The sequence below is a fragment of the Muntiacus reevesi genome, chromosome 3, assembly GCF_963930625.1.
Source record: "Muntiacus reevesi chromosome 3, mMunRee1.1, whole genome shotgun sequence".
Lineage (NCBI taxonomy): Eukaryota > Metazoa > Chordata > Mammalia > Artiodactyla > Cervidae > Muntiacus > Muntiacus reevesi.
Genome location: NC_089251.1, coordinates 58272849 through 58417027, shown reverse-complemented (window position 1 = coordinate 58417027; position 144179 = coordinate 58272849). Strand labels below are relative to the sequence as shown.

The following is a 144179-nucleotide window of genomic DNA, read 5'->3' as shown; positions in this document are numbered from 1 at the left end:
TCAATGGTATCATTTAAAGTTTGTGTTTCCTTGGTAATTTTCTGTTTAGTTGACCTATCCATAGGTGTGGATGGGGTATTAAAGTCTCCCACTATTATTGTGTTACTGTTAATTTCCCCTTTCATACTTGTTAGCATTTGCCTTACATGTTGCAATGCTCCTATGTTGGAGGCATATATATTTATAATTGTTATATCTTCTTATTGGATTGACCCTTTGATCATTATGTAGTGTCCTTCTTTGTCTCTTTTTACAGCCTTTATTTCAAAGTCTATTTTATCTGATATAAGTATTGCTACTCCTGCTTTCTTTTGGTCTCCATTTGAGTGAAATATCTTTTTCCAGCCCTTCACTTTCAGTTTGTATGTGTCCCTTGTTTTGAGGTGGGTCTTTTGTCGACAGCATATATAGGGGTCTTGTTTTCGTATCCATTCAGCCAGTCTTTGTCTTTTGGTTGGGACATTCGACCCATTTACATTTAAGGTAATTAATGATAAGTATGATCTCATTGCCATTTACTTTGCTGTTTTGGATTCGAGTTTATACACCGTTCCTGTCTACAGAACATCCTTCAGCATTTGTTGAAGAGCTGGTTTGGTTGTGCTGAATTCTCTCAGCTTTTGTTTGTCTGTAAAGCTTTTGATTTCTCCTTCATATTTGACTGAGATCCTTGCTGGGCATAGTAATCTGGGTTGTAGCTTTTTCTCTTTCATCACTTAAAGTATGTCCTGCCATTCCCTTCTGAGCTGAAGAGTTTCAATTGAAAGATCAGCTGTTATCCTTATGGGAATCCCCTTGTGTGTTATTTGCTCTTTTTCCATTGCTGTTTTTAATATTTATTCATTGTGTTTGATCTTCATTAATTTGATTAATATGTGCCTTGGGGTGTTTTGCCTTGGTTTTATCCTATTTGGGACTCTCTGGGTTTCTTTGACTTGGGTGGCTATTTCCTTCCCCATTTTAGGGACGTTTTCAACTACTATCTCCTCAAGTATTTTCTCATGGCCTTTCTTTTTGTCTCCTCTTCTGGAACTCCTATGATTTGAATGTTGGGCCATTTGACATTGTCCCAGAGGTCTCTGAGGATGTCCTCATTTCTTTTCATTCTTTTTTCTTTTTTCTTCTCTGCCTCACTTATTTGCAACATTCTATCTTCCACCTCATGTATCCTATCTGCTGCCTTAGTTTTTCTACTGTTGGTTCCCTCCAGCGTGTTTTTTATCTCAGTTATTGCATTATTCATTATTGATTGACTCTTTTTTATTTCTTCTAGGTCCTTGTTAAACATTTCTTGCATCTTGTCAATCCTTGTCTCCAGACTATTTATCTGTAACTCCATTTTGTTTTCAAAATTTTGGATCAATTTTACTGTCGTTATTCTGAATTCTTCTTCAGGTAGACTCCCTATCTCCTCCTCTTTTGTTTGGTTTGGTGTGCATTTATCATGTTCCCTTACCTGCTGAATATTTCTCTGCCTTTTCATCTTGTTTAGATTGCTGTGTTTGGGGTGACCTTTCTGTATGCTGGAAGTTTGTGGTTCCTCTTTATTGTGGAGGTTCCTCCCTGTGAATGAAGTTGGATGAATGGTTTGTCAAGGTTTCCTGGTTAGGGAAGCTTGCATCTGTGTTCTGGTGGGTGGAGCTGGATCTCCTCTCTCTAGAGTGCAATGAAGTGTCCAGTAGTGAGTTGTGAGGTGTCTACGGGTTTGGTGTGTCTTTGGGCCACCTGTATTTTAATGCTCAGGGTTATGTTCCTGTGTTGCTGGAGAACTAGCTGGGTATGTCTTTCTCTGAAACTTGTTGACTCTTGGCTTGAGCTTGGTTTCAGTGTAGGTATGAAGGCTTTTGGATGAGCTCTTGTCGATTAATGTTCACTGGAGTCAGAAGTTTTCTGGAATTCTCAAGTTTTGGATTTAAGCCTCCTGCCTCTGGCTTTCAGTCTTATTCTTACAGTAACCTCAAGACTTCTCCATCCGTACATCACCAATGACAAAACATCTAGGTTAATGGTGAAAAGATTCTCCACAGTGAGGGACACCCAGAGAGGTTCACAGAGTTACACAGAAAAGAGTGAGGAGGGAGTTAGAGGTTACCAGGAGGAGAATAGGGAGAATCAAAAGGGGAGAGAGCAATCTAGCCAGTAATCAATTCCCTATGTGTTCTCCGCAGTCTGGAACACTCAGAGAGGTTCATGGAGTTACAGAGAGAAGAGAAGAAGGAGGAAGGAGATGGAGGTGACCAGGAGGAGAAGAGGGGGAATCAAAAGGGGAGAGATAGATCTAGCCAGTAATCAGTTCCCCCACGTGTTCTTCACAGCCAAGAACATCCAAAAATATTCACAGAGTTAGGTAGAGAAGAGAAGGGGAGAGGGAGGAGATAGAGGTGATCTGGGGGAGAAAGAGGAGAGTCAAAGTGGGGAGAGGGCAATCAAGCCAGTAATCACACTCTTAAGTAAAAATGGGTACTGAAGATTGGATTCTTAAAGGTATAAAATTGACAACAAAAATCAAAAAGCAAACATTAAAAATCTTGAGTAGAGGTTAGACTCTCAAAAATACAATATTAAGAAAACAAAGCAAAATCACAAAGATTTTATATATATATATATATATATATATATATATATATATATATATATGAAATTTGCCTTAAAAATAGGGTATTCTTTGCAAGATAATAGTAGGTTATAAAAATTAAAGGAGTAATAACTTAAAAATAAAAAATTGAAAAAATTAAAAAATGATAATAGCAAAATATATCTAGGTATTTCTTGGAGCTGTTGCAGGCAATGTGGGGTCACTTCAGTTTCATAGTCCCTTGTTCCAGCTTATACTTCTTCTCAAGGTCTATAGGCCCCTTCCAATGTAGTCAGTGCTAACTCCAGGGTTTTAATCTGTTGCACCTGTCACTTCCAGAGCAGTTCCCTCGTCTTTGTTTATTTTGGCTTCCTCTATTTGCAAGTCTCTTTGGTGTTTAATTTCCACCCTGACACAAGGGGGTGAAGGTGGTCACTTATTTAGGCTCACTTGTTCAGTCGTGCTCTGGGGAGGGAGGAACACCACAAACAAATATTACTGGCATGTGTGGGGAGTGCTCACAGTGTCTGGGCCACACTGGGTTTGCCCCCGTTCACGCTGTGTGTGCTTTCCCATTCTATACTGCTCAAGCTCCAGGTTGCCCTGCAGGGGAATTGTCTAAAACAGGCCCTGGGTTGCATGCACTTCCGAGGTCTAAGCAGGTTCAGGTTCTTGGGTACTCCACAAAGGCACGGACTGGGTTGGGCCTGTGTTTTGTGCTCTTCCCAGGTTCGAGCAGCTCAGGCGACCAGGTGCTTGGCGAGCACGCTCTCCCAGCTGAGTGGTGGTCTTATCACCTCCCAGGTCCCAGACCCTAGGTTTCCTGGGTGTGCCATCTCAGGTGTCCCATGTGTCTCCTCTGGGGAGCTGATCTCTGACTGCAACCCTCCTGGCAGACGTCAACCATCCAGGATCACAGGAAGACTTGGTTAGACTGGGAGCGTGTTCACAGTTTGGTAGAGGATGCTGTCTCTGGGGCCAAGATTTCCCCTCGCCTTCTGGCTCTGGCTGCTGCCCGCCTGCCTCTCTGCTTCCAGTGTGGGGAAGGGCCAGTCCGCAGCCTCTGGTATCCACAGCTCTCCTCTGGTGTTTGCTCCGTCCTTTGTTCTGTGAGCGGGTCAGGCTGTCCCTCAGAGCTTTTTGCAGAAAAGTTCTCTCTCTCTCTCTCTCTCTCTCTCTCTCTATCTCTATCTCTATCTATCTCTCTCTCTCTCTCTCTCCCTCTTTTTTTCCTCTATGGCTATCCCACAGTTTGGGTTGCTGTCTCACGTAAGCTCCCTCAGATTGTCCTCAGGGCATCCAGGCCTGGTCCCCACTCTATGCATGCAGCCCCCACTCGCTGCTGGTGGATGCAAGGGACCAGGCTACCTCTCCACTGGGAGTCGCAGCTTGGTGCATAATCTGTGGTTTCTTTTTTTTTCCCTCCCAGTTATGTTGCCCTCGGAGATTCTGAAACTCCCCACAGACCCACTGGTGAGAGGGTTTCCTGGTGTTTGGAAACTTCTCCTCCTTCACAACTCCCTCCTCAGGATGGGTCTCTGTCCCTAACTCTGTCCCTAATTAGATAAATTATATTTAGATAAAAATAAAATATATCTTTTATATTTTGCCCTACCTCCTTTCAAAGAGAATGGGCTGCCTTTCTGGGTGCCTGGTGTCCTCCACCAGTATTCAGAAGTTGTTTTGTGGAATTTGCTCAGCATTAAAATGGTCTTTTGCTGAATTTGTGAGGGAGAAAGTAGTCTCCCCATCCTATTCCTCTGCCATCTTAGAACCACCTCTCCTTGTTTTTATTATCCAAGAAAAAAAGAAGTTAAACCAACAATGGCATTAAAATATCATTAAGATTCATAGGATGAAACAAATTCCAAGGCTCTCTCCAAGTGTTGCCCTGAGTAGAACATCTATCAAGGATCCATATTCCATCCGGTCTGCCAGTATTGCCAGATGTTCTGCATGAAGAACACGACCATTAACATAATCTCATGTATAATTTTTAAAGAGGCGATGAGAACATCACTTAATACTTCTCAGACAGGAAATTGCACCCTACATTGAAAGGATCAATGGTTGTGTTAAACTGATAGCTTACAGTGAAAGATGTCAGATTCATGATCTCTGAAGATTTAACTTCAGGACCAAGGACCAGGCTTGACCACTCAAGAGCTTTTGTGTAGCAGAGTTTTATTAAAGTAAGAAAAGGGACAGAGAAAGCTTCTGACATAGACATCAGAAGGGGGACATTAGAGAATGTCCCCCTAGCTAGTCTTATCAAGGCCTTATATACTTTTTTCAGACCTACTCCCACAACATACGTCTTAAATTAACAAGATTAGAATGAGCAATAGAAAGATCTTACCAGGCCCACTCCCATAATATGCATTTTAAGATGACAGGATTAGTCAGAAGGTTCTTGTTAAGGAGAAACATGTCCTATACACTGTTATATTGACTAAGATAAAGCAGTGTAGAAGAGAATATTTGTCCTTTTCTCCTTGAGAGTCCCAGACCCCTTTCTCCTTCTCAGGGGCTCCAGACCCCTCTCTCCTTCTCGGGAACCCTGGACTTATCAATCTACCTAGGAATTGATTCTCTCAAAACCAGTCGTGCTTTCTGGATAAAAAGAGCTGTCCTCTGGAGAGAAGACATTCTCTGTTTGTATGTGTTGGGTCTCAAGTTGAATATCCACTGTTTTGGTTTGTTTTTATACAGAACTACAAAATTTTCCAGTAATGAGAACTTTTAAGATCTATTCTCTTAGCAACTTTCAAATATACAATACAATATGGTATTATTCACTATAGGCTTCCCAGGTGGTGCAGTGGTAAAGAATCCACCTGCCAAAGCAGGAGATGCAGAAAACACAGGTTCAGTCCTTGGATCAGGAAGATCCTTTGGAGAAGGAAATGGCAACCCACTCGAGGATTCTAGCATAAAGAATCCTATGGACAGAGAAGCTTGGTGGGCTACAGTCCATGGGGTCACAACAGAGTTGGACACAATTGAGCAACCAAACAATAACAAGCCATACATGTTGATAGCATGATACTTAACAGGGAAAATTGATAAGCTGTTTTTTAAATTTTAAAAATTCTGCTCTGCAGAGGCCCTGTAAAAAAGATAAAGAGACAGTCACAGCCTGAAAGGAAATATTTGCAAATCGCAAATAGGACCAGAGGTTTCATGTCTAAAATATATGAAGAACTCTCAAAATTCATCAATTAAAAAATCAAACATCTAATTAGAAAATGGGCAAAAAAATATATGAAGAGATACGTCAGCAAAGAGGACGACATACAGACGGCAAATAAAGTGATGTTCAGGTCAACAGCCATTCAGTTCAGTTCAGTTCAGTTGCTCAGTCGTGTCCAATTCTTTGCGACTCCATGAACCACAGCACGCCAGGCCTCCCTGTCCATCACCAACACCCAAACTCCATCCAAACCCATGTCCATTGAGTCGGTGATGCCATCCAATAATCTTATCCTCTGTCGTCCCCTTCTCCTCCTGCCTCCAATCCCTCCCAGCATCAGGGTCTTTTCCAATGAGTCAGCGCTTCTCATCAGGTGGCCAAAGTATTGGACTTTCAGCTTCAACATCAGTCCTTCCAATGAACACCCAGGACTGATCTCCTTTAGGATGGACTGGTTGGATCCCTTTGCACTCCAGTGGACTCTCAAGAGTCTTCTCCAACACCACAGTTCAAAAGCATCCATTCTTCGGCGCTCAGCTTTCTTCACCGTCCAACTCTCACATCTATACATGACCACTGGAAAAACCATTGCCTTGACCAGACAGAGCTTTGCTGGCAAAGTAATGTCTCTGTTTTTTAATATGCTGTCTAGATTGGTCATAACTTTCCTTCCAAGGAGTAAGCCTCTTTTAATATCATGGCTGCAATCACCATCTGCAGTGATTTTGGAGCCCAGAAAAATAAAGTCAACCACTGTTTCCACTGTTTCCCCATCTATTTCCCATGCAGTGATGGGACCAGATGCCATGATCTTAGTTTTCTGAATGTTGAGTTTTAAGCCAACTTTTTCACTCTCCTCTTTCACTTTCATCAAGAGGCTCTTTAGTTCTTCTTCACTTTTGGCCATAAGGGTGGTGTCATCTGTATATCTGTGGTTATTGACATTTCTCCCGACAATCTGGATTCCAGCTTGTGCTTCCTCCAGCCCAGTGTTTCTCATGATGTACTCTACATATATAAGTTAAATAATCAGGTGACAATATACAGGCTTGACGTACTCCTTTTCCTATTTGGAACCATTCTGTTGTTCTATGTCCAGTTCTAACTGTTGCTTCCTGACCTGCATACAGGTTTCTCAAGAGGCAGGTCAGGTGGTCTGGTATTCCCATCTCTTGAAGACTTTTCCACAGTATATTGTGACCCACACAGTCAAAGGCTTTGGCATAGTCAATAAAGCAGAAATAGACGTTTTTCTGGAACTCTCTTGCTTTTTCAATGATCCAGTGGATGTTGGCAATTTGATCTCTGGTTCCTCTGCCTTTTCTAAAACCAGCTTGATGCACTGGGAAGACCCAGAGGGATGGGATGGGGAGGGAAGTGGGTGGGCGGGGTTCAAGATGGGAAACACATGTAAATCTATGGCTGATTCATGTCAATGTATGTAAAAAACCATTACAACATTGTAAAGTAATGAGCCTCCAACTAATAAAATTAAATGAAAAAAAGATGAATATGAAGACATAATTTATATTTTAAAATATTCTCAAGCTTACTGCATCCTCTGTTGTCCCCTTCTCCCACCTTTAGTCTTTCCCATCATCAGGGTCTTTTCAAATGAGTCAGTCCTTTGAATCAGATGGCCAACGTATTGAAGTTTCAGCTTCAGCCTCATGTCCTTACAATAAATATTCAGGACTGATTTCCTTTAGGATGGACTGGTTGGATCTCCTTGCACTCCACGGGACTCTCAAGAGCCTTCTCCAACACCACAGTTCAAAAGCATCAATTCCTCTGTGCTCAGCTTTCTTTATAGTTCAACTCTCACATCCATACATGACTACTGGAAAAACCATAGCTTTGGCTAGATGGACCTTTGTTAGTAAAGTAATGTCTCTGCTTTTTAATATGCTGTCTAGCTTGGTCATAACTTTTCTTCCAAGGAGTAAGCATCTTTTAATTTCACTGCAGTCACTATCTGCAGTGATTTTAGGGCCCGAAAAATAAAGTATGTCACTGTTTCCCACTGTTTCTCCATCTATTTCCCATGAAGTGATTGGACGAAATATCATGATCTTAATTTTCTGAATGTTGAGTTTTAAGTCAACTTTTTCACCCTCCTCTTTCACTTTCATCAAGAGGGTCTTTAGTTCTTCACTTTCTGCCATAAGTGTGATATCATCTGCATATCTGAGGTTATTGATATTTCTCCTGGCAATCTTGATTCCAGCTTGTACTTCATCCAGTCCAGCATTTCTCATATGATGTACTCTGCCTATATCCCCTCCCTCTTGGATTTTGCCACCCCTGATTCCCATCCCTGTAAGTAACCACAGAGCACGGAGCGGAGCTCCCTGGACTATATGGCAACTTCTCACTAGCTATCTATTTTACATATGGTAGTATATATGTGTGTGAATGCTACTCTCCCAATTTGTCCCACTCTCTCCTACCTCTTCTGTGTCCACAAGTCCATTCTCCATGTCTGTATCTCTATTACTGCCCTGCAAATAGGTTCATCTGTACCATTTTCCTAGATTTCACATACACATGTTAATATACAATATTTGTTGTTCTCTTTCTGACTTACTTCACTCTGTATGACAGATTCTGGGTTCACACACATCTCTACAAATGATCCAGTTTCATTCCTTTTTATGACAGTATTTGTCTTACTGTGAATGTCTTGTTTCATTTAGTACAACGTCTTCAAGGGTAATTCACGTTGTAGCATGTGTCAAAATTTCCTTGTCCTTTTAGACAAAGTCTAGGAGATACTTGAGCTCCCCAGGTGGTTCAGTAGTAAAGAATCTACCTGCCATACAAGAGATGCAAGTTTGATCCCTGGATTGGGAAGATTCCCTGGAGGAGGAAATGGCAACCCACTCCAGTATGCTTGCCTAGGAAATCCCATGGACAGAGGAGCCTGGAGAGATACAGTTCATGGGGTCGGAAAGAGTCAGATATGACTGAGTGACTACACAACAACAAGGAGTTTATTCCTTATGAAGCCTGCTGAGCAACTCCCGATAGAGGCAAAGCTATTTCTAGGCTCTTAGTGCCTTTGTCTATATTTTTATTATAACAAACACTGCATCATAGTCATATGCTTGCCTGTCTTTCTCCTCTCTCCATCCCCCTAAAATATACTAACAAAAGTACAAAACTCCTCTAAGGATAAGGATGTTATCTTATATAATATCACATTTGGAGGCAGATAGATTAAAGGATAAAGGACAGGGAGAAATTTGTTGTAAAGAACTCAGCGTGGATACATGTAATTATTTCCATACACACACACACACACACACACACACACACGAACATATTTTTTCTGGACTTGCTAAGCCTCAGCACACTTTTATGTGGTTAAGATGTTATCATATGATTATGACTATTATGTTCACCATTCACAGCCCTTTTTCAATACAGACATAGGAGAGCGCAGGGAGGTTTCCAAATTCTCGCTAATCACTACAAAATAAAAGAGGGAAGGTAATCGTGCGGTTTTAGTTAAAAGACTTTTCTGTTTCAAGGCTGAGCCTGTGACATCTGGTTTAAAATGGCTTCTGAGAAGTCTGCCCTGGTGCAGCCACTCCCTTCTCCCCAAGAAAATGCTGACGAACACACAGAAAGGGCATAAAGTGTGTGTTACTATCCTGATCTAGGACTGGCCATCTTCTTGGAGAACTCTGAAGTCAAGGAGTGACTAAGTGCCCACGAGTCCATTCCCTGCTTTTACTCACTACTATAGCATCCATTATGACTTCATCCATATCCATGAGCATCTCAGTCTGTTTAACCTGTTGTCACTAAGGAAGGGGATCCTTGCCCTGTTCCTTCAGCTGTGTCATGGCCCAGGGATGAAAGTGATTTTAGCAAATGGAAAATGGGTTCATCTTAGGATTTATGAGGGCTAGAAGTAGAAATAATCTAGATGGATTACTGTCACATAAACTATAGTTTTCTATATGTATCTTGCAATTCCTCACTTGGAGATCCTCCATGTTAGAAGTAGTTTATCCTTCCCATGGAAAGAGAAAGAGAGGTAGCTATTGAAATAGATGTAGATGTTGTTCAGTTGCTAAGTGTGTCCGACTCTTTGTGACCTGATGGACTGCAGCACACCAGGCTCCTCTGTCCTTCACCATCTCCCAGAGTTTCCTCAAACTCACATCCATTGAGACAGCAATGGTATCGGGTAATGATGTCTAGCCTCTGTCTAGTCTCCTAAGAATCCAGGTCTTGTTGATTCCTCATTGTTAGAGAAGAAGATAAAACTCTGCCATAGGCTCAGGAGTTGACAGGTGGTTCTGATCTTCCCATTTTTGGAGAAAGTTCTTCAGGTATAAGGAAGATGGTTTAGAGAATGGCACATGCGAGATGATTCTCACAAGGCTCATCACTTAAGAAACTTCAGCTCTTCCCCATTGTGAAATCTTTTCCCTGATTCCTTCTCTCCTTTAATCCCTAATGTGATGCTATAGGTACAGACAACATTTCCAGAGGAAAGTTGAGCTGTATGTATGTTCAGCTGCCTCCAGGAAGATCCACAGGAATGTGCAACCCACACACACTCTTCCTTTATGATTCCTATAGCACCCAGAGCTCACAGCACCCCTTCAGACACTGAAATGTTTAAAATTTGACTTCAAGCACAGCTACCTTGGGCCCAACCCATCTGTTTATTTCTTAAAGACTGAACCCCAGCTTTGGGATTTCCACTTCAGGGCTATTCAAATGATTGAAAATAAATTTCTGATCATTCACAAATGTATCAAGGATGACAAATCCATCCACAATGCTATCAGCTTTTTTTATGAACAATAATTGTAAAATTCCTGTCATAATGGATACGAATTCTCTCAGTACTGACCCAAGATGAATTGTCATCCTATCTAAAACCATTCTTTAGGTGTGATGTAGCAAGATACAGTTGAGGTCCTATCTGTATCTACTATGGCTTCATTGATTTATATATATATATATATATATATATATATATATATATATATATATATCTCAATAATCTTGGTAACTGAGACTAGAGATATATGACTAATTAGGTTCTGAGTTTGACAGCCTACTGAGAAGTGGTAACTAATTTATATAGCATTCTGGAAAGATGCCCTCCCTAATTTAAAAGTTATTGTTATTAAAATATGATATTTGTAAACCAGTGTATGGAAAAATAATAAAATGATTATTTTTAATTTAAAATATAATCTACAGAGATGAGCCAAAGATTTATATATAAGAATATTTGTTGTCAGATTATATATAAAATTAAGTAGTGGAAAACCTCATAAATTTTCAAGAAATTGTGTTAGTACAATGCAATATTATACATTCATTAAAAAGAGTGTTTCAAGAGAATTTTTAACATCAAGGTAAAGTGTTCGAAATTATATTCAGTTTTTTAAAGTAGGTTATATTGGGAATTCCCTTGCAGTTCAGTGGTTGGGACTCCTCTCTTCCACTACATGACAGGTGAGGTTCAGTGACCAGTCAGAGAGCTAAGATCCTGCATGCTGCACAGCACAGTCTTAAAAAAAAAAAAAAAGTACGTTAAAGCATTATATACAGTACGGCTTCTTATTTATTTCAATGTATAAAAGTCCAAAGGAAAAAATGTTTAAATATTAACTGCAATTAGCACTAGAATGAGAATTTGTAGCTTTCTCTATTTAAAAATTTCCCCCACTGCACATATACTACTTTTGGAATCAGAAAAGAAATAATAAGCATTTTTCAAAAAATTTTATATTCTGTATTAGAAATACAGTTTTTAAATAAATTCTGATTCCAAACCACAATTTTCATTAACAGCAAGAAAAATATGAACTAATAGAAATTTCTCTGAGATTTAAAATAAATAAAGTAGAATTCACTTAGCACTCTGATGTTGTTTTCCAAGTACTAGTCTCCAATGAAAGTAACCAGATTTTTTTATGGACTGAATTCCAGGGCCTGAGGCAAGGAAAGTTCAAGAAGAACTCTGAATATCTTTTAACTTTTTTCATTTTTACTTTGCACATAATTATTTTTATTCTTAATTTTATAAGCATTACATGCAGAAGGAAAATATCTTTGAATGAAACATATATGAGAGTCCATAAGGTCAGTCCACACTGACATTAAGATAAATGAAATAGTGAAAGTGAAAAAGTGAAAAAAAAATAGATAAAATAGAAGACATAAAGATAGATGCAATAGATAAATAAATAGACAGATAGATAGATAGCTAGATATAGATGACAGGGAAGGAAAATGCTCCTTACTGTAAGATACCAGTTAATAAGTGAGATTTTAGTAATTACACTGTTAACTTTTGAAAAAGTTAACAAAAGAAAAACAAAAGAAAAAGTTAATATTTGAAGAGGTCTGATGAAGTTAAGAACTTTTTGTTCTAATTTGGCAACATTCTTGTAAACTTAAAATTATTACAACATGAATTTTAAAATTAGGACTATTTGAATAGTAAGGTATAATTCTTTGCCTGTGTGTACTGAACTGAAGTAAAGGTATTATTATTTATGTTATTAAATTAATGCATCAGTGGTTGTAGAAAAATGGAATAGGAAATTAAAATATCACAACTCATAGATTATTTAGACAAACATACATTTCTGTTGTCTGTACTCTTTAATGGATATTTTTGAAGACACTTAAATAGATCTAAAGAGAAACTTACAGTGCCTGCTGGGCTTGCTCCAGTTGCTGACCATGAGCTCTCACACTGGACCCTAGACAGCCATCACTGCAGTGTGGTGACTCAGAATTACATCCACATGTGGCAGCCCGGGAGGACAGTGGGCCCATATGAGACACGCCAAGCACAGCCTCTTCCCAACCGCTCAGAGCAAGCTTCCGGTCTGGAAACCACTGTCAGCCCAGCCCATCTGGAGAACATGAGCAGGAACTTCCGCTGGTAGCATCACAATCTCCTCCAGGCATAAAGGGGCCTGACGACAACCAGAATATGCTAAGAAGATCTCCTGCTGCAGAGGAAGGACAAAATTACCTTTAAGTTATACAAAACTGCTTTTCTTAATACAGAATCTTGATCAAAAACCAAGGCATCTGGAGTAATTACAAGACATCTACCTGGTAAGGCATCATTACAAATTTGGAAGCAAACAGACAAAGAGGCAGTGACAAGGATGTACCCTACATTCTAGCTGCCAGAATCGAGCTTCTTGGTACCATGCTCTGCCCTGACCAGAAATGACGGTTTATAGCTAGACGGGGAGGGGGATGTGAACTCAGAGGTCCATTGAGCTGGCACAAAAAATCTGGTTTCTCTCGCTGAAACTAGGCTGTTGCTATAGCAACCACCAGTTGATGGACAGGTTTTTGAATGTGCAGTGGTCTACCGTGATAGAGCTCACAAGCTGTCCACTAAGCGTTTTCAGAACTGCTAATACATGCACACTATGGAATGATACTAAGTACTGTTTCAAGATTAATTTTAAATGCCTTTCTTCTACAAAATTGAAAGGATCAACAATCTGAACTATTTTTAGTTCTAAATAACCATTTACACTAATGCCAGTTTTATTCACATGCCAGGTCAAAACTCCCTGGAGAAGGAAATGGCTACCCACTCCATTATACTTGCCTGGAGAATCCCATGGACAAAGGAGTCTGGTGGGCTAGTCCATGGAGGTCACAAAGAGTTGGACACGACTGAGCAACTAACACTCTGACTTTCATGTCAAAGCTCCCATTCTTCACTAGCTTTGCTTATTTGCTTTCAGGAAAGTTAGACAAAATTCATGAAAAAGTACAGTGTCCCTGAATGACAAGAAGTTCTTTCCAAGGTGACTCCAATGCCAGGAGCTGGAAGGTTTCTAGAAACCAGTGAAAGCACAACGAAATGCCTTTGACCTTCATTTGCTGTCATTTGACCTTCATATTCCCTTAAGAAAACACTATTACCACAAAGCAATTTCACTTTGGTTGAACCAGGAATGAACAAAACCCATACCACAGTAGCATTTCCAGGCAACCTACAGTGAGTTCTCCGAGTTTTATGCAAAATACTCTTGACTTTAATACATCTAAAATATTTTTGACACCCAACATTTTAAAACTGCAGTGAGATGCTTAGAATTACTGGAATTTGGGGCAAGTGGCTGCCTCAGATTCCTGCCTAGTGAAGACCCTGGTAATCAATTAACCCACAGTGAATGTCTGAAAGAACAATCTCAAAATTCAGGCAAACCTTTTAGTGGGTTTATAGTTACAACTTAAATTTCTTTGATCAAATGTGGATTGTCTTTACTAAAATATTTAGGCTAAAAGTCATCTATCTTGAGGAAAAAAATCAGACTAATTATATTCAGTAACCTTTTTATTGAAGTATGTTGGTGACTGTAGCCATGAAATTAGAAGACAGTTGCTTTGAAGGAAAGCTATGACAAACCTAGACAGCATATTAAAAAGCAAAGACATCAGTCAGTTTGCCGACAAAGATTCATGTAGTCAAAGCTGTGGTCTTTCCAGTAGTCATGTACAGATATGAGAGTTGAACTGTGAAAAAGGCTGGGTGCCGAAGAACTGATGCTTTCGAATTGTGGTGCTAGAGAAGACTCTTGAGAGTCCCTTGGACAGAAAAGAAATCAATCCAGTCAATCCTGAAGGAAATCAACCCTGAATATTCACTGGAAATACTGATGCTCAAACTGAAGCTTCCAATACTTTGGCCACCTGATGCAAAGAGCAGACTCATTGGAAAAGACTGATGCTGGGAGAGATTGAACGTGAAAGAAGAGGGCAGCCAAGGATGAGGTGGTTAGACAGCATGACTGATTCAATGGACATGAACTTAGGCAAACTCTGGGAGATAGTGAAGGACGGGGAAGCCTGGCCTGCTGCAGTCCATGGCGTTGCAAAGTATTGGACACAACTTAGCGACTGAACAACAACAACAAAATACTCAGAGATGTACGCATATCTGAGTGTAATCAACTCGATTAATTCTCACTGAAATGATGCACCTCTATAACTAGCACCTAGAAGAAGAAACAGGATATAAGACAGAACAAGAACATAGAGCAACCTCTGTGCTCCTCCCTGTCACCACCCTCCAATGGCAACCAGACCTCAACCCCATAAATTAGCTCTGCCTGTTGCTGAGTTTTACATAAATGGACTCACACTGTGTTATGTCTGTCACATTTAACTCAGCTGTTCCTTGATGAGGCTTATCCATGTTGTTGCTTGTAATGATATTAATAATGTGTTCATTCTCACCCTGGTATATAGTATTTGATCCATGGATTCCATTAAAAAGATAGTCTGGATCTACTTTAAGGCGGTCCATTCTAGGAAATAGTTACAATTTTCAAAGCAACTTCTTCTCAAAGCTGAAAATCTAAAGGGCTAACAGAGAGTTGAGAGGCCCAAATGTGTTTTTCCTTGAAATTTGAGTGATGATCCTCCTATTGTGTTGCTTTGATTCGATTAGAATAAACATCAAACACAATTGCCTCTGAGCAATGAAAAGCATTGAGAAGTAGTATTTTCAAAAGTCGCTGTCCCTTTTTTTGTATACAACACTTCCAAATCCCACATATTTTTATTCCATTTCTGAAATCTATCCTGAGATTTGGTTGAATCATTTCAGGGAGGTACTAATTTATTTTGTCTTTTTTATCAGTCTAAAATTTCTAAAATGATTTTTGAAAGGAAAAATTAATACATTGCCAGCATGTTTATTTTCAAATATAAGGCCAGTTGGAAGAGGCAACAATTCCATGCCTCTGCACCAGTAGCATGTTTTCAGAAATTCCCCCATTTTTACTATTATAGTCAGGGTTGTACCAGGACAATTTGCCCAAGCTTTGGAATAAAAACATTCTCTTGAGAACCTGCCACATCTGACCACAAGCACAGCTCTGCATTCAGTTTATTTTCCTGGACATGTTTCCACACTTTTCTCCATGTCATTCAGACAATAACTTAACATCATCCCCAAGTCATTCACGTGCACCATCTTCTCAAACTCATTTCCATGGAGAAAAACACAACTTCTATTTCTAAAGACAGATATCTATCAAGGCTTAAAGTGAAAGTTTCTCAGTCATGTCTGACTCTTTGTGACCCCATGGACTATACAGTCCGTGGAGTTCTCCAGGCCAGAATAATGGAGTGGGTAGCCATTCCTTTCTCCAGAGGATCTTCTCAACCTAGGGATCGAACCCAGGTCTCCCACATTTCAGGTGGATTTTTTACCAGCTGAGCCACCAGGGAACCCACCAGATCAAGGTTTAAAAGTCAAAATGAATTCTATTTTTTACAATCTGCTACATTAACTAACAAGTCCAACACAGATCATTGTTTCTTTGGAAAGGAGTTTTAGGAGCTTTGGTGGCCAAGGAGAAAGAAACCAGGTAACGATTTGGCCTGACATTTACCTCAAAAGACTTGGGGGAAAAAATAGTTTAGAATGTTCAAAAACCAGAGGTGTGTCTTTTCAGCCAATAGATGTTTGTCTACTCTTGGTCAAATTTTCCTGTTTAATGTCTTCAGAGAAAACATTGTGTACAAGAGACGGGCAAGATCTACATTAATTTCAGACTCAAACTTCACATAAACACACACACATTTGTAGTTTTGTGTGTGTGCACAACACACATAACATGAAATCTAAAAGAGAGCTGCTTTCAGGAGAGTCCAGTTGGTTGAGAAGGGCCTAGACCAGGCTTGACATCCAGGTCTCCTGGGGGTGACCCGGACGCAGTCTCCCCACGAGGTCAAGATGAGCAGAGAGCTCTCCCTTTCCCTGAGTCTGTTTCATTTTTTATGTAGCTCAAAAGGATTTGACTATAGGGTCTAAGTTCCCTTCTAGAACTAACAGACTCTGATGTTTCTTCAGAAATAAATCAAATGGTGAGAGGCAGGAAGGAGGTCAAAGCAGAGGTCAGGAGCTGGGCGATCAAGTTGAGAAGAGCCTGGAGGCCTGGCGGGCTGGCAACCAGTGAGGAGTAAAGGATTAAATGCCCAGGGGTTTCCGGAAAGGCCTCAGGAACAGCAATAATGCACAAAAATGGCCTAATTCTCTCGCCTCTGTATTTCCTGCTGACCAAGGACAGGTGGGGGAAACAGTACAGGGGTCAGTGTCCGACCTGAGGGAGAGTGAGGTTAGGGGACGGGCACCCCCAGATCACAGGGCTCCCCACCCACTTCAGAGAAGGCAGCAGTTTCAGGGGAGAATATGGAATTTGGAATTTTTTTATAAACTCTAAAAAAATTTAGAATTGTTTGAGATTTACCTAAAAATTGCAAATTGTCCACTCAGCTTAACGACTGGCAAATAACATGAATGAGTAATAAACCTTTGTTCCATTAAATTAAACTTAATTAAGCTCCTGTGATTTTTAAGGTTGCTTTTATTCTACTTCTGTTGTAGGATTTACCTTCGTTCCCCCCTCCCCCCGATGCCTTCCCAGAAGTATAACCTCAAATTGTTAAGTATTTTGTCTTTCTTCATTTATCATGCACAAAATTTGAATTAGGGTCAGTTTCTGGACATTTTTCTGATTGGCTTTGTTTTCCATTGGTCTGTCTAGTTAAACTGCAATACCAGGCTGTTCAAAGACGAACAAATAAATAAAATTGATCCTTTGACTCCAGTTATGATAAATAAAACCCTTGTTTCCCCTTCTCTCTTTTAATTTTATCCATTGCCTCACAGACACATTACTAAATATTTGGTACTGACACTTGCATTAGGCTTGGTTTCACTCTTTTATGTTCGATGCTTACTGATGTCTTTCACTGTGGTTTCTCTTCGCATCTCTGGGTCAGCTAAGAGTGCCTTCCGATTCCAATAACTCCCTTAGGTGAACTCAGGAACAATGTTTCTCTCAGTTTGCATAAGTTCAAAACCATTTGCCTGTAGCCCTTACACCTGAAGGACATTTAAATGAGTATAAAACCTTTAGCTCACTCTTCATTTCTTTGGATGTCTTTGTCCTGCCATGCAAGTTGCTGCAGAAAAGAACACAGTGAGCTTCATTTTACCCCTGTGTTAGTTTTTCCTGCTGCATTGCAAGTGCTTTCTTTAACCCCAAGCCCATGTTTTTAAATACATTTTTCAATTCTGTTATTTTGGTTTCCTTTTCAGCAACTCACATGTTGGCTCTCTTTTACTTCTTATCTATATTTATTTTTCTCTATATAATTTTTTCATTCTGATAAAATTTCAAGCCAGAATAACTGGCAGTATTCTCATTTTCCTTTTACCCTGATTCACCAATTTTTTAATATTTTTCCCCATTTGTCTTATGATTTGTGCATTCTCTTGCTGTTCCTCTCTCTCTCTCTCTCTCTGTCTCATATATTTATGTTTGCACCCTTTTACCCTAATGGACACAACTTAGTGGCCGAACAGCAGTAACAATCATAAGCATATCAGTATATTGCTTAACAACAAGACTCTTCTTTTTTTAAAATATCTTTTGATGTGGACCATATTTAAAGTCTTCATTGATTTTGTTGCAACATTGCTCCTGTTTTATGTTTTAGATTTTTGTCCATGAGGCATGTGGGATTCCAGCTCCCCCACCAGGGATCGAACCTGCACCCCCTGCATAGGAAGGCAAAATCTTAACCCCTGGACTGCCAGAGAAGTCCTGAGACCACGATGCTTACACATCAGAGTGGACAGGACAGTCCTGAAGACAGCCTCATGTGGGCGGGCAGGAGTCACCATCTTTGAGCAGATTTAGCTCAGCTGTACCTCTTGGTCCCCCAGATGTTGCCCCAGTTTGAGTCTCTGGTCAAAGTGTACTTATTAAAAAGCACCTCTTTTCACTGAAAAAATATTTGCGGATGGTTGACAAATGACATGGTTGCATGACTGGCCCAGGAGCAACAAAGCAGGCTCAACTCCCTGGAGACAGGTGAGTCTGGCAGGTCTGGGCTGTGTTTCTGGACGTCTCCTACCTTCAGGTTGAGCTGCCTGGTCAGTCGCGCACCCCAAGAGGATGAGGATGGCTTCTTCCTTTGCACAGAGGTGTTCTTGATGTTCTGGGAGACTGACTCTCTCCTGCATCTATCTGCTGATATTCAGACATAGGTCAAAGAGTAAATGCATGAGTATGGTACCTACATGACATCCCCAAACAAGGTGAGGGGTTTATGTAAATGAGAGATCCAAGACTACCTGAGGAATTAAAGGGGAATGTAACATTCAGCCTGACACTTGCCACCAGTCAGTATCACTGCAGTGGTGATACACACTGATGTGGTTTTATTAACAGGTCAGTGATGTCTCTGCTTCACGCAAACTAGTATATATTTGCTGTTGTTGCTGTTCAGTCGATAAGTTGCGTCCCCATGGACTATAGCCCTCCAGGCTCCTCTGTCCATGGGATTTCCCAAGCAAGAATACTGTAGTGGGTTGCATTTTCTCCTACAGGGGATCTTCTTGAACCAGGTATCAAACCCATGCCTCCTACATTGGCAGTAGGAGATGGATAAACAACGAGGTCCTACTATATGGGACAGGGAACTATATTCAATAATCTGGGATAACATTATGAGAAAGAACACATATGTGTGTATGTGTAATTGAATCACTTTGCTGTACAGCAGAAACTAACACAAAACTGTAAATTAGCTATACTCCAATAAAATAAACATTTTAAAAGCCTCTGTTAAAAACTACTACAAGACTATGCATGTAAGTTAGACATTGTTCAGTTCAGTTCAGTTCAGTCACCTAGTCGTGTCCAACTCTTCGAAACCCCATGGATGGCAGTAACACCAGGCTTCCCTGTCCATCACCGACTCCCAGAGTTTGCTCAAACTCATGTCCATCGAGTCAATGATGCCATCCGATCATCTCATCCTCCTTCGTGCCCTTCTCCTCCTGCCTTCAATCTCCCAGCATCAGGGTCTTTTCCAATTAGTCCGTTCTTTGCATCAGGTGACCAAAGTATTGGAGCATCAGCTTCAGCATCAGCCCTTCCAATGAATATCCAGGACTGATTTCCTTTAGGATGGACTGGTTTGATCTCCTTGCTGTCCAAGGGGCTCTCAAGAGTCTTCCCCAACACCATAGTTGAAAAGCACCAGTTCTTCGGCATCCAAGTTTCTTTATGGTCCAACTCTCACATCCATACATGGCTACTGGAAAAACCATAGCTTTGACTAGATGGATCTTTGTTGATAAAGTAATGTCTCTGCTTTTTAATATGCTAAGTTTGTGAAAACTTTTCTTCCAGGAACAAATATCTTTTAATTTCATGGCTGCCATGATTTTGGAGCCCAAGAAAATTAAGTCTGTCACCTGTTTCCACTGTTTCCCCATCTATTTGCCATGAAGTAACCCACTCCAGTACTCTTACCTGGAAAATTCCATGGACTGAGGAGCCTGGTACAGTCCATGGGGTCGCAAAGAGTCGAACACAACTGAGCGACTTCACTTTCAATGGGATCAGATGTCATGATCTTAGTTTTTTGAATCTTGAGTTTTAAGCCAACTTTTTCACTCTCCTCTTTCACTTTCATCAAGAGGATCTTTAAGTTCCTCTTTGCTTTCTGCCATAAGAGTGGTGTCATCCTCATATCTGAGGTAATGGATATTTCTCCCTGCAATCTTGATTTCATCTTGTGCTTCATCCAGCCCAGCATATCTCATGATGTACTCTGCATATAAGTTAAATAAGCAAGGTGACAATATACAGCCTTGACATACTCCTTTCCCAATTTGGAACCAATCTGTTGTTCCGTGTCTGGTTCTAATTGTTGCTTCTTGACTTGCATACAAATTTCTCAGGAGGCAGATAAGGTGGTCTGGTATTCCCATCTCTTTAAAAATTTTCCACAGTTTATTGTGATCCACACAGTCAAAGGCTTTAGCATAGTCAATGAAGCAGAAGTCTATGTTTTTCTGGAATTCTCTTGCTTTTTCTATGATCCAATGAACTTTGGCAATTCGATCTCTGGTTCTTCTGCCTTTTCTAAATCCAGTTTGAACATCTGGAAGTTCTTGGTTCATGTACTGTTGAAGCCTGACTTGGAGAATTTTGAGCATTACTTTGCTTTGCTAGACATTGTTACAGAGTACTGACTTCAGCAATATTTAGAAACAGCATTATCACACAAAAACTTATCTTCCTTGATAATCTCTAAATATTTTCAAACAACGCAGACCTAGTATGCAGTGTACTGTTTTGCTTCTTGCAATTTTGGCTTTCACAGTAAAAGTTAATTGGATGTATTGAAAGTCTCAGTGACACCCCAGAGGTAAAAGTCATCCATTTTAATTATGAAATGCTCGGAGCACATCATGAGACCTGTGGTCGGCCAGCATCCGAAATTCAGATCACGAGTCATTCCAATGTGCAAAATCATAAAGTGAAGGGCTAAATTTCTCCAAATGTTTTCTCTCCCACAGAATTGAATTTGCATCTAAAACCACAAAACTACATTTCTGAAAGATGTAGTCACAATACCAGTGACAGAAGCATAAGCTGTTAATTGCCAAATTTCTCTCTGCTAAGACACCAAAGGAAGCCCCTCAGTCAGCGACATCAACAGGTCAGAAAACAGAGATCTGAGTTCAGAGAATAGGATTATAGATAAAATAGTGGAAAATAAAGACAATGGCAAGAGTCTGCTCTTCTTTCTTTTAATACAGATATTTGCCACTTTCTTGATCTGCTGACATCCTCAGATAGAAGCTGCATCATCAATTTAATGACAAACTTTTGGAATAAAAAATGTATATATGTTTGGGTTTTGAGCTTATTTTTAGCTAAACAAAAATAGCATACATGCCACATGCTAATTAGTTATTTTTTTCCTTCTGTTATTGAAAAAGTTTCCTAATTTCAGAAGTTGAAGATTATTCTAGAAGACTTTTGGTCATCATTCAGTTCAGTTTAGTTCAGTCATATCCAACTCTTTGCAACCCCATGGATTGCAGCACGCCAGGCTTCCCTGTCCATCACCAACTTCCAGAGCTTGCTCAAACTCATGTCCACTGAGTCGGTGATGCTATCCAACCATCTCATCCTCTGTCGACCCCTTTTCCTCTTGCCTTCAATCTTGCCTAGCATCAGGGTATTTTCAAATGAGTCAATTCTTCACATCAGGTGGCCAAAGTATTGGAGCTTTAGCTTCAGCATCAGTCCTTCCAATGAATATCCAGGACTGATTTCCTTTAGGATTGACTGTTTTGATCTTCTTGCAGTCCAAGGGACTCTCAAGAGTGTTCTCCAACACCACAGTTCAAAAGCATCAGTTCTTCAGTGCTCAGCTTTCTTTATGGTCTCACATCCATATACACCTACTGGAAAAACCAAAGCTTTGACTAATCAAATCTAGTCGGCAATCACTAGCCTTAGATAAGATGATGGTGGCACACTGCCTTACAAAACCCATATTGCTTGTGCATTTGACACCATAGCAGTTTTAGAATCATAATTTTGAAACACATCTGATAATCTTACGGTTTTGTCTGAATTTCATATGATTAAATGTACAGCTTAATTTTCATCTAACTTGAATCATATTTTGCTGAAAGTCAAGCAGTTCTTCTTGCCACACATTTGGACATATAAATATTCACTGTCTGAGTGACAGAAATATAAATTAATTATGCCAACCTTACCAACTTCCCACTAAGAGACTTCTGGCAATTCTTACAACCTTTGATTACATTGCTATCCTGAAAAGAAGGAGCATCAGAAAGGGATAATACAGATTTTATAACTAAGGGTCTACACTTATGTACCCATGAGCACAATTTGAGTTTCTTCTTAACTATGGCTGTATGTTTTATTAATATTCATGTTTCTATTTGTTACTTGCATTTTCAATTTTATTCAACATAAAATTTAAGTTTTTAAGAAATTATCACATTCATATATAAAATCACATGCTTTTGGTTATCATTAGTGGGTTTTTCCAATATTTTTTATGACTACACTTTTATTCTCAGTATTTTATCTAAAAGTATCCATTTTGGGAAAAACCTGTGCTAATCCATTAACAGGGATATTTCAGGAAGGCTAACTGTGTCCCTATGTAATGTTCTACATTTCCTCAAACTCAAGCAAGCTGCTAGAAATATATTTCATGGATGAAAAAAGCAAAGTATTGGGTTCATTAAACAATAGAACTGAACTCCCAATCAACAAAAATGACTCATACAGAATCATAAAATTATAAACTTTTTTTTAACTAACTCAACATGCATTTGACATCTGCTCTACCTTGGGGCTGCTGGGGTTGTTCAGTCATGTCCGACTTTTTGTGACCCCACAGACTGCAGCACCCCAAGCTTCCCTGTCCTCCACCATCTCCCGGAGTTTGCTCAAACTTGTGTCCATTGAGTCAATGATGCTACAGTGGCAAATCAAAATCTTCGACCTCATTCCCTTGCAGTATTATAAAGCAATCAGATAATAATATATATTCTTGTATAAAATATACAACATAAAATGTCAAAGATCCTAGGAAATTATATAGCCTCAAAAGCTTGGGTTTTCCTCCCCTCTGCCAGCACTGTCTCCCTCATTCTTCTGTTGCGTCTCCGGCTCGTCCTTCCACCAACAGCTGGTTTTCCTCCTCTTCTACCCAAGCACCTTCTCTCCCCCACAACTCTGGTTAGTCATAGCTTTTGCTTCTCATAATATCACCTTCCTCCAGGTTCACATTCTCTCTCATGGCCTTTCTTGAAATGTCCTATTAGTTTCATAGCCCGATTCTAGCTACCTATATTTCTCCATATTTCTTGGTTTAAATTCCCAAGACACAAATTCAGATTGGTCCAGGGTGCTTTGGCATAAACATGTAGACCAAGCAAATTTGGAGGTAGTACCTCCCCTCCCCACTCAGTCAGGGCCTGAGCCACATGGATGAGGGACATTTCCTAACAAGCATCGGGAGTGAAGGTATTTCTGTAAAGAAGCAGAAAGCATGGTTCATGGTTATTTTGCTATTTACAAGTGCTAAAGGAAAATACATACACACTCTATTTATCCCACAAGTTCTTAGCTATTAAATCCAAAATAAGCATGAGGAGTCACTATAAACTCCTTATGTTACAAAGACAAACTGAACTAACATAAATTAAACAACACTTAACTAACAGAATTTAAACTAAAATTAAATTAAAATCAACATGCAAATGTTGCTGTGGATATGGAGAAAGGGGAACCCTTGTGCACTGCTGGTGTGAATGTACATTGGTGCAGCCACTATGGAAAACAGTATGTGCATGCATGGGTGCTAAATCACTTCAATCACGTCTGCCTCTTTGCGACCCCATGAACTGTAGCCCACCAGGCTCCTCTGTCCATGGGATTCTCCAGGCAAGAATACTGGAGTATGTTGCCATTTCCTTCTCCAGGGGATCTTCCTGACCCAGGGATCAAGTCTTGTTTCCTGGATTGCAGGTGGACTCTTTACTGACTAAGCCACCAGGGAAACCCAGAAAACAGTAGAGTGGTTCATAAAAAAAATTAAAAATAGAATTCCCATATGATCCAGCAATGAATATATATATTCATTCACTGGGTATATATTCAAAGGAAATGAAATCTTTAACTTTAAGAGGTAACTGTATCCCCAAGTCCATTGAAGCATTACTTAAAGTAGCTACTCTCTAACATGGAAAGTGTTACTGGGGGATGAACTGATAAACGAAATGTCATCTATGTATCATCTCTCACGGTGCCTGGGCTCTGCATTTTATTCTACCATAAATCTTCTCCACTCCTCTCTCTGCCTTTGAGTCTTGAGTCTCTGCCAATATACAAGTGATGGTTCCTAAGTCCCAGCTATAAATAAAAAGCCTCTGTTTGTTTTCATTTGGTGACCTTTGTTTATTACCATAGAGGGTAAAAAAACTTTAGGAGTTAAGATGACAAATACCTATAAAATCTGATAGGATATGTGTAGAGCAAGCAGAGACTTAATCAGCACACTTCTGTCCTTTGAGAGGGACATTGTAAGTTACTCAGTGTCCTTGACACTTAAAGTCAAGGTCAGGAAATGTCCCCTACACAGACAATCAAACAGAATAGATGCATCAGGTAACCACAGAGGAACCCATCTTAGGAAATCATTGGCAAAGTCGGAATTGCTTTGTACACTTTGTTTCTTCCAGGCTGTAATGATCAAAAAATTTAACCAAGCGATACAAACATAATAAACCCACAACAAGATGCAGAAACATATTTGAGCATCTAGTCTAATTCACATCCTCCCTCCTTTTTGAAGCTGATCCAGATCTTTTGTAGTAAAGAACCCAGATGCCAATGCAGGAGACACAGATTCTATCCCTGGGTCGGGAAGATCCCCTGGAGGAGGAAATGGCAATGCACTCTAGCATTCTTGCCTGGAGAATCCCATGGACAGAGGAGCCTGGAGGGCTACAGTGCATGGGGTCACCAAGAGGAAGGCAACTTAATGACTAAACAAAAACAATGTAGCACAGTAGCTGACTCTAGTAGGGCCTGATGTTGGTGTTTGCTAGGCTGTGGACTCCCATCTGAGAAAGAGTTCCATGAGTCAGCAGTGACCTGGCCATGTAGTATTGGCATGTTTAACCATACCAGGGGTCACATAGCTTTCCTTGAAGAGGCAGACAGTCAGTTTTACACTTGCAGGACATAGGGTCTCTGGGGCAGCTACTCAACTCTGCCCTTGTCAGCCAAAGCAGCCTTAGGCAACAGAAAATAAATGAGCATGGCTGCATTAATACCACTTCCTTCCCCTAAACAGAGGGCTGGATTTTGAGACCTACCATAGATCTACCTTTGACATAAAGTGTCAACACCTCAAAGGGAGATGAGTGTTAGAAACAGCGAACAAATCCAACAGTATTTCTTAACAGCCCAAGGCTCGTCTCTGGACCAGTCCCAAAAGCAGTGTGATTTGTTCCTTGCATTCTCTAAAGAAGGAAGCACTGACTTTCGCATTGGAGAGAGAAGGGGAAGGTGGAGTGTGGGTAAAGAGCCTGCCAGGGGAGGAGCAGAAGGTCCCTTGGCCCTCAGTCTCTGTGAAGACACTGTTCTCAAAGGGATCACTCACCCCAACAACCACTCAGTGCTCAAAGAGAGCTACAAGTAGGAATTGTAGGAATTATCACTTCTATTTTACACTTAAGCAACTGATGCAAGATAGCTGTCTTGTTTGAGAACACAAGGCTCCTGGCAGGAAAAGACAAAGTCAAGTCCAAGTCTACCCACCTGCAGAAGCCCTGTGCTCAGTTCGCAGGACTAGAGTCAGCGCCTCAGGAGGGTCCTATGGGTATCTACCACAATGCCCGCCAGAGACCAAACAAGCTGAGCCTCCATTCACGACATGATGTTTGACATTCTCTAAATTCTTGGAATCTGCCACCCAAAGATGAGAAGAAACCTCGTATGAGGTTGAATAGATTGGATCAATAACTGCACTGAAATCACATTCGTGATCTAAGCAAAAGGCAACCAAGTGTATGTTTATAAAGAAAGAAATCTTATCTCTTTATAGGTTCTAGCTATTTATATATCAAAAGTAGAGAATATATTTCTTTCTATAATTAAAGCAGACTTTTTTATTTAAACACGTTCTAAAGGTATATAGAAGCTCTGGTTTTCAAGTTCTCACTAGGATAAGATTGAACTTTTAAAATGGAACATTGATCTACATTCATACAACTTGCTGTGTTCTTTGTTTTTGTCAGACTTTCTCAACTCTTCTTCATAAAGGCTTCTTTTATATGGGTTTCATTGAAAGGAAGCATGAGCTGGGAGGGGAGGTGCAGGGGGAGGGGGAGTCTTCTCTAGTGGTCCAGTGGTTAAGACAGCGCTTCCACGCAAGGGGTGAGGGTTCCACCCCTGGTCAGGGAACTAAGGCCCAAAATACCATGTGTTGTGGCCAAAAAAGGTGGGGGAGGGAGAAAATAAAGATTTCATTCTTTTAAAAAAAAGAAACATGAGGATTTGGGGAACCAAAATCACACACACACACACACACACACAACTTATAACTGGCTCCAACCATGCATTTAAAAGTTCACTTATTCTCCAGTGGATTTTGACCTAAACTCATTAGCTATCTCCTGTCAAAAGATGCAAGCTTTATAGAGTCATTGCAGAAACCATGGCTAGATTCCCAAGGGTGTCAATGGAGATTTTCCTTTTGGGATGCAAATAAAGAGGTCATTTTGTTTTAGTTGTTTGTTTCTTAAGTTTCAAACACACACACCCCAATGACTTGAATTAACTCCTGTTAGTGCCATCTATGGGGTCTCAGAGTTGGACACGACTGAAGCGACTTAGCAGCTGCAGAGTTCAAAGGCACCATAGCTTCAGCTCAGAAAGTACTTCACTGATTCTGTACCTGGCCCTGCCACCAGGATGCCCTTCTGAGCTGGGATACCTCAGAATTTCCCCCCACCAGCTCCCTAGAGGTCTCTTGGCCCCATTAGCCTATCTTGGAGACTTTAAGAAATTCTTGGCTATGGTGTTTTTCCTCTCCTCTTACAAAGGTTTTAAAAAGTCATTTTTTAAAAATGGTAATTTAACATTCAGGTTATTTTGAAAGCCTTTGCAACCAAAGATTGCACAAGCAAAGGTTCTTATAGCGCCCTCACCCACGTGTCCATATGTTATATTTTGGATAGGCAAGATGTTAAATATAAGCTTTAATAAATGCAGCGAGGCTAAATGAAGTCAGCAAGCGTGACATTTGCATTCACTGTTTAACCATGATTTTGCCTCCCTGTTCCAAATGAAGATAGACAGCTTGAGCATGAGGGGGGAAAAAATGTCTCTGTTTTTTTTACCGTTTTGTGTACATTTATTCTGTTTCAAGTCTACCATCTCATTTCTAATCTCTAATTTTTTTCACTTTTCATCCTTCACAATCACATATCATGGCTCAAATGGACAAAGACGAAGTAGGAAAATAATATGACAAATAATAACTCTCAAGTATCTTTGAGATAAGGTGAGAAGGCAGAGGATCAAACTTGCCTGGAACTTGTAAGTTACCATCTGGATGTGTTTTGTAAAACACAAACTCCTCAAGTATGCCCATATGATTGTGTATCGAGTGGAAGAGCTACAGAATAATACATCTTTGTTACTTGATTTCAAGTATATTCGCAAATAGATTTCAACACTGACAAGGGAGCAACATTCAGCCACTCTCTCTGTGGAGCGGAGCCAAACACCTGCGTGGAAACTGAAAAAGAAGAATCAAGCAAATTACCTTCATTGAATTGTCATGAAGTGAAACACTCAGGTCTTTAGGAACATTAAACACAATCTTTGGATGAGTGGATCCTTCTTCATAGCTAAAACTCTAGGAAAACTGCCTTGTGTTGCTTACATAAAAGTCAGAGTGTCTTCAAATGAACTTATCTATGAAATATAAAGAGACTTAAACATAGAGAGCAGACTTGTGGTTGCCAAGGAGGACAGGCTTAGGAAGAGACGGAGTGGGAGGTTGGGATTAGCAGATGCAAACTATTATATATAGGATGGATAAACAGCAAGGTCCTACTGTACAATGCAAGGAACTATAGTCAATATCTTGTGATAAACCATAATAGAAATGATTATGAAAAAGAATGCATCTACATGTATAAACTGAATTTTGGGCTCTACACCTGAAATTAACACAATACGGTCAATCAACTAGTCTTGCTGTTGTTAGTTGCTAAGTTGTGTGTCCGACAAGTCTTGTGCAACCCCAGGGACTGCAACCCACCAGGCTCCTCTGTCCATGGGATTCTCCAGGCAAGAATGTTGGAGTGGGTTGCCATTTCCTTCGCCAGGGGAATCCAACCCAGGGATCGAACTCATGTCTCCTGTTTGGCAGGCGGATTCTTTACCACAGAGCCATCAGGAAAGCCTATATACTTCAAGAAAATTTTAAAAAGAATCAGAGTGTCTTATGTGACAGAATGATGCCGAGTTAGAGAAAAATGGAACAGTGGTGGAGCGGGCACTCTGGGGGCTGGCCTGTCCGCTAGCAGGCAGATGGGAGATGGACTAGGACGCACCTCCTAGACAGACTGACAGCCAACATCCCTGAGGATTCACTCCACCAGGCATCGGGCCAAGTAATTCATGTGCATCGTCTCATTTAAGCCTCAAAACAGCCCCAGGTTGTAATCTGCAATGCTACTATACTACTACTCAGGCTACCACTAAGAGGAACCATGACCTACCAAGTGATTGTTGTGTATCAAGAGCTGTTCTTCTTTTACATCTATGCATTCAGTCCTATGACAACCTGTGAAATCAGTCCCACTCGCTAGATGAGGTCACTGAGACCCACAGACATCCTCTTAACCAAGGGCATATTGTGGGAAGCCAGAGTCCATGTGGAAGGGGGTGATCCTGGAGAGGACAACAACATGGAACACATCTACCCTGTCTCTGAAAATCAGGGACATCTCAGTCTGGAGCATTTTGTCCAGGGATTGCCTCCATCCACTAGTGCGTTGTGTGCTAAGTCGCTTCAGCTGTGTCTCTTTTCAACCCTATGGACTATAGTCCTATGAACTATAGACCCTATGGACCCTACAGCTCACCAGGCTTCTCTGTCCACGGTATTTCCCAGGCAAGAATACTGGAGTGGGATGCCATGCCTACCTTCAGGGGATCTTCTCAACCAAGGGATGGAATTCGTGTCTCTTACATCTCCTGCATTGGCAGGTGGGTTCTTTATCACTAGTGTAACTTGGGAAGCCCCCATCCATTCACTCAACATGTGACTGTTATGAATGACTACCTTCTCTGCTCACTGCTCTCAGAGCCCTTCAGGTCTTGGTTTTCTCATGGTTCTTGTTTATAAATGCAGATGCAAACCATCTGATGAGCGTGAACATTTCATCTGTTCTTTGCCTCTGCTCCCTGTCTTCATGCATCTCAGAAGTGACAGTCCCACTGCTCAGTTATTAGTTATGAGCAATAGTGAACAAACTGGGGACACAGGAAAAATGCAGCAAAAAGAGGGACTCTATTACTTCCTTTATTCACCATGATCCTGGCAACTAAAACATTTTTTAATTTTTATTTTTTATTGGAGTACAGTTGATGTATAGTACAGATCTGACTCATTGGAAAACACTGATCCTGGGAAAGATTGAGGGCAGGAGGAGAAGGGGATAATAGAGGACGAGATGGTTGGATGGCATCACCAACTCAACAGACATGAATTTGAGCAAATTCTGGGAGATAGTGAAGGACAGGGAAGCCTGGCATGTTGTAGTCAGTGGGGTCCTAAAGAGTGAGACACAACTGAGTGACTGAACAACAATAGCATAGTTGATCTACAATGTTGTGTTGGTGTAGCGTGTACCACAAAGCAAATCAGTTACAAATATACAAGTATCTATTCTTTTTCAGGTTCTTTTCCCACATAGGTCATTACAGAGTAACAGAGTTCCCTGTGCTGTACAGTAAATGGTCCCACTGAAACATCTTCAAATGGTCTCATGTAGTGCTCTAGAATTTAACATTTGTATCATGTAATACATTAATACAAGTTTCTTCATTCTAAGGATGAGACTGTCTGGTTTGACCTTTTAGAGAAAACCACATTTCATTATAATGCTATAACTATCTATCTTTCCTGCAAATGCCTTTCAAGCATTTATATCAACCTCAGATTTTCACAAGTACCATAAAGCTTGGAAACAGGAGCTCATTGACCTGAAGAAGGTAGAGTTCCAGCTCACCGGAACCAATTAGACAACAAAAGCAATGAGAGTAAAGAGCTATGTTTAAGGCTGGCATACGCCCTCCCTGTTTGTAAAACCAGTGGAAGGATGACAAGGGAGGTGGGGACAGAATCATCCTTTCAGCTGGAGAAGGGATTGGAAGCAAACCCCAGGCAAGCAGCTACCCTGAGGGTGTGGTGCATAGTTCTGAACCTGCGAGTTCAGGTATGGCAAATGATGATGATGTTTTTCTAACTTAATTGTTAAAACCAAGACAGCAAGGACTTCTATGGTGGGCCACTGCTTAAGAATCCACCCTGCAATGCAGGGGACTTGGGTTTGGTCCCTGGTCCTGTAACTAAAGATCCCCACGGATTAAATGAGCCTGTGGACTGCAAGGAAAACGCCCCACACAATGCAACAAAGATCCTACATGCTGTAACCAAGACCCAAAGCATCCAAATAGATAAATAAATAGATATTTTTAAAAACCAAGGCACTCAAGCCATTGTTTCAAAAATGGTTCCAATCAGAATGTTTTCAATTGTTTGCATTTAAGAATAAGTGAATATATTTTTGTTGTTGTTCCGGGCCTCAGTCATGTCAGACTCTTTGTGACCCCATGGACTGTAGCACACCCGGCTTCCCTGTCCTTCACCATCTCCCAGAGCTTGCGCAAACTCATGTCCATTGAGTCAATGATGCCGTGCAACCATCTCATTCTCTGTCACTCCTCTCTCTTCCCATGATGCCACACAGTGAGAAATCAGGTGCTAGGTAGTTTGACAACTAGAAAACTGAGTCACAACAGGATCCCCAGAGACCCGTTCTTTCCACCTTCTGTTTGCCATTCAGTTGCCTTTACTCTCAGGTTTGTCTCCTCGTGGCTGCAGGAAGGCTGAGCAGATCTGAGCAACCTGTCTTCACAGAGCAACATCCAATAAATACCTGGGGAGAGAACAGTCCCTCTCTGCACCACTTTCTAATAAAGAAGAAAACCTTTTTACAGATCCTCTGCCACTGCCACCACCACCACCAATGGTGAATTTTGCTCAAAACTTTGGCCCATTTTTAATTGGATTCTTTTTATTATATTTTAAAAGGTCATTGAATATTCACAATGCCAGGTGTTTATCAGATATTTGCTTTGCAGAGATTTTCCACCAAGTGCTTTTTCTACCAAGCTTTACAAGATACTGATGCCAGAGCCTCATCCCCTGAGATTTTGATTTCACTGGTCTAATGTGTGCTCTCAACATCCAGATATTTAAAAGCCCCCCAAGTGATAAGAAGCTCCAGATTAGAGAAATTAAGACGTACATCCTTGGGGCTGGAGAAGAGCCCTAGAGACCAGGACATCCTGATGCCGGAACAAAATTGGAGTCAGCAAGACTCCAGATGAAGATGAGGTGGCCCTAATGGTAAAGAATCCACCTGCCAATGCAGGAGATGCTGGAGACGCAGGTTCTATCCCTGGTTCTATGCCTGGGTCAGAAAGATCCCCTGGAGAAGGAAATGGCAACCCATTCCAGTATTCTTGCCTGGAGAATCCCACAGACAGACGAGCCTGGCAGGCTAGAGTCCATGGGGTCATAAAGAGTCAGACACAACTGAGCTCATACACACATACTTTTAAAAAAATAATAACATTTATAAGCATCAGTAACTGGAGTAATGGGGTAAAGAGATGTCTTTTAAGGTGTTTGTCTGCCCCATTATAAATGACCCCTCTCTGCTGTCACCAGGGGAAGGAGTTGATCCAAAGGAGCCATGTCTGTGGAGTGTGACAGGACCAAGAGGAGTCTAATTAAATGACTCCCCAAGAATTGCAAACGCAAGTGAGAAGCCTGAATCCTGAAATCTGACCTGAACGGGGGACATTGGTGCCCCGTAGAAGGTGCATGAGACACAGAAGATGGAGCTGGAAGGCTAGCCCTCACCTTCACAGCTACACAGACCAGAAAACTGTCAGCCCCGCTGCTGGGTTCTCTCTCCAAGGGCCAGTAGCATAGGAAGCCCAGTCACGAGATTCTGTTTTGCACGTGGCATCAGCATTATTCCTTGGAGACTGAAGTGATGGCCTGGGGTGTCTACAGCCCCAGAAGGGAAGTACTGTCAGGCTGTGTGAACATGCCAAGGAAACAGGGTCTGGACATTTGGGAAACAAGAGTAGATCAACTTTGGGAGTTTGGGTTTGGGTCCACTTGGAAAAGACTCTTTTCCTTTTCTCTTCCTCTGGTAACTGACCTGTCCCTTCCCTTGGACCCCCAACCTGAGAACTGTGATCAGAAACTGGGGGCACCTGTCTTCTCCTTTCTCAGCATCCCGACTCGCTCTACTGGGTCCTCAGAGCTTGTGGGGTGGTCATGTGACACTGGGCAGCCAATCAGCATTGAGGGGAGTTAGCCGAGGCCCCACCCCCCAGGTCCTGACTCAGCACTGAGACCTTGCTCGCACCTCCTGGAAAATGCTTCCTGCCCTAGCTGAGACTGGCAGACGCTCGGAAACCTCGCGAGGGGATCCCGGTGGTGGTGTAGTCCCTAAGTCCTGTCTGACGCTTTGGACCCCCTTGGACTCTAGCCCACCGGGCTCCTCTGTCCATGGGATTCTCCAGGCAAGAATAGTGGAGTGGGTTGCCATTTCCTTTTCCAGGGGATCTTCTTGACCCAGGGATCCAACCCGTTTTTCCTGCATTGCAGGCGAATTCCTTACCGCTAAGCCACCAGGAAAGTCCCTTACAAAGGTTTGTAAGTCTTTAAGTCACATTGTCTCTCAGAGAGCAGAAATGCTGGAAAGGGAAAATGTAAATAAAGAATGAAAAGGTGTGGGGCTTCCGTGGTGGCCCAGTGGTCAAGACTGCGCCTTCCAGTGCAGGGGGTGCAGGATTCAATCCCTGGTCGGGGAGCTAAGATCCCATAACCAAAGAACCAGAACATAAACAACAGGAGCAGTGTTTTAACAAACCCAACGAAGACTTAAAATGACCCACATAAAAAAGAATAAAAATAAAAAAGAGAATGAAAGGTGTTTGGTTTTTTCATAGGGCCTAATTTTACTACGATGTTAATCCAGTGACACATCTTTTAGGAAAAAAGGAGAGAGAGAGAGATGCCATAATGGATTGTATGAAAGTGAAAGTGTTAGCTGATTTTTTGCCATCCCATAAATTGTACCCCACCAGGCTCCTCTGTCCATGGAATTCTCCAGGCAAGAGTACTGGAGTGGGTTACCATTCCCTCCTCCAGGGGATCTTCCTGATCTGGGAATCAAACCCAGGCCTGCTACACTGCAGGCAGATTCTTTACCATCTGAGTCACCAGGGAAGTGACTTGAACGGTGGATTGAATGGTGGCCCTTAAAAAGTTATGTCCAAGTCCTAATACCCAGAATCTATGAATGTGGCCTTGTTTGGGAAGAGGGTCTTTGCAGATGTAATTAAGCTAAAGATCTCAAGGTCATCCTGGATGATCTGAGTGGGCCTTACATTCGATGGCCAGTGTCAGAGGAGAGGCACAGAGATCAGGGTGACGCAGACACAGAAAAGACTACCTGGAGCCTGCAGAAACGAGAGAGGTGAGGAGCGACCCTCCACCAGAGCCTTCAGAAAGAGGGAGGCCCTTCCCATCCTTGATCCCAGACTTCTGCTTCCAGAATTGGGAAAGAATAAATTTCTATTGTGAAAGTCATAATGTTTGTGGTCATTTCTTATAGCAGCTCTGGGAAACTACTATAAAAGCTAACTAAAAAACATAGTTTGCAGAATCATTCAAAATTTGGGCTATAGGAGTTGTATACTAATACCTAAACCCAACTTCTTGCTTGTATTAATGCTTGGTCTGACATTAAAAGAATATTCAGCAAAAGGCTTGGTGCTCATCCAAAAATGTTTTCTTTCAAGCGAAGCCAGATTTGGGGAAAGAATTGGCCTGGTTTCCCAAACTGGCTTCAAATCCTATTTTTTAAGTCAAAAGCGATGTCATTTTTGACTGCCACTAGAAGGGGTAAAGGAAGACCATTTCAAAAGGAACCTTTATCTTCAAATGGATTTCAGATTTCTTATGTGGGGTTTCCAACCATGTAAGTATTTTGACAGATGAACTTAAGGCATTTAAAAGTATTTTCATGGTTTGGTTTTCATATTCTTACCTTACAGGCCAAGATAAAACATGGAGAAAGGGTGAAATTGCTATTATCTTTCAGGAAACAGGGGACAGAGTCTTCTCCACACTTTTAAATTTGCTTCATATTTTTGCATTTTTCTAAGGCTTCCAGCAACCAAAGAGCAGAAGTGACACTTCCCTCTTATGAAGCTTCATGTGCTTCCCAGCTCAGAGAGCATCCTATGGGATTATAGGGAAAATTAAACAATTATATTTTCAGCTGATTCATACAATGCCAAAGTGTGGCAGTCAATATCATTCCCCCAAAACATTCAGTGGCTCCGAAAAGGACAGACTAGGGTTCTGCATTCGAACACCAGGTCCTGCACTTCCCTGGTGGTCGAGTAGTAAAGAATCTGCCTGCCAATGCAGAGGACACAGGTTTGATTCCTAGTCCGAGAAGATCCCACATGCAGCAGAGCTACTAAGACGGTGCGCCACAACTGAGTCTGCACTCTAGAGCCCACATACTGCAACTACTGAAGCCAGCAAACCCTAGAGCCCGTGATCCCCAACAAAAGAAGCCATCGCAATGAGAAGCCCAAGCACCGCAACTAGAGAGTAGCGCCTGCTCACCGCAACTACAGAAAAGCCTGATAGAGCCCATTATACAGAGTGAAGTAAGCCAGAAAGAAAAACACCAATACAGCATACTAACACATGTATATGGAATTTAGAAAGATGGTAATGATAACCCTATATGCAAAACATAAAAAGAGACACAGATGTACAGAACAGACTTTGGGACTCTGTGGGAGAAGCCAAGGGTGGGATGATCTGAGAGAACAGCATCGAAACAAGTATACTATCAAGGGTGAAACAGACCACCAGCCCAGGTTGGATGCATGAGACAAGTGCTCAGGGCTGGTGCACTGGGAAGACCCAGAGGGATGGGATGGGTAGGGAGGTGGGAGGGGGGATCGGGATGGGGAACACATGTAAATCCATGGCTGATTCATGTCAATGTATGGCAAAAACCACTACAATGTTGTAAAGTAATTAGCTTCCAACTAATAAAAATAAATGAGAAAAAAAAAAAGAATATAAAGAAAGGTGTTAACCCTCCTCTGAAAAAAAATTTTTTAAAAAGCCTGAGCAGAAACAAAGACCCATGAAACCAAAAGTAAATAAATTAATTAATTAAATAAAAAGAATTTGTTAAAAAATAAAAAAGAACACCAGGTCCAGGTGTGAATTTACTCATCGGCATTGCTCCCTTTTCAAGTCAAATCTTCTCCCTTGTTAAGTTAGGAGACCAGTTCAAGAACAGTCATAGAAGGAGACTCCTCTGTGGTGACTAGAGACCCTGACCCCGCCCAGCAGTGGCTCCAGTGCCTGGCATCACCCCCAGACACTGGCTCCATCCCCTCTCAACCTGGAGTGCTAACACCCCATCGTGGCTTTGTCTGAAGGTGCATCGGAGGGAGGAGACCTGGGTCACTCGAGAGCATTCTCACCAAGGGCAGTGGAGGTGCTGAAAGGAGACCCAAGGGAGATAAGAACCCTCCTGAACCTTGTTCCGGCAACAAATACAGGATCTCGGAGGGAGGGCTCCAGCTAAAAGGGGCAATTTTCTCATTGGGTATTTGAGATTGTGCCTAAATGTGCCCAGGGGCTTTTCTGTGCCTGCTGGGCTGGTGGTGCTGATGCTATCATGATGGTGCTCTGCCCATCCCCCATCAGGCCTGGCCAAGCAGCGGACCAGGCTGACCTCCAGCTGCTGCCACTCCATCCCTGTGCCTGGGGGCTTCCTCTGGCAGCTGGAGTCCCTCTGGGCAGCATCAAGGATCTAACACTGCCCCCCACCCACACCCACCCCCCAATGCAGTCCTTGAAGAGAGACTGGCACATCTAACACCCCAGCTCCAGTACGCTCTGAGCTCAGTGTGCTCTGCTGTTGCCAGGGACCCCCGCAAGACGGAGCATGGGGACCCACTCTGTTTATCGGCTTCACGATGCTCTTTGTGTCGGCTGTCTCTGCTTACGGGCCTTCCTTCCCCAGGCTCCCTCTGCACTGATGTTTCCTGGGGTCACCCTACAAAAACACTTGCACTTGTCTCAAAGTCTGCTTCTGGGGAAACCAAGCTACAGCAGCTGGTAGAGTTCTCTGCAAGCAGAACCTCTCCTCTGTCTAATGGCTGCTGGCTCTGCATCCACAAAGCCTGTCTCTGTTCATAGCACTATCTTATTCTATCTGATTCTCGCAGGAAAGAATCAGCCAAAATAGTTGTTTGGTCTAAATACATCACTCCCCCCACCCCCACAACTTGTGAGTTTATTGCAGACAGAGAAATACTTTTAGATCTATTATTTTTAATACACTAAGAAAGAACAGTATATCAGGGGCCAAGGTGGTACCAGTGGAGTGTCAGGTAGTTACCTAAATCTCCACTTCTACCTAGAAATCCAAGGAATCCCACAATGCCCTCAAGGAGGTCACATGGAGACTCTAGACTCTAGACCACCACCTGAGAGTCACAAGGTGACATCCCCTTTCTTCCATTGGAGTGGGGTCAGAGGAGCCCTACCAAGACATTTAAATAAGACCCTGAATTATATACTGCCCCAAATATCCAGGTTTTAATTTTAAAAATCACTTGTCATACAAAACATCAGGAATATCTCCAATTAAATGAGAAAAGATAGCCAGTAGACATCAACCAACACCAAGAGGACTTTCAGATGTTAAAATTCTCTGACATGAGTTTGAAGCATCATAGACATGCTTCACTGGCCAAATGTGGAAAATAAATTTTAAAAATAGAAAATCTCAGAAAAGATGGAGAGGATACAAAGAAGAACCAAGTAAAAAGTTTAAAATTGAAAAGTAGACTAGCCAAAACAAAATGTTCATCAGTGATGAGACCAACAAGAGAATGGAGAGAAAATAAGAGTCAGTGAACGTGAAGACAGAAGAACAAAAATGACCAAATCTAAATGATACAGAAAATAGATGGAAAAATAATTGAATAGAGTCCTAGGGACAAGTGGGGTTATACCAAAATGTTTAACTTTCATGTCGTCAGAACCCCAGGAGGTCAAAAAAGAGGATGGAAATTAAAGATACTTAAAAAAAGCCTGGGGACTTCCCTGCTGGCCCAGTGTTTAAGACCTGGTGCTCCTGACTCAGGGGGCATGGGTTCCATCCCTGGTCAGGGAAGCATGTCCCAGAGCATGACCAAAAATAAACAAATAATATTTAAAAATTAGAACTGAACACTTCTTAAACTTGCCAAAAAGTGTAAACCTACAGAGCAAGCAATGAACAATCTTCAAACAGAATAAAAAACAAAGAAATACACGCTAAGACATATTACGGGCAAACTACAAACACATGTGTGAGACACTGTTTCCTTCAGGCGTGTCCCGATGCACTCGGTTGTGATTCAGTGTTACTTGGTCGATAGTATGTATTAAACCGGATGTCTTTAAAGAGAAACACATTTAAAAAGTTATCAATCGATCAGCTCATGAAAAAGCTACAATCAAGAGCCTATAGGAACCAATCCTGTACTTCACCTGGAGCTGTGGTTCAGCATTGCTAATCCACGGTTCCCGAGAATACTCCAAGATATTACGACTGCAAATAGTAAGAAATGACTGTAGCTATAAAACAATACTTATGAATTGGAGAGAAAAACTCTTTTACTTTGTTCCTGAATGTCCATAAAGCTACAACAAAACTAGACAGTGTATTAAAAAACAGAGATGTCACTTTGCTGACAAAGGTTCATATAGTCAAAGGTATGGTTTTGCCTGTAGTCGTGTTTGGATGTGAATGCTGGACGATAAAGAAGGCTGACCCCGGAAAAATTGATGCTTTCAAATTGTGGTGCTGGAGAAGACTCTTGAGAGTCCCTTGGATAGCAAGGAGAACAAACCTTTAAACCTAAAAGGAATCAGCCCTTAATATTCATTGGAAGGACTGATACTGAAGCTCCAATATTTTGGACACCTGATTCCAAGAGTTGACTCATTACAAGACCCAGATGCTGAGAAATATTGAGGGCAGGAGGAGATGGGAGTGGCAGAGGATGAGATGGTTGTATGACATCACTGACTCAGTGGACATGAATTTGAGCAAACTCTGGGAAGAGAAAGAAGCCTGGTGTGCTGCAGTCCATGGGGTGGCAAAGAGTCAGACACCACTGAGTGAGAGAACAACAACAACAAAATTGGAATATAGTTAGTGGACTTACAAAGTTGTGTTAATTTATGCTGTAAAGCAAAGTGATTCAGTCCTAACCTATACATTCTTTTTCATATTCTTTTCCACATCCCCAAAGACATTCTATGAAGCCAACATCATTCTGATACTAAAATCAAAGACACCACTGAAAAAGAAAATTACAGACCAATATCAGTGACAAATATAAATGTTAAGTATTGATCTTAAACTGTGTTAAAGGAGACCTAGAAATACGTTGGAAAGAATAGCTTGAATTGGACAAGAGAAGTATCAGACAACTTAGTACTTCTTTAAAAAAAAAAAACTAATAGGATTGGATTGAAAAAAAATGGTCCAAAGTTTCTACTTAATATTCATGCTTCTGCTATCTCCTGAAAACCTGAAAGTAAGTTGTTCAGTCATGTCTGACTCTTTGTGACTCCATGGACTGTAGCCCACCAGGTTCCTCTGTCCATGGGATTCTCCATGAAAGAATAGTAGAGTGGGTTGCCATGCCCTCCTCCAGGGGATCTTCCCCACCCAGGGATCAAACCTAGGTCTCCAGCATTGCAGGCAGATTCTTAACCGCCTGAGCCACATCTTTCAACATCTGCTGTCTCTTAAATTCGTGCAATTATCACCCATTAGTTTCTATAACTAAAGCTGTTTTGTACCATTTCTATCACTGACTGAAAAAATGTTAAATTGATGTAGGATTTTGACTTCTGAAATAGAACACTGTTTTTAACTCTGTGGTAATTGTGTTCGATGCAGCCTGCTTCAACCTAAAATGATGAGTGTTTTGTGAAAGACAGATAACAAATTGCAGAGCTAATCAATGGGAAAATTAGCCAGCAGCAGAGGTAGGTTTTAATTAATGATATTGCTTGCTTGTTAGGAAAGGTCTCTGAAAAGGTAATCAAAGAAACATCACATATGGGCCGTTTGTTCTCTGAGGACTATTTTTAAAAAGGAAATTTCTTGGCTAGTTTTCAGTCCTTTCTCAAATCCTTCTAAGATTGGGAATGGAATTACGTGTCCTTGGCAACTTTCTGATGGGTCTCCCCTTTCCCTGTGTGGAAACAGATGAAGACCGCCCAAATGAGGACCAGCTAAGGCTATTTATTCAGAGCTGGTGATAGCAAGGGAGTCAGCCCCTATCAGGCTGCCCTGATGACTCAGTAGTAAAGAAACTGCCTGCCAACCCAGGAGACACAAGAGACATGGAATGGATCCATGGGTTGGGACAATTCCCCAGAGAAGGAAATGGCAAACCCCTCCAATATTCTTGCCTAGGAAATCTCATGGACAGAGGAGCCTGGCAGGCTACAGTCCATAGGGTCACAAAGAGTTGGACACTACTGATCGATTGAGCCCATTTATCTCGCAGCCCTGGGCTAACTAATAATCCTATGTGGCTGATTAGGGGACCGTATTTGGCTTCCTAAGGACAGTGTGCGTCAGAAGTGGGGCAAACACTTGAGAAGCTGGCGGTCATGAACCTTGACTGTGGGGCCTGAGTGTCCACAGGCTGTGGTTTGGCTTCGTGGCCCAGCTGCTGCGAATGGTGGGGCGGAGTGTTACTGTCAGATGTGGTCTGATGTCGTGGGTCTGTTCATTAAGTCTCCATGGAAACACAGAAGAACCTGTCCTGTCACTGGCATCTGTGTCTGCAGGACCCTGGGAGAGTGCTGGCACTCACCAGTGGCTGAAGGAGAGGGCGCATGGTCAGAAGGCTCCCTGCAACATGCATCCTCCTTACTCCCTGTGCCTGTGCTTTCATATCTACAAGCCAGCACACTTCCACCCTCTGAGAGCAGCCGTTTATTGAACAATTGCTGAATGTGCAATCAGGGTAGGCACTTGGAAGTCACACGGAGCAGCCCTCTGCCTTGGCTGGCTGGTCTCACTTCACAGATGAGGAAATGGTTTCCAAGTTATCGTCTAGCCCAAGTTGCTGCTGATCACTGGCCGTGTGACCCAGGCTAGTCTGCTCTCTCTGTCTGTGACCTTTCAGTTTCCTCTTTCAAAAGAGGGAGACAAAAGCACTGGCATAAGAAGCTTGTCATGAAATCAAGAAATAGGGGAAAAGAGAAAAAGCTCTCCCGTGTGGCAAAATGCCAACCACACCGTGTAAAGGACGGATGGGATTAGGAAAGCGTCGTCATTGCAGCGGAGAATCGAGATCAGAGGCCTAAACTAGCGAGGAAAAGTTTGAGGAGAGACAGAATATTTACACATCCTCAAAGCGTCTCAACACAAATTACTTTTAATGATAAAGGAAGGAATAGTAACTTCACTGTGGAGAAAACTGGCACACTCCACCATAAGCAAGTCACAACAGTTAAGCTCATTGTTACTGAAACGAATGAGCACAGTACGTAGTTTCCTACGTCACACTGGGGTGTTTCTGGCCAAAAAAAAAAAAAAGCATAATCTGAAGCTAATCTGAATTTGATTGTGAGGAAACATCAGACAAGCTCACCTGGAGGGCACTTAACACAAGAAATGATCTAAACTCTGCAAAAAATGGGAAGGTTAAGGAAACTCTGTTTCAGATTAAAGAAACCAAAGAGAAGAAACAATGAAATACAACGGATGACTTGTGATGGGCTCCTGGGCCCTGTTGTTTATTATTATTATAAAACACATTATTATTGTTTTATTATAATAAAATATATATTATATAATAATATATTATTATATTGCATATTATTATTATAAAGGACTTCCCCAGGACAATTAGTGAAATGTGAATAGAGTCCAACATGAGATCATAGTATAATAATATCATTTCCCTAATTATGTAAGACAATGTCTCTGTTGTTAGGAAAATAAAATATAGATTTGCCCCAACTATGTGAAAGTAGCTCATCCCTGGAGATGCTTTCACAAGCGGAAACAACATAAAGCGTGTAAGTCACTTACGATGGGTCTTGCTAGCGGTCTCAAAATAAATGGAGAAGAAGCACACAGATGTTCCCAAACAGGGTTCACACCCCTGGGGGCCAGATGCTGAGATGCTCAGCATGGTTCCAGGAAGGAGCCTGGGGAGGCCGCTTGTGCAAAACACATGCCAGACACAACTTTCACTTTTTGCCCTTTTTCATAAAAGTGAAAAATCCTCCTAGGATTTCTTTCTGTTTGCAAAGACAGGTACTTGTGTTTTTTTCTAAAAGCAAAGTGGCTTAAAGCCACTTTAGAGTACCTGCATTTGCGGGGGCGGGAAGAACACGGTGGATGCAACTTGCTCTCAGGATAAAACATTTCAGGACAAAACAAATAGAAGTAATGGGGGATGTGACAACCCCAGTCAAGCGCCAGAGTCTGGGGAATCTGGGGGAAGGTATTAGTTCTCTAATTTTTCTTTAAGTTTGAAATTATTCCAAAATCCTTGTTATTAATATTAAATGAGTCAATATTTATAAAGGGCTTAGTATGTAGGCCTTAAAACATCAGTGTTAGCAATGATTATGGTCCCCCAGTTTAGAAGTAACAGGGCCATCTCTAGATGGCTTTATTAATCCCCCACTTCTTCATCTCCTACTTCAGAGCTGAGGGGAGAGAAGCCTTTACATAAACTTTGAAGTGCGGTGCACTTGTGGATGTCTGTAAGCTTGTGCAGTGAGCTCCCCCTCCTGCAGGTATTTGTGAGGCGGGTTTAGTTTGCATCACTGACCAGGTCATGGAGGTTCAGAAGGTTCAAACAGCTTCACGAAGGTGACAGGGTTGGTAGAAAACCCAGATGTCCCTGATGAGTCTTGTCCTTTTTTTAAAATTTTTTTTTTTTTTATTTTTAATTGAAGAATAATTGCATTACAATGTTGTGTTGGTTTCTGCCCTACATCAGCATGAATAAACCATAGGTACACATATGTCCCCTCCCTCCTGAACCTCCCTCCCACCTCCCTCCCCATCCCACCCTAAGTTGTCACATCTGAGTTAGTTCTAATAAGGTGGATGAACCTATAGCCTGTTACACACAGTGAAGTAAGGCAGAAAGAGAAAAGCAAATATCATATATTAACACATATACATGGAATCTAGAAAGATAGTACTGATGAACCCATCTGCAAGGAGAGGCACACAGAGAACAGACTTGTGGACATGGGGTTGTGGGCGAAGGGAAGGAGAGGGTGGACTGAATAGAAAGAATAGCCTAGAAACATATACATTACCATGTGTAAAATAGATGGCCAATGGGAATTTAATGTACGATGCAGGGGGCTCAAACCCTGAGCTCTGAGTCCTGTCCTTTTAAATTTATGTCGTGGATTATACGGAAAAGTTTCCAAAAGGGAAACTTCTTTCACAGCCTGACTTGTTTTCACCTAGGTCAGTTCTGCAGGTGTAGTTGTGACCCCCTGACCCTCCCCGAGGCTGCTCCATTTCCTGTTGGAGCTTCAGGATACAGAGATGCAAGCTGAATTGTGGCAAGAGACAGTTATGCCTCAGTGTCTTCCGGTACAGGCTTCTTATCTACTGAAGTGAAGTGTTAGTCACTCAGTTGTGTCCAGATCTTTATGACCCCATAGGCTGTAGTCTGTCAGGCTCCTCTGCCCATGGGATTTTCTAGGCGAGAATACTGGAATGGGTTGCCATTCCCTTCTCCAAGGGATCTTTCCAACCCAGGGATTGAACCCAGGTCTCCTGCATTGCAGGTGGATTCTTTACCATCCAAGCCACTAGGGAAGCCCACATCTGATGAAAATAAAGATCTTGTTCTCCCCTTCTGAAAATATGGAAGGGTCACTGATGTTAGCTTCTACATGTCCGGGATTCTAACCACAACATCCATCCAAAATCCTGAGCCTGCTCCTTCTTAATAGTAGTCATCTTCCTATTAATATTTCTAAGACTAAATGACAATTAGAAGAAAAAAAAATAGGTTGGCTAGGAAAAGAATGTTTGTTCCTGATCCTAGCACGGTTTGCATGCTTGCTAAGTGTTTGCGTAGTCACTAAGTCGTTGACTCTGTGACCCCATAGACTATAGCCTGTCAGGCTCCTCTGTCCAAGGGATTTTCCAGGCAAGAATACTGGAGTGGGAAGCCATTTTCTTCTCCAGGGGATCTTCCCAATCCATGGATCGAACCCACATCTTCTGCATTGGCAGGAGAGTTCTTTATCACTGAGCCATCTGGGAAGACCTAGCACTACTTAACAGACTCCAAACAAGTGAGTATCCAAAGCTCATTTTTGCATGGCCCACATACACATTTGTCTCACTGATTAAGTATGAAGAACACGTTTCTAAGTTATTTTCCTCCCTGAGGTACTAATTTCATTTACAGAGTGACAATCTCAGAACCGAAGACATAATGCTTAAAGAAAATGATCCTAGGGAAAAAAAATCTGTGAGCCTCAGTTTCCACATCTGTCAAATAATCTGTGGTTTTATTGTGAGAATGAATGGCATAATAATAGGAGAGCAAGTTTTTCTACAAACAGTAGTTAAGTGGAAACAAGTCCCCCAGATTCCACAATGATACAGTTAGAAAATATTTACCCATTTCCTAACCAAACCCAGATACTCCTCAGATGGGAGTTCACAGAACTTCTGGATTTGACTGCTAATCAAGGACAAATTTCAAAAGAGGGAAGGACTGTTTCCTGTGAACACATCCGTCATCTGACAACACTGGATAAGAAAAAGAATAGTGGGACCCTGAGTTTAAAAACAGAAAAGGACATTCATCTTATTAGGAGGAAATGCGTAATGCCAAATGGGTTTCTGATGCTTAAGAATAAATTTATTCTGGTTTATTTTTTTAAGGAATGGAATATTAAAATGCCAGAAGAGTCAGTGAATTTTTCACAAATCTGTAGACTAATAAAAAACTAAATAATCTGTTTCTACTTGAGATGCCTCTTAGCAATTGAAGGATGTCAAAATATTTTATTTACCATACACTTGGACAGAAACGATCATCAGTTGATAACTTTATGTCTATCAACTAGCTTTCTGATTTCCTTAGGAAGCAATAATTAAGTCAATTTAGCCCCACTTCATTGATTAACCCAACCATAAATAATAAATTCACTTAAAATTTTACAATGATTTGCATATTTGTCTGCAGGTGGTAATTTTTCTACAAGCATAAAGTTAATTGTTATTTGGCTACTCTTATTTAACTTCTCATTAAAATTTCCTTAAGGTAATCAAGGCACTAACTTCTGCAGCATTTAAATATGTATACACTATAGGAAAAGTATATAAATTATTTTCTATTTCATGGTTAAGGGATTTTAATAATGGCTACTATTATATATTAATTACTACAATTATTAGATATACCATTTCAGGCACTAGGGACACATTTCAATACCTGATCTCCACTCTTTTATTTATTTATTTATTTTTGGCTGCACTGTGTCTTGGTTGCTGCATGTGGGCTTTCTCTAGTTGGGGGAGCGGGGGCTACTCTCTAGTTGGGGTGTGCAGGCTTCTCACTGCAGTGGCTTTTCTCGTTGCAGAGCTCAGGCTCTAGGGCAGGTGGACTTCAGTAACTGCAACTTCCTGGCTCTAGGGCTCGCAGGCTTCAGGAGTTTTAGTTTCACACAGGGGCTGGTAGTTTCTGCTCACTTAGTTGCCCTGTGGCAAGTGGGGTCTTCCCTGACCAGGGATCAAACCCGTGTCCCCTCCACTGGCAGGCAGACTGTTATCCACTGCGCCACCAGGAAAGTCCCTGAGCTCTGCTCTTCACGATAAACCTGGAAGGTAGGTACCCTTCAGCGCATTATGCAGAAGAGAAAATCAAGGCCCATAGAGTCTGTGACCTGCCAGGGTCTCTCAGGGCAGTGGTCCCCAATCTTTCTGACATCAGGAACTAGTTTCCTGGTTTCCTGAAAGGCAATTTTCCCACGGATTGGAGAGGGGGATGGCTCATGATGATTCAAGCATGTTACATTTATTGCACACTTTATTTCCACTTCTTTACACCTGCTCCACCTCAGATACTCGGGCATGAGAACTCGGAGGTTGGGGACCCCTCTGTCGGGGAACAAGGGGTGGATTTGTCTGCATTACTCCCATCCCCACCAGGCCCAGGGCCCTATCACGTCACTTTCTTTTAGCCATATTGTCGGTGTTTCACATTCATCACTCTTCTCTAAACCCATGTGACACACGATCCCTTCACTGGAAGTCCTCCCAACTCCAGGTGTCAGAAACCATCACCACAACTGGGGAAACACGGGGGAGCGTTTTTGGCCCCCACTGTTGATGGAGGGCAGCGCGTCTTGCCCAGTCAGTTTTAGTTGACACCTGGTGATGCTTTAAATTTCCGCAAACTCCCTGAAGGCAGGAAAGAAGTGCTACTCAGCTTCTCTTGTCTACTGCCCCTTCTCCAGCCCGGAATCCCGGAACACAGCAGTCACTCAGTAAATACTAAATGAATTGGATATCCAGTTCATTGTTTTCTTCTAAAAACCCTGAATTAGGTCAATGAATGTACATACGAATTTTAAAATAGTGTATTTAGTGAAGGATTTGTGTCTCCAAACTGTCAGCTCCTGCTGGGACCCAGGATGGAGGGCGGCGGGAGTGGGGGGAGGTAACCTGTCCCTCTGAGACGGCCACTACCTGGTGGATCCCCCAACTCCACCCCAACAGCCCTCTGGGGCCGCCGGAGGACTACAGGGTGGGGAACTGCCACCGCCTCCGTCGCGCAAGCGGGGAGCGCGTTGAAGTTCAACGGCGCGTGTTTACCAGCAAACAAAGCGCGTCGTGGTCTTTGTCCCAGGGACCAGCTGCGGTCCCCTCAGAAGGAACGAGGTCCGCGGCGACAAACGGACATTCCGCAGGCTGGTAGAGGGACATCCGATCTGCCGCCCCACCCCCGGCTCCGGCGCCGGTTTTCCGCGCACCGGGCCAGCAGCCTGGGGGCCGCGGTCCGGAGAACTTTGCCGGCCCGGCGGGGATGGCCGGGCAGACTGTGCATTAGGGAATTCCCAGGGGCAGGTGGCTACTCCCGCTGCAACCCCGACCCTTGGCGCCTCCGAGGAGCTCCCGGGAGCGAGGGCCGAGCGGCGGTGCGGAGCCGCCGAGCGGGCGGAACAAAGGGAGCAGCTGGCCGGGAGGATGCTGCGCTCGCTCCCCCGCGCCCCACCCGGCCCGCTCCGGGGCGCTGCCTCGCGTGCAGGTAGCCCGGCCTTCGGCGCCGCGGGAGGGTGTGTCGGAGTGGGGCGCACAAAGACTCACTTCCGCGGAGCCAGACGCCCTGACCCTGGCCCCGCAGCTCACAGCAGGTCATAGTCCGTGCATCCCCGCCGTCGGCCAGGCCCGAGTGCACGCGGCTGCGGCGCGCGGTGCCGGGCGGAGCCCGTGCAGGTGACCCTCGGAGGACCGGGGCTGGCTGGCAGCGGCGGCGGCGGGGACAGGCGTGCCTTAACAGGCCGCCGGGACGCCCCAGTCTACGATCACTCTGTGCCACCAGCGGGGCACGGCTCGCAGCCGGGGAGCGCCCACCTTGTACCCCTTGCGCCACCGCCTCTAGGCAGCGGGGCCAGGCAGTGGGGAGTGGTCGCGGAACTTGCCGAGGCCAGCTGCCGCCCGCTAGGTGAGCCCGGCAGCAAGGGGAGGCCGGAGGAAGCCGCCGAGGCGGAGGGGCGGGGGGCAAGGGGTGGGCGCTGGGGAGCGCGGGGCGGGGCGCGGCGCAGGCTCTGCGCGGGGGCTGGGAGCAGGGAGCCGCCGCCTGGAACAATGAGGCGCGCGGCGCGGGCTGAGCGCAACACCGCGCCGGCCGGGAGGCCGAGCCCCCCGCGCTCGCTTTCGCCGCCCAGCACCGAGCGATCAGGACCGGAGGAGACCCCGCCGGTCGCCTGGGACGCGAGCGCAGGCCGCCGGGTCTCTGGGGCGGCGCCGGGAGGCTGCTCGGCGGAGGCGGGCGGCCGCTGCGGGAGCCACTGAGCCGCGCGCGGGTCTGGCGCCCGGGCCCCGGCTCTCGGCTCCAGTCGGTGCGATTGTTGGAGCGCGTGGCGCGCGCCCGAGCGGCCGCGGGAGAAGAAGATGTGACACGCTCGTCCCCGACTCCACGCCGCGGGGTCGGGCGCCGGGAGGCGCGGAGTACGGAGAAGGTGGGCTACCGAGGGCTCGGGGTCGGGCGGTTCAGGCGGCTGCCGCTGAGTCGCCGGAGCCCGGGTGCACCTCGGCACCGAGTTAGACTCGGCGACCCGCTCCCAGACCTGTGGTGGGGTGTGGGGGAACGCTAAACACAGTTTTGGGGGGAGAAGCAGGAAATTCCTCGAGAGGTGAGCCCACCGGAAGGCTTGCGCTCTGGAGATAGGAGGACACACTGTGCCCCGGTGACTCTGACCCTGATCTTTAATTTTGACTCTGGAAGGGGCTCGAGGTCTTTAATTGTCTTCTCGACCCCACCCGCAGGCACAACTGCGTTTCTTAAAGCCTGATCTCTAGTTTTCTGTAGCTGAAACGTTTGGGGCAGAAGGATCTTGTGAATCCTGAGCAGTGGGCTGTTCGTTCTTGCGCACTGGCGCGAGGAGGGCGGCTTTGGAGTTGTCCCACTTTCCACCGTGTACCGAAAGGAGATTTGTTGCACTCGTGGGTACGGAATGCATCGTCCATCTCATTCGGATTTCGCGATGCAGGGGGGTGGAGCGGAGTGAAACTCCTGGCTGGAGCGAAGCGACTGCTGCCTCCTTCCAGAGCGATCCGAATAGCTGTTTGAGAGGCCGTGCTTTCCAGGAATTTAAATGAGACTTTTTTCGAACGCTTTCCAGGTCTCTCCCCCTGGTACCGTGTTTGTTTTGTCAGGCTGAACTTTCAAAGCTGTTTTATAATCCGAGAAGCACTTTGGGAGAAGAGTAATGCTTGGCTGGATTGGTTGTGAACGTATTTTTAGTGATCAGGCTGAAAAATTGAGGAGAGGCAAACCATATTTGGTCGGAATCTTTGCTTTGTGTGCGGTTGGCGTTCTGACTGGGAAGGGGCCAGCTGATCCCCAGCTCGGTCGGCTGTCTGCTTGGTGAGGACATTGCTGGGGGACTCGAAAAGCATTTTAAGTACTTTCTGCACATTTTAAAGTCTAGGGCGGGTTACTCGATAGTTACTTTTTTTTTTTTTTTTTTTTTGAAATTTTGGTCGACATACTTTGCCATATTGAAATAAAATTCATGACCCGTGGGTTTCATAAGTGAAATGCTAATGTTGCAAACTTGGGGTTGACGTTTTCTTTTAAAAGGAGAAATGATGTGTGGCCTTGAGCTTATTTTTATCCGCTATTTTTCTGAAACTGGCAACTAAAATTTTTCCAACCCTTGAAGGCTCGCATTTCCCGCTAATGCATCAGGAAAACTGTTGGCAGTAGGGAGTGGGGAGTGCTGGAAACTAATGGAAGAATTGCCTTGAATTTTACAGCTGAGTTTAAGAAAAGTCACTCAAACATGTTGGAATTCTTGATAAAATTTTTGTTGTGAGTGAGGTAAACTGGGGTATTCCTTTCTGCTTGGTGCAGGTGAAGCTTCTGGAGCTTTGTACTAAATCTCTGTAGAGACTGTGTAATAAGCCTCAGCTCTTAGTGGGGTTCTGAGCCCCACAGTTCAGACAAGAGGGGCAGAAGGTGGGCGAGAGCTCAAAGCAGAAAGCAGCATTTGGTGAGTGTGGTAAGTGGTACCTGCCATCTGGGAAGTAAAGATAAAGAATTGAGGGCATTTAGACTGGAGGATTCAAAACTGAGATAACTTCACATCTGAAAATATGTGAATGGATTTATTATGTAGAGAAGAGCAGGCAGCGGTGCTCAGTCTCTGATGAGGATAATTAAGAGGGAAAGGTTTACTCATGGGTGAACACGTCAGTTGGGTCTGGGAAAGGATTTGTGGCCAGCCTGTGAGATTAAACAGTGAAGTGGTTGCTGAGAAATTCCTGTAGATGTTGTTTCTGGAGTTCTTTTTTTCTGAGATTCTCCTTTTCCTGAGATGATGCAGTGTGTGAATGCTTATAATAACTGGAGTTTTATCCTCTGTGTCTACAGTTTATCCAAGTGTTTCTCAGTGCTTAAGTTTTTCTACAAATACCGACTTATTTCTATACTTTTGTACCTATTGCTTAGGTAAGCCAATGACAAGTTCCTTTCCAGAAACTTGGAGATATTTGCCCTTTGAGAAACTTCTAATTAATGTCTGGATTTGGTGTCTCATTCTTGATGCTTTTGCATAAAAAATGTCTTATGCATTAATAATTGGAACAGCCTTTGTTTTAATATTCACCTAAGCATACAGTGTTTTTTCTCCCTCCTGGATCTTCTATTGTATCATCTTAATTTTTAATTGCTTAAATTAAGTGAACTACTTTACTCTTCTTGCTTGAATGTCTTAGCAAAGATAGTGCCTTCAAGGTAGGTGTATGTCAAGCTTTGCGATTTTAATCATTGAACACTCCTTTAAAAAGAACTAGGGGGAAAAAAAAGAACTAGGGGATTAAACTGACAACTGACAGTAAGAGAAATAATTACATAGAATCAGATACTAATTTTGGAATCAGGACTGTGCAGCTGTAATTTACACAGCAGTTTTCAATGTTCTTAACAGGTTGGTGTCAAAGTCCAAACCCTGAGTGTGCTGGAAGAGGTGACCAGCTACTCTTATGCATAAACATCGGTCTGTGGATTACTACATCTGCCATTTTTCTACTTTTGAGCGATTTATGTGTAAATATGGGGCTTGGGCAGAAGCATGAGTTTTTTATGACTCTTACAAAATTCCATCCTGATCTTAAATTCTAAGCCACATCCTGTCCACCTAAATTGATGGGGAAGAAATTCAATTCAAAATGCATGGAACACACCTGGCCTGTGGGTGAAGTGGTGGCCCTAATGTAAAGGGTGTGGGACTGGCCTGAGCAGTCCTGAGCCAGTAGCTTGGTCCAGCCCTCACATCCATCCTAGACCTGCCACTTGGTAAAAGCTGGGTTTCCCACAGTGGTCTGCCTACTGTCTTCCCTTGGCCGTAGGCAGGTTCCGGTCTGCCTCCCAGCACCAAGTCCCTCCTGCTTTGGCATGGCATTGCCCTGTGGATGGAATGACATCAGAGCACCACCACACACTCTCGGGGACTTGTCTGAACAGACCTGTCCATACCCCTCCTGCTTTCCGCTGCCCACTGTGGTCTTCTCTAGGAAAGAATCCCCAGTTCCAGGCTGATGTTTTTTCTAACAAGTGTGAGGGTTGGGGTAGCAGTTTTGCACTGGACTTTCTCAGAGAATGAAGCAGCAAGGAGACCTCTCGGTCCCGAGTCCTGTAGGGACCTGCGTGGTTTTCAGGGCTGCCAGATGAAGACTCAGGTTAAACTCTCTCCAAGGTGTCCTCCAGCATGGGGATTGCGTGGAATGGATAATTGTGTTTTCTGGCGTATCAAAAAGCTGATTCCCCTGCTCAGAAGAGAAGGAAACTTTAGTTATCCATACTGGACATACCTTCCAACAGCCCATAGTCCTGGGGAGAGCAGTGATGCCAAGAATAATCAGAGTCTCTGCTTTGAGACATTTCATGCCCCACCCTGCTGTTATGCCTGCACAGGGCATCAGGGTCACCTTGGCCACAACCTGGGCCATGCTATGAGACTGAGCTCAGAAGGAGGAGGTGGCTGCCTCGAGAGTGAGAACAGAGCTGGGATCTGAACTTGGCCTTGGGTGTCTTCAAATGCAGATGACACCACCTTGAGGGAAGAAAGGAACTGAGGAACCTCTTGATGAAAGTGAAAGAGGAAAGTGAAAAAGTTGGCTTAAAACTCAACATTCAAAAAACTAAGATCATGGCATCCGGTCCCATCACTTCATGGCAAATAGATGGGGAAACAGTGGAAACAGTGACAGACTTTATTCTCTTGGGCTCCAAAATCACTGCAGATGGTGATTGCAGCCATGAAATTAAAAGACACTTGCTCCTAGGGAAAAAAGCTATGATCAACCTTGACAGCATATTACAAAGCAGAGACATTACTTTGCCAACAAAGGTTCGTCTAGTCAAAGCTGTGGTTTTTCCAGTAGTCATGTATGGATGTGAGAGTTGGACCATAAAGAAAGCTGAGCACCAAAGAAGTAATGCTTTTGAACTGTGGTGAAGAAGACTCTTGAGAAGGAACTGCAAGGAGATCAAACCAGCCAATCATAAAAGAAATCGGTCCTAAAGATTCACTGGAAGGACTGATGCTGAAGCTGAAGCACCAAAAGTTTGGCCACCTGATGCGAAAAACTGACTCATTGGAAAACACCCTGATGCTGGGCAAGATTGAAGGCAGGAGGAAAAGGGGGTGACAGGATGAGATGGTTGGATGGCATCACTGACTTGATGGACATGGATTTGAGCAGGTTTTGGGAGTTGGTCAAGGACAGGGAAACCTGGTGTGCTGCAGTCCATGGGGTAGCAAAGAGTCAGACATGACTGAGTGATGACTGAACTGAACTTGAGTGTCTATAAAGGCCATGCAGCAACATGAGATACCACTCTGAAGAGGAAGGGCACTGACTGGGAGCTCCCAGCCCCCCTGGGTGTGCTGGCTCCAGAAGGTAGTCCAGGCTGCAAGTGCAGAGCCTGGAGCCCGTGTCTTTTGGAATCTGGAGGCAGACGGAAGCTTGAGTTGCAGCTGAAAGGTGGCCCAGGCCATTTGGGATATCCAGTCATGAAGTAGTAGGATGAAATTCAGGTTCACGGGGTATGACAGCAGTGACATTTCCAAAGAAAAATATAAGCTAAGATTCAAGAGAATTACCTCTGTGCTTTGAGGCTTCCCCAGTGGCTCAGACAGTAAAGAATGTGTCTGCAATGCAGGAGACCTGGGTTCAATCCCTGAGTTGGAAAGATCCCCTGGAGAAGGGAATGGCAATACCAGCTCCAGTATTCTTGCTTGGAAAATCCCATGGGCAGAGGAGCCTGCCAGGCTACAGTCTATGGGGTCGCAAAGAGTCAGAAACGCTTGAGCAACTAATACACTTTTGAGTTATTGGGTCGTTGAAGAGTACAAGCCTAGAAAGTAGCCTCTTGGGATGTTTAGAAATATATTGGCTAAGGCATTAGAGAATACATCGTAAAAAAAAAATCCTGCAGTGTCTTGATCAGAAGCTTCTGTTTTCAGAAATTTAAAATTCACATACTTAGTCCTATGCTAGGCTGCTTCTAGGATTTGAGCCTGAAAGGAGAATGCTGCATTAACTTCAGAACCATTGGTTTTCTGCATTCAAATTATACAAATTTTTCAAGTACAAGTTCTTGCATGTTGCTAATTATTGTGGCTTCTAGAATGACTTTCTGGAGTAGAAAATGGCAAACGGTATTCTTGCCTGGTAAATCCTATGGACAGAGGAGCCTGAAAGTCTACAGTCCATGGCATCACAAAAGAGTTGGCCATGACTGAGTGACTAAGCATAGAATGACTTGGCTTTAAATTACATTTGGGAAAAGGTAAATCTTGTAGATACCCCAATAGTTTTCATGAATCAGAAATTAATGTGAAAAGTAACTTCCTTGAAAGTCTATTGATGGCTTTTTTGCAGTGTGTTAAAACCTGTGTTTGTACCTCTGGCCACCGATGGATAAGAAAAAGTGCAATTAATACGGAATTTGTTTTCTAAATGATACAGTTAATCCAATGACAGTGTCAGACTCTAGGTGCATGATTAAATGAATGAATTTGCTTTTCCTATTAGAAGAAGGGTCTTACTATATAAATTATATTTTACAATTGGGAAAATTATACCCCTGAGAAGTCCCAGTACCAAAAAAAAAAAAAAAAAGGAGGACTCTCTTTTAAAAGACGACACAAGCACACACACACAGTGGCACACCCTCACACACACTCACACTTAAATATGGGAGGAACGCATCCTAGGACCAATGTGACTTTATGTCAGATATGAGGAGAGAAAATGTGAATCATGACAAATAAACATCCCTGGCTGGGATTCACAGCTGCTGAGAAACAAACTCAGGATCAGAACCCTGGCTTTCTGACCTGGAGAACACTCTTCTTCCTGTATCAGTGATCTCTGGAGAATTGCACAGTATCAGTGGGGTAGAAAGTTCTCAAAAACGTTTAGGGTTTAAACTGCACTCTTAGTTTATTATAAGTAGACCATGTGTTAGAGAAAGAAATGGCAATTCACTTCAGTATTATTGCCTGGAGAATTCCATGGACAGAGGAGCCTGGCGGGCTCCAGTCCAGGGGGTCACAAAAGAGTCGGATATGACCGAGCGACTGCACAACAGCAAAGACTGCATGTGGGAATGCGCACTTTTTTCTCTCTGTGTGCAGTGTGAGGGTTCTTATAGCATCAGCGTCTTCAGGTACCCGAGTAGGTGCAGGATGTGTTTCATCCTTGGGCCCAGATCCTGCGGTGGCAGCTCCAGCAGGGTGTCTAGGGTGCATTTAGGACTACTGGCATCAAAGCTCAAGTTCCCTGTGCAGGTAGGTAGATTCAGAACAGGATTAGAGGAGGAAAGTCAGGTGTGTGCGTGTGTGTGCTTGCTTTATACTGTGTTTTTACATGGTGGATGAAAGCAGGACTGAGGGTTGCAGTAAGATATTTCAACATTCCCCTTGTTTATCCTGTGTGCTTGCCAAGGACATTTTTTCTTAAAGTCAAGTACCTTGGGATGTCCAGTCACCTGTGTACCTCAAAACCAAGTGTCCTTCCTTTGGTGTCTGGCAGTTTGTAGGGTGAACAGAACGCAGGGGCTGTCACGGGCCCCCTTGCTTGTGTGGGGAAAACAGAGGACAGATGGTAAAGTTCACACTAAGATACACAAAAGTAAAAGTGTCAGTCGCTTATTTGTGTCTGACTCTGCGACCCCATGGACTGCAGCATGCCAGGCTCCTCTGTCCACGGGATTCTCCAGGCCAGGATACTAGAGTGGGTTGCCATTCCCTTCTCCAGGGGATCTTAGCCACCCAGGGATTGAACCTGGGTCTCCATATTACAGACAATTCTTTACCAACTGAGAAAAACCTCAAGCATCTGCTGATATCCAGGTGCCAGGACAGTGACATCATGGAACACATCAGGTCTGGAGCAGGCCTTCCTTTTCTCACATTTTGCTAGCTACTTTAGGAAGTCAGACTTAAACCATTCAACCCTATTATTTGTATGCCTCCCTGAATCTCACAGAGAACACCTGAAAAGCGCCTCTCTTTTCATAATGATCCCAGATGTGGTTGGGCATCTTTGTTCCTTTCTTTAACAGAGCATTCAGAAGTGAGGGACGTGTGTAGTTGGCTGGTAATTAGTAAATAAATTGGGTAGGACCTTCCCAGGGAGAGTTTACAAAAGCACTCATCTCAGCTTCATAAACGTATCAAATCTTAACAATCAGAGCCACACACATTAGCAGCCCCTGGTGGGATAATAAGGCTGGTCCCCAGGGATGGGCTGGTGGTGGTTGTGGTTGGGCTGCATTTTTTTCCTGCTTGCCCATGAACAGATATTAAAATTTGGCGAAGGTCCCTGGGCGAGAAAGTATAAAATCTCAGCTGGCCACAAAGAATTGTAAGTGCAGTGCTTTGACTCCGAGTTCTGGCCCACCCGGTGCAGGTGGAGAAGGTAACAGACACCTTTGGTGAGAAGCCAGAGGTGTTCTGTGCCGTGTCCCCACCAGGGTGTCACACCTGGCCTGAGTGTCACACGTGGCCATTACGCGTTCTGACAGCACTCCCTGCAGGAGACAGCCACCCAGACTGAGGGCATCTTCCCGGGACAGAGGGTCAGCTGCATTTGGAGTCATGAGAGTTTATATGGCGCTTCCTGTATTTTCCAAGGATCTTCCCAGACTACGTCCTCTATGTGCTAAGCGATCTGCATTGCTTTTCCAAAAGATCAAGTGAGGGCTCAGGGCAGCCCTGGGTGAGTCAGTTAATTAAAGGAACTCTTTCCATTACTCTGAACCCATACTAGAATGAAAATAAAGACTGTCACCAGTGGTTGAAGTTAGGGACTTCAAGTGATTCTTTGTGGTAAATAGAACATTGCAGGAGTTTAATGAAAGCATATGGAGTTTTAAAAAAAAAAAATACATGGAGCGCTTGAATAAACTGTTCTTGCTCCATTTAAGTATGCTTAAGATACAAGGGATGACTTGCAAATGAACAGAGAGGAACCTAAGTGTGGCTTTCCTCTCACCCAAGGAAGTCATTTTAAATCGCTTTCATAATCCAGTTAAGTGGATTTTAATGACAGCGTGTGTGTGGTCGTTAGCAGTCACGTTGCTGCCTGTGGCAGTGCAGCGGTTTCATCCCTTGAAAACCCCCAGCTCCACCACCACTCGGGATCTCCACAAAGTCTCACAGACCCAGGTCTGTCCTGGACATACCCACCTGGCAAAGGAAGCTCTTTGGAGGAACCTCCATCTGCTGTTGGGCTTCCCAGATGGCGCTAGTGGTAAAGAACCCACCTGCCAGTGCGGGAGATGTAAGAGACGTGGGTTCAATTCCTGGTTTGGGAAGATCCCCTCGAGGAGGGCATAGCAAATCACTCCAGTATTCTTGCCTGGAGATTCCCATCGACAGGCTCCCATAGAGGAGCCTAGCGGACTATAGTCCATGGGGTCACAAAGAGTCAGCCCTGACTTAGCACTGCACCATCCACTGTCACAGGCCTGGGTTGACTCCCACAGCATTCAGTGCTACTGCTATTTGTGGTAATAAATTAAAATTGAAAATCTGTGAAAACGGTTCCATTTTGTGAAGGACCTTAGCTCTCTGCACACCCTCGAGCCCTTTTAATTTTCCTCATGAGTCACGCTGTGCCAACTTAATGAGGTTTGCATTACCAGTTGGTTTCTCTGCACTTTTTAATTATGTTGTTGTCCTGGACAAGGTCTTTGATAACTGGAAGTGGATAGAAAGTTCTCTTACTGGGTTCTGAAATTCTGATGCCAGTCAGGAAGGCCTAAGCCTGTGATCAAACTAGCTCACCAACTTGTTCTGTGTTCTGGGAATTCAGAACCATGGGTTATTGAAGCTGGTTTCCAGTGGATCCCAACATTTCAGGAGAGGGTGTGAACTCAGCCTTGACCTTTGCAGTGGGCTGAGTGTTTTGCTTGTTTGTTCAGTTTTCTTTTTTTCCAACTGCTTTGGACTGCTTGAGAAGATTTACTCTCAGGCAGAGAACCTCAAAGTCAAGACAATTTTGTGGCTTCCTTGAAGCTGATGATGAATAATTCAGATATTACAAGAGGTCCTGCCTTTCCCTTGTTTGTGCTGTGTGTGTGCTCAGTCATGTCAGGCTCTTTGCAACCCCATGAACTGTAGCCCTCCTGGCTCCTCTGTTCATGGGATTCTCCAGGCAAGAATACTGGAGTGGGTTGCCATTCCCTTCTCCAGGGGATCTTGCTGACCCAGAGATTGAACAGTTCTCCTGCATTGTAGGCAGATTTCTTACCACCTGAAACACAAGCAAACCTGACAAACAGGTAAATAAAGATGCTCTGTCTCCCAGGAGTGGAGGCCAGGCGCCTGCTCTATCCAGCTGAACTGCGTATCAGGACGGGTGAGGGGCGACGGCTGTCAGGGGAGGGGATCCCCTTGGCGTTTGGGGGTCTGCAGTTTCAGCCTCTTAGATAGGATCATAGAAAAAGCAAGAGCGTTCCAGAAAAATATCTACTTCTGCTTTCTTGACTATACCAAAGCCTTTGACTATGTGGATCACAGCAAACTGTGGAACATTCTTCAAGAGATGGGAATACCAGACCACCTTACCTGCCTCCTGAGAAGTTTGTATGCAGGTCAAGAAGCAACAGTTAGAACCAGACATGGAACAATGGACTGGTTCTAAATTGGGAAAGGAGTATGTCAAGGCTGTATATTGTCACCTTGCTTATTTAACTTATATGCAGAGTACGTCATGCGAAATGCCAGGCTGGATGAAGCACAAGCTGGAATCAAGATTGCTGGGAGAAATATAAATTACCTCAGATATGCAGATAACACTACCTTTATGGCAGGAAGCAAAGAGGAACTGAAGAACTTTTTGATGAAAGTGAAAGAGGAGAGTGAAAAAGCTGGCTTAAAACTCAACATCCAAAAAACTAAGATCATGGTATACAGTTCCATCACTTCATGGCAAATAGATGGGGAAATAGTCATTTTCTTGGACTCCAAAATCACTGCAGATGGTGACTGCAGCCATGAAATTAAAAGACATTTGTTCCTTGGAAGAAAAGCTATGACCAACCTAGATAGCATATTAAAAAGCAGAGACATTACTTTGCCAACAAAGGTCCACCTAGTCAAAGCTATGGTTTTTCCAGTAGTCATGTACGTATGTGAGAGTTGGACTATAAACAAAGCTGAGCACCAAAGAATTTCTGACTTTAAACTGTGGTGTTGGAGAAGACTTTTGAGAGTCCCTTGTACTGCAAGAAAATCAATCAGTCGATCATAAAGGAAATCAATCCTGAATATTCATTGAAAGAACTGATGCTGAAGCTGAAACTTCAATACCTTGGCCACCTGATGCAAAGAACTGACTCATTGGGAAAGACCCTGATGCTGGGAAAGATTGAAGGTGGGAGGAAAAGGGGACAACAGAGGATGAGATGATTGGATGGCATCACCAACTTGATGGACATGTGTTTGAGCAAGCTCCGGGAATTGGTGATGGTCAGGGCAGCCTGGCATGCTGTAGTCCATGGGGTTGCAAAGAGTTGGACATGACTGAGTGACTGAACTGAACTGAACAACGATCCTACATGTAGGGCAGCAAAGGAGACACAGACGTAAAGAACAGACTTTTGGAGTCTGTGGGAGAAGCCAAGGGTGGGATAATTTGAGAGAATAGCATTGAAACATGTATATTAGCATATGTAAAACAGATGACCAGTGCAAGTTTAATGCGTGAAGCAGGGCACCCAAAGCCGGTGCTCTGGGACAACCCAGAGGGATGAGGTGCGGAGGGAGGTGGGAGGGGGGTTCAGGATGGGGGGACACATGTGCACATGTGATTAATGTCGATGTATAGCAAGATTATCACAATATTGTAAGGTAATTATCCTCCATCAAAATTAATTAATTAATTAAAAAAAAAAAAGACTCCGAGATGTGGGAGCTTACCTAGTCCACCTTTGTGTTGCCAGCTCAAACATTCCTCCTGTAGATCCTGTAGATATTTGTTGAGTAAAAGTTGCTCCTTTCATGGCAGACTTGGGCTTGTTGCCATCAAGCAGTGGAGTTCCACCCACCGACTATCCTCAGGGCTGGGGAGTCAAGGAGAGGGACCGAGGACACTCCTTCCATGAATCCTGCATCTCACAGGGTTGTTACTGTACTCGCTCCCTGGTTCACACTTTTAGGCCACAGTTAACAAGTGTGGGAACAGGAACGTGCTGAGGTCAGACATTTCCTTAGGAGGAGAACTAAGTTGGCTTCTTGGCATGATCTCTGCAGCCCCCAGACTCTCCCCTGAGGGAGGGCTGATGAAGTTTCTTGTCCTGGATTCCATGCTCCCTGCCATCAGCCTTTGTCTCCATCTCTTTCTCCAACACACATCTCACTGCATTCATACCTACAAGAGCGCTCTGGGGGCGCAGCGGGGGATTTCAGTTCCTGACCTCTGCTCGGAGACTCAAACACTGATGCTTACTTTATTATAGCAGGTGCTAACGATTTATGAGCTGTGAAAAGTTTCTTTTCAGTGCACCGGAGGTCAGAACTGGACATTTAATTTGAAACCCATATGGCACTGACTTGACAGTATGGGGAGACCCTTTGTAAACTGTAGAGGGCAGTCGCTGTGAGAGACATGAACTCTGGAGCTAACAGACTAAGTCTCAGATTCCAGGCCTCCACTTTGGAGGAATTTGTGGTCGTTATTCTCTTTTCTTTTCTTCTTTCTGTTCTACTTTTTTTTTTAATTCAGACTTTTAGAGCAGCTTAAGGTTCCCAGCAAAATTAAGCAGAACATATGGAGACTTCCTGTATACCCCTGCCTCACACGTGCACAGCATCCCTATTATCAGCATTCCCCCAGATGATATATTTGTTGCAATCCGATGAACCTGCATTGATGCATCATAATGTCCCAAAGTCCATAGTTAACCTTTGGGTTCACTCTTGGGTTTATACATTCTATGTTGTTGATGTTGTTGTTGTAGTTGCTCATTGTGTCTGACTCTTTTCTGACCCCATGGGCTGTAGCCCTCCAGGCTCCCCTGTCCATGGGATTCTCCAGGCAAGAATCCTGGAGTGGACTGCCATTTCCTTCTCCAGGGGATCCTCCCAACCCGGGATCAAACATGAGTCTCCTGCACTGCAGGCAGACTTCTTAGCATCTGAGCCACCAGGAAAGTTGAAAACTTATGTCCACACAAAAACTCAGCTGCCGCACGTGGACGAGCAGCAAGGACTTGTGGTCGCACTTGGGGCCCACATATTCTCCACCTCTGTTCTGCTGGAGCACACGCTTCATGGTCCTGGTCTCCCTTCCAGCTTCACTTAGAATATACAGAATCAAAGACAAAACTCTGAAGACCTCCAAGAGAGCGACAGGGGAGCCAGAAGCCAAGACTGGGCCTTTGCACGCGGGTTCCTGTAGGGCTCCCGATTGTGTGCCTGTGAAGCCAGCCCGACTAATGTCCCATGAACTCTTAACCTCGGTTTCTCATCATGAAACTGAGGCATTCAGAGCACCCAGCTCACAGGTCATTCTTAGGTTTATCACTGACACAGCAGCACACTTGGAGTCTGTGAGCTCTACCCCTTCTACCACCAGGCAAGGCTTAAACACAGGCAGCTGGTCAGATGCAGCCAGGCCACTCGGTGTCACCTCCAGAACTGAACAGGCTGCACAGAGGTTTCCATAAGTCACGGAGGATGAATCTTATTAGCCCTCTGTAAATGAGTCAGTGCCTGTACAGATGAGCAAGCAAATAAAATTGAGTACCTTCAGCACTTTGAACAGCAAGTGGTTTTATAAAAAGAAAAGACCTGGCTTCCAGCCCCCGTCATTTTCCCCTGGGAGCTCGCACCCTCCTCTGAACCTCAGCACCCTCACCTGTGAAGCGAAAGCCTCTGAGCCTGATGGATCCTGGAGCTTGGACATCATGGTGTAGAGTCTTAAAAAGTGGGGTGCCTAAGATAAAAGTCAAGACATGTGAATGTGTGTAGCAGGACAGCAAACCAGGTTTATCATCACCATCCTGTCATCTGGGCATTGAGAGGCAGCAGCGCTGGAGACCCTGTCCCCGAAGCTGAGCCTTCACCAGCAGGACTGACACCCACGTGCACCTGTCACTGCCATACAGACACCTGTAGTCTGGAAGCCATATGGCACCCTCCTCGAAAGTCTGAACTTGTCCTTCTGCATCTGTCTAAAGGACCCTGAAGCCCTCCAGGTATCTGAACAACCAGGAACCCTGGCATGAATACCCTTGCAGAATAGACTTCTTCTGGGAGGGGTGAGGTACCCCAGTTCCTGCAGCTCCCTTGCCAATGTTCAGGAACTCTGTGCGTGGGAGCTCAGTCGCTTAGACATGCCTGACTCTTTTGTGACCCCATGAACTGTACCTGCCCAGTTCCTCTGTCTATGGGATTTTCCAGGCAAGAATACTGGAGTGGATTGCCATTTCCTCCCCCAGGGGATCTTCCTGACCCACGGGTTGAATTCACATGTCCTGTGTCTCCTACACTGGTAGGCGGGTTCTTTAGCACTGAGCCACCTGAGAAGCCCCTAGGAATTTTGTGAGCCAATTATTAAATGATATTAAAAACAAAAATTGTCAGCTCTCAAAACTCATCGATTCCTAACAGTTTCATCACACCTTCTGCCTTTTCTCCTTCAGGAGTCCTTTGCATCTATTGCATCTGTGTAGTAAAGGCACTGAGATGAGCTTCTGTGTCTGTTCCCACCTCTGAGTTCAATAAGGACACATAAGTAGATTGAAATTGGTGGAAATATTTACACCATAGAAATAGGCAAATGCTAAAAATTAGGTCTCCTCCCCACTCCCCTTGCCTGAGAGCCAGTTTTAAAATTTTTATCTGTACATTGCCGAGCAGGGATGACATTTAGAGAAGTTCCTTTTGAAAGGTTTGTTACAAGCTGTGTTTATCATAGACCATTCCAGAAACCAGTAGAAAGTGTGGAAAAGGAAAAAAGGAAGAAGGGGTGGCCATTCTGGGAGCACCCATGCCTGGAAGTACATGGACTGTGTAGAATCTAATAAAAATCCTCTGGAAGACTGGCTGAGCGGTGTGACGGCACTCACCCTTTCAGAGGAGAGAGAACTGGTGTTTGTGACTCAGCTCCTTAACATCTTCCTTCTGTAGAATGGGAATCTGGGTATGATTTGCAAAGGCAGTAGTGTTCAACGCTATGGGAAAGTTTTTGTAAGCATGATTACACTTTGCTGTTTCTTTCATTCATTTATCTGTGCCTCAGGTGATAAAAGTCCCTTGCCAGTGGAGAAGCAGGCATGGATGCAGGGCTGGGTAGCACAGGAGACAGCCAGGGAGGGTGCCCCAGCTGGTTCCTGAGGAGACAGCCCCCATTTTCCTGCAGAGGACTCAGTTGGGAGCCCAGTGTCACTTGTGGGGTCCAGGGCTGCACAGGGCTGCACGGGTCAGGGTCGGTGTGGCTGGTTTGGGGAGAGGTGATGGGGACTAGGAAGCTGTGGTCAGACAAGCATCTGTGGGTGGTTCTGTGGGTGGTTTGGGGATTCCTGCCAAACCACCTCCTGACCGAATGGGAGGGTGTTGCCTGTTCTCTCTCCTGCCCTGAGCTTTTACTCACTCACGCAGCCATCCAAGGGCCAACATGCAATGCATGCGTGGGCTCTGGGATTTTGCTTCTAGTCTGGAGCAGATGCCAGGAGGTTTCATTTTTTAATTAATTTTTGTTGGAGTGTGGCTGCTTCACACTGTTGGGTCAATTTCTGCTGTATAGCAAAGCGAATATATATACATATAGTTCCCTCTTTTTTGAATTTCCTTCCCATTTAGGTCACCACAGAACATTGAATAGAGTTGAGAACATTGAGTGTGCGATGCAGTAGGTTCTCATTAGCTTTCTATTTTATGGGCTACCTTGGTGGCTCAGACGGTAAAGAATCTGCCTGCAACGCAGGGCACCCATGCGTTTCTCCACTTGCTTGGTGTTTCTCTCGGGAACACGGACCCTGGGGGTCCTACCTGTGAGCTCTGGAAGCCACCTTGTGGTCATCTGCTCCGGGGCCAACCTCAGACCCGTCCTGTGATGAATGGGGGAGCACCTGAGTTCCCCAAGATACCTTGAATTCTGCTGGGATGACTCTATAGACTTTACAGCATAGTCATTCTATTCTTAATTTTCCTCCTGTTCAATTCCTGCAGCACTCTATTCAGCTGCGGGACTTTATAAGATTGCATTTTATGGATGTAAAATATGGTCCAATCTATTTAGTATCATTAGATGACAAGGAATGTGTTGTGAGTAGAAGAGATTTTTGTGGGTTTTTAGCTATTTCCATCTCTTTCCATCACTTAATGACAGAAGACAGAAAGAAGGCGTGCACTTCAGCCCTGGGACCTGTGCTGTCATTGTGACCATGTCCAGTTTTGTATCCACAGGTAGCGTGCTGCATTTCCCTAGACAATGGGTTCCTCTCACTGGGGAGAAGAGGGACTGAGTAGATGAGTGTGTGATGGGGGGGGGGGGGCGCGGTGGAGAGATCATAGAAACAGTACCACCGTCACAACCCCTCAATGATGCAGCATCTTCAACCCACATCCCCAGGGTTCAAGAAATGCAGCTTTATCTAAACTCCCCGAAGCTGTATTTTGAGTGTCTCACTCTCCTGTTTCAATTCCCCTTCTCCTTTCCGTCAGACTGTGTGTTACTCACTCAGTCGTGTCCAACTCTTTGCGACCCCATCCTTGGACTGTACCCTGCCAGGCTCCTCTGTCCATGGGATTTCCCAGGCAAGAATACTGGAGTGTTTTGCCATTCCCTTCTCCAGGGGATATTCCTGACCCAAGGATCAAAAAGGGTTTCCTGCATGCAGGCAGATTCTTTACCATCTGAGCCACCAGGGATAGTTTTTGCCTCCCTTTGGGCAAGGGAAAACCGGCTCAGAAAGTATTCTTCCAAATTTTTGTCCTCCCCTCCGCAGTCCTTGAAATACAGCTTTTGAACTTAAAAGCTGAGAATTAACATAAAAGGCTGCTGGTTCTTCTGTGACAGTCATCCTGGGTCAGAGAAGTTCTGCTCTTTGTCCCTGTGAATTCAGGAAGGTACAGCAAAAGGCAGGGAGGGGGAAGTCAGTCAGGATGCTAGCATCCTGCCAGACTTGTGAACTTGGTTCTGTCTTTCCCACATTACTTTAGGCCTGGGGCAGGGGCGGGAGGGTATGTTTGATGTGTTCAGCATCGCATACCTGGAATCCAGCATGTGTCAGGTATGCACGTATCTGTGGAGTTTATGAATGCATGAAGCAATGGAAAATCAGCACTGTGCTTGTATGCATGCACACCAGACACAAGAACAATTGTGCAGCTCCCAACCAGGGCACAGTGACCCAGTGACTGGCAGTGACCAGAGGTGGGTAGGAACTAGAGTACGTTATCACGGGTGGCCAATCCTCAGAGAAACTTCAGAAACTATTTCATAACCTGGAAACATTTTACTGGTTCTGAAACTGAAAACTGGAGAAGCAGGCTAGACCGAAAACATCCAGACCACATTGGATTTTCCTGAGGTCCACTGAGTCCATGCCAGCTCCTCACACCTTTGCTGAAGTGAGGTCTGCAGATGGAAAACTTGGCTTTGAAGTTCAGGACAGAGTTGAAAGCTCCACACAGAGAAGTGTCTTTAAAGTCTCATGTTTTATATTAAATCTTCAAGTTGATTTCCTATTTGACTCCATGATAAGTGTGTATATGTGTTTTAAAACAAAAATTAATGTCTTTCTCACAGCCTGCTGTGAGCTCAGAGCTCTTTTACGCTTCCATAAATCATTTTAGCTTTGAGCTTTTCTCTTCCAGACTGATAACGCTGTCACATGAAAGTCCTCACCAAAGCTGGAACTCACTGTTAGATTTATATTTTGTGCTGATGTATTGGCAGGAATTATGACCCAAAGAGATCGAGAAACAGAGACATAAATATAAACACAATTAACGAGTTCTTATTCGTGTTTTTACAACTTTCAGGACAAGTTTTATGTTGACAAATTTTGTTATGTTTGAAATCGTAAATACTTGAAATCTGTGTAAAACAAAAATAGTGAGTTTCCAAACTCAGACTGCATGGTTGTGAATATTTTGCCATTTTACTCCAGACATGCTTGAGTGGTGACTCAAGACCCCTCTTCCTCTCACCCAGGCCCTTCCCTCCCTCCTCAAAGGAGCTTCTATCTGCCATTTGTTTTGGAGTTGTCAGATTTTACATAAACAGTAGGATGTGCTGGGTTTGTTTTGCAGCTTCATTTTTGCCTCAGTGCTTTCCTGACATTTATCCACAGTCCTCTGTGCAGACAGAGCTAGAGCAGTAAGCTTGGAGTTTGAGGAAATGGCTTTTGCCCACTTCCGCTCTTGGAGTACACAAGCCTCGTGGGGTGTTTGAAGACTCCTGAGAGGGGGTCTCCGAAGCGCCCTCTTCGCTGGGCTCTTAGGCGAGTATGTGCGTGCTCAGTTGTGTCTGACTCTTTGCAACCCCATGGACCATCGCCCACCAGGTTCCTCTGTCCATGGGATTACCCAGGCAAGAATACTGGAGTGGGTGGCCATTCCCTTCTTCAGGGGAATCTTCCCGACCCAGGAATCAAACTCAGGTCTCCCCCATCGCAGGTGGATTCTTTATCATCTGAACCACCAGTACACATATAACCCCTCCCTCCTGAACCTCTCTCTCAACCCCCACCCACCCTTCTAGGTTATCAGAGCACCGAGCTGAGCTCCCTTATACAACAGCGTCCCACTAGCTATCTACACATAATAGTGTATATATGTCTATGCTACTCTCTCAGCTTTTCCCAACTCTCCTTCCTCCCACTGTGTGCACAAGTCTATTCTCTGTGTCTGCATGGTGTTACTTCTTTACTTTTACACAATACCAAACCTGAACTGAAAACTACTGTGTCTTGAACTCTCACTGTGGGCCAGGTACTGTGGTAGGTCTTGTAGACCAGTGAGGGTTAGGACACGCATGGTGCGTGTTGAATAAAGAAGCTGAGGCTTCACGGATTTATCTAACATGACAAGAAGGCTCAGAACAGGCTGTCCGACCTCAGGACCTTCTGGTCAGCTACACACTGTAGAGTCTGGGTCTCATTGTCCAACCCGCAGTCTGGACTCGGGGGCGGTGTCCCTGAGCTGCCCCTGGGTGGTGCCAGCATCCCCTACCACTGCCTCCCATCTCCTGCTGGTGATGCCCCGGACCCTCTCAGACGAGGAAGGGAGGCCTGCACTTCTTGAGGAAGCAGGGTTCCTGCTGGCTGGAGGCCTCCTTGTAAGGACCACCTGCTGGCCACTGACACCTTCACCGCGAATCTGGGAGAAACTTTACATCCCCATGGCAGTATGCCACTTCCCATCCTTCCCATCACCATGAGTGTCAAAGCTACTTCAGCCGTGAGCCTTGGCACATTACTGGTATAAAGTGTGCTGATTATCGTAAAACAAACAGACCACTGTGTCCGGAGCAGATGGGTGTGATTCAGGCAGCCAGAGACCCCAGCTGGCAGGCAGCTTGTGCATCTCTGAACAGCCAGAAACAAGCTTCCCAACCTCCCTGCCCTGCCACCACCTGCTGCCCCCTTTGCAGAAAATTCTGAGAGCTAAAAGCTGCCCGGGGCCACTCGCCTGGTGTGAGCCTTTGCCTCTTATTTATTTGTTATACTTTTTATTTTCTATTGGGTATAACTGATTAACAATGTTATGATACTTTCAGGTGAATAGGGAAGGGACTCAGCCAGCTATACATATGTATCCATTCTCCCCTAAACTCCGCTCCTATCCAGGCTGCCACATAACATTAAGCAGAGTTCCCTCTGCTGTACAGGAGGTCCTTGTTGCTTATCCATTTTAAATCCAGCAAGTCTCTGCCTTTTCAACCATTTTCCACCTGCCCTGCCGCCCGAGGACAGACCTCAAACTGCTGAGGAAGATGGTCCCATTGAGAGGGCATGTCCCTGTCCAGCTGGGCATCCCACCACTCCTGGTCGCCCGTGTGTGTACCAGACAGCCAGGCTCACCATCCTGGCCAGAAGGGACTGAGCCCCCCACCCAGCTCCACTCTGTCTCTGAGGGTCCACCTCTGGTCCCCTCCTCTTTGAAGCAACCAGGATGACCTCAATCCCGGTCGCTCCTCTGTCCATTCACCCATCTTGGGACATTGAAGGCAGTCAGAATCATCACTTTGTCTTCCTACCGAGAGAGCAAACCGCCTGGGATCAGGGACCTCCACACCTGGAGTTCCTCTAAAAGTGTTGGGGGCTGGCCTCCCCTTCTGATGGGCAGAATTTGTGTGATTGGCCAGCCGGGCAAGGCTCTCCAGTGGCTGCCAGCTCAGAGCCCTGTAGATTCTGTGAACATAAAAAAGAATGTTAGGGGAAACAGAATTTTAGGGGACCACGTGATTCCACCAATGCAGGGACCTAGGCTAGAATTCAGCATGGTATTTGTGGCAGAGAGGGACAAAAATTTCATTAAAATTTTAAGCAAGGTGCACCTTCCCCAGCTTTGAGATATAATAGAAAAACATGGGACTCTGGAACGGTGTAGAAGAAGGGAACCATTCAGAGCCAAATGAGATTAATAATGTTTGTAAGGAGTTTGTTATAAACATTGTGTGTGTTCAGTCACTCAGTTGTGTCTGACTCTTTGCAACCCCATGGACTGTAGGCCAGGCTCCTCTGTCCATGGGATTTCCCAGGTAAGAATACTGGAGTGGGTAAAACTGAGAATGAAGAATTAAAATGAGCCGGTATAGACACAGTGACTGGTTTGTGGGGTCACCTGCTGATAGCAGCAAGTGATGCTGGTCTGGTCCACGTCCCTGACATCAGCTGTTCATAATCCACCCTGCCCCCGCCTGACCTAACGTGACCCCACGTTAGGGGTATCCTTTGCTGGGAGTCACTCATAGGACATCAAGTGGCTCACCTCTTCTGCGCTGAAATTGCCCCAGTGACCACATTTTGCACTTGACGGGAAGCCTGGTGCTAAGGTTTGTAACTTACACGTTTGCCTGGCGTGCTCCCTCTAGTGGTCCAGCCCCAGTAGCATCCTTCCTCCCATCTTGAACTGCCGCATCCTTTTGAGGGCCTGGGGTCACGAGGACACTGACCAGAAGCTGCCAGCAGTGAGCTGCCCCTCCTTCTGAGGATGAATTGCCATCCTGCTGGTAAGAAGGAGACAGAGAAGGGGCTATCCTCCCACCAGGAGTTCTGCTCGACCTGTCTGACCTTTTCCTTTCTATTCTGACATTAGCCTATGAATGGGCTGAAATGGAGAGAGGATGCCCTAAGGAGTGAACTGTTATTGACCTTGAGGATTCTTCACGTTTATAAACAATGAAAAAAAGAAAGTGGGTCCTCTGTGAAGAGAAGGCCTGAGGTGCTGGAGAGACTGCAGCACTCCCTCCAGGGCAGTCGCCTCCAGTGCTTGGCAGACTGAGTGTTTTCTTGAAGATGTGATGATAGCTAATTTTAGAAAAATGATTCTTGAAAGAAAATGACTCCTGAAGGCTGTTAAGATGCACGAGTGCCTCACTGTAGCTCATACACCACATCTTCTTTATTATTATCTCAGTGTTAAAACAAATACTTAGGTTTTAGACAACAACACACACACACAAATAGGGCACGAGAGTTTCTCAAACAAGAGAAAACCTGGGCGAATGGCAGTTGTGGCAGACACATCCATCAACTTGTGTGTTTAAAAAAAAACTCTCCATTCAAGAAAACCAGCGATGAAGCTTGTCAACCTCAGGGGGTAGGAAGGACAGTATTGAAGAAGCAAAGCCCAGGAGTAACTTCTCTTTCATTGGTGTCATTGCTTAATCACTGAGTTGTGTCCTAATCTTGCGACCCCGTGGACTGTAGCCCGCCAGGATTCTCTGTCCATGGGATTCTCCAGGCAAGAATACTGCAATGGTTGCCATTTCCTTCTCCAGGAGATCTTCCTGATCCAGGGATCAAACCCACATCTCCTGCATTTGTAGGTGGATTCTTTACCACTGAACCACCAGGGAAGCCCTAAGTTCTCTTTAGCCTTGAACAAAATATGATGGTATTAACCCCAGCTCCCTCAGCTGCTGGAGAATCCCATGGACAGAGGAGCTTGGTGGGCTACAGTCCATAGAGTTATAAAGAGCCGGACACAACTGAAGTGACTGAGCACAAACACACGCAGTCCTCAGCTGCATCGTGGTGTTGGTCTGTGCCAGCGCTTATATTGCATAATTTCATTGGACAACTTATCACAAATTGTGCCTTTTCGAGAATGTGATTTCTTTCTGAATGACTTGAAGGAGCATCTGAATACTCTATGCTTTTGTGGAACATCCATGCGGAAATGGGACTCATTTCTCTGAGAATTAGTATATAAGATTTGGGCATCAGAATTCCAGAGCAGGTAGACCCACTGATTTCTTGCAGTGGGTCACTTTTTTGTTTTGTCTCTAATTCTTGTCCGCATGTTAGGTTTCCTAGAAGCTTGGCTGCAAAGGTGACAGAAAGTGGGTAAAAGGTGAGAACAGAGAAAATTGGTTGAAATAGGCAGAGAGCACCCAATTGGAACTTATGCCCTAGCACGGCCAGATGCTGATGTTGGAATCCTAAAAGGAAAAGAGAAATCCATACAGCACAGGCCATGCTTCTCACCTGGTCAACAGGACCTCAACAGCCTCAGTCAAAGATACCATCCCAGAAAAGGCTGCGTGTGCTCCATTAAGGAGCCCCTTTTCATCACTGCCTGGGGAGCAATGATTTGTCTGATGAGCTTCTTTTTGTATGTCCCTGGTGCCATTCACGTCCCCCTGCTGATGATGAGATAGATCAGTGAGAATTACAGACACTATCCATTTGAGCTGTATCATCACAGCATTTCAGGTGTACTATACTAATGGGGGGAAAATGTATTTTCTCTCATTTATCCAACATTTCTCCTATTAGACCATGTGCTCAGTTGCTCAGTCATGTCCAGCTCTTTGCACCCCCATGGACTATTGCCCGCCAGGCTTCTCTGTCCATGGGTTTCTCCATGCAAGAATACTGGGGTGGGTTGCCATTTTCTATTTGACCCCTGACCCAGGGGTCGAGCCTACATCTCCTGCATTGGCAGGCAGATTCTTTCCCACTGAGCCACCCGGAAACCCTATTAGGCTGAATGGTTATTTTAAGGCAAAGACTGATCCAGGCTCTGACTCTGACAGCATCCTTCACCTCTGTGTCCTGGATCTTTGCAAAAGTACCGATGACTGGGGCCATGACACATGTAATGATTTCTGCAGCCTGTTGCTAGCAGAGCATCTGCACCACCTAGAGATTTCCTCATTTTGGAGGACGTTTCCTTCATTGGCGGCAGAGGTTTGCAGTGACAGAGGCTGCAGGCACAGCTGCAGTTTATTAACAGTTGAAGCCTCACCCGGAGCAGAGGCAGCGAACCCATGCCTTCAGGTTATTACCAAGCATCAGGTGCGGAAGTCTCACCTGATGAGAAGTCATCCTGTACCTAGGGATGATGTTCGTCTCTCCATGTCCAAGGCCTCACAGGCCCACCCTTCCACCTCCCAGAGACCTGTGGAGGGACCCTCACATCCCCCAGGGTCCTGGCCCCTCGCAGCCCTGTCCGTCCTGTAGGGCTTCTCCTTTCCTCCTTTCGAGTCCCCAGACATCCTCTCATCACATCCTTCCATTTCACATCTCTCACTTCCCCATGAGGGAAAGGGTTTCTCAAGTCTTCTGCTGGGAGTCAGGCATATCCATGTGTGGATATGCAGGCTGTGTGTGTGATGCCCTGAGTGTGCTGTGGGGTGTGGTAGGTCCCCTCCCAGCTCAGTTCCCATGGCCTCCTGACCCTGCTGAATGGAGGCAACTGGGTGTTGTTCTGGCCCCCAGCTCCTCCTCAGGAGGTCAAGGCTTCACCAACCCCAGCCCTGTGCACACCCCTAACTTTGACTCAGAAGCGAATGCTGAAATAAGAAACCTGTGTTTCCTTTCTTTAGTGACCTGCCAGGATTAGCTCAAAACTAATCCCAGTGCAGCCAGCAGTAATGAGGATTTCCAGCCAGGAGCAGAAAGACTGACTGCCTTTTAAATTAGCAACTACTGCCTTACTGTAATACAAAGAATTGGTCTTTGTCCCAGTTCTACAAATGGAGCTTCTAAAACCCTTGGCATCGCCTGAGTTATAAGAGGGTCTTTGTTGTGCTAAAGAGGTGAGTCTCGGTGAACCTCCCAGGATGCGGGCAATCACCAGAAAGACCAATCCAGTGATGAGACGGTGGGGGCTTTGGGCCAGCCTGACCTCTGGAGATGGGAAGGCAACTGAAGTTTGAATTCAGTCACACGGCCAAGTATTCAGTCAGTGATGTCCACCTAATGAAACCGCAACTAAACTCGGGTCCAGGAGCTTTGTGACATGCAACATATGTCATGCAACACATGCATGTCCCTCATGTGACATCCCTAGACCCCAGGTATAGAGAGCCTGGAACCTCCGCCCTTGGGACAACCCCCACCCAGCCCTCAGACTCTGTGTATCCCTTTCCCAGAGACTGTGATCACTGGTTTATATTAATATTAGTGCTTTCCTGAGTTCTGCCAGTCTGTTTAGCAAATCTTCAAACCTAAGGGTCTCATGGGGAGCCCCCAGATTGGTAGCCAAACTGCCAGAAGTGCAGGTAGTCTGCGGAGCCCACTCCAGGCTGGTGTCTGAAGTAGGCCCATCGCGTGGGACTGAGTCTTTTCCCCGTGGGGGCCCCGCTAGCTGCGGTGGTTGGTGTCAGAGCAATGCGGCATGGTGCTCAGCTGGATGAAACACAGAATAACTGTTATTAAGGGTAATTTTGTGATTGCTAATAGAAATGTTGAGATCCTGGAAACAACTTTTTGATCATCAGGCTGGGGCATCACAGTTTGAAGCGCAGGCTCCTGAGTGGACAGGTTTTGGGAGATCATTTAGCAGTTGCTGCTCAGTGTGGTCTCTAGGCAGTGTCTGTCTGGAGACACTGCTCGTTGGCTGTCCCTCAAGAGTTATGGACAGAACTTGGTGGTGAGCCCTGAGAAGCTTTTCCGGCACCAGGACATTGCCGAGACAGTCAGGAATGGAAATATGTATTCAGAGCCCCACAATTTGGCATATTTAGAATAGACAGCCTCATCTGGTACCATTAGATGGAGTCAGAACTTAGCATTAAAAGTGTGAGCAGGTGGCTTTTTTGGTGCTGTCTACTGCATGCTACCTCTGTGACTCTGGGCAAGTTACTTAACCCCTCTAGGCTTCAACCCCCTCCTCTATAAAATGGACATAGCAGTGTTTTCTACTTACTAGGTGCTGAGCTAAGTCGCTTCAGTGGTGTCCAACTCTGTGCAACCCACGGACTGTAGCCCACCAGCCTCTTCTGTCCATGGAATTTTCCAGGCAAGAATACTGGAGTGGGTTGCCATTTCCTCCTCCAGGGGCTCTTCCCAACCCAGGGAATGAACCTGAATCTCTTATGTCTCCTTCATTGGCAGGTGGATTCTTTACCACTAGCGCCACCTGGGAAGCCCGACTGGGTTCTGGGAAGACCAAATAAGATAATGAAGGAAACATGAAGTGAGCACAGGGTCTGACAGAGAGCAAGTTAACTGCTGGCACTATTGTACATTCGTTCGCTGGCATGAGTGTGTCTGGCTTGGTGAGACCATGCTCTGTGTGTGGGTTTGATGTGTGGCTGCGAAGGAAATCTACAGCCTTGCTTTCATGTGTCAAGCAGACAGCTTTTCAGAAGTCACAACTTAAAAAACACTTCAGTGAATGTTGCTCTTCACATAATCCCTCTGAGAGGCTAGACTCGTCTCAAGGGTGCATGACTGTTGAGGCATTTGGGGAACTTCTCATCTGAGTTTTCTAGCAGAGCCTGTTCCAATGATCATTTCTGATATAACCAATCAGCTCCAGACCTGTGGCTCAGAAGAGCAACCTCTATCACTTTAAACCAGTGTCTTTATCACACCTGGTTCTGAGGGTTATCTGGCTCCACTGGGTTTCCACTTGGGGTCTTACATGCAGCTGCCGCCAGAGGCTGGACAGAGCTGGAATCACCTGATCATTCCACTGGGCTGGAGTCCAGGATGGTAGTGGGCTGGGACAACTGGACACCCAGGGTTCAGCTGGGCATCTCTCAGTCCGCGGAGAGATGTCTGCTTCTGCTGGTGACTACTTCCTCTCTTGTGAGCATTTTAAAGGCAGGACATGGGAGCTACTGGATCTGAGCCTGGTAACTGGTCAGAGCACTCCCCCTGCTCAAATGGGAGAGACCCAGACCCACCTCTCCATGGGAAGAGAGTGAAGGACCCATGTCTATCTGTAATCAGCTACAGGGCCATAAGGCGTGTGGGTTTCTCACCCTGGCACATCTTTTTTTTTCCATGAGAGACCGTGTGTAGTTTTCTCAGGTGACCACACTGATCTAGGGATCGCCCACTTGGTTTCAGTTCTTATCTAAGTAAAACCCCTGCCCTTGCATGAAAACCTCTCTTCATCTGCTCCCTTATTTAAAATTTCAACATTTGTCCATCTTGCTCTATCAGAGGCTGGTGGTGAGGGTGAACATCTGGGGGTGTTTTGAGGTCCGCAGACACCTTAACATAACCCCCTGCAGCCTCAGTGGCTGGGTCATTGCTTACTAGGGACTATAGGGGCACTGCACTTACTGGGGACCATTGGGGAACTGTGGGGAAGTTTCACTTAGAAGCACTTGGCCCTTTGGTGTACAGGATCTGAGCTCTGAGCCACTGTTCTGATGAGCAGGTGAGAGAGGGTAACCCTGACTGAGCCCTGCTGCCAGCTTCACCAAACTGAAATCTGGAACCAGCTGCAGGGAGGGGTCGGGGAGGCAGGGCAGGGGGGCGAATTAGGCAGTCATGGTGGTGGGCAGGCAGACACAACACCAAGGTGCCTTGGGTAGTTCTCCAAGGTACACCGGGCTCACCTCCCCTCTCCCAAGACCCTGGGCTGAGGGGATGTGACTTCTTGTTCTGCAGGCGTCCAGAGTGGGGGTATATGAGCGCTGAATTTAGCCGGAGGTCCAGGCCATCCTGGTTTCTGATGCTCCTTCCAACCGTCCCCAGAGACCCTCTAGGATGGACTGTCCCCAGCGCTGTCCTGCGTGGCTCACTGTGACACCCTCTGTTTTCAGGTCCAGCCCGCCACCTCGGGACACAAGCACTGAGCCCGTGGACCTGCCATGAAACCGCACCTGAAGCAATGGAGACAAGGAATGCTCTGCGGGGTGTTTGCGTGGGGGCTCCTCTTTGTGGTGATCTTCCTCTACTTCACCGACAGCAGCCCAGCCAAGCCCGCGCCCAGCTCCTTCTCCTTCCTGGAGACCCGGAGGCTGCTGCCCGCACAAGGAAGGCAGCGGGCCATCATGGGGGCCTCGGAGGGCCTGCCCGAGGGCGCAGACTCGCGGCGGGGGTCTCCCCGGGGACTCCCATCCGGCCCCCTGCGGACGTGGGCCGGCGATGGCTTTGAACATGAACAAGAGTTTCTTTCGGCCCAGACAGGGAGAACGTCCCTAAGCGCTTTTCTCCCGGAGGACCCCGCTCCGGGCACGTCGGGGCGCCTCTCCCCTGGGGACCCAGGCCCGGAGGGGGCTCAGCCGCCACGCGCAGCCCTGGGACGGCGGGCGAAGCGAGGGCCCCGGAGGCAGGGCCGGAGCGCGGGGGGCGAGGACGGGGAGCGGCTGTACTCGTCCATGTCCCGGGCCCTGCTGCGACGGCTTTGGAAGGGCGACGCGTCGGCGCGCATGCTGCACCCGCGCCTGCAGAAGGCCATGGGTGCCTACCTGCGCGCCAACAAGCACGGCGTGCGCTTCCGGGGGCGCCGCGCGGCCGGGCGGAGCCGCACCGAGCTGCTGTGCGCCTTGCGGGGCCGCGTGCAGGTGCGCACCCTGGACGGCACTGAGCCGCCATTCTCGGCGCTCGGCTGGCGCGCGCTGGTCCCTCCGGTGCCACTCAGCCGGCTGCTCCCACGCGGGCTCCGGACCTGCGCCGTGGTCACGTCGGCAGGCGCCATCCTCAACTCGTCGCTGGGCGAGGAGATAGGTGGGTCCCCGGGGCCACCCGACCCCCACCCCCAGCCTGACACTGTGTTTCTGGAGAGTTTTGGGTCTTCTTCTTTCCCTGGGACCAAATGAACCCAGGTGAATCCAGCAGAGGTCTCCTTTTATTGTTGTTTAGTCGCTAAGTCACATCCAACTCTTTCTGACCCCATGGACCGAAGGCCACCAGGCTCCTCTGTCCATGGGATTCACCAAGCAAGAATACTGGAATAGGTATTCTTACTGGAATACTAGAATGGGTAGTCATTCCCACCTCCAAGGATGGAACCTGCATCTCCTGTGTCTCCTGCATTGCTGTAGAGAGAAAGGTTAATTTTAAGGCCTCCTCCCTGCTCTTGTGGGGGCTGGGAAGCCTGAAGGCCACTGGACAGGCAGGTAGGCTGGCTGGAAATGCATGTAAGGGTTGTTGTTGCAGCCTGGAGCCCCAAAGTTACGGGGCAGGCTGGTGGTGGGCAGCTCAGGAGAGTTCCCACATCTAGATGCAGAGTCCCTTCTTCTCAGGAAACTGTGATCTAGTTTCAGGCCCTCGACACCCCCAGTGCCCAGCCCAGCCAGCTGCAGCACCAGTGACCCGGTAGCTCCTCCACTCCTTTGGCAGACACACAGCCCCTCCTCTGGGCAGGTTTCTGTACCAGGTGCCAAGAAATCAAGTGCCTACTGGACGCAGCCTCGGGCCTCGAGGCCAGATGTAAAACCACACCCCAGTAACTCCTCAAGGTGGACGGTGTTTGCTCAGTCCCCCTGGATGCGATCTGCAGAGGTCACTACCCCATGTACAGAAAGGAGTCATCACCACCTCTGGGGCCGGGGCATTTTCCATGTCCTCTAGGAGTGGCTGATGCCCCATCACCAGGCTGCACCAGACCCACACCCACAGGATCTCAGCAATGAGCAATGAATCTGAAATTTTTAAGACGTTGAAAAAAAAAAAAAACAAAGCTCAAGCCTGGGCTTGCGGCCTGTAGTCCCAGTGTCCCGGTGCTGACATTAAGCAGGCTCATAATCACGTTGTCCGAGTGTCACAGAAACTTGCAGCCAGAGCTGAGCAGAGCGGCTGCTTCCAATTAGGAGGGAGCTCTGGCTCAGAGGCCCCTGGGGTGAAGTAAAGCCACACTTCCCTTTGGTTCCCAGGACATGATTAATCACAGAAGGAGGAATTTAAGCAGCACGCTTTAAAGCAGGCGCCGACTTGCTCTTGGTTTTGTTTTTTTGCTTTCTTTTAAGCCCCACTGCCTCCTACCTGTGCGTTTGCATTGCTTTCATCCATCAGGCAGAACTCCCTCACTCTTTATTCGGGCGTAAATATCCCCAACCAGAGTCTTGTAAATTCTCTTCTATTCGACCAGAGTCTTATAAATTCTTTTCTGTTCAGAATTCAGAAGAGAGTATGAACGGCACTGGCAATTCCATGTTTCTGGGGAACACAATGTGTCAGTTATATCTTTCTTAGTTACTGGCAAGCAGATTTAATTGACAGCATCTGCACTCACACAAAGGTTCATGATTAGAATTGTAGAAAGGTACATGAAGAACAAACACTTGGAAAATTTTTAAAATTCTCTGTTGTTTTGCTTCAATTCCCTTGAATTAAGTTTTGTATCTGCCTTTTTAAGAATATATAATATAGCACAATTCCATATGTAAAGAAAAGAAGCCTTCCGTTTTCACAAGCTGGCATCTCTCAGCATCAGCCCTCGTGATGCCAGGTGCTGACATGAACTGAATGTACACACAGTTATCAGTACACAGTTGTTAACACCTCTCTTGATGAGAACAAAGTCACAGAGCCAATTTCTTCAGGAAGATTGGAATTGGGCATGTTGTGTGTTAGTGGCTCAGTCGTGTCTGACCCTCTGCAACCCCATGGACTGTAGCCCACCAGCCTTCTTTGTCCATGGAATTCGCCAGGCAGGAATATAAGAGTGGATAGCCATTCCCTTCTCCAGGGGAGTTTCCTGATCCAGGGATTGAACCCACATCTCCCTCATTGCAGGCAGATTCTCTACCATCTGAGCCACCAATAGGGCATGCTGTACTGTTTAACTAAAGTTATCTTAACCCCTAAGCATCTATTGTACTTGTGAATTGGCTAAGTGACGATCAGAAGACTTGCAGGAGGTTGTGGTCTTATGAGGGCGGAGCTAGAAACTCTCCCCGGGCCCCCTCCCCAAGGGAACCAGGGATGCCCCAGGGTTGCATGTACCTGCCCCCTCAGAAGCTCCCTCCCCTGGCTGCTGCGGTGCCATGGTGCTTCCCCAGTTCTGTTGCACTGAGTCATACCTTGTCATTGTTTTTGAGAACACTGTAGCAGCTGTAAACACCTCCACTTTGAATATGTTACTGAAAAGCAAACTGAACTGTTTTGGAAACATGGGACACTCTTTGCTGGAGTCATGAGATGATCTTTTTTCACCTGTTCTGTAAATAATAATTATTTGTGAGCTCACTAGCAGCCATCCTGGGGAAGCACGCTCTAGACAAGAAACGTCTGCCCTGAGCTAACAGGCATCGCCTAGAATGCAAGATCAAGTCTGTTCCTTGAGACTCAGATTCCGGCCAGCGTGTGGGAAATGGGAGGATGGAGAGAAGCCTTCCTCTTCAGGGAGGGGACGTCTTCCTGGCTGAACTTGGAATTTGGCATCCTGTTACCATTGCTTAAAAAAGCAAGAGAGCAGGTCATATAGCCATTCAACAACCATGGTCCCCAACTCTTCACCAGCTACTATGCTCACCACTAGTGATGGAAAGATGGATGAGGCCCAGCCCTAACCCTCAAATCTTCTGCTGTCTGGTGGGAGAGACAGACTATAAAGAGACACTTCTGGTATCACAGTTAGAAGGACAGAGAGACACGTAGACAGACAGGGAAGAAATGACCTTGGAATCCGGCCACCCCTTGAGGGCTGAGAGGTAAATCCAGGCCGAAGGCCAGCAGAGCAGGTGGACAAGAAAAACAGTTCAATGTGTCGGTGATGAGGGAAAGCACAAGGGGCTGGGGGTGGACAGCCAATAGATAAGCTGGACCAGTGGCAGGTCAGCCCCATGCTCTCATATGTCATTCTCCAGAAGTTAGACTTCACATAATGATTGTAATAGTAGGTACCACGTATAGTTGGATGGCATCATCGACTCAATGGATATGAGTTTGAGTAAACTCCAAGAGATAGTGAAGGACAGGGAAGCCTGGAGAGTTGCAGTTCATGCGGCCACAAAGAGTTGGACACGACTTAGCAACTGAACAACAGTAATGTGTAGGGTCTTTACTTCAGGGAAGTTCCCAACCTCCATGCTTTTTATGTGTTAACTAGCCTTGTGATGCCAAGTGACAGACAAGATTATTCCCATTTTGTAGATAAAGGAAACCAATGAACCTCGAGACACAGAGGGTGGAGCCGGGTTTGAACTCCAGTCTGGGTCTCAGAAACTCCGACTCCATCCCTGGCTTCCTAGTGCAGAACTCTGAAATCTTAAAGCAGAGGAGTGATGGATCAGGGTCTCATTAGGGAAAGATTGCTCCAGAGCCAAGATTGGAGCAAGCACACTCTGAAAGTCCCAATTAGGTGAGAAAGACCTGGGTGGCAGGCTTGGGAGGAAGAACTGTCTCTTTGGCAGGCTGTTCCCCGGAGACTGGGGCATGGGCTGCCTCTGCAGATTTCTGCCCTCAGGAAGGGATGGGGGCTCTGGGAATGCAGTGACCTGGGCTGGGTCTGGATTTCATGCTGCTGCACCTTCTGGCTGGCTGCTCCCTGCAGGGTTTTCATCTTCCTCAGTGATGCGCTGAGCCTGGCTCTGTTCTCAAGGTCAATGTGAAGTGGCTCTTGTCTGGAAACATGTCCTCCAGAAATGACTGACTCTATGTTCTCTTCTCCTGTCTCCTGTCTGAACCATTTCTCTCCCCCTAAATGTGAATGGACAGTTCAGTTTTTAAGGCGATTATCTGGGAGAGGCACAGCCAGGCAAGATCCACGTGATGGACTCTCACAGCTCGTCCTCTGCACACTCCCCCTCCCATCCTGGTCCCTTCTGCTCCCTGACAGCTGGTCTCTGTCCCTGCCTCTCTGTGTCCTCCACGAATTTGACCTCTTAACTCTTCAAACTCACGCCACTCCCAGAAGAGTGAAGCTAGATTACCTTTCTGTGCCCTGTGCCTTTTCAGGTCTTTCTGAGGCTTAAAACACACCTCACTGTAGAACAGGGTTTCCCCGGTAGCTTAGATGGTAAAGAATCCACTTGCATTATAAGAGACCAGAGTTTGATCTCTGGGTCAGGAAAATCCCCTGGAGAAGGAAATGACAACCCACTCCAGTATCCTTGCCTGGAGAATCCCATGGACAGAGGAGCCTGGTGGGTTACAGTCCATAGGGTTGCAAAGAGTCAAATATGACTGAGCAACTAACACTTTCAGTATAGAACACCCGCTTTTAAAAACTGGGGCATTTGCTGCAGTGATCAATTAATTTGAAGTTTCTACATAATCAGTTAGAGATGCACCCACTGCCTGGCCTCCTCAGTTTGTTCACCTTAACTCTAGATGGAGGCTGTTTTGAGGGGGCATAGTTTAGACAGAGAACTGGTCCAGGAGTGCTAGCATCCTACCTTTGGCCCTGGTGCCCACCCTGATTACCTCTCAGTGCCTGGAGGCCACCCCACTTTCGCCCCAGGTCAGCAGTTCATAGAGTGTGTGACCTTGCACTTGGAGTCCCCAAGACTCTTTCAGGGGTTCACGAGGTGAGAACTATTTTCATTATAGTACTCACAGATCTTTTTAGCTGCTGACAATTGAACAGGATGATGCAGGAGCAGCAGTGAATAAACAGATCAAAGCAGTGGTACCCAATGATACTAGCCTTCATAGAATGCTTTGCTGCCAAGTTTAACAGTAACAGGAAAGGGTGCCAGTTCCGAGTATGGATGTCCTTGATGAAGCAGTAAATGATTGGTTTTATTAGATTTCAGTCTTTGAAGTACATGTGTTTTTAAGACCAAACGGGAAATAACATGAAAGCATTTCTGCAAACCAGCCCCCAGTGGAAAAGCACTCTTGTGATTGAGCTGTGAGTGGAATTAGTCCCTTTTGTCACGAAACAGTTATACTTGGGACAGATGACTAATAGACAGACATACTTAATTTAGACTTGGACATTTGGCAGGTATTTTCTCAAAAGGGAAGTAAGTAAGCCTGTCACTTTTAGGAACATAACCAATAGTATTTATTGCCAGTGACAAAGCTTTCAACCATGAGCTCAGAAGCTCCCCAAACTTAAAAAGTGATGATATCCATGGTGATATATATGATATTTGATACTTTATAATGAAATGCATAGATATTTGAAAGATCTGCATGACTTAATGAGCTGATAGTTTCCAAATGATGCTTATACAGTGTTACAAACTATATATGGGTCAATCATTTTTTTAAAAGTTGAAATATAGTTGATGTACAATTTTGTGTTAGTTTCTGGTGTACATTAAAGTGATTCAGTTATCATACATATGCTCTTTTTCAGGGTCGTTTCCATTATAGGTTATTACAAGGTATTGAATATGGTTCCCTGTACTATGCAGTAGGTCCTTATTAGTTATCTATTTTATATGCAGTACTATCTATCTGTTAATCTCAAACTCCTAATTTGTCCCTTCCCTACCCATTTTCCCTTTGGTAACCATAAGCTTGCTTTCCATGTTTGTGAGTCTGTTTGTGTTTTACAAATAAGTTCATTTGTCATCATTTTTTAACACTCCACATATAAATATCATAGATTTGTCTTTTTCTGTCTGACTTTCTTCACTTAGTATGATAATCTCTAGGTCCATCCGTGTTGCTGCAAAATGGCATTTTTCGTTCTTTTTTATGGCTGAGTAGTATTCCATTGTATAGATGTACCACATCTTTTTCTGTTTTTCTGTTGATGGACACTCAGGTTGCTTCCATGTCTTGGCTATTGTAAACAGTGCTGCTGTGAACATTGGGGTACATGTATCTTTTCAAATTAGTTTTTTTCTGACATATGCCCAGGATTGAGATTGCTGGGTCACATGGTAGCTCTGGTTTTAGTTTTCTAAGGAACCTCCATACTGTTTTGAAACTGGAGAAAACCCATAGAAATTCCCTATTGCTGATTAACTGTGGTTTCAGCCCTGTTTCTAGGAAATACATGAGACTCTACAGTGCAGTCTAGATATACACACGCTTCTTGACATTTCCTGCATGCATAAAGCATGTCCTTAAAGACTGTGAACACATACCAAACATCTAAATATAACTTAGATGTTGTAGGACCACTTGTAATGGATTGATATGGTTTCATGTTTATTTGCCCCCAGTTAGGATCTCATTCTAAATAAACAGTATACCGAACAATGTGTGTGGAGAGGGGGGAGGAGTGTCTGAACTTTACTGGGGTCCAGTTAGTTTCAGGTATTGAAAATTTTGCTTTAAGATATTTTCCTAGATAGTGCTGATTTTTATGCAGAGGCAAAAAAGGTCATTTTGTCATATATGTGCCCTCAGATTCCCACGATGCGGTTTTGAGGTTTAACTCTGCTCCTACACGTGGCTATGAGAAGGATGTCGGAAATAAAACCACTCTCCGCATCATTAATTCCCAGGTAAGCTGGGTAGACTTTTCATGGATGTACATTTTACAGGTAAATAGCTTGACTGGGTGAATGAAGAGAAATCACCCAGCTCTCCAGGACCATGATCTCGGGGTTTTGTAATAATAAAGAATTACTGAGAAAAAATGCAGAGACATGGGAATTCATGTGTGCTATGAAGAGGGAAAAAAAAAGTAAATAAGATCAAAAGGAAAAATCAGAGTAGAGGTAGAAATATATATATGTAGCACACTGAATTCTGTGAACTGTGAAAAAGGAAGTTAAACAGAATAAATCAGGGGTGGAGGGTAGAAAGGCAAAGATACAGAATTTAAGGGGCAGCAAAACACCTCAGAAAGTTCACTGTCATTTGAAAATTTTAAAAAGGAAGTTTCTTTTTTGTGTGTTCTTAAGAAGAATGTTTTCCAAAATTCATAACAAAGTTATTCTCAGAACAAACCACAACAATTTCTAGCATTTCAAACTATATGTAAAAAATGGAGTGATGAGAAATTTATAGTGAGTTTCTTACAGAACAAAAGGTATGGTTTCTGCCTTGGGCCCTGGGCTCACAGCCTGAGAGAGAGGTAAGAGTCAGGCCCTGCTTCCTGAATTCAGAGACGCCACTGATTGAAGATTCCTCTTCTGTCTGACGACAGCTTTTCAAAAAGGAGAAGATAAGCTCCAGCAAATTAAGACACCTGTCACTGTGAGATACACCCTAACTTCAGAAATACTCAGATGTGAAGAAGAGTGTCTTAAAACTGAGACAAATTAATGCATCATTCCCCCTCCCCCCCCCCCCACCGCCAACCCAAACTATCGTTTTAAAAAGGTGATGGACAGATGAGATTGAAGGGCTCACCCAGGGCCAGAGAGGGCCCCAGTCTCCAGATCTCTGGGCTCCATTTGTCCTGAGGCTGTTTGTCTCAGGGAGGCACCTAAAGATTCCGGTTCTTCTAGGTCTGCAGGTCATCCTCAATGACCTGTGAAAGCCACTGAGGAAGAGGCTTTTGGTGTAGCCGAGGAGCCAGAGGCTTCAATCCAGAGCTGGTATCTTTAGATGGATCCATTGCGGGCTCTTTTCTTTAAAAAGGAACACCCCCCCGCCCCCTTTCTCCAGATATTTTCTACATTTCTACTATGTAAAGCCTGCCTCTCTCCCTCCCCCAGAAAGTCTGAGGAACATTTTGTTCCAATTCCTCTTTTAAATTTTCACTTCTTGGGCTTCTGTGGTGACTCAGTGGTAATAAATCCACCTGCCAATGCAGGAGACACAGGTTCGATCCCTGGTCCAGGAATATCCCACATGCTGCAGAGCAGCTAAGCCCAAGTGCCACAACTACTGAGCCTGCACTCTATCGCCTGGGAACTGCAACTACTGAGCCCAAATGCCACAACTACTGAAGCCTGAGTGCCCTAGAGCCTGTGCTCTGCAACAAGAGAAGCCACGGCACTGAGAAGCCCGCATATCACAACTAGAGAAAAGCCTGCCCAACAACCAAGACCCAGCACAGCCAAAAATAAATAAGATTATAAAAAACAAGTTTTCACCTTTTAAAAAATACATTTCTGAAGACCTAAGCCCTTGCTTTGCAGTGATTTTTGTATATATTTGCAGATTCTAACCAACCCCAGCTATCACTTCATGGATAGTGCATTGTATAAAGACGTCATCTTGGTGGCCTGGGACCCAGCTCCTTATTCTGCAAATCTTAACCTGGTGAGTATTTCCCTGGGGCCCTGACCCTTGCAGGTCAGACGGCACCTTTGACTGATACATAACAGGAGGAAGTCAGGGACTGAACTTGGACAGGTGGAATGAAACCGATCATAGGCACTAATTAAATTCACATATGCTCATACTGTTTTGACTCCCAGTTGCAGTAGCTCCATGGTGAGCATTAACCCTCTGACGATAGTGTTTTTGTTCTAGAGGACTTAAAAAAACAAAACGTACGACATCTAGATGCTAGGAATGTCCTAGTCATACTGGAAATTGGACTGCTTACATGCTGAATTTTTCCATTGTAGGATGATTATATCACCTTCCCAGTAGTTAAAAGATATTTTGAAATAAATGGGAAATCCTTGGCAGAACAGGGTAAGCTTTGTGACTCCACAGCTCATTATTATTGAAATTGAGCCTGTTACAGGTTTTTCCTGAGTGTGCAGCTCTTTGGCTTCTGCCTCCAAACCTTCTTAATCTTATACAATAGAGGATAAACAAGATTATTCAGTTCAGTTCAGTCACTGAGTCTTGCCTTTGTGACCCCTAGGGCAGGCATGCTTCCCTGTCCATCACCAACTCCCGGAGCCTACACAAACTCATATCCATTGCGTCCATGATGTCATCCAACCATCTCATTCTCTGTCATCCCCTTCTCCCTCCTTCAATCTTTCCCAGCATCAGGGTCTTTTCCAATGAATTGGTTCTTGGCATCACGTGGCCAAAGTCATGGAGTTTCAGCTTCAGCATCAGTCCTTCCAATGAATATCCAGGGGAGGCATGGGTTGGCAGCAGCCTGCTGCAGGGTCGGAGGCAATGAGTCCAGCAGTGCATGCATGGAACCTTTTGAAGGAGTTGGCCATTGTCTTCATTACCTCCACCATAGTTTGGCCTCAGGTCAAGCAACAGGGAGGGAACACAGCCCCACCCAGCAATAGAAAATTGGATTAAAGATTTACTGAACATGGTCCCACCCATCAGAACAAGACCCAGTTTCCCCCTCAGACAGGAAGCTTCCAAAAGCCTCTTATCCTTCTCAGAGGGCAGACAGAATGAAAACCACAATCAGTCAGCTAATCAAACTGATCACATGTACCACAGCCTTGTCTAGCTCAATGAAACTATGAGCCATGCCGTGTAGGACCACCCAAGATGAACGGGTCATGGTGGAGAGTTCTGACAAAACATGGTCCACTGGAGAAGGGAAACCACTTCAGTATTCTTGCCTTGAGAACCCCATGAGCAGTATGAAAAGGCAAAAAAACAAGATTATTGCCAGTCAGCAAAATATAAGGGAGTGGGCTTCCCAGGTGGCTCAGGGGTAAAGAATCCACCTGTCAGTGCAGAAGATGTGGGTTTGAACCCTAATCCCAGAAGATCGCATGTGCCATGGAGCAACTAAGTTCATGCACCACAACTACTGAACCTGTGCTCTAGAGCCTGGGAGTCACAACTACTGAGCCCATGTGCTGCAGCTACTGAAGCCCAAATGACCTAGAGCCCGTGCTCCACCAGAGAAGCCACCTGAATGAGAAGCCCAAGCACCACAACTAGAGAGTAGCCCCTGCTCCCAGCAACTAGAGAAAGCCTGTGCATAACAACAAAGACCCAGCACAGCCAAAAGCAAGTTGTTGTTGCTCAGTCGCTGAGTCACGTCCAACTCTTTGCTGCCCCATGAACTGCAGCACGCCAGGCTTCTCTGTCCTTCACCATTTCCCAGAGTTTGCTCAGACTCATTTCTATTGAGTCAGTGGTGCCATCCAACCATCTCATTCTCTGCCACCCCATTCTCCCCCTGCCCTCAGTCTTCCCCAGCATCAGGGTCTTTTCCAATGAGTTGGATCTTTTCCAATGAGTCAGCTCTTTATTTGAAAAAATACATATATAAGAGAATTACATTCACAGCCTCTGTACTTTGGGGAAGCCTGGCGTGAAAAGCCAGTCTACTTGTTCTAAAAGGGGTCTGGGAAGATGGGTTGCACTTTATCCCCATGAGCAATGCTGTAAGCTCTGCCACTGGCTGTGGACTTGTTCTCCGTGACCCCAGAGGATGCCAGCTTCCTCCGATGAAGATGGGAACAGATTTCAGCCCTACCAGGGGGTAACTTTCCAGGAGAGCTGCCCATGGTGGACTGGAAGAAGCATTCTGTCACCGTGCATTCTGAGACAGAGGCTGGACACACGCCTGGCACAACTATAACTGTTCTCACCCAGGAGTGCACATTGGCATCTCCTAAAGTCTTATCCCGCACATCTCCCAAGCTCTGTTCCCAGGAATCTGGGCGTATCCAGCCTCCACCTGTGATTTTGAGAGAGCTCTCTAGTCGATTCTCACACACACCATCTACCAAGAACCAGTATCAAATGGGTGTTTGCATTTGTCGGCTTCCTTCCAGCCTGAGGTTCTGTGGTTTTAGTTCTGACAGCTTTCTTGCTGTTTTGGACCCATGAGAGTCTCTGGCTGTGGGCCTTGTTTCCTCCTGCTTTAGGAGCATCCAAGCTCAGGGCAAGAGCTGTCTGATCGATGGACGTGGGCAGTGACTGTGCCACTCTCGGGAGGCCAGGCTCTGCTTCTGTTTCATGAGGGTCTGGAGGAGGTGGCGAAGATCCTGAGCTTCTCTCTCACTGCCCCCAGGACTTGGGGGCCACAGTTCAAATTATTCTTCTCAGAATGTTTAAAACCACAGACCCACATTCAACCAGGGACTGTTATGTAGGATTGTAATACAAGCCCAGGCTTCCTTGGTGGCTCAGACGGTAAAAAATCTGCATGCAATGCAGGAGATCCAAGTTTGATCCCTGGGTTGGGATGATCTCCTGGAGGAGGGGATGGCTCCCCACTCCAGTATTCTTGCCTGGAGAATCCCATGGGTAGAGGAACCTGGTGGGCTACAGTCCACAGGGTCATGAAGTGTCAGACACCACTGAGTGGAAACAATAGTACCTTTGCCCGAGACATCTGTTTGAAGGGACAGTCAGCCGGGTAAGCCCCTCCCCACACACCTTCCCCAAACCCCACTTCTTGGTGGCAACTGAGATGCTTCTGAAGACTTTAAAAATCAACCTTAGTGTGTATGTTTTCATATAACTGTTGTTGTTTAATCGCTAAGTTGTGTGGAACTCATTGCCACCCAATGGAGTGCATGGGCGAGCTCATCTTCTGATGTCTTATGTTTTTGACTTTTCATGCCCTTCTTGGGGTTCTTGAGGCAAGAATCCTGGAGCAGATTGCCATTCCCTCCTCTGGTGGACCACGTTTTGTCAGAAGTCTCTACTATGACCCATCGGTCTTGGGTGGCCCTGCACGGCATGGCTCACAGCTTCACTGAGTTACATAAGCCCCTCCACCAAACGCCTCCATGAAGAGGTTTCATGCAGTCATTTATGTGTAATCTTTGTACATGTATGTGTTGCTGGGCAGTAGCGAATGCACACAGTCCTGTATTCAGCACCACAGCGAAGGAACAGAATCTCCCCGTCATTGCAGAGAGTCCTGTGTGTCCCTCATTCACCTCCCAGACCTGGCCCCAGACCCAGGCAACGGCTGACGTGTTTCTGCACTACAGACTAGATTGGGAAAGCCTGTTTCTGAAATACAGGGATTGAAACCCTGGCCATAGGCCATCTGGCCCTGGTTTTTTTGGTTTTGTTTTTTTTCCCTTCTTTTTACTTTTGTTTTTCTTTTGCTTCTTTTTGTTTGTTTGTTTGCCTCTGTTTTTGTAAATAAAGTTTTATTGAAGCACAGCCACATATTGTACCATCTGTGGCTGCTTTCCATGTAAGTATACAGTGGAGCCCAGGAGTTGCAGCAGAGACCCTATGGCCCCAAAGCCTCACCTCTTTTGCTGCCTGGCCCCTTCTAGAAAAGTCTGCTGACCCTGCTCTAGCCCTTCTCCCTCCTTTTACTAAAGAATAAGCACTGGTCCGCCAGGCTGGACCTCAGCGCCTACACTCACTCACCGCTCATCCAGTGTAGAAGTGCCTGCAGAAGGCGCATCCTAACCCCACCTCCCATTTAGAGGCTGGTCCTCAGCCTCTAAATTCCCGCAACCCCAGCACGGCCCAGTTTCCTTTTCACAGTGTGGACCTCTGCCTTGACTGTGTGTTTTTTTCTCTTAGTGGTACAAGAAGCCAGATTACAACCTGTTCACACCATATGTTCAGCATCGTCAGAGAAACCCGAACCAGCCATTTTACATTCTTCACCCCAAGTTTATCTGGCAGCTTTGGGACATCATCCAGGAGAACACGAAGGAGAAGATCCAGCCCAACCCACCGTCCTCTGGCTTTATTGGTATGTGGCTATCAGGTTGGGTGACTAGCGGCAGGTGAGGGTTCACGCTAAGTGAATATACATTCTTGCTATATGATAAGAGCATCTAGAGGGTGTCTTTAGAGGGAAGATAGATTCACTGAAAAGAGTACAAAGACTCTGTTCCAGTTTCTACGGGCGAGTAACAAACTATCCCAACATTCCGAGATCTGAAATGAACTGCTTCATTTTCTCTCGTGGTGGAGTGGGTCAGGAAGGGCCCAGCTGGGCGACCCCTTTGTTCCAGACTCTTGGAGTCACTCGCGGGCATTCAGCTGCCCCATGGGGTGACCTTGCTCCCCTGTTGGGCCCATCTGCTGGGACTCCTGGGGGTGCGGCTCAGCTGGACTGGTGACCATGTGCCTGCAGGTGGTGGTCTCATGGTAATCGGACTCTTGATGGAAGATCAGGGCTCCTGGCAGGTGTTCCAGTGATAGGAAGTGGGAACGGGCTTTCTCAGGGCAGAAGCCTGAGGACTCTCTGTGGGTCACATTCGTCAGAGGCACCCCAGGGCCGCCCAGGACCACCACCATTCGCATGCACATTGTTGATGTGGGACCAGGTCGAGGATGGGAATTCATGGCCACTGGACCACTCCCCGGGGGTTGCAAGGTCACCAGTGGGTCTGGGCTTTGAGTAGCAGGATTCTTGGGCTGAGCTCCAATCTCTCCACTGGAGAGTGGACTTCGTGTAACAAAGGCATCACACTTGGCCTAGTGTATTGTTTGCAGTCAGGTGTTTATCCTCAAATGTGGTCTTAACCCATTTCTTTTCCCATGTTTCAGCCTCTTGCCCTGGTATTGTCTTAGTGGTACCTGAATAGGGTGATATTAAGGAAGATCTTAGCTCCTCTTGGCAGTATGAAAACTGCAGTGGAAACACAGGATAGGAATTTTGTCCATAAAACACTGATAGCAATCTCTACCCTAATATTGATGAATTTACAACCTGCACGCTGACTTGGGCTACACAGGTGGTAACCACAACTAAAGGAGCGTTTATGGAAGTGATACAGGCCCAAGATGCATGCAAAGTGAGGCTTGTGGGTTTAGAGCAGTTTTGAGGTGTTATAATAATATGAAATATTTTATGCAGAATTCAAGACAAAATTCATGACCGCATGTTATTTTCCTTAAGCAGAGCTCCCTCACCCATTTTATGTCATGCCTTTGATGCATTTTGTTTCCAAGGCACTTTGTCAGATTCTAAGATTTTTTGAAATATTTATTTATTTATTTTTAGCTGAGCTGGGTCTTCATTGCTGTGTGCAAGTTTTCTCCAGTTGTGAAGAGAAGGGATACGTTCTAGTTGCAGTGCTCAAGCTGCTCATTCCAGTGGCTTCTCTTGTTGTGGCACATGGGCTTAGTTACCCTGTGGCATGTGGGATCTTCCTGGACCAGGGATCGAACCTGTGTCTCCTGCATTGACAGGTGGATTCTTAGCCACTGTGCCACCAGGGAAGTCCATGTTGTGTTCTGTTTTCCTGTGAGTGAAAGATTACTCTGGGTATCCTGCTAGGAGACACTGCAAAATTCCCAAAGCAAAGGGTGCAGATACGTAATTATATTATAACCACAAGTGGCAGGTTAGATACAGTAATCCCAGCTAACACATAAGGATTCTGGAGCTCCAGAATGAGTGGAACAAACTACAAAGTGTCAGTCTTAGGCACAGACATCTGGGATTAGAATAGGTCAGAAAAACCAGAGTGGACTATGATTTGTCTTTCGTGTGGTGTCACGGAATCCTGCTGACCTAGGGAAGAACGTGGAACAGGATGGAATGATGCTGAGACAGCATAATGGGACATGGCCATACGATCAAGTCTCCCTGGGAATTCCTGTGGCGGAAATCTGATCACAGCAAGAACTTGGGAGCACAGTGGGGGCTTTCAGACACATTTAACCACCGATGCAAAGTTTGAAAGTTTTCTCTGACATGGTCATAGCTGGGGAACAACATTTCCTGTGTGTTTTTGCTGTTGAAAGAAATCCTGCCACTTGTGGCCAGCTTCCTTTCACAGCTATGTGCTGAGTGTTTAGAGTTTTCAGGGACATTGCTTGCCTGTGTGGCTTCTTTTCCAGGATAAGGGGACTGCAGTTGGGGGTCATTTCAGGAGTGGGGGCTGGGCTGAATGACAGTCCTCTGATATCGCTGACTTTCCAGTCGCAGGCATGTCACTTGCTCCTGTGAATATCCTCATGCTCCTGGGAGAAAGGAGTCATAGCAACACCTTTTTATGGGGCCAGTTCACACCTGTGGTCATTTTCTAGCTCTGTCCTGTCCAGGCTGGCAGCTCTTAGACACTGGTGTCTGCTCAAGTGTAAGTTAATTAGGATTAAACAGGAGGGAAATCTCTCCCTCGGTGCTTGAGCCCCATTTCAGGCTCTTAAAGTCCCGTGTTCCCAGTGGCTATGGCCCTGGGCAGTGTGGATAGACTGTCTTCACCACAGGGAAAGTTACAAAGGACAGCAGGAGGAAAAGGAACTTTTGGAGGAGCAACCGTTCCTACTGGACGCTGTGCTCTGTGGGCAGGGACCTCTCTGACGGAAGACATTTGATGTTATCCATCATACTGATGAACTGCTACTACATCCTGTGTCAATTCTAATACATATTATCATTTATTCTATATGTGAACATGCAGACTTTTCTTCCCTTTAAACTATTTCCTTAAGAATTTATCTTAAGGAACGTATATGAGTGTATATATGAGTATATGAGGTATATATGAGTGTATATGAGTGTATATGGTGTATATGAGTGCTGAGGAGAGGGTGTGGTGTGTTGATCACTGTTGGGAGTGCCAACTTACTGCTTTTCCCCTGACTTCTGACTAAAGGCTGTATTTGTGCTTCCAGGTCAGAGAAGGACATCCTTATGTGCATCAGAGATGTACTCTGTGTAGCATCCCCTTGTCCAGAGCAGCAGCAAAGAGATGCTTACCCCTTGTGCATGGCACATGTATTTTTTTTTTAAAGAGTAGAATTTTGTTTTAGCTGTACATATACATGTATCTGGGCTTCCCCGGTGGCTCAGTGGTAAAGAATCTGCCTGTCAATGCAGGAGACCTGGGTTCGATCCCTGGGTCAGGAAGATCCCCTAGAGAAGGAAATGGCAACCCACTCCAGTATTCTTGTCCGTGGGAAATCCCATGGACAGAGGAGCCTGGTGGGCTACAGTACATGGGGTAACAAAGAGTCAAACATGACTGAGGGACAAAACAGCAACATACATGTATCCCCTCCCTCTTGGTTCTTCCTCCCACCTGCTCTCCATCCCACTGCTCTTGGTCATCACAGAGCACCAACCTGAGCTTTTTGTGCTCTATGTTTTTTTTTTAATTAAAAGGAAGTAACATAGGACTTCCCTGGTGGTGCAGTGATGAAGACTTTGCCTTCCAATGCAGGGGGCATGCTTTCAACCCCTGGTCAGGAGCTGAAATCTCACATGCCAGATGGCCAAAAAAAAACATAAAACAGAAGCAATATTGTAACAAATTCAATAAAGACTTTAAAAATGGTCCACATTAAAAAAAAATCTTTTTTTATAAAAAGAAGTAGCATACATCCAGGTAATTTGGATGCTCCACAGGACCCGTTTCTTTGGAACATTTGTTTCACAGTGTCAGGACCCTTCCCCTCAGTCCACTGGGAGGCACTTGTTTGCATGGCAAGAACATCTCTCTTTTTCATCCCTGTCTGGATGCTGGGGGCCTTCTCTCATTACCTGGTACTGGGAGGTGGTTCTGACAGCACTGAGGCCTGGCTGAGGATGGAGAGTCATTTCCTAGGAATTCCATAGTTTCCACATTGCCTTCATACACACTGATAGTTTTGTGGGAGGTGTGTGAGTTCATCCGTAGTCCTGAAGCCTGGCTGGATGGTTCTGCCATCTGATGTAGGAGGCCCTCCAGCTTCACCCCCTGGGGCTCCGGGCTGAGCATCGTCAAGCAGACTGGCCTGGTGCACCAGCCTGACTAGCACTGATAGGGCACTTGCTTTAGCCTATGGTCGACAATGCTTTCATTGTACAAACCACCAACACCCCCTCACACCTTTTGAAAAGGCAGCCTCAATTGTTTATAGCATAAGTACTATTTGTAGACTTCACAGATGCAAACGCTGTAATTTCAGGCTATTGAATATACAGGCAAGAATAATATGCTTAAAAATAAGTCATAACTTCATTTCTTTTCCACTTTATTTTGCATTCAGGACTCTAATTTTCCAATATATCATCCAAACTCAGATGGTAACACAAAATAATAACATGTTAACTCAAAATAATAAGCCGCTTAACATCTCTATATATTACTGTGTAAAACCAATCGTTATTATGTTCATGAGGAACAACTTTTTACATTTCCCTGTAAACAGTGAATTCTGAATGTAGTTACCATCAAATGATACAATATAAATGGGCTAAAAAATTGATTTTCAAGTATTATTCATGCATTACATGATTTTACTTAATATAGTAGATGCTTGTTAAATTATTATTTTATTACATGAAATGCAAATTTCCAAACCACTTTTTTTTTTTACCATTTAAGTAACTCATTTTGTTGAGCTGCTATTGTGAATATTGTCTTTGAATTTTTTTTTAATTAATTTTTATTGGAGTACAGTTGCTTTACAGCCTTAGTTTCTACCATACAACAAAGTGAATCAGCTATACATATACATATGTCCCCTCTTTTTTGGATTTCCTTCCCATTTTCTTCCCATTCACCACAGTTCCCTGTGTTACACAGTAGGTTCTCATTAGTTATCGATTTTATAAATAGTATCAATAGTACATGTATTCCAATTTCCCAATTCATCTCATCCCCATAGAAACCACATTTTAATTACAGATATCTTCTGGAAATGTCACTTAAAATGTCATTTTTGCTCCTTCAGTAATCTTAAGTACAGTTTTCATAATTTTGCATCTTATGATGAATTATGGAGAAACCACAGAATAACTACTACATTTCCATTAGACCAGCACATTCAATACCCTTAACTTTTCACCCTCACCTCTCATTCAGAAACATGTTTTGCAGGGTTTATTGGATAGTCTCAGAAATTTCTTTTACCTGACATGTGAATTATGTTCAAGTGTTACCTGAAATTGATGAGAGCCTGTATTTTTTCCATCACTTGCATTAGGTTCTATTTATGTCCATAGCTTATTTTGCCCCATGTTAAAAAGATACATTCATCAAGGAGAAAATTCTATTATTGTTAACAATTTGGAGTATCATTTTAATATTTTGCCAGGTGCAAAGTAAGATAATTTGGTGTGATCACAAAGTCTAAATGATTAAGTTCTGTTAGACTCTAACACATCAAACACATCTATGTATCTGCAAAGTAAAGGTTTGGGTTTCTTTTTTGTTGTTGTTGTTGCACTGAGCTGGGTCTTTGTTGCGGAGTCTAGGCTCTCTAGTTGTGGAGTGGGCTTAGTTGCTTATGTGGGCTCTTAGTTCCCCACGCAGGTGCTGAACCAGCGTCCCCTGTATTGGAAGGCAGATTGTCAACCACTGGACACCAGAGAAGCCCCAAAAGTAGAGTTTTTATCGGAGAATCTTGTTTATTCAGAATTTGTGGTCATCTGAACATAACATGCAAACATGCAGGTGGAAGTTTGCTTTTTATCCAGGTTTTGGAAAAATAAATAAGTGTACATACTGCTTGTTAAGCTGAGTCATAGACTATGACATTTTATTAAGACCAGTGGAAATGCTTTTTAATTGGTTAGATAATTATATTGAATTATACAATATTTTAAAACCTGTAATTTGGCAAATGAATGGCTCTTGAGTCATAATTGCCCGGAAAAATTTGCACTTTTTTTTCTTCAAGTGAATCCCTACTCATTTGTAAAACCTGGCCAAAACACTTAACATGAATTATGTTAAAAGATTTTTAGGAACTGGCTGCATGCCCATTTGATTGGTTTGGAAAAATACATTAAAAAGTGCCTAAATATTGACCCACTTGTCAAAAAGTCTGGTTCCACACTGAAAGCAGTAAAATTTTATTAGTGCTGAAAGCAGTTCCTTTTGAATAGTCCATAAACAAAATTATGTAACATAAAAGTTCCTTAAGTGATTTTTCTAAAAATTCTTTACTGAATAAGATAGCATGAGATGATTTGTATTCATTTTTGCTCTGGGGGTAATCCTGAGCAGTCCTAAGAAAGGAAATGAAAAAAAATTTTTAGTGTAGCCAGATGTGAATTCCCCATATGGGTCTGGCTTGGGGGAATGATGAGGAACAATGTGATGCTGTGAGTTTATACACACAGGGTGTGTGTGCAGACAGGCTGCAGCCCCGCTGGCCTGCCTGCTGACCACCAGGGACCTCTGCCTGCAGGGTTGACCCTTGGCTGGCTTCTGGGAGCCTGGGTTTGGGGAGACCCTCCCTTCTGACAGGGTGGGTCACTGTGCCCAGACGCTCCTGCAGCAGTGGGGCCTCTTCCCAGCACCTGCCTCCTTCTGGAGTCTGGACGGTCTAAGCCAGGTTTGTAGTAAATCACTGACTCTGCTGGATCCTGTAGGTCCCTCTGGCAAGTCATCAAACCCGGAGGCAGGCGGGGAACTCAGACCCAGTCCCTCATCAGCATAACGCAGAGAAAATGTCTGCGGACCACGTGTTGTTGGTGTTGACGTCACCATGGTGATAGAGCAGCATCACAGCAGGTCAGAAGAGATGCTGCTGGCAGTGCAGGCATTTGTCTCAGTCCATAGTGAAGACACTCTCTTCAAGTCATTCTCGGGATGGTAGGTCATGGGCCTGCCACCTGTTTTTTTTTTTTTTTAATGTTAACATTCGTTTTTAGTTTACCTTTTTTTTTTTTAAGATTTATGTATTTATTTTTTGGCTGTGTTGGGTCTTCATTGCTGCACTCAGGCTTTTTCTAGTTGCAACGAGAAGGAGCTAGTCTCTAGTTGTGGCACTTGGGCTTCTCGTTGCGGCAGCTTCTCTTGTTGCAGCTCATAGGCTTTAGTTGTGGCGCACAGGCTTAGTTGCCCCACGGTATGTGGGATCTTCCTGGACCAGGAATCAAACCTGTGTCCCCTACATTGGCAGGCAGATTCTTAACCACTGGACCACCAGGGTAACCCCTACTTTTTTTTCTTAAATAAACTTTTTATAAGTCCCAGTCCTCAGCCTGTGCCCAGTTTAATACAGAGTGAGTTTAACTGAAGAGTCTTCCAACAGTGCCTATCGGCCTGGTCCCTCCCTGTGTGGTCCCAACCCCACCTCCTGCAGTCTTTCCCCCTCACACCCCATCTCCCAAGTCGAGCCCCCAGCTGTGCCAGGGCACACACTCCAGACATCGTGGTCTACCCACTTCCTCTTTGCAACACATGCAGAAGTTTCATTTCAGGATTTTGTGTGGCTAAGTACTCTGAACTCCTGGGAAAAGTGATGTGCAGATTTAACCACGTTTAATAATGATGTTCAGTATTTATTATATGGCAGAGTTTAAATTTAAACTCAAATTTATGTGTAATATCAGCTTGGTAAATTAAAAAGCAGAGTATACATATGCTAAATGAAATGACCAAGATGTCTGAAAAAATTTTAAATAATTAAAAATATTCTCCACTTGGTTTTCTAAATCTTGTCCACCCTTCACATATACCCTACAAGTTGCAAACTGATTTTTCCCTCCCTTTGAAGGTGTTGCCCTAACAATTTGATGTCAGCACTACAACTGGCTATCATTTAAACACTTGGGGGCAGAATCAGCTCTAACTTAAATTTTAGAATGCTCTGGAAAAAGGCTCATGGTTACAGGAACTCACAAGTTCATATGTGTGTGTGTGTGTGTTAGTTGTTCAGTCATGTCCAGCTCTTTTGTGACCCCATGGACTACAGGCTGCCAGGCTCCTCTGTCCATGGAATTCTCCAGACAAGAATACTGTGGTGGGTTGCTATTCCTTTCTCCAGGGGATCTTCCAGACCCAGGGATTGAACCTGGGTCTCCTGCATTGCAGGAGGATTGTTTACCACCTGAACTACCAGGGAAGCAAGTTCATACAAGAACACAAAATGAGATGCAAAAACCAGGAGGAAGAATGCAGATAACTCAAGATAAGGACCCCACTTCCTAAACCTCTGTCGGTCTTCAGTTGGGATGGCCATGAAATGCCTAGCAAATTTCTGTATTTCTGAAGCTCTAAGAGTTGTTTTAAAATATATTTATATATGAAGGCACTGGTCCTTGGTCCTCTCTGGCTCTACCTGGATCTGGGTCACATTGGGGTAGCTCATGGAAGGGGGAGGGGAGGAGGGAGCCAGCAGAGCTGGGAGGAAGGAGGGGGACTGAACTGGACTTGATGTTTCCACATAGCTCTTGGGAACAGCTTGACTTCCTAGAACCCGACTTGAAGAGTCTCTGCGTCTCCTGTGAGGAACAGCGTTTACTCGCAGCCGAAAGCAGCTTCGTGGCTGTCAAGGCACGTCCTGATCTTTTCTGAACAGGGCACCGGGTCCTCTCTGTCATCCTGTCTCCCCTCCCCCTACCCCCAAGTGGTACCTACAGATTCAGCCCTCACCTCCCCCAGGAACCTTTCTCTGCATCCCCAAGCCCTTCCCGCTATTCCCCCAAGCCCTCGTGCTGGACTTTCCCCAGTTGTGAGCATTTTCATGCTGCAAACACAGTTGATTACTTAGAAATATGCTTATCCTCTGCAGACCAGCCTTGTCTGTAACAGGAACTCACTGTGTGATTTCATGTCTTTTTCATGTCTTTTTCATAACAAGGATTATCCTTTCCTAAAAGAGAGAAGGAAATGGCAACCTACTCCAGTATTCTTGCCTAGAGAATCCCATGGACTGAGGAGCCTGGCAGGCTACAGTCCATAAGATCGAAGAGTCAGACATGACTGAGTGACTTAGCACACACACATACATAATTTTAAGTTTAAAAGGTGTTAATACATCACTTTTTGGCCTTTCAGCTAAAATCAAGTGTAAATGTTAACAGAGGTGGTGGGGAAAATAGCAGAGCTCGGAAAATAATGCTCTCTAGCATAGATCCAGATGAGACTTCCTCTATGATGATGCAGTTTTATAGCTATTTGGAATATTAAAAATAAAAAAGAAATCAAAGAAACTTTAATATGGATAGTTCCAGTGAGAAAAACACTTTTAATATGAATCTTGAACTCTGTATCTCTTTCCTTTTAATGATTTTATAATAATGTTTTTTTTTTACGTTACACGAATTTCTTTGTTACATCACAGTCCTCCTGTTGTAAATCAGGTGGATCTGGGTGTGGAATGAGATAGTATATTTGGACTTGGGGATATAGGTCTGGCCCCAACTGTCCTCTGCTTAAGTTTGATTGCTTGGTCTTTTCTTCTCTCATTCCTGGATCCCCAGTGGTCAGCTGGATGGGTGACTGTGTAATAGCATTGTGTCTTAGCATGGCCCTGGTCCGCAGACCTCACACATGCCACTCACTGGAAGCTAGAGTCACAAGGTGAAGCCGACAGAGCAGGGGACACAGAGCAGGTATTTCCTGCCCCAATTGTGACCCTCCACCCCATCTAAAGATGTCCCCCCCATTACTTCTCCTTAAGAAAGTAGGTCATTTAGGACTCAGGGAACTCAAACTCTGTGACAACCTAGAGGGGTAGAATGGGAAGGAAGGTGGGAGAGAGGTTCACGAGGGAGGGGACATATATATACTTATGGCTGACTCATGTTGATGTTGAGCAGAAACCAACACAATTCTGTAAAGCAAATTATCCTTCATTTAAAAAATAAATTGAAAATTTAAAAAAAGAAAGTAGGTCATATAGTCATTCAACAAATATGGATCCTTAACTCTCCACCAGTACTGTGCATGCCACTAATGACAAGAAGATGGATAAGTGACCCAACCCTCACCCTCAAATCCTCTGCTCTCTGGTGGGAAAGAGACTCTAAGCAGACACATGGTTAGGACAGAGAGACACAAAGACAGGGAAGAAATGACGGTGGAAGCCGCCACCCTTGAGGACTGATGCCTCCGCTTCCCGAGTTGCTCACGGCTCTGCTTCCCCCTCCCCCACCAGGCATCCTGTTGATGATGAACCTGTGTGGCGAGGTGCACGTGTATGAATACGTCCCGTCAGTGCGGCAGACAGACCTGTGTCACTACCACGAGCCCTACCATGACGCCGCCTGCACACTGGGCGCCTACCACCCGCTGCTCTACGAGAAGCTGCTGGTGCAGCGGCTCAACGTGGGCTCCCAGGGCGACCTGCATCGCAAAGGCAAGGTCGTGCTGCCCGGGTTGCAGGCTGTGCGCTGCCCACCAGCTGCCTGAGGGCCCGGCCGGGCTCTGCATCCCGGAGATGCTGGAAGGCACCCTGGAGGCCGTGTGACCTCGGGTCTGTAGCTGTGACTTTGTGCTGACCATGGGGATTCTTCCCTATCTAAGCCATTGAGTGTGTCCGACTGTTCAGAACATAGAAATGGAATTCAAAGAAACAGACTCCAGAAAGATACAAAAGAAAAATTTTCAAGGATAGCTAGGGAAAAAAAAATAATAATGTGTAAGAAATGGGTAAATAGCTCCAGAATGTTGGTCTTTCCTTTCAGCCGACACACCTGATGGATGACGTGGTTTGTACCTGGTAGCACCCTCGCTTCAGGGCAGTACCTGTCACATCTGCTGTGTCATTTGTATGCCATGTGTCGTGAAAGAGCCCAGAGTTGATGACAAACGTCTGGATTATCACTCAGACATGTCCATAGGAACAGCAGACCCCACAGGCTATCCTGTGAGGTGTTTTCTCCACCTCTGCTCCCAGCTGCCACCGAAGGCTTTGCAGTTTGTGCATCAGGACACGTTTCTAAAACCGTGAAGCACCCGTCCTGGATAGTCCAAGAAGAAGCCAGCCCCGGATGGCACCCAGGGGAGGCACTCTGCGCTCCTGCAGTGCGTGTTTCCTTGCTTGACCAGAATCCCCAGGCGCGCAGGAACCTCGCCGGCAGGTGCACATAGAACGGGGCAGCAGTTGGCCGTGGGCAGGACGCCCCAGGCCCCGGCTTTTCTGGCCTCTGCACCCGCCAGCCCTCCACACAGCCTGCGTGTCTACAGACACTGACAATCAGGACGTCCCCATGGTGGTGGTGGGCCTGGGGGGGCGGACCTTCCAGCCAAGAGCTTTCCCCCTGTGCTTCTAGAGCTGCACATCTGCCTTTTCCATGTGTTTTCCTCACAGGTTCATATCATCTGTTGGGATCCTGACGGTGATACACTGACTTCCCGCTACTTCTTCCTACAGTCAGATGGTTAGGAATCCCACCATCACCTTCACAGATCTGTTGTACGTCAGTAACATAACAAAGCCATATAATTAAATACATTTGCGTGAAAGCACTGCTCTTTAACAACAAAAAAAGTATATGATTCAGAGGGAAAGACAGTGAGAGGGGAGAGTCAGCCCAGTGTGTTAGCTGTAGCAGCTCATTTTGTTGTAATCTCAATTTTTGTCACAAAAGCATCAAAAAAAAAATTTTTTTCCATATATGTAGTAAAACAGAAACATTATGGAATACCTTAGTTCAATGTACAATTTCAATCTATACCCAACACCTATCTCAGCGGTCCAGTTACAACTTCTTGGCCAGAACAGTCACAGCTTCATTAAATGTGTTCTTCTCCACAAGTGTGTGAACATCAGGAAAGTTTAGTACAGAAGGTAAAAAGGATTTTTTTTTTCCTGAGCAAGAATGGTTGACAGAAACTGGCCTCTCTGGTCAGTCTACTCAGCAGAAATCGGGCCAGGTCCCAGACATCTCCTATGGCTTATTGCCACAGTGAATTTGGGGTCATTGAAAAGTTTTGATTGTGACAATATTCACTATAAGCCTACCGTGAGAGTCTCGCTTCCAGATTTATGATAAGGGATGGATAATTCTGTCCAGCCTGCCAACTAATACCCAAGCAGACATGAGCAGGCCACTTTTCTCCCTCGTTTCCTGAAGGGACTCAGCCCTGTTCTGGGAAGTGGCTGGAGCAGGGTGACCGGTCCAGTCACCCTGGGCCCTTCCCGGACCGTGCAGGCTCTGACCTCAATTGCCCATGACACTGAAGTTTCTTCACTCACCTTCCTACTGGGTTCCCCTCTGGGCCCCCTTGTGTCCAGAACAGCCCCTTCTGCTGGCAATGAGTTACTGGGCAGAAGGAAATTTGCTGGCGGGTCAGCATAGATTTTCAAGTTCAGAAGCCCCAGAAAACACTTCAAAGGCCTCCAAATACACTTTTGTTGTAACCCATTCACTTTTAAAATGTACTTTTAGTTCACAGAGGTTATAAGAAAGACTGAAGAGGGTAAAGAAAATTTAAAGATTTTGGATTAATTATGGCCTTAAAGACTCTTGGGAACCAGGGTCTATTAAAAACAACGTGGTACAAGTATTTATACATTGCAGGCTGGGCATTCTTCTGCTTAAGAGTTTAAGTTGTTTAGCTCCTTGAAACTATTAGGCAGTTATAGTTGATGTGTTGACTCTTCACGTCTGCAGACAGTGATTAAACCCTCGAAATACACACATTGCAATAAGCAGCCGGCCTCTCCATGAAGGAATTAAAGGAAATGGTGCCCGCTGCTTTGCTTTCAGACTTCACCTCTTCCAGAACTTCCACCCTTGCTGTAAAGAGATACTCCATAAACTGAGGCCATTAGATGATCCTTTCTTCTCTCTCAGGACTGAAGAAGGTCACTCTGTGTCACTTTTTCAGGTAACTTCACTCCATCTTTTGTTGTTGCTGTTGTCACACTGAAATGTTGACCAGAAATGACAACTCACTCACGTCCAGGTCCCAGGTCCTCCCCTTGAGGCTGTGCAGCCCTTCCCCAGGTATGAAGGGAGGGTCTAATATGTAGAGCATCCTCACTGTCCCCAGGGATGCCAGTGCTGGCCCTTTGCATCACCTTAAGGGCGAAGGGCCCACAGGTGGACAGGAAGGAGGTACATAAGTACCCTCCTCCGGTAGGGCTGGCGAGGGGCTTTGGTTCAACTTTGGTCCCGGGTCTGTCATTGTCCACAGTATGCAGGCCTCAGGGAACCCCAGCCCCGCCCTCCCACATATCCCACACCCTCCTTTAACCAACCCTGGGCTCCCCAGTAATCGTCATCACAGTAGCTGTAGCATCTAGACAAAGCCATGCTGAAGTAATGATCAGCCTTCTCAAAGCTGGGAGATGAAAGTAAGTGTTTAAAGCCACCCGGGGTCACTCTGTTACATGACCATGAGCCAGTTCCTTCTGGTGGAACAGATTAATTCCTGATGTTGTGGGCTGTCCCTTAGGGGCAGGAACACTCACAGCCACAGGATTAATTAGGTCCAGTCTGGCCATGTGGAGTGGGGTCAGGATCACGTGAGGGATGGTAGGTGATAGAGGGTTTTATGTGCACAGATGATGTCATGATGAAAGCACTCTCTCCAGCCTTTCTCTTAGAGATCAAGGCACCGTGTGTGGTTGAGGCTGGTGACCAAAGTGACCCAGTCCCACTGCTGCTTAACTATGGGGAGAGGCAGAGCCAGGAGGTAGGGTGATGACCGAGAAACACGTGGCTGAGTGCACAGGCCACATAGTGTCTGAATATATTCAACCAGATTCCCTGTGTCAACTTCTCACTTTCTGATTGTTTAGGACTCTTACCCAGAGGTTCCACAGCCAATGAGGGCATGTATGTAGAAATTCAGTGCTTAGGGAAAGTGTGCCTGAGTTCACACTTGTGTGTTATACTCCAGATATTTCCATCATGAAATTATTCTGCATGTGTCTGTGTGTCTGTCTCTCAGGCATTATTTATACACTGGTAAATGAAAGATATTAATCTGTTGAGGGAATAAATTATAAGTTCTGATTCTTGCTTTATTAAGTAGCTGAAGCCTTTTAGTAAGAAGAAATCCAGAAAATTTCTTTATGAGCTCAGGCTAATGGAATTTAAAGAATGAAAGATACTGATATAGTTCTGATTCTTGTTATAACAAGTGTGCATGTAGATATAGTTATATAATTGTATATATACATATCTACACACATGGTTGCTTTTCAACTGTTCTTTTTTTCATCAAACTTTATTTCTAAAACTTTGACAATAAATTTTTTTTAATTATTCTAACACCAGTTTTTTAAGAAAAGTAAGCAGTTGTTATATGTCTTTCTGTGAAACAAAAAAATCCAGTTTTCCCATGCACTCATATTTCACACCTTCTGGCTACATTAAAAAATATGGCAGAAATATTTACAAGGTGCTCTGAGGGTAGAACTACAACCTAAAAGTTATGTCCTCATCAGAAACCTAACTGAAGTCTGATCTTTGATGGGAAGTTGATCTAGAATTCATGGTTTTTGCAAGATTAGGGGAAGAAATGCTTTTTTGGTTCTATGGGAAATAGTCTCCTAGCTTAGGTTTCACACAAATTAACTGCATCAGAACTGTTAAAACCTAACATTTATGACACCACACATCGTGTTATATTCTAGATAAAAAATCCTTGTGAAATTTTTCTTGGAAAAAAAATCCTTGAAAACCAGTCAACTTTTTTAACAGCTTTGGGAATTTTTTTGTATGATACTTTTTAAAATGAAATGTGTACTCTTCAAAACGAATTAAGGCTTGATGTTTTCCAGGAGTCACCTTTTAAACGTGTTTGTACACAGTTTAACACTTTGATATTTTCTAGTTTGGTTTTGTATATTTTTATGTGTACACAATGTACAGACTTTTTTCCCTGTAAATAAAACATGTTTTCATTTGTCTAGATGCGTCTCTGTTTTAATTTGTAGAAGTTGCACAAAACAATGAATGAAGGGCAAAATCATGAGGCGTCTCAAGAAAAAAATGGCACAGAGCCGAAATCTAATGGGAAGATTGCAAAAGGAGTAAGAACAGTAAGACTTCCCTCTCTGAACCTGGACACACCCAGCCTGAAACAGAGGTAGGGCCAGTGGTCCTCACCAGAGGGTTACCTGCCAGACCGAGAGAATGGGCGTGGACATTCAGGGGAGTGACAGCGCTAGGCACTCCATGCCATGCTCAGGAAACCCCAAGTGCACAGAATCTGGCAGGAGGGAAGCCCTCCAGCACAAAAGGCAAAATTAGGCAGATGGGTCCTAATGTTACTTATAGGCCAGCACGTTGGTTACTTTATTGTCACCAGTATGACAGAGCTGTTAGTCTTAGAGACTACAAATAAGGACTTGCCAGGTGACTCAGTGGTAAAGAACCTGTCTGCCAATGCAGGAAACATAGGAGATGCAGGTTCGATCCCTGGGTTGGGAAGATTCCCTGGAGGAGGGCATGGCAATCCACTCCAGTATTCTTGCCTGGAGAATCCCATGGACACAGGAGCCTGGTGGGCTATGGTGCATGGGTTGCAAAGAGTTAGACACAGCTAAGCAGCTTAGGATGCATGCACACACGACAAATGAATGATTAGAGGGAGGCCTAGAGACACTGCAGTCATCTTACCCACTACTATGTCACCTTATCCTTAGTGTCTTTGCCCTTTCTTCATGAAGGGAAATCGGTTAGGAAGGAAATTCCCAGAGATTTTCTGGTTAGAATGTGAAGGAATCCTGGAGGGGAATTGTCCAGGGTTGGCTGTGAGGACTGACATGAGCAGCCAGGGGGTCCTGAATTCCTTCTGAATGATGTGCTGAGTCACAGGGGACCCACACTGTAGCTCGCCATCAGTTTTCTTCCCCCACAAGATGCAAGATGCCAGCTTCCAGGTCATTGAAATGCAGGCCCAATTCGGGAAGATTAGAGCTGGGGCCCTGCAAGGATGCTGAGATGAGGTGGCCCGGAACAAAGATGAGGCCAAAGAGCAGGAAGCAGGAGGCCAACTCCACCTGCCTCAGGCTAGAGGTGCTGGGGGAGACAGCCCTGGGCGCTCCATGCTGTGCTTACAAAACCCCAGCTGTACAGAATCCAGCAGGAGGGAAGCCCTCTGACAGCAAACCTCCAGTGACCCCTCATCTGAGCAGGGGTTGGCAAACTGCAGCCTGCAGCCTCCTTTTGTCAGTAAAGTTTTATTGGGCTGCACCACACTCATGTGTTGACGTCTTAGCCATGACTGCTCCATACAGAACCGAGTAGTTGCTTCAGAGACCTAATAGCCACCAATCCTAAAATATGTTTTATCTGGTCCTTTACAGAAAGGATCTGTGGAGTCTCAATTTTAGATACAAAATACAAGAGCTCGTTAGGCAAGCATTGTGTTAACGGCAGGCAAGTGGTCCTCCCAAACCACCTTCTAAAGTAGTCATAATATTAGCTTCAGGAATATTGGGGTTACAGAGGTTAATTCACCAGCCTGCAACCCCACAGCCAGGAAGTGGCGGAGTCCAGCTTGCAGTCCCCATCTGACTCAAAGCCTCTGCTTGGAACTCTTAGGTCAGGCTTTCTTTTTCTTTTCAATATTTATATATTTATTTGGTTGCCCTCGTTCCTAGTTCCTAGAGTGTGAAGTCTCAGTTACTGGCATGTGGGATCTAGTTCCTTGACTAAGGATCGAAACTGGGCCCCCTGCACTGGGAGCATGGAGTCTTAAGCCACTGAACCACCAGGGAAGTCCTGTGTCAGACTTTTTAGAGACTTCTCTCCCTGAGACAATACTCTGCTGCTCAAATACCCGCCAAACTCCCCACATACCCTGTGGGCTCAACTCTGGAGCCTCATTTTGCTTGAATATTTTGAGAAATTGTGCTTTGAAATTTATGGAGAGAACAGTTCCCTAAATCCCTGAACTGCGTGTGTCAAGTGCAATTTCTACTTCCTGATTAGCAGCCCACCATTGTGTTTATCACAGCCCAGTGGAAGGAGTAGGTCTCATATGCAAAGAGAAAGCCAACATCCCATAAACTCCCCCAAACACATACACACCTCCCATCCTAACTCCTTGGTGTTGTGCTGGAGAAACCACCTTGAAGAATGAGACACTATGTGTGAAACGATCACAAAAGTCAAAGGAACAGAAAAATCAATGGATATAAGGGGAATTTGTAGAGACTGGTAGGCAAAATAACTTAACAAAAATGAGAAATCTGGAAGTGAGAGGGAAACTGAAGAGGGAAGGGATATATGTATATGTATAGCTGATTCACTTTACTGTACAGCAGGAGCTAACACAACATTGTAAAGCAATTATACTGCAATAAAAAAAAAAAAAATAGAAAACTGGTATGCTGCAGGAGCAAGATCTAATCCAAGCTTCTAGTTTCCCAGCCTTTGTTCACTTTGTTGTGCTGCCTCAGTGTTACTGGCCTCCCCACCCACCTCTGAGCTACTAGGCCCACTGGACCGCTGCACTTGATGGCTGCTGTTGTTATTGTCTAGTGACTAAGTTGTGTCCGACTCTTTGTGACCCCTTGACTGTAGCCCACCAGGCTCCTCAGTATACTTGCTTCTCCAGGCAAGAATACTGGAGTGGGTTGCCATTTCCTTCTCCAGGGGATCTTCCTGACCCAGGGAGAGAAACCACATCTCCTTGACAATCTGCATTGTCAAGCAGATTCTTTAGCATCTGAGCCACTAGGGAAGACCTTTATGTCATACATAAATACATACATGACTTAAAAATAATTTTAAGTGCCCAAATAATTAGAACTGGTGATTATCTCTGCATGGTGAGAAAATGAGGAGTTTATATTATCCTGATACTTTATACATTTTTGAAAGATCTGTAAACATAACAACAAAAAACAAATTTTAACAATATTCAGGAGGTCTTGTGGTCTAGTGGGAAGAGATGAGCTTCGACAGTGTGGCTGGTCAGAGAAGAGAACCCCTCTCCTGCTTTGCTTTATTCATTTAATTGATCCAGATGTGGTGGGGATCAGAACCCCCAGATCTCACTGCTATACAGGCAAGTTCAGCACCCAGCACCCTGTAATGTCACCACCAACACCACGGGATCATGTTATTGATGAGAAAGGCCAGGTCAGTGCCTACCTCCCCACTAGCTAGGCAACCTTAAGTACAGCATTTATTTTCTCTGACGTTTGTTTCCTCATGTGCGAAAAAAGAGGTCATAACAGCACCTACTCATTGAATTGTTGCAATGATTAATTTAGACAGTGTGTGTAAATTATTTAGCACAGGGTCTGACAGCTAATGAAATGAATCGTTGCTGGCCTTGTTATTATTTTTATATTTTGATCTCCTCAGTCTAATATATCTAAATAATTAATAAAAGAGGACACTCACGGATGCTAAACAGAGCAGATGGTTGCTTTTTCACAGACGTTTCAGACATTTAAATTTTAAAGTAAAATGAAACTATGTCTTTGTGGGGATGATTTGTTTTCAAGTCTCTCTAAACAAAATGCAGCAGGAATCCTCCTCTTGCATGAAATAAGGAAGCCCCAGTAAATATGAAAGAAAATTTTTTTCTTCTTCTCCCACCTACAGAGGATCTGTGCCTGCTGTAAGGAGATCTGCATTGTATTGCCCCCAGGAAGGAGCTAATCACCTATCAGCAATGCTGGTCAGAATCTGCACAAACTTTCACTAAACAGAATAAATTGGCAAACAGGGAAGTGTTGTCAATAGTTCGGTTCCTATTTATTTCCTCTTTTTCACAGCTTTTGGCTCTCTTTGAACATTTGCACTGATGGTACAGCAGTTATCTGCAGAGCAAGTGCTGCAAAGCAAGCTGAAGTTAGTGAAAGAGGAACTGTTAGTCGCTCAGTCATGCTGGCCTACAAGAAACATCAGGTCCTATTGTCCTAACACCATCCATCAGATGTGGGGATGAGGTGAACCATCCAGTCTGGGTGACTCCGTGGCTGCATGTAGCGCTGGAACCACCCAGGAGAAGCCAGCAGAGGAACCGGCCAATGGACCTGCAGAGTGGGAGGAACGGCACATCGCTTCTGCTTTGAGCCTTTACACCCTGGTGACTCAGTGGTAAAGAATCTGCCTGCAGTGCAGGAGACCCAAGTTCAATCCCTTTGTGTCCCAGTAGGGGAGTGTGGTCTCAAGTCTGAGTGTGGTCCAAAGGACATGAGGGGCAGTGGCTGGAGGTACTATGACTGAGCAAGACTCATAGGGCCTTGGGGATGGAATGAAGACAGAACCCCTCCCCCACATCCTCTGCTGCAGCTCCACTCTGAAGTACATAGACGGCAGTATTTGATGCACATTTCCTGAGCTGTTTTGCAGATATAAAGAAAACCACCCTCTCCACCAAGTAGAAGGGGTTAACTACTTGAGACCCTGAACACACAGCCCAGGCTTCCTATAGTCTAAGGACTGACGATGTTCACCCTGTGACACCACCTACAGCCTCCCCATCAGCCAATCAGAGGATTGTGCGTGAGCTGATCACACACCCTGAGACCCCCTCACCTACCTGCTTTTAAAAGGGTTTTGCTGAAACCCTTCAGGCAGTTTGTGGGAGCTAGGGGCTTTTTAGGGCATGAACTTCCCTTCTGCTCGTAGGGCCCTGCAACAAACCTTCCTCTGCTCCAAATTCCAATGTTTCAATTTGTTTAGCCTCACTGTGTGAGGGCACACAGACATGCGCTAACACAAGTTTGGGATGCTGTCCAAGGTTTTGATGTATGTGGTGAACCAGCCATCAGTATGTAGTGCTTTCTCATCATTGGCCAAAATAAATAGATCTAAGGTGAAAATGAACAGTATGAAAAGGCAAAAAGATATGACACTGAAATAGGAACTACCCAGGTCAGTAGGTGCCCAATATGCTACTGGAGATCAGTGGAGAAATAACTCCAGAAAGAATGAAGGGATGGAGCCAAAGAAAAAACAACACCCAGTTGTGAATGTGACTAGTGATAGAAGCAAGATTCAATGTTGTAAAGAACAATATTTCATAGGAACCTGGAATGTTAGGTCCATGAATCAAGGCAAATTGGAAGTTGTCAAACAGGAGATGGCAAGAGTGAATGTCAACATTCTAGGAATCAGTGAACTAAGATGGACTGGAATGGGTGAATTTAACTCAGATGACCATTATATCTATTACTGTGGGCAGGAATACCTTAGAAAAAATGGAGTAGACATCATAGTAAACAAAAGAGTCCAAAATGCAGTACTTGGATGCAATCTCAAAAGTGACAGAATGATCTCTGTTCGTTGCCAAGGCAAACCATTCAATATCACAGTAATTCAAGTCTATGCCCTGACCAGTAATGCCAAAAAAGCTGAAGTTGAACAGTTCTATGAAGACCTACAAGACCTTCTAGAACTAACACCCAAAAAAGATGTCCTTTTCATTATAGGGGACTGGAATGCAAAAGTAGGAAGTCAAGAAACACCTGGAGTAACAGGCAAATTTGACCTTGGAGTACGGAATTAAGCAGGGCAAAGGCTAATAGAGTTCTGCCAAGAGAACGCACTAGTCATAGCAAACACCCTCTTCCAACAACATAAGAGAAGACTCTACACATGGACATCACCAGATGGTCAACACCAAAATCAGATTGATTAGATTCTTTGCAGCCAAAGATGGAGAAGCTCTATACAGTCAGCAAAAGAAGATCGGGAGCTGACTGTGGCTCAGATCATGAACTCCTTATTGCCAAACTCAGACTGAAATTGAAGAAAGTGGACAAAACCACTAGACCATTCAGGTATGACCTAAATCAAATCCCTTATGACTATACAGTGGAAGTGAGAAATAGATTTAAGGGACTAGATCTGATAGGCAGAGTGCCTGATGAACTATGGATTGAGGTTCCTGATACTGTACAGAAGACAGGAATCAAGACCATCCCCAAGAAAAAGAAATGCAAAAAAGCAAAATGGCTGTCCAAGGAGGCCTTACAAATAGCTGTGGAAAGACGGGGAGCAAAAAGCAAAGGGGAAAAGATATACCTATTTGAATGCAGAGCTCCAAAGAATAGTAAGGAGAAATAAGAAAGTCTTCCTCAGTGATCAATGCAAAGAAATAGAGAAAAAAAACAGAATGGGAAAGACTAGAGATCTCTTTAAAAAAATTAGAGATACCAAGGGAACATGTCATGCAAAGGTGGGCTCAATAAAGGACAGAAATGGTAGAGACCTAACAGAAGCAGAAGATATTAAGAAGAGGTGGCAAGAATACACAGAAGAACTTTACAAAAAAGATCTTCATGACCCAGATGATCACCATGGTGTGATCACTCACCTAGAGCCAGACATTCGGGAATGTGAAGTCAAGTGGGCCTTAGGAAGCATCATTACAAACAAAGGTAGTGGAGGTGATGGAATTCCAGTTGAGCTCTTTCAAATCCTGAAAGGTGATGCTGTGAAAGTGCTGCACTCAATATGCCAGCAAATATGGAAAACTCAGCAGTGATCACAAGACTAGAAAAGGTCAGTTTTCATTCAAATCCCAAAGAAAGGCAATGCCAAAGAATGTTCAAACTACCACACAATTGCACTCATCTCACACGCTAGCAAAGTAATGCTCCAAATTCTCTAAGCCAGGCTTTAGCAATATGTGAACCGTGAACTTCCAGATGTTCAAGCTAGTTTTAGAAAAGGCAGAGGAACCAGAGATCAAATTGCCAACATCCACTGGTCATCAAAAAAGCAAGAGAGTTCCAGACGAACATCTATTTCTGTTTTATTGACTATGCCAAAGCCTTTGACTGTGTGGATCACCACAAACTGTGGAAAATTCTGAAAGAGATGGGTATACCAGACCACCTGACCTGCCTCTTGAGAAACCTGTATGCAGGTCAGGAAGCAACAGCTAGAACTGGACGTGGAACAACAGAATGGTTCCAAATAGGAAAAGGAGTATGTCAAGGCTGTATATTGTCACCCTGCTTATTTAACTTCTATGCAGAGTACATCATGAGAAACGCTGGGCTGGAGCAAGCAAAAGTTGGTATGAAGATTGCCAGGAGAAATGCCAATAACCTCAGATATGCAGATGACACCACCCTTATGGCAGAAAGTGAAGAAGAACTAAAGAGCCTCTTGATGAAAGTGAAAGAGGAGAGTGAAAAGTTGGCTTCAAGCTCAACATTCAGAAAACTAAGACCATGGCATCTGGTCCCATCACTTCATGGCAGATAGATGGGAAAACAGTGGAAACAGTGGCAGACTATTTTTCTGGGCTCCAAAATCACTGCAGACGGTGATTGCAGCCATGAAATTAAAAGACACTTATTCCTTGGAAGGAAAGTTATGACCAACCTAGATAGCATGTTAAAAAGCAGGGACATTACTTTGCCAACAAAGGTCCATCTAGTCAAGGCTATGGTTTTTTCAGTGGTCATGTATGGATGTGAGAGTTGGACTATAAAGAAAGCTGAGTACTGAAGAATTGATGCTTTTGAACTGTGGCGTTAGAGAAGACTCTTGAGAGTCCCTTGGAGTGCAAGGATATCCAACCAGTCCATCCTAAAGGAGATTAGTCCTGGGTATTCATTGGAAGGGCTGATGTTGAACCTGAAACTCCAATACTTTGGCCACCTGATGCGAAGAGATCATTTGAAAAGACCCTGATGCTAGGAAAGATTAAGGGCAGGAGGAGAAGGGGCCAACAGAGGATGAGATCGTTGGAGGGCATCGTCGACTCGATGGACATGAATTTGGATGGACTCCAGGAGTTGGTGATGGACAGGGAAGCCTGGCGTGCTGAGGTTCACGGGGTCGCAAAGAGTCGGACACGACTGAGCGACTGAACTGAAATGAATGTGAAAATGAGGATACCCATCTTACAATCATGCCTCATGTCTGAGGCTAGCAGAATAGGCCATTCCAAACAGACCACTTTGGCTTAAGAATTTTTTTGATCTAAAGGCACCTGAAAGACATCAGGTGCAAGAAGTGTGCTCAGATCACCTGTTTTCCTCTTGGAGGCAGGAAACGAAGCTCCTCTATGAATGATGCCCTCTGATTCTAGGAGAAAAGAAGCATTCCCATTCCCTGAGAAGGGGAGTCGAGATGGAGACAAATCTGTACAAACTCTGATGAAATACCTTGACCTTCTTATAGCCTCTGAGAATTTTAGTTTCTTCCCCATGACGAAAACTCTGTTCAACCTACTGTACGAGCACCGAGGCCTCCGGAGGCTCCCACATGCCTGCAAGAAACTGCACTGTGTTTTGTGCTGTACTTAGTTGCTCAGTTGTGTCCAACTCTTTGTGACCCCATGAACTGTAGCCCACAAGGCTCCTCTGTCCATGGGATTCTCCAGGAAAGAATACTGGAGTGGGTTGCCATGCCCTCCTCCAGGGGACTTTCCCGACCCAGGGATCGAACCCAGGTCTCCCACATTGCAAGTGTATTCTTTACCATCTGAGCCATCAGCGAAGCCCAAGAATCTGCACACCCTTCTGTAAATGTACCGTTTGTCAACTTAATTATCAGCCTAATTGGAGCCCCTAAGACAGTCAAGATAAAACTTGGCCTTCTTGACAGATCCAGTAAAATATTTTTATTTCTGGTCACTGCAATTCGGTGCTTTTCTTCTGTTTCTTTTTAAACCTTTCATTTTAAAGTTTTTATTTATTCATTATTTTTTACCTCACCATGAGGCATGTGGAATTAGTTCTCCGACCAGGGATCATACCCACGCCCCTAAACTGGAAGCACAGAGATTTAGCAATTGGACTGCCAGGGAAGTCCCAGTGCTCTTCTTATTTGGAGGCTTCCTAACCAGGGAGGAAGGCTTCCAGGTGGGACACAGCAATGTCACCAACATCTTGGCCATTTGTGTTCTCAGGTCATTTGGCCAAAAAAGTGAGCAGAGAAGAGAGGTTGCAGAGTCTGCTGGGGTACCATGGTCCTGCCAGGGAGGAGACAGTGGGAGCTGTTATGCTATGGGGGCAGGAAGAGAGGAATGGAGCCCAGACGACCCCTGGTCCTTAGGTTGCCACTTCTTGTGTGACACCTGAACACGGGCCAGTTTACTGAGGCTGAGATGCAAATGAAAAGCTGAGTTATCCCCGGGAAAATGGGATGGGAATGTGGCCTCTGTGCATGTTTCCTTCCCTGCCTGGAGGAGCATCTGTTCATATTTGTAATGGTCTCCTTTCTCTTCCCTTTCCTTCTTCCCCACATTGTATGAAGCAGAGGTCCCTGGGACAAATAGACAAATTTTCCATGGACAGGGATGTTTCAGGATGATTCAAGCACATGGCATTTATTGTGCACTTTATTTCTATTATTGTGTCAGCCCCATATCAGGAACTAGATTCTGGAGGTTGGGGAGCCCTGGCATAAAGGATATTCTAGTGATATTCATGTTGAAACTGTGACTATAAGTTGCAGAATATTCCGAGGGCATTACAACTGCTGCAGAAGCCCCTGTGTCTCCTGAGATGCCTGGAGCTGGTTGATCAAATGGTGGCTTGGACTGGATCCTGTGGGGAAGGGCCATGTTGTTTCAGATGGGAGCTGTCACTTCAAAAGTGTGAGGGTAGAAGGAAGGTTTAGGCAGGTGCTGAGTAATCAAAGGTGCAGGAAATAGCTCACAGTTTTGAGGATGTGCCCACCTGATTCACACATTCTTTTGGGTTGGAAGGAATGCCTCCTTACCAGTCTTCATGGGAAGCAGCAGGGAAACTGGCAACACTGCGTGCTTCCTCTCCCGGCCTGCAACCAGGAGGGTGGGCACATGGCGATGCACTGGCCAACTGCATGTCCTCCCCTTGGACTCTGAGGTCTGTGTTTGTGGCACGAAATCCCCAAGATCACTGAGACATGAGCCCTTACAGCATCTTGGCCAGGCCACCAGTGGCCCTGAGCTGGACTCTGTCCACAGCTCCACCTCCTACTCTTCTCAGTACTGCATCCCTGATACTGAGCTCTCTGAGCTGCTTCATAGATATGGGAGATTAATCCTTTGTCAGTTGGTTCATTTTCAACTATTGATTTAAACACATAGATGTGTAATCTAGAAAAATAGTACTGATGAACCTATTTACAGAGAAGAAATGGAGATGCAGATGCAGAGGATGAACTTGTGGACACAGCAGGGGAAGGTGAGGGTGCGACGAATCAAGAGAGCAACATTGCCATATATACACTACCATGTGTAGAACAGTTAGCTAGTGGGAAGCTGCTGCAAAACACAGGGAGCTCAGCTCAGTGCTCTGATAACCCAGAGGGTGGGATGGAAGAGGATGAGAGGGAGGTCTGAGAGGGAGGAGGTGTATAAATACACATGTAGCTGATTCACACTGTTGTACGGCAGAAACTCATACAACATTGTAAAGCAATTATCCTCCAATTAAAAAAGAATTATTCTTAGCCCTCTCACTCTTGTCATCAACAGCTCAACATCCTTCCTCTTCTGATAAACTTGCCTAAGTCTATTTCTATCTCTTGCAACCAAGGATTGACTAGTACCCCAAGCAATCAAAAGTGCTCCTCAAAAATGAGACAATTTTCTAGCAAAGATTTTTCTGTATCTTCCTAGCAACCACTTTTAATCACAACTATTGAAATATTTTGACAACATCATTTGACATCATGTTCATTAGAAAAGTTTTTGTAAGTAAGAAATTAAATGGAAAAATTAGAAATTTATTAAAGTTAGTATTATAAATATAAATTACAATTTGCTTCAAAATTTCAGAGTAGGCTGATGGAAAGCTAAAATACTTTGGCTATGGTAAGCCAGGACATGGAAGCAACCTAGATGCCCATCAGCAGACAAATGGATAAGGAAGCTGTGGTACATATACACCATGGAATATTACTCAGCTGTTAAAAAGAATTCATTTGAATCAGTTCTAATGAGATGGATGAAACTGGAGCCCATTATACAGAGTGAAGTAAGCCAGAAAGATAAAGATCATTACAGCATACTAACACATATATATGGAATTTAGAAAGATGGTAATGATAACCCTATATGCAAAACAGAAAAAGAGACACAGATGTACAGAACAGACTTTTGGACTCTGTGGGAGAAGGTGAGGGTGGGATGTTTCAAGAGAACAGCATGTATATTATCTATGGTGAAACAGATCACCGGCCCAGTTGGGATGCATGGGACAGGTGCTCGGGCCAGGTGCACTGGGAGGACCCAGGGGAATCAGGTGGGGGTGGGTGGGAGGGGGGATCGGGATGGGGAATACGTGTAGCTCCATGGCTGATTCATGTCAATGTATGACAAAACTCACTGCAATGTTGCGAAGTAATTAGCCTCCAACTAATAAAAATAATTGAAATAAATAAATAAAAAATACTTTGGCTATTGTAAAATCAGAAATGAGATAAGGTATAAATTACATATACAAGTATTATTTACATACACAATACAAATAACTATACAAATTACATATATAATTTATATACACATGTACATATAAAAGTGTGTGTGTGTGTGTGTGTGTGTGGTTGTATACTTTCCTCCCAAACACAGATTTCCTTGTACTTTTTCCAGAGCTTCAGAATCAGATTTATCATCCTGCTACTTTTACATGACATTTAATGAACATCTGACACCACTGTAAACAATTTTTTGAGTTTCTTCTCTCCATTTGAAAATTTCTGAACCACTGTGAAAAGACATCTACTTTTAAAGACATAATATGTTCTGCTTCTATTGGAAGGTTTTGAGAGTTGATTTTCCCCTGTAACTTATGTCGGAAATAACTTTATAAAGCTTATTACATGTGCTTAACATGTTGACAGTGTCATTGAACATGCTGCTTGGTAGATAAAGATTAGTCATCAGTGTGAGGTTTATTTATGGAAACACGAAATTAAGAACTCACGTAATTCAATAATTCATACCTTGAAAAAAACATGTTCCAGAAGCAAAATTCCAAGATGATAATACTTCTCAAAGCAATGTACAGATTCAATGCCACCTCTACTGGAATATCAATGCCTTTTTCTGTAGAAATGGAAAAACCAGCACTCAAACTCATACAGAATTACTAGGAAACCAGAAAAACCCAAACAGCCAGGTGTCCTGTATGTGAGTAAAAAGGACAAACCCTCCTCCAGGACCGTGGGCTCTTGGAAACAAACGCATTCAGGCTCCAACAGTCCAGACTCTACGGATCATAATGAAGGTTTTTCCTCTAGAGCTAGGATTAACTGTAAAATGGGCTTACAGAATCAAGGTTCCCCAACCCACAAGCTGATGGCAAAGTTGCAACATCATTAAAATCCCTGTGTCTCTGTACATTGTGTGGCTGAGTCCCCTCGCTGTTCACCAGAAACTACCATGAGGTTGTTAATCAGCTATGTGCATGTGTGCTAAGCCATTTCAGTCATGTCGAGCTCTTTGCAACCCCACCAGGCTTCTCTGTCCATGGGATTCTCCAGGCAAGAATACTGGCATGAGTTGCTCTTTCCTTAGGGAGGGGCACTCAGGCAGTTACCCACATCTTAAAGTCATGGTTCTCAGGTCCGGTTGACCGGATGGTCCAGCTCTCTTTGCTGTTTGGAATCACAGCACAACTGTGAGCTAGCTCTCCTTCTGAAAATGTCTCTGAATTGAGAAGTCCTGAGCTCCTTATGATTCTTCTGCCTCACATCAAAGCCACAGGCCCATCCTAATTAACTGCCTGTCTTTCAGAGATGGATGGAATGAACTGCTTGCATCTGTTTGATGTTCTTCCAAAAGCATAAATTACCCACTCAGCCCACCTCTAGCATCCGAGTCAAACGGGCTCAGGAAAGATGAAATAGAAGCAGACAAAACCTCGCCCCCCAACCCTCCACCAAATACTTGGAAAGTGGAGACAGAGAAAGGATTTTGTCTGTGGGATCTATGGTTTGAAGAATTCATGCAATTTCCTCCTCTTCTCCTGTTTTCTGAAGTGTTTTTTTTTCCACTTCCTCAGTCAATAAAGAAAAGCTGAGTAACAGCTGTTTCATCTCTTGTTCTTATAAACTGGAAATGGATTTTTTGTAACACAGCGAAATTCTATAGCACAAAAATCGATGAACCCCATGGACGGTGGGAGAGGGATTTGACCTGTTTAAGGATTAATGAAATGTAGGTGCGAGCCCAGTGCTGAACCTGTGTCTCCAGCTTGGCCTCTGTCCACCTGCCTCCTGGGGAGGGACTAGGAGTGGGGGGAGCTGCCTTTCTCTTGATGGTGCACACACTGGGCTAAGCTCTGACAGATTCCATGCCTCTGATCCCACTGTTCCCACGCCCCACCCTTCACTGCTTTCCTCTGCCCAGCACGGTCCCCACCTGAACATTCCTCCGTCCACAGAGCCCTCCCCCTCGGCATCTCCTGCTATGGATCAGCCTTTCCTCTGAAATAGGACTGAGCTCATTCCTCTGCTGTCTGCCCTCTGCCTCCACACCTGGGCTCCTGGAGGGTAGAGGTGACTCCTCCACAGGGAGCAGTTCTGAATTCATCACTCGGGTTTAAATTCATCACATCAGGACTTCCTGAAACAAGCACACAGACCCCTGCTCACCTCCACGCTTTATTCATCTCATTCTGTGCCTCCAGAGCCTTCCCTCTGTTCTCCTCTCCAGGTGCTCAGATACTAACCATCCACTAAGACCAAGCTGAGCGCATCCCAGTTGGCACAGGGTAAAGAGCTCACCTGCCAAACAGGAGACATAAGAAACACAGGTTCAATCCCTGGATTGGGAAGATCCCCTGGAGAAGGAAATGGCAATCCACTCCTGTCTTTTTGCCTGGAAAATCCCAGGGACAGAGGAGCCTGGTGGGCTACAGTCCATGGGGTCACAAAGAGTCAGATGCAACTGAGCAACTTTACACACATATGTGCTATACCAAGCTCAATTCCCACCTCCCCCATGAAACCCTCTAGGACTCTTCTTCCTGACTCTGGTTGTACCTGCAACCTGACTCTGTCACAAAGAGTCAGACGCAACTGAGCAACTTTACACACATATGTGCTATACCAAGCTCAATTCCCACCTCCCCCATGAAACCCTCTAGGACTCTTCTTCCTGACTCTGGTTGTACCTGCAACCTGACTCTGTTGGTTCATTCTTCCTCTGCTCTGTATAAAACTCTGGATCGCCTCCAAAGCTGGCCCACTCCTATGACTCTATACTCAGTCCCTGGGTGGTTCCATCCACATCACATCACTGCCATGGTCTAGGTGCTATTCATCCCTTTATCTTCATCTCTAACTTAATTTTAGTTGAATCTATTCAATTCCTTCTTGACTATGCCACTGAACTATTTTAACAGATCAACATGGAGCCCAAGATCTTTCTTTTCCCAAAGAGTTCTACCCATCATGAGCCTCACCTCGGTAACCAGAGCCATCCCCTACTTTGTACAAATTTCAGAATTGCCCCTTCCACTAGACACTTTACTCCCAGCATTCGAACTTTCTAATGATATATTAATTTTATCTGGACAAGACACTGCCTCCACCAGCTGGAAACTCTTATTATAAAAATAGGAATCTGTGCTGTCAGGGGAATAAATGACAGTCTTTAGAAGCAACACCATTATTCTCTAAAGTACACCTGGTCACCCTGATGGACTGAAATACAGGTGCCTTCCCTGTTAAAACTGTCTGGAGCATGTCACCCAGGCACTGGTTCTGCATGTTTACTCAATAGAACAAAATAATTAACCCACTATTAGCTATGTTCATGTTTTTTTAAAAGGAAAAGAAAAAAACAGAGCATTGTTAAAACCATACCTTGAAAGTTTCCAGAAGTAAACAGGAGGAGTGCCTGACATTCTTTTTTTTATTATTTATTTTATGCAGGGACTTCTGGTGGCTCAGTGGTAAAGAATCTGCCTGCCAATGCAGAAGACAAGGGTTCAATCCCTGGTCCAGGAAGATCCTGGAGCAACTAAGCCTGTGTGCCACAACTATTGAACCTGTGCTCTAGAGCCCAGGAGCTGCAACTACTGAAGCCCATGTACCCTAGAGCCTTTGCTCTGCAACGAGAGAAGCCGCCACAATGAGAAGCCCTGGCACTGCAACTAGAGAGTAGCTCCCACTCCCCGAAACCAGAGAAGCCTGAGCAGCAACTAAGACTCAGCATAGCCTAAATAAATAAATAAATATTTACTTATTTACTTGGCTGCACCAGGTCTTAGTTGGGCTTCTCAGGTGGTGTTAGTGGTAAAGAACTTGCCTGCCAATGCAAGAAATATAAGAGACGCCAGTTCAATTCCTGGGTTGGGAAAATCCCCTGGAGGAGGGCATGGCAACCCATTCCAGTATTCTTTCCTGGAGAATCCTGTCAGGGGAGCGTGTAATTTCCTCGGTTCTGTCTCGTCACAACAAAAATTTGAAGCAATGGACATCAAAGCCCTCAGCACATCACAGCTCTCAGACAGTCCATGTTACAGCTCTATGTTACAGTTCAGTATTATTTGGAAAATACATCCTCGAAGCGTGAGGGCATGCTGACCCAAAAGATGCAAAGAGAAGAGAGAGAGAGAGGGAGAAAGAGACAGAGAACATGCATGAGCACAGGAGAGAGACCCCCGGCCCTTTGGCTCCTCTTTCTATATGTTCTTTCCTCCCCCCTGGGCCTGCCCTATGTAAAATGGGCTAGCCAGGAGTGCTGTTTGTTCTACCTGAGGTCGCCACTATGGTCCTTGGACCTTCCTTTGTTCTATTTTCGTGGGCTTTTCCCTTCCTTGTCTTTTAGCCATCACCATTCTGGACTCCTTTTTCCTATTCTAACTACCTAACGATCCCATGGACAGAGGACCCTGGCGGGCTACAAAGAGTCAGACACGACTGAGTGACTGAGCATGCACATACACACAGGTCTTAGTTGTGGCACACAGGATCTTTAGTTGCAGCATATAGGATCAAGCCTGGGCCCTCTGCACTGGGAGGAAGGAGTTTTTTCATGTGAAATTTAACTCAAAGAAAATCAGAGATCATTTATCCATTCTGTATGTAATAGTTTGCATCTACTAACTCCAGACTCACAGCCCATCCACCCCCCACCTCTGTCCCCCTTGGCAACAAGGTCCTAAAGTATAGCCCAGGAAACTCTACTGAATATCCAGAGATTAAACCATAATGGAACAGAATATAAAAAAGACTTTATCTGAATGTAACTGAATCACAGTGCTGTGCAACAGAAATTAGTACAACATTGTAAATCAACTGTACTTCAATTAAAAAAAAGGGAGGAGGGGGAATCTCTGAGAAACTGATTTTTATCTTGTCTCTTTTCACTGCTTGTTTCTTTCAAATGTAAATCTTGACACTGCAAACACAAAGCTGACTCTAAAAAACAAAATAAAAAGAGAGAGGGCCTGAAATGTTCCAACTTGAAAGAGCAGCAGACAAATGGCTATGATGATGCAGCTGTACAAACGGATTGAAAAGGCAACTTGAAAGAGAAGAGCAGTGCTCAAAACAATTATTAACACTAGAGGCCCAGAGATCACTGGATAAATCATAGCTCACAGTCTCTTCCTGCACTAGCCGGATGTACTTGAATCTTCAGAAAATATTAAAATGCACATCTCAGCTTTTCTAGCATCTGCATCTGTGTCTCCAAACTGTGGGACTTATTCTGAGTAACACATGTGTGTGTGCTCAGTCATGTCCAACTCTGTGTGATCCCATGGACTGTGACCCACCAGGTTCCTCTGTCCAAAGGATTCTCCAGGCAAGAACACTGGAGTGGGCTGCCATTCCCTCTCCATGGGATCTTCCTGACCAGGAATCAAACCCAGGTCTCCTGCACTGGCAGGTGGATTCTTTACCACTGAGCCCCTAGGGAAGCCCTCAAGGAGGAAGATTGTCTCTTAAAGGTTCTGACCCTTGTGAGATGAAGAAATTCTATTCCCTAAGGAGGTAGGTGAATGCAGATGCACAGTGCATACTAAAGGGGAGGGAGGAGACCCAAAAGGGCAAAGAAAAACGTTTAATTTAATAAAATATGAATTTAATTTCACCACCCAAGAAAAATTTACATTAGCCGGACTTCCCACTTCCAGGCCCTTCTGCCCACCCACCACCATTATGAGGCATGATTACTTACTTCATTGATTTTTAAAACACAGACAGGAGATTCCCTGGTGGCCTTGTGGCTAAGATTCCATACTCCCAATGCAAGGGCCAGGATTTGATACCTGGCTGGGGAACCAGATCCCACATACTACAACTAAAACTTGGCACAATCAAATAAATAAATAAATATTTTTTTTAGAAAAACACTGACAAATAGGGAATAATCATAAATAGGAATGTCAGATTTAATGAGGGTAATTATTCAATTTACTGAAATTGCGAAAGTCAAAACTTCCAAGACTTGGTACCTAAGGGAGAAATGCCACAGGCAAGGATGCTTGAAAACGTCTCTTAAAGAAGCAAAGGTTGGGGACTTCCCTGAAGGTCCAGGGGTTAAGACTTTGCCTTCCAATGCAGGGGTGTGTGGGTTCGATTCCTGGTCTGGTCGGGGAGCTAAGATCCCACAGGCCTTGAGGCCAAAAAACTGAAGCATAAAACAGAAGCAATCAATACTGTAACAAATTCAATAAGGACTTTAAAAATGGTTCACATCAAAAAAAAAATCTTTAAAAGAAAAAAAAGAAGCAGCAGCAGCAGAAGCACACATCACAGTTATCAGAGCTGAGGTCCTGGAAAGGGCAGAACCATCTCCTCACCTTCAGAGCCCAGCTCCACACATCAAATCAGAAGATTTCTGAAAAGAGTGTATGATACTCAACTTATTATTTTATATGCACCAACTACTATAATTTTATAAAAATATGTGAAGGCTATTGACAGGTTAATCATATCCTCCAGCTCAAACAAAAAAAAATCTAGCTTAGAATGCACGGAAATAGTAACTAAAAAGAAATCATCCATTTTGCCTATGGTTATAAAAAGGAGAGAGGACAGGGCGATGCCCCTCTGTCGGTACACACTCGCCACTCACTTGGGGACAGTGGAAAGCCCCATCACCCCTCTTCAACTCTGCTGCTTCTCAGACAAGCTCTTACTGTGACTAAGGAACCGTGCAAGTGAAAAACAAATTCGTGCACTTAAAGTAATTTGCATCTGAAAATACTTCACTCCTTCTTGGCATCTTCACTAGACTTTTTAAAGATCCATAAACCTTATAGACATTTCAGAAGCCATTTTATGCTCCTTTTCCAATGACAAACAGTTTCTTCAGTTTAATGTACTCTACATAGGTAGGTTTAGGGCTTCCCAGGTAGCTCAGTGGTAAAGAATCCACCTGCCAATGGAGAAGATGCAACAGATGCAGGTTCGATCCCTGGGTTGGGAAAATCCCCTGAAGAAGAAGATAGCAACTCACTCCAGTATTCTTGCCTGAAGAATCCTATGGCCAGAGGAGCCTGGCAAGATATACTTAATGGGGTTGCAAAGAGCCAAACATGACAGAGCAATTGAGTACACATAGGTAAACTTAAAGATCAGGTGGATTTTAATATGTACTAAATATTTACACATGCACATTTCCATGTACATGACACACAGGCAACTATCATCATTTCCCATGCTGGACTGAATTTGAATTTACTGGTTTATTTGAAGCACATTGCTTCTGATTCTTATATTAACACTGGTTGACTCTCATATTTTCCTTTTAAACTAATTTTTGAGAAAAAGTCAACACAAATGACATTTAACTGGGATGTTTGTACATTGACATTTTAAATTTTATGTTAGATAAGAGAAAATGCTAGGTGAAATTTAAATAAGGGCATTTTGTGGTACAGTGAAGCCGAGAATGTAGGTATCAAATTGAAGCTTCTTGCACGGGTGATCATATCTCCAATTTCAACTCTAAAGTCTCTTGATCTTACTCCATCAGTTATGTGGTCGTAGACAAAGACTGAGGATCAGCTGACAACACAAATCAGTAAGTAATGGCCTGCACAAGGACTTAGCCTCGGATTTCATTGTGTTTGATTTCTTCAGTAACTTTGTTTTTTGGAGAAGATGTACATGTTTACTTAAATGCTGTACAGATTGTAAATACTTGCTAAATATTAAGATTCCACCTTGCAATATGAAAACAATTTGACAATGTGAATTTCAATTCCAAACTGAGGCATCTGCAAGCTGTCATTTTGTTTAATTCACCTCAGAGATGACCCAGTCATTCAGGTCCTCGGATCCCTCTCCTGGGCACACCTGGGACCAGCGTGAGCCATCTAGTAGACATTAGCAACCAGCATGTGATGGTAAAGACATCACGTGTGGTGTGCCGGTGATCCTAGAAAACCCAATGTTGAGATGCCAAGCCTTGCAAAGTTAAAGTCTTGCACTCCACTCACTGAATTGAGTCCTGAAATGGTCCTCCATGGTGATCATCATGGGCTGGGGAGGCAGCTTGAAGATCAGGACTGAGGGAGGGGCATGCAGGCAGTACCATCTTCCCAAGTCTAGACACACTGCCCTGGTTAACAGGGACATGGTCAGCCTCCCTGTCTTCTCCACCTCTGTGACCCCAGAGCCCAGCCCCCTGTCTGCTCATGAAATGTGCTTGATAAATACAAGGAATGAGTCAGCTTTTTCTCCAAGGAGCAGTTTCATCTTATTTCTTGCATTACTTTTTATAAAGTGGGAGATCAGCACTCAGAAATTTCAAAAAGGCAGAGAGAAAATGTTCATGATGTTTCCTCAGCTGTCAAATAAGATGAGACACAATTACAAAGCACATTAGGACTTCAGGCCTGGACCTGTTCCCCCCAATGATCTCTAAGCAATGTCTCAAGCTCCCCTGATGAGCGTAAGCCCAATTACTGTCCAATTTGGAAAGAGTAGCTATTTCTATGCTGAATTTCCCTTTGTTGCAAACACAGCAAGCAGTCGCTTCTCATCTTTCTCTCAGCAATAAAAATCTACAAATGAAAAAGTGAGCCCAACTTTTCTCTAAAGTTGCTCTCAGTAGATTCTGAATCAATCTCCTGGAGAAAAAAACAAATATTTCTACCCATCACATGGTCTGCCACTTTACAGGTACTCATTTCCAGATGGAGCATCTTTTGTATCCATTCAACAACTAAAGCCAGGTGTATTTCAGAACGGTGGTTGAGATTACCAGAGAATAAAGTTAAAACACAGATGTAATGGTTATATCAAAAGTAGCCACGTGGAAAGCCTAGAAAAATTCTCAGAGGAAAAAAACCAACAAATTCATTTTTTTTTTTTAACTTTTCATTTTATATTGGAATAGAGCTGGTTAACAATGTTATGATAATTTCAGGTGGACAGCAAAGGCACTCAGTCATACATATAGATGTATCCATTCTCCATTTAACTCCTCCCCAGTCCAGGCTGCCACATGACATTGAGCAGAGTTCACTGTGCTATACAGCAGATCTTGTTGGTTATCCATTTTAAATACAGCAATGAGTACATGTCAGTCCCAAATTCCCTAACTATCCCTTCATCCCATTCTTCCCCCATGGCAGCCATAAATTTTTTCTCTAAGTCTGTGAGTCTGTATCTGAAAAACTGCAAATTTATTATTAATAAAAGCAAATACCACATTCCTGGGGAAAGGTATTTATTCCTATTCTGCATGAAAATAGAATTTTGTTGAAGAAACATTAATTAAGAATGAGGCATTGCAGTGAAATAACTATTCCATAAAAATCAATTCTTCATTAAATAGTGCCTCTTAAATATGACTGTGATGCTGAAGCTGAAACTCCAATACTTTGGCCACTTCATGCGAAGAGTTGACTCATTGGAAAAAACCCTCATACTGGGAGGGATTGGGGGCAAGAGGAGAAGGGGATGACAGAGGCTGAGATAGCTGGATGGCGTCACCAACTCGATGGGCATGGGTTTAAGTAGACTCCGGGAGTCTACCCTCCCTGGTGAAAGACAGGGAGGCCTGGCGTGCTGCGATTCATGGGGTCGCAAAGAGTCGGACACGACTGAGTGACTGAACTGAACTGAACTGAACTAAGACTGCACATCTGATAAAATCATAAATTGATGTATATTGGAATCAACTGTAATTTGATGTGGATAACCTTGGGAGCCTCAGGTCAGAAAAGGAGGATCCTACTGGCCTCCAGTGCTAAGAATTAGAAGTCCTGAATCCTTCCAGAGAGAGACTGAATAGGAAGCTGGGACCCTCCCTCCTCAGCTCAAGGAGGAGTCTGCCAGGGAAGAAGTGGGACAACTAAGCAGGCCCTCCCTTTAAAAAAGATTTCAGCTTGCCACTCAAACAATTAATACATTCTTTGAAGTGTGTGCAATAGAGTATTTATTACTATTTGCTTAGTATTCAATTTGATAAATTCATATATTTAATAAGATAAAATTTAGAAAATCAGTGTTTCTTGAGAACTTCAACTTCGACTATGAATCTGATTAATTATATGTCTAAAAACATGTTAAGTGATAATAACCGATTTAGCAAGGCATATTTATTTCAGAGACTCAGATGCCTGAAGCATCAGAAAAAAGAAACATAAATATAGTGACTACAAATGACTATTTCTTCACTTCTACTCAAAACTATTTTAAATTGTCAACACTGTGGATCTACTTCATTTCTTTATTACTTCTGTTACTATTTGTATATGTTCCTTGGGCTGCTGATATATTTATTTTGCTATTTTCCCTGTGGCTAAGCAGTAATATTTTTGATTGCTTGCTGGTCCTGCCAGATGCCAGAGACAGGAGTTCCTTTTCAGGCCAGCTCTGGACAGGAAACCAAGGTGCCTGGGCACCAGACACAGCTTCTTGCCCCAGAAAAGCTGCAAATAATCAGTCTGTGTGACCTTTGCATAATTAAATTTCAGTAAGTCTTTTGGTGTGTGGTAAGGATATTTAACATAAGCTCTATCTTCGTGACAGTCTTCCCCAATGGCTCAGTGGTAAAGACTCTACTTTCAACATAGGAGACTCAAGAGACGTGTGTTTGATCCCTGGGGCAGGGAAGATCCTCTGGAGTAGGAAATAGCAAACCACTCCAGTATTCTTGCCTGGAGAATCCCATGGACAGAGGAGCCTGACAGACTACAGTCCGTGGGTTCGAGAAAGTGTCGATACATCTGAACAACTGAGCACGCACGCATTCATGCATTACCTTCGTGACAAAATGCTAAGTGTACAGTACAGAACTGATGACGACGGGCACAATACTGTGCAACTTATCTCCGAACCTACTCATCTTTTGTAAATGAAAGTTTACACCTCTCGGAGAGCAGAATCATGAGGAGGGGCTAGTCAATGGGACCTTTCAATCCTAGACTTTCTCTCTAGGTTTTAGGTGTTTTTTGTTTTGTGTTTTGCTTTTTTATCAATACTAGCCACATTTCTCCTTGCAGTAGGTGGATCAGTGGCCCGCAAAAGGTATGTTCACACTCCTTTCCTGGAACCTGAGAGCTGGACCTTATTTGGAAAGGTGGTGTTTTCAGACCCTTTTCAGTGAAGGATCTTGAAATGAAGGGACCATCCTGGATTATTTGGGGGGAAGGGGGTGGGGGAGCTAAATTCAAGAACAAGCATCACTCAGAAGATACTTGACACAAAGAAGAGGAGGAGGCAGTGTGACCACAAAGGCAGAGACCGGAGTGATGCAGCCATGGCCAAGGGTCACCTGGAGCCTCCAGAAGTGGGTCTAGAGTCTTCCCAGGCACCCTCAGAGGGAGCAAGACCCCACCTACACCCAGATTTCAGGCTTTTGGTCAAGAGTGCTGCAGAGGACCCGTGTCTGCTGCTTCACACCAAGTGTGTACTGAGTTCGTTACAGCAGCCATTGGAAGCTAATACAAAGGTGCTTTATTTATTTATTTATATTTAAATTTTTTTCTGATGTGGATAATTTTTAAAGTCTTTATTGAATTTGTCACAATATTGTTTCTGTTTTTATGTCTTTGGTTTTGGCCCCAAGGCATGTGGGCTCTTAGCTCCCCAACCAGGGATCAACCCCACACCCTCTGCCTCGAAAAGTGAAGTCTTAACCACTGGAATGGCAGAGAAGTCCCTTTTCTATTCTTTTAAAAATTATTATATTAGTTTCATATTTCTGACATGGTGATTTTATACTTTCAAACATTATGAAATGATCATGGCAACAAGACCAGTTACTACCCACTACCATACAAAGTCGTTATCACATTATTGACCATGTTCCCTACATGTGCATTACACCCTCATGACATACTGAATTTATAGCTGGAGGTTTGTACCTCTTACTACTCTACTTCTAAAATATTTCTTGGCCTGTCTTACACAGTCCAGAGCCCAGTCTTTAGGACACATTGCTATCTCTATGTGTGTGGGTGTGGGTGTGGGGGGAGGGTGTGTGTGTGGGTGTGGGTGTTCAGTAATGTCTGAATCTTTTTCACCCCCTGGATTGTAGCCTGCCAGGTTCCTATGTCCATGGTATTCTCTAGGCAAGAATATTGGAGTAGGTTGCTATTTCCTCCTCCAGGAGATCTTCCCAACCCAGGGATCAAGCCCTGATAGTCTTCTGCACTGATAGTCGGATTCTTTACCACTGAGTCACTTGGGAAACCCATCGCTATCCATAGTCTGCACAAATTATTAAAAAAAAAAAAAAAGAAAGTATTTCTCATTAGTATTTTTTTACTGTTAGCAGGACCACAGAGAATTGATGCTTTTGAACTTTGGTGTTGGAGAAGACTCTAGAGAGTCCCTTGGACTGCAAGGAGATCCAACCATTTAATCCTAAAGGAAATCAGTCCTGAATATTCATTGGAAGGGCTGATGTTGAAGCTGAAACTCCAATACTTTGGCCACCTGATTCGAAGAACTGACTCATTTGAAAAGACCCTGATGCTGGGAAAGACTGAAGGCAGGAGGAGAAGGGAACGACAGAGGATGAGATGGTTGGATGGCATCACCAACACAATAGACATAAATTTGAGCAAGCTCCAGGAGTTGGTGATGGACAGTGAAGCCTGGAGTGCTGCAGTCCATGGGGTCGAAAAATGTCAGACATGACTGAGAGACTGAAGTGAACTGAACTGGACTGAGGACCACAGAGAGGGTTCTTTCCTGGTTCAAGGAGGACACTCTTCCTCAGGTGCTGAAAGAATTTGTCATTTTGAATGCAGAGCCACCTGTTTGCAGGTGATCACATGTCAGCTACTCCTTCCTGTTTGAGGGAACAGTACCATCTTTGTCTTGGATTTCTTGCTTGTTTGCAGTTCTTGTGTTTCTTCTTTCTTACACATGTGAAAGTGAAAGTGTTAGTCCCTCAGTCGCATCTGACTCTTTGCAACCCCATGAAATGTAGCCTCCAGGCTCCTCTGTTCATGAAATTTTCCAGGAAGAATACTGGAGTGGATAGCCATTTCCTTCTCCAGGGGATCTTCTTGACCCAGGGATCGAACCCGAGTCTCCTGAATTGCAGGCAAATTCTTTACCATGCTTTTTCCTTTTTAAGAAACTATGGATGCAAACTCTGTAACATCCAGCTCCCTGGCCCCATCCCCACCCAGTGTCCCTGGCCCCAGTCAACTCCATATGTGTATGTGCCCCAAACCATCAAGGTAACAAAAAATGCCCACATGTTCCCAGTGGTTCCTTAGGGAATGGGCTTCCCTGGTAGCTTAGCTGGTAAAGAATCCACCTGTAATGCAGGAGACCTGGGTTTGATCTGGGTTGGGAAGATCCCCTGGAGAAGGGAAAGATTACCCACTCCAGTATTCTGGCCTGGAGAATTCCATGGACTGTATAGTCCATGGGTTGCAAAGAGTTGGACACGACTCAACGACTTTCACTTTCACTTTCTTTACCATCTGAACCACCAGGGAAGGACACTCATAGATAGAAGAAAGTACATATTCATTCTTTATAAGCAGATTTAATAGAAGAAACAAAACACACATCTTAACATCATTTATTTATTAAAATCCACAACAATTAAGCAATTTTTTTTCTCACATAAAAGGCTTAATGAAGACAGACATGTGAAGTCCAGGGCCTGCATCTCATCAGCCTGATCACCAGCTGGAGGTCCTGCACTCAACCATCTCTCTCCTTACTCTTCTGCTAGCACCTTGACAGTAACTACAATTCCACTGGCTTTCCCAAAACTGAAGTCAAGTCCCTCCCCTTCTGAATCTCCATCCCTGCACAGAAGAGGCTGGACCACAGAGAAAAGGATTAGAGGAGTCAGGTCATCAACCCTCATATACACAGGAGACCAGCAGAGACAAAAGTATCTTAGAGATTCACCATCAGAGATTTGACAGATTCTTAGGTAGAGCATATTAGAAATCAATACATATATCTTGATGTTTTATACATATAATTCCATTTCCAGGACCGATCTTGACAGGTACAAAGATATATATATTGGAAAGCTTATCAGAACAATATCTATAACAGCAGGTAATTACATACAATTTAAGTAGGCAAACCTCAGGGTAGACCAAATGCAGTGTGTGTCTCTGTATGTCTATATGTGTGTGTGTGTGACATGTAAGCTCCATGAGGTCCAGGGTTGCTTTGCTTCATTTCCTGCTGGTTTCTTAGTGCCTGTTATGCAGAAGTAGTTCCATAAATATGTGTTGAACAGATTAATGGAAATAATAGACTACTTTGCTATCTTTAAAAACAAATTTAGGGACTTCTCTGGGGGTCCAGTGGTTAAGATTTCACTTTCTAGTTTAAAAGTTGTGGGTTCAATGTCTGGTCTGGGAACTAAGACCTCACATGTCATGCAACACACTCAACAAAACAAAAAACAGAAGCACTATTATAACAAAATTCAGTAAAGATTGAAAAAAATGGCCCACATACAAAATTATATATATATTTATATTTAAAAGACAAATGTAAAAAGACATGGATAATTGCTCAAGATGTAATTTCAAACACAAATAAAAAAGTAAAATACAAAATTATAATGCAATTTGCAATTCCAATTTTAAAAAATCAGTTGGAGAGAAAAGAAGGCTAGAAGAAAATAAGCTAAATTTTAGCACTGGCAATTTCTAAGTGATGAAATTATGAATGATCTTTATTTTCTTCTTTATTGATTTTAATTTCCAGATTTTAAAACTAGCACAAATTACATTAAAAAGAAAACAGAAAGTATCCAAAAAAATACCCTTTTTTGATAACCTGCCATCAGCTTCTACATTTTATTTCCAAATGCAGTGATTCTAAACCATGTTAAGGGGTCACTTGGTAAAACTTGGTAGAATGCTTTGCTTAAAAAGTGAATTCATAACTACTCTTTATTGACTTTTTGAAGCTTATCACCCACCCAAGATTATCTATTGACAGAGAGAAAAAATAAGGTAGAATTGACAGATATCAGCTGGATTTTTAAAATATATTTGACTTTGGAATGATGTCATTATTTTATATTATTTACTAAATACATTTAAATCTATTTTCAAAAGCTATCCCTAAAAATCAAAAGCAAATAAAACAAATAAACCCGTGTATCTAGTTGGCAGCATAATGACTCAAAGAGAAATCACACTAAGCTTTAAAACACAAAAATGTAACTATACATCCTTAGAAGGATATTCCTAAAGGACAAAAAGGAAAAGTCTAAAAACCTCTAACAACATTTTTATGACGGTGGTAGTGGCAGTCTTGTCCTGTGTTTTGAAAGATAAATCAGATAAGCATTTGGGTTGTGAGCTGAGATTTTCAGCACAGTTGAAGGAAGCAAGATTAATGAGAGAGGAAAAGCCCAGCAGGGCACAGTGTGAGTTGGAAATATGAGGGTAAACTCGTGACTTATCTTTTAAAAAAATACAGAGGTGGGAGGGAGGCTCAAGAGGGATAGTATAGTTATGACTGATTCCCATAACTGTATAAGAGAAACCAACACAACGTTGTAAAGCAATTATCCTCCAATTTAAAAAACAAAGACAAATTGACTATAGTCCCCACCAAAAAATATTTCCTAGTTCTATACACTGAAAAGACCTAGAAACAAAGACTACACTAAGAGTATGATATCTCAGACTACAGCCTTCAAATTAAGTAGGGCTCCTTGAGAAATGGATGGTTCCAAAGTAAAAGATAAACCTGGAACAACTTAGCCGACCAGAAACAAGGAAACTGTCAAGACCACCGGGATCTTGTCAAACGAACTCAGGAACTAACTTGAATAGGCTTCTGCTGGTTGAAAACAGAATGATTTAAACATCAATAAACATTATTGACTGCAATGGATTGAAATATTAAATATCTAGACATTTATAATATGTTTTAAAAAGGAAAAGACCTTAGCTCTTGAAGCAACCTTGGCTATGTGTTAGGGAGCCAGTTCAGAGGATGAGATGGCTGGATGGCATTACCAACTCCATGGAGATGAGTTTGAACAAACTCCAGGAGGTGGAGATGGTGAAGGACAGGGAAGCCTGGAGTGCTGCAGTCCATGGAGTCACAAAGAGTCAGACACAACTTATGGACTGAACAACAACAGTTCCAGTAAAATTTTTGCACCAGAATAACTCAGCAGTTAATGAGGGAAAGTTTCTTTCTTGAATTTTCCCAGCTTTAAGTGAATGAAGTATGATTGAATTAGAATACTTTTTGCAATACTAATGAATTAAGGAATGAATAAATCTAAACATAGATCATCAATGGCTGATAAACATCACCAATAAAAGAAGCTTCTTGATAGATAAAAGTAGTCTAGTCCAGAAAACTCCAGGAGATGGTGAAGGATAGGGAAGCCTGGCTTGCTGCAGTCCATGGGGTCGCAAAGAGTCAGACACAACAGAGCAACTATGCAACTACAACAGTCCGTAAAACAGAAAAAGAAAAGAAAGAAAAAAAAATCAAGTCTGAATCTGATAGAACATTTAGTTCTATCTACCAATTTATAGAGAAGGAAATGGCAACCAACTCCACTACTCTTGCCTGAAGAATTCCACGAACGGAGGAGCCTGGTAGGCTATAGTCCATGAGGTCGAAAAAGAGTCGGACACGACTTTGTGGCTTCACTTTTTTTTTCACCAATTTATAAGAGCTACAGAGAACAGAGGAATGTGTTAAAAATTCCATCAGGTTGAGATAAATGAAATCCAGGCTGTTGCAAGCCCTACAAATTACTCAGTTTCTTCAACAGAAGAATTAAAGTAAGGGGGACTTCTCTAGTGGTCCAGCGGTTAAGATTTCACCTTCCAATGCAGGCAGTATGGTTTGATACTTGGTCAGGGAGCCAAGATCACACATGCCTCAGGGCGAAAAACCCAAGGCATAAAACACAAGAAATATTGTAACAAATTCAATAAAAAGACTTTAAAAATGGTCCACATCCAAAAAAAATTATAAAAAATTAATATAGGGAAAAATAAAAGAAACTCAAGAAATCAAAACAGGAATCTCATTTGGATTCTGATTTAAACAAAATTTAAAAACCCAATTAGGGAAATGTGAAAACAGACTGGATATAAAGTGATTTTGAGGGATTATTGCTTATTTTTTGTGAGGTCACAGTATTCTGCTTAGGAAGCTAGGGCACTTTTGTATATAGTTGAAAAATCAAAAACAAAAGTTTCAAAAACGCTCACCATGGCCCCAGATGCTCTTGCCTCAGGTCATACAGATGCAATTTGCAAAGCTCATGTTGAAACACTGTGAATAAAAGCACAAACAGGCAGGAGTCACTGCCAACAGAAATCACCCTGCATTTGCAAACCTGTATAAAAATGGTAGCTTCTTGATGTTCCTCTGTAGTCAAAACCCATCATCTTCACTCCCCATTGCCATGAAATGATTCCATAAGTGTCCCTAATTTGCTTTGATATCTGGGCCCGAGAGCTGGAATGCATGTAAATGTTGGTCTTTTATTCAGGTGCTTTCATCTCAGGCACCAGGTCTGTCGGCCCACTTCACTGAGCCACTTTGAACTGCGATGTCGGGCAGAATGAAATGGCAGAGAGTTTTAAATGTCTTTCTCAGCTGTTCCAGTTAGCCTAAATTGACCAGAAATACCTTTGCGTTTTTGGGTTTTTGTTTTTGTTTCTTCCGCTCAGTTGTGCCGGACTCTTTGCTACCAGTATGGCAGCCGTGGTCATGTAAAACTTTCAAAAACTAAGTATAGATTAATTTAAATTAAATAAAAATTTTAAATCCAGTATCTGAGTCATAGCAGGTCACACTTCAAGTTTCTCTAGCAACATGTAACTACTCTGTTGGACATCACAGATGAGAAAGATGTTCATCATCACGGGAAATTTTATTAAATGTCACTGGTGCGGAGCCTCCTTAAAAAAGCTTTCTGAGCAGAGATCCAGACAAAGTCCATGAGTGTGTCCTCAACAATTATTTACTAAATTGAAAGAAGTTAGAAAAGTTGCACAAAATATATTTAATGCATATGGGTACAAGGTCTTTGCTCTATTTGGTTCTGGGAAATTTTGTTCTAGTAAATTCCCTTTAATCAGTTCAGTTCAGTTGCTCAGTCATGTCTGACTCTTTGCAACCCCATGGACTGCGGCACTCCAGGCTTCCCTGTCCATCACCAACTCCTGGAATATACTCACACTTATGTCCATTGAGTCTGTGATGCCATTCAACCATCTCATCCTCTGTCATCCCTTTCTCCTCCCACCTTCAATCCTTCCCAGCATCAGGGTCTTTTCAAATGAGTCAGTTCTTCGAATCAGGTGGCCAAAGTATTGGACTTTCAGCTTCAGCATCAGCCCTTCCAATGAATATTCAGGACTGATTTCCTTTAAGATGAACTGGTTGGATCTCCTTGCAGTCCAATGGACTCTCTAAAGTCTTCTCCAACACCACAGTTCAAAAGCATCAATTCTTCGGCACTCAACTTTCTTTTTAGTCCAACTCTCACATCCATACATGACTACTGGAAAAACCAAAGCCTTGACTAGACGGATCTTTGTTGGCAAAGTAATATCCCTGCTTTATAATACGCTGTCTGCGTTCATTGGTTATAACTTTTTTTCCAAGGAGTAAGCGTCTTTTAATTTCATGGCTCCAGTCACCATCTGCAGTGATTTTGGAGCCCAAAAAGATAAAGTCTGTCACTGTTTCTACTGTTTCCCCAAATACTTGCCATGAAGTGGTGGGAGGAGATGCCATAATATTCGTTTTCTGAATGTTGAGTTTTAAGTCAGCTTTTTCACTCTCCTCTTTCACTTTAATCAAGAGACTCTTTAGTTCTTCGCCTTCTGCCACAAGGGTGGTGTCATCTGCGTATCTGAGGTAAATGATATTTCTCCTGATAATCTTGATTCCAGCTTGTGCTTCTTCCAGCCCAGCGTTTCTCATGATGTGCTCTCCATAGAAGTTAAATAAGCAGGGTGACAATATACAGGCTTGACATACTCCTTTCCCTATTTGGAACCAGTCTGTTGTTCCATGTCCAGTTCTAACTGTTGCTTTCTGACCTGCATACAGGTTTCTCAAGAGGCAGGTCAGGTGGTCTAGTATTCCCATCTCTTTAAGAATTTTCCACAGTTTATTGTGATCCACACAGTCAAAGGCTTTGGCAAAGTCAATAAAGCAGAAGTAGATGTTTTTCTAGAACTCTCTTGCTTTTTTGATGACCCAACAGATGTTGGCGATTTGATCTCTGGTTCCTCTGCCTTTAATATAGTCAATAAGTAATCATAAAACACATATGACATATCATATGGCACATTTTATGTGTTTTTTTCTAATTTGTTATTTAATAAACAGTAATTTTAAGTGGTCACACTTTTAAAAGATTGAAGTGCAAAATTAAATTGTCAAATAGTGGTGACTTACATTGCAAGCAGAATTACTGTATATATATATGTGTGTGTGTGTATGACAGTTAATTACTCAGAATACTTGATAGCTCCTATTAATGTGAGCAATTTCAACCTATTAATTATTTTAAGAGTGGTTATCCTTATTAATGAAATAATATGAAAAAAGGAAGTAAAACTCAATTATTGCTTTTTTAATAAATACAAACTCAAATACAAAATAATAAACAATTATTTATCATAATAATAAGCTCAACAGTTTCACACAAGCTCTTTAAACTGCAGGAAAATTGACATACACTCAATGTGGGGCAGCCCATATCCAAGGGTGTGTAAACAGTGTGCTTTGAGGCCTCATTATTTTACTTTTCTATGACTGGTTTACTTTTTTTAAACCTTAGTTTTGGGACTTTGCTGGTGCCTGGTGGTTAAGACCCCAAGCTTCCCTCACAGGAGACACAGGTTCAATCCCTAGTCAGGGAACTAAGATCTTGCCTGCCACATGGATGGGGCAATGCTGGAGGCTGGCAGATCACAGAGCACCGTCCTCTCAGGAGGTCATGTCAGTACAAGTCAGTACCAATCACCCCAAATTGCTGTCAGGTGTGTCCACACTGAAAGATACGACACACAGGGGTCTGCATGTAATTCCTCAGGTGAATCCTAGCAGTTGTAATAAGCTGCAAAATATGCTGTATCCTCCCTCAGACCAAAAGACAGAATAAGAGCAGAGAACTTGCCAAATATCAAGATTTATTAAAGTGACAGTTAAAGCAGTGTCATGTCAGCCTAGAGACAGAACAATGGATCAGCACCACATAACAGACAATGGAAACGAACTTGCCAGGGTCTAGAAACTAGGGAAATAAAAGGCAGGTCACTGGAGAAAAAGAATCAATTAGGAGAGTGGGTATGGTTGTAAGACGTGAGAAAAAATAAAACTGGGTTCAAATCTCACAGCAATTACAAAAATCAGTTCCATGTGGAGCAAAGATTAACCATGTAAAGCAAATGTGTCAAATTTTAGAAGACAATATGTATAATGTTCTTATACAGATGAACCTATTTTCAGGAGGGAAATAGAGATGCAGACAAAGAGAACTGACATGTAACATGGAGTTGAGGGGGAAGGGGAGGGTGGAATGAGCTGAGAGAGTAGCATTGACATATGTGATATATATACACCATCATGTGTAGAAGAGATAGCTAGTGGGAAGCTGCTATAGAACAGAGGGAGCTCAGCTTGACGCTCTGTGATGACCTCCAGGGTGAGATGGGGTGGGTGGGATGTAGGGAGGCCCAAATGGGAGGGGACACATGTGTGCATGTGGCCGATTCACTCTGTTGTTCAGCATAAACTAACACCATTGTAAAGCAACTATACTCCAATAAAAATAAAAAGAACTTCTAAATATCAGTAAAGAAAGAAGAAATTCAATAGAAAAAATGGGAAAAAATCCATCCACAGGCACTTCACAGTAAAGGATCCATCAGTAAAGTACATAAAAAGATGCTTGACTTTATTAACAGTCAGGAAATAGAAATTAAAACCACATAGCATACAACTTTATTCCTACCTGGATTAGCAAGGATATTAGGAATGAAAACACTCACCCTGTGCTGAAGCCAGAGTGTTAGTCGCTCAGTCGTGTCCAACTCTTTTCAATCTCATGGACTGTAGCCCGCCAGGTTTCTCTGTCCATGGAATTCTCCAGGCAAGAATACTGGAGTGGGTTGCCATTCCCTTCTCCAGGAGATCTTCCCAACCCAGGGACTGAACCCGGGTCTCCTGCATTACAGGCAGACTCTTTACCTTCTGAGCCACCAGGAAAGCACAAAGCAGATCATTATATGAAACTGTTATTCTCTTAGTTATATGGTGAGGGACCCATGCCTGGGTGCCAAAGTTTTCAAGTACAGGAGTGTTCATAGTAAAATTATTTGTAAAATTACACTACAAATAACTCAGATGCCCCTGGACAGGAGAATAAAATTGTGATATAGTCACAAAAATGGGATCTGCACAGAAGAGTTTATTTCAGTGAAAAGAAACCAACTACAGCTGCACACACAGGAGATGAACCTCCCCAAACATAAAGGTGAGAGGAAAACGAAAGCAGCAGAGGTAAATACACAGGATCACATCACTGATAGAGTTAAAATATATTCAAAATGTAGTGAGATATTATTTTAGAGATGCAGGCACTGGAGGTAAAACTCTGAGGGAAATCAAAGGTAATTGATCAAAATCATGGTTGTCCCTGGAGCCAAGGGCTTCCCCTTGTGGCTCAAATGGTGAAGAACTTGCCCGCAGTGCAGGAGACACAAGAGATGTGAGTTCTATCCCTGGGTCAGGAAAATTCCCTGGAGAAGGAAATGGCAACCCACTCCAATATTCTTGCGTGAGAAATCCCATGGATAGAGGAGCCTGGCAGGCTACAGTCCATGGGCTCTCGAAGAGTTGGACACAACTGACAGCATGCATGCACAGGAGTCAACTCTTCAACCTGAGAGGAGCCAGGGCCAGTGCTGAGCAAGAATATCCACAGCCACAAGGCTCACAAAGGCCAAAAGCTGGAAACAAGGCCATGCCCACCCACAAAAGGACCACTGAGTCACAGTAAAGCACAGAATGGGGCTCTATCTAATAGTACAGGTAATGAGCCACAGCTACATGCAATACAAGTATGCAATAACAGATGAAACTTGCAAATAAAACTTCGATTAAAAGGAGCAAGATACACGAGATACATCTAGGATAAGTCTGCTTATAGAAAATTCCAAAATAAACTGTTTAAGGTTTATACATAGCTCATCCAGTTAAAAGCAAAAGCAAGGACTTCCCTGATGGCTCAGTGGTAAAGAACCCGCCCGTCGATGCGGGAGACTCGGGTTTGATCCCTCAGCCAGGAAGATCCCCACATGCTGTGGAGCAGCTAAACTCGTGAGCCACAATACTGAGCCTGTGTTCAACAGCCTGCAAGCCACAACTTCTGAAGCTCGTGTGCCCCAGAGCCCGTGCTCCACAACAAGAGAAGTCACCACAGTGAGAAGCCCGCACACCACAATAAAGAGTAGCCCCTGCCTGCAGCTATTACAGAAAGCCCATGCAACAACGAAGACCCTGCACAGCCAAAAATAAAAGGAATAAATACATATTTTTTTTTTCAAAAAAGCAAAAGCAAGGAAAGACAGCCTTGAAATTCAGGATAGTGTTACCTCTAGAGGGGTCACTGGGTGTGGGGACTAGCAAAAAGCACATGGTGTGAGGTGGGTGGCTGGAGATATTTCTTGACCTGATTGTATGCATTCCTACCACCACCAAAATGTATCTCTAATTCTAACCCAGGCCACAGTTTAAATTTTACCCAAAAAATATATAAAACATTCAATATGTCACAAAGAAATGTGGTGGCAATTGAACAGATAAAAAATAAATCTTTCATCATGGGTGTGACAGGACACACACAGTTCAATGCCCCAATTAGAGACAGCCCTGACACAAACACACACTCTTCCATCCATACCAGAAGAATGTGCTTCCTCTAAAGCTTAAGCACAATTAGAGCCCCATTAAACAAGAAAGGAACTCAAATACAGAAGAAATTCTAAGAAAATTCTTAGGTTAACAGAAGGCAGATTCTGTATTTAGCATTGACTAAATTACTGTTTCCTTTCAAGTGTCTATCTCACAAAAAATGTCAAAATAAGAATGTTTAGGAGAAAGAATGTATATATATATATATATATATAAAAACTAGAGGTAGTATTTGATAAAAAAAATGGGACTTGATTATCTATTAGTTGCAAATTTCTTGAAAATAAGCCCCCAAGAGCTGACACACAGCATAGTGATTACAGGCAACAACACTGCGGTATAGATCCAGAGTTGCTAAAAGTCTAGATATTAACTGTTCTCACCACAACAAAGAATTAACAGTTACATGATCCCATAGCGGTGTCAGTGCACACTAAGAGGACAATCATATTGCAGTATATAATTGAATCAAACAAGTGCATTGTACTTTAAACCTACATAACATTACATGTCAATTATACCTAAATTTAAAAAAAAGAAAAAAGAAGCAAGGAAAGATATAACACCAGCAACTCCATTCTGTTTCAAGATCTTAAGTGTAAGTGTTAGTCGCCCAGTTGAGTCTTTGCGACCCCATGGACTGCAGCTCACCAGGCTCTTCTGTCCCTGAGATTTTCCAGGTAATGATACTGGAGTGGGTTGCCATTTCAAGATCTTAGAGATTACTAAATTATAATCAACTCCCCATCTGCTCATGAGATTAAACAAGAAATATACACACAGCAAAACACAGCAGTAAATAAACAGGTAGCCAGCACAGCAGAAGGAAAGAAGGTCTGTAACAACAGGCTTTGTCAAGAGTCAATAAAACATTTACAATTCTAGAAACTTGAGAGAAAATTTACCTTACAGTCTTCCCCACCTGTCAGCAGAAAATAGAAAATTATGTTGTTATTCAATTCAGTAATTCATTTTCATTTTTATCAGATTCTCAGGCTCTTGTGGACAATTATAATATGGTGCAGTGTTGCTGTTTACTTCTGTTTGGGAAGAATGAGATGCAAGATAAATACAACATTTATTACCTAAGCTGATTAGCTGAGTTATTCAAATGCCAGTCTCTTTCTTGGAGTAGAATGAAGATAATATAAACTCAACATTCTGGTCTCATAACAAAGCATTTGCTTTCCCCTGTTTTCTTAATCTATAACCATGCAAAAACACATAGACATATGGCTTCCTGTATTATTAAGCCAGTATAGTCACCATAAAAAGTTGCTAATCACCCAGAAATTAATTCACTTCATTACTTCACTGGAGGGTTAAATCAGCCATATGTTTGGTCCTATAAGACCTAAACATAGAAGAAGTGGAGTCTCTGAGCACCTTGGTATTGGTAATTATTTGTGTGTGCTCTGGAAGAAAGCATCTCAAATACAATTATAGAAGCCTATGGTTTAATAAGACTTTACACAGTGCATAAAAACTGACAATTACAACTCCCGAGAGTCTTAAACTGATTTAATAAGATTTAATGATTCTACAAGTTGTGCATTCTAAAGTAGAAATGATGATGCGATTATGATATTCTGTTGAACAGACTAGGAAACTCTGGGGCACACAGCCTGCTCCAGCGGATCTTCCCAGCCCAGGAATCCAACCGGGGTCTCCTACACTGCAAGCAGATTCTTTACCAGCCAAGCTCTTATTACTCTGTTACAGCAGCTTTTCTATTTCAATTTCTACCACCGCATAAGGAAATGAGTGGTTGCTTCCAGATACTCCCTCCATATCTTTTACTGCTCATACTTCATATTTTAAGCCACTTCACTGCTTTTTAATTCTTTCGGTGTTTCCTATTTCACCATTCTCACAACAGCTTTATTCCACTTGGTCACTCCTGTTATGAGAAATTACCTCGTGGACAGTGAGATGTACTTTCTTAGCCCTGCGGCCAGAGTTCCAGCCCTCTGCCACACTGAGAATGTCTTGCTATTTCCTTTCAAAGTAAGAAAATCCACCCCCAAAGGATTTTCTCTGAGTTTCATCAGGGACCAATAAGAAGGAAGATGTGTCAGTAGAAATGAATTTCTGTTACCCGCAGTAATTTAAAACACTGTTGTGAATGGTAATTCAGTTTATTAGTACTTTCAGTTCTATAGTCCATTCTAGTCTGGTTTAAAAAGTCTTTAGTCCCTAAAACTTAGCAATTTAATTAGCGCCTTTGAGTTAGCTTGGGAACCCAACAGCTTTTCTAACATTTTTGTTGTGGAAAAATACATGTTAAATCTTAAACAAGAAATTTACAAACCATGTTCAAAATGTACCAGCCAAGGAACAGGTTTATATTACATTATTGTATCTGTAGCTCCAAATTCTTTATGTACACAATGAAGATATATTCCTCCCAACTCATATAAAAGTCCTCAAGAAAATGGATACACTATACAGGTATACGATTGCATTCTGTACATTATAAAGACATGTGATAATTATTAATAATAATGCATTAATAGTTACTAATGCTGCCTACCAAAGGCTGACTTCAGAGTTAAAGAGGCACAAAGACTGAAAGTGAGAGGATGGAAAAAGATATTTCATGCAAATGGAAACAATAAGAAAGCAGGAGTAACAATACTCATTTCAGACAAAATGGGCTTTAAAACAAAGGCCATAAAGAAAGACAAAGAAGAGCATTACATAAGGAGAAAGAGATCAATATAATACAAGGATATTACACTCATTACTCATTAACACATATACACCCCATAGAGGAACACCTAAATACATAAAGCAAATGCTAACAGACATAAATAGAGAACTCGACAATAAGACAATAACACTAGGGGACTTTAATACCTCACTGAAATCACAGATCATCCAAATAGAAAGTCAGTAAGGCAATAGTGGCCTTAAATGACATAATAGAACAGTTGGATAATATATGTCTACAGAACATTAAATCCAAAAACAGCAAAAGCACATTCTTTCCAAGCACAGACAGAATGCCCTCCAGGATTGATCACATACTAGACCATGAAATAACCCTCAATAAATTTAAGAAGATAGAAATTATCTTCTTTTGTTTTTACTACAAAAGTATAAAGCTAGAAGTCAACCATGGAAAGAAAAACAGGAAAAGAATAAACATGTGGAAAATATACAACATGCTACTAAAAAACAAAGTGGATAAGTAATGAAATCAAAGAGGAAATCAGAAAATACAAGATAAATGAGAACGGAAACACAACTTTCCAAAATCTACAGAATGTGACAAATGCAATTCTAAGACAGAAGTTGATACATACTTTCCTTACAAGACAAGAAAAATCTCAAACAATGAAACCTACCACCTAAAAGAATTAGAAAGAGAATAAACAAAGCTCAAAGTCAGCAGAAGGAAGGAAATAATAAAGATAAGAGAAAATAATAGATAGATCGATTGATAGATAATCTCTCTTGTCTTCCCAAACAGGACAAAAATTAGTAATAATTTCCCTCCAAACTTTCCACCCTCCTGATCATCAATTCATATGACTCAGATTCTGTTATTTGTTTCCACATGATTTGTGAACTCACATGCGTTCAAATTGTTGCACTCTGTTGTCATCACTATTATTTTATTTTGCAATGAATATGTATTTAAATACACTGCCATGTCCTGCTTATCTTTTCTCTCACCTTACTTCTTAAATCCACTCCTTCCTTATGAATTCATGATTCTTCCTTGAGTACACTATTATGTACACTTAGTGTATCTTGTTGAAAGAGTCTTTTCTTTAACATTAACATTTACAACCTTCATATTCAGTCTTTGTATACCGAAATGTCTTTTATTTGCCTTCATTCTTAAAAACTCATGCATCTAGGCGAAAGTTCTAAGCTCACAATATTTTTCTAGGACTGTAAAGACTTTGCCCTGTTGCCCTGTGTCTTCTTTTATTCCTGATGAAAAGGCTGCAGTAATTATACTGCTATTCTTTTATTGGTACTCTGGTATCTTTCTGGTGGTGGGGGGGGGGGTTAGATTTTCTCTTTACACATTGCAATTCCATCACAACCTTCCATCTATGTAAAAAGAAGTTTATTCTATTCTAACTTTTCAACCTATGATTCCTTCATTTCTGGAGACATCTCGTCCGAACCATCCTCTCCACAACTTCATACAACTCCAGTTAGCCTATACTGGACCCTCTCATGTTGTCTTTCTTATCTCCTACCTTTTCCATTTTTATCTCATTATTTATTTGTGCTGATTTCTGAAAGATTTAATTTGTGTTCCATTTCACTGACTCTTCCTATAGTTTTGTTTAATGTATCATTTAACCCATCTGACTTTTTTTAAGTTTTAGTTGAAGTATAGTTGATATGCAATATTTCAGGTTTACACCAAAATGATTCAAATATATATGCATATATATTTTTTCTTGTTCAGATTCTTTTCTATTAAAGATTATTACAAGGTATTGAATACAGTTCCTTGTGCTATGCAGTAGGGCCTTGTTGATTATCTATTTTACTTATCTATTTATTTATTCATACGTGCTCAGTCGTGTCTGATTCTCTGCAACACCGTGGACTGTAGCCCACCAGGCCCGTCTGTCCATGGGATTTCCCAGGCAAGAATACTGGAGAGGGTTGCCATTTCCTACTCCAGGGGATCTTCCCAACCCAGGGATCAAACCTGGGTCTCCTGTATCTCCTGTATTGGCAGATGTATTCTTTATCACTAGCACCACCTGGGAATTTATATCTGTTAATCCCAAGTTCACAATTTATCCCTCCCGCTTCCCCTTTGGTAATCACAAGCTTGTTCTCTATGTCTATGAGTCTGTTTCTGTTTTGTAGATAAGTTCATAGATTCCACATATAAGTGATATTGTATAGTATTTATCTTTGACTTGCTTCACTTAGTATGATAATCTCTACATCCATCCATGTTGCTGCAAATGGCATTATTTCATTCTTTTTATGACTGAGTAGTATTCTATTGTGTATCTTCTTAATCCATTCATCTGTCAATGGACATTTAGGTTGCTTTCCTATCTTGGCTGTTGTAAACAGTGCTGCTATGAATATAGAAGTGTATGTATCCTTTCAAATTAGAGCTTTCTCTGGATATATGCCCAGGAGTGGGATTGCTGGATCATATGGCAACTCTATTTTCAGTTTTTAAGGAACCTTCACACTGTTCTCCATAGTGGCTACACCAGTTTGCATCCCCATAAAATTACTGTATGGTAGATTATTTTTCATATCTACTTGTTTAATTTCATAACCTCTTTTATTCTTACATGACACTCACTAATTTCTCCTTTACCTCTTTGTTTTTAAATATACTTATTTAAGTTGCACTCATATCCTCCTACTATGGCTTCTCCCTTGGACATGCATTCTCTAATTTGGAGCCAGTGGACAGGGGTTACAGACCAATTTTCATGAAACAAACTCTATCAAATATTGTCAGTCTTCTGTTCGACCCCACTTCACATCACAGGTTCTCCATGAGTGTGCTTCCTCTGAGTCTTGGGAGACTTCGCTGAGTAGCAGTTTATTGATGGCTTTTGCCCAAGCCCTATTGTGGGTCTAGTGCTGAATCTCTGGGGGAGGGTATCTCTGAATTCCATCACTAGGTATTCCAGAGGCCTGACAACATGCTCAGAGATGATTCTGTTTACAGCCACAACTGACCAAGGGTGGTCAGAGAGAAGGGCGGTCTGCCGGTGGGCAGACAGTCCCTACTCAGGGTCCATCAGCAATCCCCCAGGTCCTGGTTTCCCCTGGGGGCTCAGGTTCTGCTCTCAGCTTAGTGTGAATACTGCAGATTCCGTTTTCCAACCCCACACAGTATTAAAAGTCCTGAATCTAGGGCTGTTATCCAGGGCTCAGCTCACCGCCAGGGTTTCCACCTTTGATTCTTGAGCCTTTGAACATATTTAAACATATTTCACCCAGAAATTCTTTGTGTTTGGAATAGAAGAAGATTTGCTCTGTTCAACCCATCAACTTGACGGAAAATCAAAAGCACTTTTTCAAAGGAATATTCTATTTTGTTTTAAATCTCAAAGCATCTCTGCCTTTTCCAACTTGCATGTCCATGAGTGCAGTTAAGCAAAGCTGTCCCAGGCGTCTGTGTTTTCATCAGTTCACACAGATGAGCCTTCCCAAAAGAGGTCAAACCTTATTTGAGAGCAATGATTGGGGCCATAAAAGAAAGCTGAAGTAAACAGTGACAGGAGCATCGGGGACTAAACTAGTGTGGACTTCAGGGACACTGATTGGCCTGGCAACTCTGTTGCAAGTACCACTGGGAAGAAAAATGTGCTAATGTAAAGAGCTATAAATCCCTTGAGCCAAGTCTACCATGCAACAAAACCCCCCAAAAAGAGGCCTTCCAAGGAGGAGATGCCATTTTTCTGTGAGTAAAAATGAGGTGTGGGGCTTCCCAGGTGGCTCATTGGTAAAGAACCCGCGTGCCAATGAAGGAGATGAGTGTTTGCTTCCTCTGTCAGGACGATCCCCCTGGAGAAGGGAATGGCAACCCGCTCCAGCATTCTTATGGTCTTCCCAGGTAGCACAGCTGGTAAAGAACCTGCCTGCCAATGCAGGAGACAAAAGAGACGCAGGTTTGCTCCTGTGTCAGGAAGATCCCCTGGACAAGGAAATGGCAACCCACTCCAGTATTCTTGCCTAGAGAATCCCGTGGACAGAGGAGCCTGGTGGGCTACAGTCCATGGGGTAAAAAGAGTCAGATAAAACTTGGCAAGTAAACAACAACCACAAAAAGAAAAACAAAACTAAACAAGGTAAGCCAATGCAGAGAAAGAGGGCAGAGGCTAAGGCAGGCATTGCACTGGCTGCCCAGGTGTCACAGAAGCAGAGCCCATGAAGCAGAAGATATGCTTCCTGGCACCTGCTGAGCCTCCTGGGGAGATAGTGACCAAGTGCAGAGAGGAAGGAGGTGTGGTAGGAGAGGGAGGAGCAGAGAGAAGCAGCTGTCCCCACACTGCCCAGGGAGACTTACAATAGGCGGCTGCCCCACTGCTGTAGAAGTGGGAACTTCTCAACAGGACAAACTGCATCTCAGACAACAAGGGGGCGCCACTGTACCAGAGACCAGAGGGGGCCTCTTCTCACTTGTATGATGGGATGCTGTTATAGTTCATTCAGTCGTGTCCAATTCTTTGAGACCCCATGGACTGCAGCACAGCAGGCTTCCATGTCCTCCGCTATCTCCCGGAGTTTGCTCAAACTCATTTCCATTGAGTCGGTGATTCCATCTAACTATTTCATCCTCTGTTGGCTCCTTCTCCTCCTGCCTTCAATCTTTCCCAGCATCAGGGTCTTTTCCAGTGAGTTGGTTCTTCACATCAAGTGGCCAAAGTATTGGAG

At 43.9% G+C, this 144179-nt stretch overlaps 1 protein-coding gene across 2 annotated transcripts; it reads left to right on the top strand.

The window, feature by feature from the left end:
* Positions 1-47137: 47137 nt before the first annotated feature.
* On the top strand, positions 47138-102432 carry ST6GAL2 (ST6 beta-galactoside alpha-2,6-sialyltransferase 2). Of its 2 annotated transcripts, none has more exons than XM_065929191.1 (6): positions 47138-47341; positions 74107-75013; positions 81542-81639; positions 83249-83350; positions 87476-87650; positions 97733-102432. In XM_065929191.1, exons 2-6 carry the CDS (start codon positions 74155-74157, stop codon positions 97984-97986), a joined length of 1488 nt encoding a protein of 495 aa, XP_065785263.1. In that variant the 5' UTR covers positions 47138-47341; positions 74107-74154; the 3' UTR covers positions 97987-102432. The 2 variants fall into 2 exon arrangements, with proteins under 2 accessions (XP_065785263.1, XP_065785262.1); XM_065929190.1 differs by lacking the exon at positions 47138-47341 and adding an exon at positions 47533-47858.
* The last annotated feature ends 41747 nt before the right edge of the window (positions 102433-144179 follow it).

What these genes read in the sequence shown, in the direction of transcription:
- ST6GAL2 (XM_065929191.1), top strand. Translation starts at nt 74,155, where the DNA reads ATGAAACCGCACCTGAAGCAATGGAGACAAGGAATGCTCTGCGGGGTG. An exon ending in TCCGCATCATTAATTCCCAG is followed by an intron (nt 81,640 to 83,248) that starts GTAAGCTGGGTA and finishes ATATATTTGCAG; the next exon opens with ATTCTAACCAACCCCAGCTA. An exon ending in ACCGTCCTCTGGCTTTATTG is followed by an intron (nt 87,651 to 97,732) that starts GTATGTGGCTAT and finishes CTCCCCCACCAG; the next exon opens with GCATCCTGTTGATGATGAAC.